This window comes from Pongo pygmaeus, chromosome X, assembly GCF_028885625.2.
Source record: "Pongo pygmaeus isolate AG05252 chromosome X, NHGRI_mPonPyg2-v2.0_pri, whole genome shotgun sequence".
NCBI lineage: Eukaryota > Metazoa > Chordata > Mammalia > Primates > Hominidae > Pongo > Pongo pygmaeus.
In genome coordinates, this window is record NC_072396.2 from 141,303,739 (window position 1) to 141,447,917 (window position 144,179).

At 42.8% G+C, this 144,179-nt stretch overlaps 1 protein-coding gene, 1 non-coding gene and 3 pseudogenes across 2 annotated transcripts; 2 read left to right on the forward strand and 3 right to left on the reverse strand.

Moving 5' to 3' along the window:
* The first annotated feature begins 5,085 nt into the window (after positions 1–5,085).
* On the forward strand, positions 5,086–5,733 carry LOC129023850 (large ribosomal subunit protein uL30-like; annotated as a pseudogene).
* Positions 5,734–21,190: 15,457 nt separating this feature from the next.
* Positions 21,191–61,804, reverse strand: LOC129024025 (GTP-binding nuclear protein Ran-like; annotated as a pseudogene).
* LOC129024222 (ras-related protein Rab-28-like) lies at positions 61,289–61,939 on the forward strand (annotated as a pseudogene).
* A 12,865-nt stretch (positions 61,940–74,804) lies between these two features.
* On the reverse strand, positions 74,805–86,360 carry RBMX (RNA binding motif protein X-linked). Its single transcript, XM_063660333.1, has 11 exons — positions 86,176–86,360; positions 84,895–85,032; positions 84,594–84,700; positions 83,541–83,712; positions 82,114–82,266; positions 81,086–81,200; positions 80,873–80,998; positions 80,701–80,783; positions 78,863–80,067; positions 77,863–77,942; positions 74,805–76,029 (listed from the first exon to the last, which is right to left on the reverse strand). The coding sequence occupies exons 2-9, from the start codon at positions 85,001–85,003 to the stop codon at positions 79,757–79,759; spliced, it is 1,176 nt and encodes a 391-aa protein (XP_063516403.1). The 5' UTR covers positions 85,004–85,032; positions 86,176–86,360; the 3' UTR covers positions 74,805–76,029; positions 77,863–77,942; positions 78,863–79,756.
* On the reverse strand, positions 84,776–84,847 carry LOC129025544 (small nucleolar RNA SNORD61). The gene has a single exon (XR_008497292.1). It is a non-coding gene; the product is annotated as a small nucleolar RNA SNORD61 (small nucleolar RNA).
* Positions 86,361–144,179: the final 57,819 nt, after the last annotated feature.

The following is a 144,179-nucleotide window of genomic DNA, read 5'->3' on the forward strand; positions in this document are numbered from 1 at the left end:
ATCTTCTTATATCTTTGTTTTTCATTTTATGGTGTAGTTTAAAGAACAGAGGGTCTTGATTTTTAAAAAATAAAATACTTTATCTCACTGTTGTGTAAAATAAATGTAGAATTTGGGTTTCCAAGCCTAGAGTGCAGCTTCGTAATCATCAGAGACCCAGGATTCTACTCTCCTGCCATACTTAGCTTGTCACCTCATAGTTCAGAATGACTATTTATGTGAACTTGGCTTAGGCAATGGTTTCTTAGATATAACACCAACACAACAAGCAACAGAAGGAAAAAAATTGATAAGTTGGTCTTCACTAAAATTAAAATTTTTGTGCTTCAAAGGTGTATTAATCCATTCTCATGCTGCTAATAAAGATATATCCAACACTGAGTAACTTATAACGGAAAGGTTTAATTGCCTCACAGTTCAGCATGGTTGGGGAGGCCTCAGGAAACTGACAGTCGTGGCAGAAGGGGAAGCGAACATGTCCTTCTTCATATGGTGGCAGCAAGGAGAAGTGCCAAACAAAAGGGTGAAAAGCCCCTTATAAAACCATCAGATCTCGTGAGAACTCACTCACTATCACGAGAACAGCAGCACGGGAATAACTGCCCCCATGATTCAGTTACTTCCCACCAGGTCCCTCCCATGATATGTGGGGATTATGAGAACTACAATTCAAGATGAGATTTGGGTGGGGACACAGCCAAACCATATCAAAAGGACACCATCAAGAAAGTGAAAAGACAACCCAAAGAATGGGAGGAAAATATTTGCAAATCATATATCTGATAAGGAAATTGTATCTAGAATATATAACAAACTCTTATAACTAAATAATAAAAAGACAAATAAGTATAATGGATAAAAATTGAGTAGACAATTCTTGTTTTTTTTTTTTTTTTTTTTTTTTTTTTTTTCTGAGAGTCAAGTCTCACTCTGTCACCCAGGCTGGAGTGCAGTGGCGCTATCTCTGCTCACTGCAAACTCCACCTCCATTCTCCTGCCTCAGCCTCCCGAGTAGCTGGGACTACAGGCACCCACTATCACGCCCGGCTAATTTTTTTTTTTTTGTATTTTTAGTAGAGATGGGGTTTCACCATGTTAGCCAGGATAGTCTTGATCTCCTGACCTTGTGATCCACCCGCCTCGGCCTGAGTAGACGTTTCTACAAAGACGATGTACAAATGGCCAACAAGCATGTGAAAAGATGCTCAACATCATTAGCAATCAGAGAAATGCAAATCAAAACCACAATGGGATTCCATTTCATACCCATTAGGATGGCAATAATAAAAAAGACAGACAATAACTAGTGTTGGCAAGAACGTGGAGAAACTGAAATCCTCATACAATGCTAGTGAGAGTGTAAAGTGATGGGGCTGCTGTGGAAAATAGTTTTGCAGTTCCTCAAAATGTTAAACATAGTTACCATATGGCCCAGTTATTCCACTGCAAGGGAAATGAAAACATATATCCACGCAAAAACTTGTAATATACAAGTACTCACAGTAGCATTATCCATAATAGCAAAAATTGAAAACAACTCGAATGTCTATCACCTGATAAATTGATAAATAAAATGTTATAATGGAATATTAGTCATAAAAAATTAATGATGTACTGATACATGCTACATCCTGAATGAACCTCAAAAACATTATGCTACATGAAGGAAGCCAGACACAAAAGACAATATATTGTATGATTCCACTTATAGGAAATATTCAGAATAGGCAAACTCCTAAAAACATAAAGTAGAACAGCAGTTGCCTAGGGCTGGGGTGAGTGTTGAGAGGAAATGATAAGTTATCACTTATGGGTATGAGGGTTTTAAGGGGGAAGGGGAGCAATAACAAGAATGTTCTAAAATTGATTTGATGATGGTTGGACAATTCTATGAATATACGTAAAGCCATTGAATTGTACACTTTAAATAATGTACAATAGTTTTTCAATAGTTAAATGGTTAAATAAACTGTGGTACATGCATATCATGGCATACTACTCAGGACTAAAAAGGAATAAACTATTGATACATGCAACAACTCAGATGGATCATAAGGGAATTATGCTGAGTAAAAAAAGCCAGTCTCAAAAAGTTATATGCTGTATGACTTCATTTATATAATATTCTTGAAATGAAAGATGCCCAGGGGTCTCACAATGCCAGAGGTACAATGTGTGTGTAAAAATATTGCCTCTGACAAACAGTACAAAGGCATAGAGGATTACATAGTCTGCTTTCCCAAGGAGAAGTGAATACTTTTCTTCTGGAGGGGCAGCTTGGGTTCTGGAGGTATTTTGCTGACAATCTTGCCTCTGGTGGTACATCAGGAGTCATTTTCAGCTTTTTCTACTCCTCAGGTTTTGCCAGAACCCATTGGGCAATGAATATTGGGAAACCTGTCAAGGGAAAAAAATTCAAAGGCATAGAAGACTGTGTGTAAAATCACTAAATTGGATGGCCAGCGTGCTCTCTTCCCTACTCCATACTGCGATGGGGTAGGTGATGATGCAGTCTGGTCACAAATAACTGACATCATATATAATGGAAACTTCATATATTGTGGGGTGAAGATTTTAAAGATGAATGTGGAAAAGCCTTTAACAAAGATGCATAGTCCAATGTTCTCAGAGGCATTGGTGGAATGCTCATTCTGTATGACAAACTGAAGAAATCATCTAAGCGCAATCTAACTAGAAATGAGAACCAAGAGAATCATAAGAATATGTACCACACTTATTATTTTCAACCACTGAGAAATTTCCATTGTCTTTTTACCCAGGCCAGATCATGTCTGTAGACATGTCTGTAGAAAGATATAGAGAAGGAGACCCGCTGTGATCACATTTGATCGTTGGAACTGATTATTCTGTATATTGATCATGGTCGGAGGCAGCAACCATCATTATAGGTCTACAGAGGACAGATCTCAAGCTAAGCAGATCTAGAAACCACTTAGTTTAAATGTTTCTTATAGTACCGTCAAGTTTTGTTTCAGTATTTTTTTAAAGCAGTCCCATTTGTACTAAACCACCACATACTATTTTTGCACAGTTGAATATTTGCAATATTGCTCTATGTTGGGCATTCTGCCATAAAATAATAAATATGCAAAATACTCTTTTTTAAAAATCAAATATCAGTGGAGCATTGATTTAAATTATAATGCACCTATCAAATCAAATACTTAAGCAGCTTCTAGAAAGAATGATATAAATCATGTACTGACATGGAAAGATATCCAAAATATACTAAGTTTAAAAAGCAGTTTGCAAAATAGCACATATGGTCTGATCCCCTTTGTAACAATAGATGCTTAATTGTACTTAAAAAAAACACGATGGTCGGGCACAGCGGCTCACGCCTGTAATCCCAGCTACTGGGGAGGCTGAGGCAGGAGAATCTCTTGAACCCAGGAGGCGGAGGTTGCAGTGAGTCAAAACCAGTCTGGGCGACAGAGTGAGACCCTGTCTCAAAAAAAAAAAATGGACTAGACACGCAGCTCTTTTTACTGAGTATTCATTAAATGTTTCCTCAACTTCAGATGCAGAAGGTTAAATTGATCATACTACTCATTTTATCACACATATAAAAACTCTCCTCCCATTTTTTCCTTCATTCACAAACACTATTCCCCTCACAGATGCCATTCTAATATGCATAATAAATGTCATTAAATATCCATGTTCTCTCACACTGTATGTAATGCGCTTTTCTGTGCAGAAAAGAGGTTCAAGTTGTCCATTGCACAAGAGCCTTACAAAGCAGTGCTATTCACAATCACAGATATCTTAATATTTTTACAATTCAAAGACTCTAAGTTTAAGAACTCAGGGATTTCAGATTGGTGATTTCAATATGACTGTACATGACCAATTTAACATCCTGTTTTCTCAGTTCTTTGAGGAAAAGCGAGTTTAGTGAGTATCAGGAGCTCAGTTTTTGGCATGTCATCACAATTGAAAAGGCTATTTGTCATCCAAGTACAGGTTCTCTTTAAAGCATTGAAAGAAGTTAGAAATTATTTGACAAAAACTGAACAGTACTATTTAGGAAAAATTTATTAATAATGCTAAACAAATTGTACGGTCTCTTAAAATCGACACCAACTTCTCCAATATAGAAACACTAGAAAAAAGCAAAATACAATTCATTTCAACTGTATATCTGAGCCCATATATGATCTATATAACCCCATAGAGCCAATCTATGATCAATTTCAAATTCAACTTTTTAAAATATTATATAAATTCCTTATAAATTCTGGATATTAGACTTCTGACAGGTGCATAGTTTGCAAATATGTTCTCTCATTCTGTAGGTTGTCTGTTGATAGTTTCTTTTGTGTTACCCTGTTGATAGTTTCTTTTGCTGTGCAGAGGTTTTTTAGTTTAATTAGATCTCACTTATGAATTTTTGTTTTTGTTGCAATTACTTTTGAAGTCTTCACCATGAAATTTTTCCCAGGGCCTATGTTGAGAATGGTATTCTGTTGGGTACTATGTTCATTACCTGGGGTAATAATCTGTATACCAAACACCTGTGACATGCAATTTACCCATGTAACAAACCTACCCATGCAATCCCTGAACCTATTATCAAAATAAAAGTTGGAAAAAGAAAAAAAATCGTTCCTATCACGTCGGGCTCAATGGGCATTTTGGCCAGTCACGGTGTCTCACGCCTGTAATCCCAGCACTTTGGGAGGCCAAGGCAGGCAGATCACCTAAGGTCAGGAGTTCGAGACCAGACTGGCCAACATGGTGAAACCCCGTCTCTACTAGAAATACAAAACTTATCTGGGCATGGTGGCCCATGCCTGTAATCCCAGCTACTCGGGAGGCTGAGGCAGGAGAATCGCTTGAACCCGGGAGGCAGAGGTTGCAGTGAGAGAAGATCACACGCCACTGCACTCCAGCCTGGGCCACAGAGCAAGGCTCTGTCTCAAAAGAAAAAAAAAATCATTGTATAAAATATCATATTTAGCTCTTTTCTGGCTGAAACCATAGAGGGTGTCAAAGAGAAGAAGTTTCCTGCTGTTCCAGAAACACTTAAGAAAAAGTGGAGGAATTTCGCAGAGCCTGAGAGAGAAGTTTGCCCAAAAGATGCTTTGAAAGGCAAGGAGGAAGCTTTGTATGAAAAAAATGAAGCACTATCACAAGGAATATAGACAAATGCACAGAGCTGAAATTAAAATAGCTAGGATGGCAAGAAAAGCTGGCAACTTTCTATGTACCCGCAAACCCGAACTGGCATTTGTCATCAGGATCAGAGGTAGCAATGCTCTGAGCCCAAAGGTCCGAAAGTTGTTGCAGCTTCTTCGCCTTCGTTAAATCTTCAGTGGAACCTTTGCGAAGCTCAACAAGGATTCAATTAACATGCTGATGATTGTAAAACCATATATTGCATGGGGGTACCCAAAGCTGAAGTCAGTAAATGACCTAATAATCTACAAGCGTGGTTATGGCAAAATCAATGAGAAGTGAGTTGCCTTGACAGAGAACACTTTGATTGCTCGATCTCTTGGTAAATACAGTATCATCTGCAGGGAGGATCTTGTTAATGAGATCTATGCTGTTGGAAAACGCTTCAAAGAAACAAATAACTTCATGTGGCCCTTCAAATTATCCTCTCCAAGAGGTGGAATGAAGAAAAAGACCACCCATTTTGTAGAAGCTGGAGATGCTGGCAACAGGGAGGACCAGAACAAGAGGCTTCTTAGAAGAATGAACTAAGGTGTCTACTGTGATTATTTTTCTAATCTGGTCAGTTAATAAACAGTACGTGCTTTCAAATTGAAATAGATGAGTAAACAAAATATATTTAAAGGAAAAATTTATAATAAAGATTATAATGGCTGTATTCATTTCCTATGGCTGCTATAACAAGTTACCACAAATTTAGTGGCTTAAAACAACAGAAATGTATTCGCTCACAGTCTTCTGGAAGCCAGAAGTCTGAAATCAAGCTGTCAGTAGAGCCATGCTTCCTTCAGAGATTTCAGGAGAGAATCCATTCCTTGCTTCTTCCAGCTTCTGGTGGCTGCTGGCATTCCTCAGCTTGTAGCCACAATCTGTGTCTGTCTTCACAGTACCTCCTCTGTGTGTCTGTAGTCTCCCCACTGCCTCTTTCTTATAAAGACACTTGTGATGGCATTATGTCCCACTTGGACAATCCAGGATAACCTCCTAAGCTCAAGATCCTCAACTTGGGCTGGGCATGGTGCTTCATGCTTGTAATCCCAGCACTTTGGGAGGTGAAGACAGGCAGACTGCTTGAGCCCATGATTTCAAAACCAGCCTGGGCAACATGGTGAAACCCCATCTCTACCAAAAATACAAAAAATTAGCCAGGCAAGGTGTCAGGCACCTATGGTCCCAGCTACTCGGGAGGTTGAGGTGGGAGAATCACCTGAGCCCAGGAGGTGGAGGTTGCAGTGAGCCAAGATTGTGCCACTGCACTCCAGCCTGGGCAACAGAGCAAGACCCTCTCTCGGAAAAAAAAAATCCTCAACTTAATTACATCTGCAAAAATCTGTTTTCCAAATAAAGTTACATTTATAGGTTCCAGGAATTAGGAACTGATATCTTTGGGGGACCATTATTCAGCCAAGTATAATTGCCTTTACAGTGTTCTAAAAAACATATATAACTTATTATAAAATAATAATATAAATATAAACTAATAATAAAATTAACAAATACATCTACAAAAATTTTACAATTGAAATGACTGATGAAAATATATATGGAGTGTGATATTGATGATTTTTAATGTGTGAGGAACTAAAATCTGGAACTAAAAAGTTGATTACTAAAATCTAGTAAGACTCTAGGCCAGACGTGGCTTATGCCTATAATTCCAGCACTTTGGGAGGCTGAGGCAGGAGGCTCACTTAAACCCAGGAGTTTGACACAAGCCTGGGCAACATAGGGAGACCCTGCCTCTACAAACAAAAAATTTAAAAATTAGCCAGACGTGATGGCACATTCCTGTGGTCTCAGCTACTTGGGGGGCTGGGGTGGGAGGATTGCTTGAGCCCAGGAGGTCAAGGCTGCGGTAAGCCCTGTTTGTGCCACTGCACTCCAGCCTGGGTGACACGGCAAGACTCTGTCTCAACAAATAAAAAATAAAAAATAAAAAAAACTATTAAGACTCTTGTTGAAGTGCTGCAATGTATTTGCAGCAATAATCTATCAGGTACATTTGCAAATAGCTCATGAGCTCTCAGGACATATTAATTTTGTCAACAATGGCCACCATTAAAGAATGTAGCTTCCCAAAATTAAAATTTATTAAGAACTACTTAATATGTACAATGTTAAAAGACTGTCATATATAGTGACAAGCAACAAGCAAGCATTGAAACTGCCATAAGAATTTTGTTTTGATAAAAGCAAAATGTGAAACTATTTTATAATAAATTATTATATCCTGGTGGCTTTGAGTTCGTAATTGTGATTAAATTTTGGGATTGTCTATACTTTTGTGTTCAATACAAATTTATTTATACAATTTATACAAAATGAGTATATGGGTTTTGTAACCAGTCTTATTGGAAAATAAATAGAATATTGCTTTCCTCTACTTGAGGAAGAAATAGGGCTTTTTGTTTGTATTGTTTTATTTTCACACAGGAATAATACGGCCTAGCAGTGGCTCCGTTTGAAACAGATTTTTCATTTGGCTTCCATGACTCCACACAGTTTTCCTTTGGCCTCCATGGTTTCTGTTTGTCTCTTTTGCCAGTTTCTCCTCTTCTTTCAGGTTATGAAATATGGGAGTGCTTTAGGACTCAGGCTCTGGGCAGCTTCACTTTTCTATCTGCATTCACTCCCTAGGTGATTTCATCCAGCTTCATGGCAGTAAATCCCCAGCCCTGACCTCTACTTTGAACTCTAGACTCATATTTCCATTGCCTACTCACTATCTCCATTTGGATGATCTAATCTCAAACTCAATATGACCCAAATTGGGCACGTAATCTTTTCTCCCAATGCACGCATCAAGCCAGTTCTTCCTAAAGGAACTGAGAGGCACGGAGGTTTGATTGATCTATGTGAATACTGAAATCATCAAGTCTAAAACTCCTGGAGTAGTGCTTCACTTCCTCTCCTTCTCTTACACTTTGTATCAGGGCAACCAACAAGTCCTGTCAGTTCTACACAAGTCCAGAACCAATGCTCCTCTCACCTCCTCCCCTGCTGCTACCCTGGCCTAAGCCACATTGTCTCTCACCGGGATCACTGCCAATAGCTCCTCACCTGGGGTATCCACTTCTATTCTTTCCTTTATGCAGTCAATTCTCTACAAAGGAGCCAGAGTAATTCTTTTAAAACACAAATGAGATAATCTCCTTCACCTGCTCTCAACTCTCCAATGGCTTTCCATCATATTTAGAATAAAATTCAAAGGACTTAGACTACTAGGCCCTACAATATCTGACCCTTGCCTACTTTCAAGCTTTATTTTCTTTTTTTTTAACCTTTATTTTAAGTTCAAGGGTACATATGCAAGTTTGTTATATAGGTAAGCTCGTGTCATGGGGGTTTGTTGTACAGATTATTTCATCACCCTGATATTAAGCTTAGTGCCTATTAGTTTTTTTTTCTGATCCTCTCCCTCCTCCTGCTCTCCATCCTCCACTAGGCCCCCCGGTATCTATTGTTCCCCTCTATGTCTCCATGTGTTCTCACCATTTAGCGCCCACTTATAAGTGTAAACATGCAGTATTGGTTTTCTGTTTCTGCATTAGTTTCATAAGATGATGGCAACCAGCTCCATCCATGTTCCTGCAAAGGACATGATCTTGTTCCTTTTTATGGCTGCATAGTATTCCATGGTGTCTATGTACCACATTTTCTTTATCCAACCTGTCATTCATGGACTTTTAGGTTGATTCCATGTCTTTGCTATTGTGAATAGTGCTACAATGAACATACATGGGCATGTGTCTGTATGACAGAATGATTTCTCTTCCTTCGGGTATATATCAGTAATGGGTTTGCTGGGTCGAACGGTAGTTCTGTTTTTAGCTCTTTGAGGAATTATCACACTGCTTTCCATAATGGCTGAACTAATTTACACTCCCACCAACAGTGTATAAAGCACTCCCTTTTCTCTGCAACCTCATCAGCATCTGTTATTTTTGGCTTTTTAATAATAGCCATTCTGACTGGTGTGAGATGATATCTCATTGTGGTGTTCATTTGCATCTCCCTAATCATCAGTGATGCTGAGGTTTTTTTCATGTGTTTCTTGGCTGCATGTATGTCTTCTTTTGAAAAGTGTCTGTTCATGTACTTTGCCCACTTTTAAATGAGGTTGTTTTTTCCTTGTAAATTTGTTTAAATTATTTATAGATGCTGGATATTAGACCTTTGTCAGATGCATAGTTTGCAAAAATTTTCTCCCATTCTGTAGGTTGTCTGTTTACTCTGTTGATAGTTTCTTTTGCTGTGCAGAAGCTCTTTAGTTTAATTAGATCCCATTTGTCAGTTTTTGCTTTTGTTGCAATTGCTTTTGGTATCTTCGTCATGAAATCTTTGCCCCTTCCTATGTCCAGAATGTCAAACCCTATTTTCTACTACACTTCTCTTTTGTTGGTCTGTTCTAGACCCACTGGCCTCCTTGCATGCCTGCAGATCCCAACCTCAGGGCCTTTGCACTTTCTTTCTTTTTTTTTTTTTAGACAGAGTCTTGCTCTGTCACCTAGGCTGGAGTGTGGAGTGCAGTGGCGCAATTTCGGCTCACTGCAACCTCTGCCTCCCGGGCTCAAGCAATTCTGCCTCAGCCTCCCAAGTAGCTGGGATTACAGGTTATAACCACCATGCCCGGCTAATTTTTTTGTATTTTTAGTAGAGACGGGATTTCACCATGTTGGCCAGACTGGTCTCGAACTGCCAACCTCAGGTAATCTGCCTGCCTCGGCCTCCCAAAGTGCTGGGATTACAGGCGTGAGCCACCACACCTGGCCTGCACTTGCTTTTCTTTCTGTTCATAAAATATTATTTTTTCCAAAAGCCTTCTTTTTGACCATACTATTAAAAATCACCATCACTCTTTCTCTCTTTTTTTTTACTTATCATTATAGCATTTATCACTAACCTGATATTACATTACATATTTAATTGTTTATTTGTTAGTAGCTCCCACTATAAAGTAAGTTTCATGATAGCTAGGGCTTTGTTTTGTTTACTGCTATACCCTTAGTGTCAAAAAAATGCCTAGCACATAAAAGGCATTCAATAAAACCTTGTTGAATGAATGATAAATGCCAGTCAAAATGTCCATGACCTCCTCTATGTTAGTGCTATTGTGGGTGTATTGGGAAATTGTGGGAGACTTTTTCTTTTTAAATTATGTATTTCAGTAGCATTTCATTTTATACAGTAAGAATGTATTGACTTTTTAACCAGAACAAAACAATTGTAAGATTATACATTCCTGTATGACATGAAAAGGAGAAAAAGTCATAACACAGACACTATTTTAGTGTCTGAGTGTGTATAGAAAAACTTCTGAAAAGACATACATCAAAATGTTAATAGTTATGAACTACTGATATGCCCAACAACATGGATTAATCTCATGGATGTAATTTTGAACAAAAGAGGACAGACATAAAAGAGTAAATACTGTATAATTCCATGCAGATAAAGTTCAAAAGCTGGTAAAACTAATCTACAATGATACAAATCAGAATAGTGGTCTTTCTGGTGAATGGTATAGACTGTGGAGGGGCATGAGGGCACTGTCTGTGTTGATGGCAGTATTCTGGGTGATGAGTACACAAGTCCATTTATATGTAAAAATTCATTAAGATTTACAGTATGCAAGTTATCCTTTAATAAAAAAATAAAAGCCAGGCGCGGTGGCTCACACCTGTAATCCCAGCACTTTGGGAGGCTGAGGTGGGTGGATCACGAGGTCAGGAGATCGAGACCATCCTGGCCAACATGGTGAAACCCGTCTCTACTAAAATTACAAAAAAATTAGCCGGGCATGATAGTGTACACCTGTAATCTCAGCTACTCAGGAGGCTGAAGCAGGAGATTCTCTTGAACCTGGGAGGCGGAGGTTGCAGTGAGCCGAGATCACGCCACTGCACTCCAGCCTGGATGGCACAGCGAGACTCCAGCCTGGGTGGCACAGCGAGACTCCATCTCAAAAAAAAAAAAAATAAAAATAAAAATAAAAACACTGCAGTGAGCTATGATTGTGCTACTGCACTCCAGCCTGGACAACAACAGTGGGAGTATGTCTCTACAATAAATAAATACAAACAAAAAGTAATACTCATCTCTGCGTGGTGGTATTATGATTGCTTATTATTCTATTTTGTTGTTGTTGTGTTTTGTTAGTTTGTTTGAAACAGGGTCTCACTCTGTCACCTAGGCTGGATTGCAGTGGCATGATCTTGGCTCACTGCAACCTCCACCTCCTGGGTTCCAGTAATTCTCCAGCCTCCACCTCCCAAGTAGCCGGGATTGCAGGTGTGTGCCAACATGCCCAGCTAACTGTATTATTCTATTCTTTATACATATATACACACACACACACATATATATAAAACTTTTTTATTATACTTTAAGTTCTAGGGTACATGTGCACAACATGCAGGTTTGTTACATGTTATTATTCTATTCTTTATATCTTTCTTTGTTGCCTATTGCTTGTCATAACAAAGTGTTACTTTTGTAAGCAGGGAAAAGAAATGCCATGGTGTTTGCACAAGAATGAAGTACTTTGAGACTCAAAGGATATATAGCTTTAATTCATGCACTCCTAGAATTGGTGATATTCTGGGAAGAGGAAGACCAATTTGACTGCCGTTGCCACAATCCAGGCAAGGGAGAAGAGGACCTGGACTGCAGCCGTGAGATGCAAATGAAGAAACAAAAACCCAGACTGATAAAGGGGGTAGGCTTGACAGGAAATGGGTATCAAAGAAAGTGAATGTTGTCAGCAAACAGATGTTGAATGGGAAGAGAGAAGGAAGAGTCTAGATGATTCTTTACTTTCTGGTTCAGCTGAATGAAATGCAGAACTGCCATTCAGTAGGCCTGGGAAAGAAGGGAAAGGGGGTCCGGGGAAAGATTCTGAGTATGTTTTCAAATCTGTCAATTGTAGGGTATCTATGGGTTATCCAAATGGAGGTATCCAGAAGAAAATGGATATATTAGAATCTGGAACTCAGGAGAAATATCTGGAAATGTGTTCCATGAGTCATTTCCATACAAGTAGTAGTTGAGGTCATGTATTTGAATGAAATTCCTTAGGGAGTATGTTCTTCCGTGGTTCCAAAACTTAATATGCATCAGAATCACCTGAAGATTTTAATAAAAATGAAAATTCTCTGGAGGTGGGAGGCAAGGGGAGGGTGAGCATTAGGACAAATACCTAATGCATGCAGGGCTTAAAACCTAGATGATGGATTGATAGGTCAAGCAAACCACCATGGCACACGTATACGTACGTAACAAACCTGCATGTTCTGCATAGGTATCCCAGAACTTAAGTAAAATAAAAAAAAGAAAATTCTCCACCACCAACTTCCAATATTCTGTTTCAATAATGCAACAACAATAACTAATAATAATAATACAGAATTTTTGGAGGAGTCCTTACTTTGTCATAGGCACCATTTTAAGCATCATATAACCATTATCTCATGCAGTTGCCCAAGTAGCCCTATGAGGTAGGTACAATCTGCATTTTTAGCAAGCAGCCCAAGAGATTATGATCCACTTTAAGTAACATTGGTATTTTCAGATGACAAAAGATAGAAGCTAAAATGATGATGAACACCAACATTCAGTGGGAAGCTTGAGTAAAATGAGCCAGAGAGCAGAATGAGAGGGAATGACAAAGCAGGTAGGAGGGGCCGGGTGCGGTGGCTCAGGCGTGTAATCCCAGCGTTTTGGGGGGCTGAGGTGGGCAGATCGCTTGAGATCAGGAGTTCAAGATCAGCCTGGGAAACATGGTAAAAACCCATCTCTATAAAAAATACAAAAATTAGTCAGGCATGGTGGCATGCGCCTGCGGTCCCAGCTACTTGGGAGACTGGTGGAAGGATTGCTTGAGCTTAGGAGGCAGAGGTTGCAGTAAGCTGAGATCACGCCACTGCACTCCAGCCTGGACGAGATACGGAGACTCTGTCTCAAAAAAAAAAAAAAAAAAAAAAAAAAAAAAAAAAAATTAGGAGGAATACTAGAGCAAGTTCATGGGACATGCATTCGTTTTCCCTTTCACACACACTCTCTCTCTCTCCATTTCAAGTTATGAGTACAGGTAAGGCATTCACTTTAGCTCCTTCTACTTTCTTCCTTTACTCAGGTAACCACTACTGTGAGGTTGAGGTGTATTCTAACAGTAGGTTTTATATTTGTATTTGAAAAAAATGAAATATAATTTACATATAGCAAAATTCACAGATCTGAAAGTACAGTTCAGCCAGTTTTTACAAATTCACTCACTCAGGTAACTCAAATCAAGATATGAACTTTTCCATCACCCCAGAGAGTTCCTTCATGCCCTGTCCCAGTTAATCCCATGTCCTCCTCACTGAAGTAACCACTGATCTGATTTCTATCACTATAGATTGGTCTTTCCTATTCCATAACATCAGATAAACGGGAATTTATAGTATGTACTTCTTTTTACCTGACTTCTTTCATTCAACATGATATTTTTGAAATTCATCCATGTTGCATACACCAGTAGTTAATTCATTTTTATCGGTGAATAGTATTTGATTGTATGAATATGCCATAGTTTATCTATTCTCCTGGTGAGGGACATCTGCTCTGTTTCCAGCTTGGGGCCCTTATGAATAAAGCTGCTATGATTGTCCTTATACAAGACTTTTTGTAAACTTAAGCTTTCATTTCTATGGAATACATACCTAGAAGTAGGATTGCTGTGCTGTAAAATATGTACATGTTTAACTTTTTAAGAAACTGTCAAACAGTTTTCCAAAGTGATTATATCATTTTATACTCCTATTGGCATATATGAAAATTTCAGTTGTTTTACATCTTTGCCAACATTTGGTGTTATCATTCTTTTTGATTTTAGCTATTCTTGTGTGTAGTGATATTTCATAGTTTTAATTTTAATCTCTCTGTTGGCTAACAACGTCGAGCACCTTTTCATGTGTTTATTGGCCACTCACATATCTTCTTTCAGAAATGCATTTAAATGCTTTGCCCTTTTTTAAAAGTTGGTTTCTGTTTATATTATTGAGTTATAGGAGTTCTTCATGCATTTTGAATACAAAACTTTTGTCAGGTGCATGTAGTGTAGATATTTCTCCCAGTGAGCTAAATATTAAGATAATTGAACTCATGGAGATAGAGTAGAAGAGTAGTTACTAAAGGCTAGGACAGGAGTTGGAGGGGGAAGGGGAGACGGTTAATGAATACAAAAAAATAGTTTGAAAGAATGAATAGGACCTAGTATTTGCTAGCACAACAGAATGACTATAGTAAAAAAAATAATTTAATAGTTCACTTTAAAATAACTAAAAGAGGCTGGGTGCAGTGGCTTATGCCTGTAATCTCAGCACGTTGGGAGGCCAAGGGGGGAGGATTGCTTGAGCCCAGGAGTTCAAGACCAGTCTGGGCATAGGAAGACCCTGTCTTTACAAAAATAAAATTTAGCTAGGCGTAGTAGCACACAACTGCAGTCTCAGCTACTCGAGAGGCTGAGGTGGGAGGATCGCTTGGGCCCAGGAGGTCAAGGCTGCCGTGAATCATGATCACACCACTGCACTCCAGCCTGGGTGACGGAGTGAGATCCTGTCTCAAAATAATAACTTAAAAAGTATAATTGGATTATTTGAAACACAAATGATAAATATTTGAGGTGATGAACACCCTGTTTACCCTGATGTGATTAATATGTGTTGCATGCCTGTATCAAAATATCTCAGGTAACCCACATACATACCAACTATGTACCCACAAAAATTAAAAACAAAAATTAAAAAATATATATTTCTCCCAATGTTTGGCTTGCTTATTTAAGGTATCTTTTGATGAGCATTCGTTTTTCCATTTTGATGAAGTCCAATTTATCAATTGTTTTTCTCTGCAATTAGTATATTGTGTGTCCTAAGTAGTCATTGACTATTTCAAGGTCATACAGAAATTCTTCTGTTTTCAGCTTTGTGCAGTGGCTCACGCCTGTAATCCCAACGTTTTGGGAGGCCGAGCTGGGTGGATCACTTGAGGTCTGGAGTTCGAGAACAGTCTGGCCAACATGCTGAAACCTCGTCTCTATCCAAAATACAAAAATTAGCCAGGTGTGGTGGCATGTACCTGTAATCCCAGCTATGTGGGAGGCTGAGGCAGGAGAATCGCTGAAACCCAGTAGGCGGAGGTTGCAGTGAGCCGAGATCTTGCCACTGCACTCCAGCCTGGGCAACAGAGTGAGACTCTGTCTTAAAAAAGAGAAAGAAGAAAAGAAAGAAAGAAGGAAAGGAAGGAAAGGAAGGAAGGAAGGGAAAGAAAGAAAAGAAAGAAAGAGAGAGAGAGAGAGAGAGAGAGAGAGGAGAGAGAGAGAGAGAGAGAGAGAGAGAGAGAGAGAGAGAGAGAGAGAGAGAGAGAGAGAGAGAGAGAGAGGAAAAGAAGGGAAATTCTCCTGTTTTCTTCCAGAGCATTATAGCTTTCGTTTTTACCTTTAAGTGTGTAATCCCTCTCAAATTTATTTTGTGTATTGTGTTGAGTAGGGAGGTTAAAGATCTAGTATTTTAATTTCCATGTAAATATTCCGTTTTTCAACTACCCTCCATTGAAATGACTTTCCTTTCCCCTGTCGAATTGCTTTGGGTTGCACACATTCTTAATTTCACTAGGCACTGCCAGATTGCTCATCAGAATGGCTGCACAGGTTTAACCTCACACTAGCAGAATCCAAGGATTTGCTCTCATCCTCTCATATTTTCACAACCACTTGATCATTGAACTTACTTTTGACAATGTGATGGGTCCAGACTTATATCTCATTGTTGTTTTCATTTGCGTTTGTCTGATTACTTGTGAGGTAGAGCATCTCTTCGTACATGTTTAATCATTTTGGTTTTCCCTTATGTGATTTGTTTATTCAAGTGCTTTGCCCATTTTTCTTTCTTTTTATTGGGACAAAGTCTCGCTCTGTGACACAGGCTGGAGTGCAGTGGGGTGATCTCAGCTCACTGTAACCAATGCCTCCCAGGTTCACGCGATTCTCCTGGCCTCAGCCTTCTGAGTAGCTGGGATTACAAGCACCCACCACCACACCCAGCTAATTTTTGTACTTTTAGTAGAGACGAGTTTTTGCCATGTCGGCCAGGCTGGTCTCAAACTCCTGACCTGAAGTGATCCACCCACCTCAGACTCCCAAAATGCTGGGAGCATGAGCCAGGCATGAGCCACTGCGCCTGGCCTTTTGCCCATTTTTCTATGGTGTTGTCAGTCTTTTCAGGTAGTTTTCGAAGAATTCCTTTAAAATTTTGAATATTAGTTTTTGCCAATTTTATACATTGAAAAGATCTTCTCTCAGCCTGTCACCTGACTGTTAGTATTATCTATGGTATCATTTTTTGGCTTTGGTTATTTAGGCAACTATAAACCTTAACAACGCATTCACTGACTTCTACTTCTTGTTTCTTGTAGTTTCCTCTTACATTTATTTCTCTTTGTATCAATCAGTTTTCTTAGCTGCAAGCAAGAGGAGATGACTCCAGATGGTTAATTACAAAGGAAGTTCATTAACTGGATACTGAGGTCACAGGATTGTTGAAAAGGTATGTGTCAATAGTTCACTCATTTTTATTGGTTAGTAGTATTGCATCATATGGATGTACCACAGTTGGTTGAACTATTCGCCCATGAAAGGATATATGGGTTGCTTTCAGCTTTTGGTTATTATGAATAAGTAGGTACAAACATTTGTGTATGGGTTTTTGTGTAAGCATAAGTTTCTGTTTCTCTGAGATAAATGCCCAAATGTGAAATTGGTAGGCTGTGTGATAGCTGCATGTTTAGGTTTGTAAGAAACCATCAAATTTATTTCCAATGTGACTGTATAATTTTACATTCCCATCAACAACATACAAGTGATCAGTTTTTCCAAATTCTGGCCAGCATTTGGTATTCTCACTATTTTTTACTTAAGCCATTTGGATACATGTGTGATATCTCATTATAATTCTGACTTCCATTTACCTGATGGCTAATGATATTGAACATCTTTTCTTGTGCTTATTTGACATCTGGATATCCTCTTGAGTGAAATGTCTGTTTATATATTTTGCTCATTTTCTAATTGGATTGTTTTCTTACTGTTGAGTTTTGAGAGTTCTTCATGGAATTTTGATACTAGTCCTTTGTTAGATATGGGGTTTGCAAATATTTTCTCCCAGTCTGCCAGTCTGTAGCTTGTCTTTTCATCCTCTCTACACAGGCTTTTGCTGAGGAAGTTTTTAACTTTTATGAGGTCCAATTTGTCAATTTTTCCTTTTATTGACCATATGTTTGGTGTCTAGTCTAAAACTGCTTTGTCCTAAATCCTAAGAATTCTCTCCTATGCTTTTTATGTTTTACATTTAGGTCAGTGATACATTTTGAATCAATTTTTGCATAAGATGTGAAGTTTAGTTTGAGGTTCCTTTTTTGTATATGGATCTTCAATTGTTCCATTGCCATTTGTTGAAAAGGCTATATTTTCTCATTGAATCGTTCTGGTACTTTTGTCAAAAATCAAATGTCAGCTGGGCACGGTGGCTGACACCTGTAATCCCAGCACTTTGGGAGGCTGAGAAGGGCGGATCACTTGAGGTCAGGAGTTCGAGACCAGCCTGACCAACATAGTGAAACCATGTCTCTATTAAAAATACAAAAAAAATAGCCAGGTGTGGTGGTGCACGTCTGAGGTCACTCTGACAACTGAAGGATGGTGAAGGTAGAGAATTTTACTGAGCAATTAAAATAGCTCTCAGCAGAGAGGAGAGCTGGAAAGGGAATGGGAAGGGCAGGTCATCTTCCCCGAAGCAGGAGGTCTCTTCCCTGAAGTCAGGCCATCCCTCTCTCTCTCTACTGACTGAGTCTGGGGTCTTTATAGGTACAGGATGTGGGCAGGGCGGGCCATAGGTAGTATTGGAAAAGGCAACATTCAATTGGTTAAAAGGCATTATTCAGAAAGAACCAATCAGGAGAGAGCAGGCAAACAGGAATAGAAGTTCTCACTCTGGGCCCCGGGTTTCAGGCTGTTTTGGGTTTGAAGGTGGGGTTTCACCAGGGACCCGCCCCTATATGCCTAGGCATTTGGCTGCCTCCAGTCACTATCATTATAATGGAATATTACTTAGTCATAAAAACGAATGAAGTACCAATACAGGCTACATCATGAATGAACCTTTAAAGCATTATGTTAAAAAGACAGACAGAAAAGATCACACACTCTATGACTCCATTTTTATTTATTATCTGGAACAGGCAAATCCATAGAGATAGAAAGTACATTAGTGGTTGCCAGGGGCTCAGGGGGAGGGGAGAATGAGGGATTTCTTTCAGGGTTTCTTCATAGGATGTTATTTGGTACAGGGTTTCTAAAGTTGATTGCAGCGATGCTGGCACATGTCTGTGAGTATACTAAAAATCTGAATTGTACACTTTAAGTGGGTTAATTGTATGACGTGTAAATTATATCTCAATAAAGCTGTTTACATAAATATTTACATATATATATTTAAATAAGAGATGGAGTCAACATCACCAATACCCTCATATAGCCAAGACAATTTTTTAAGACAAAGAGAACAAATTTTACTCATAAGATATGAAGTCATACTGTAAAGCTATAATAATTAAATAAGTGTGGTGCTGATTTGGGATTAGGTGAGCAAATCACTAGTGCCCAGAAACTAACCCATGCATTTGTGGAAATTTGGTTTATAATATTTCAAATCAATAGGGAAAGAAGACTGACTCCTCGATAAATGAGACCGAGACAATTTGCTATCTATCTGGAAAAAGGTAAATTTCTACCTCCTACCACACACATACACAAATTTTGGAAGGAATGGATTAAATATTTATATGTATAAAATCCAACTAAAATTGTATTCAAAGAACATGTAAGAGAATATGTTTTTTACCTTGAGGTAAGGAATAGCTCTCTAAAAAGAACCAAAACAAACAAACAAAAAAGCAACCAAAATCATAAACAGTAGCCTTCCTTAAATTGCATCCCAGAATTAGGCAGATTTACTAAAGTGAACACTGCCAACCCTTTAATGATGAGTGCACCCACCCTCCAGTTTCTGGGAGTGCTGCTGCTAACAGCTTATAACTGCAACCTCCTCCATAGAATTGCACTCAGCTGTTGGGAAATACCTTGTTCTATTAGTTTTCTATTGATGCAGTAACAAATTGCTACAATCTTAGTGACTTAAAAAAAAACACATGTATTATCTTACAGTTCTGTAGAAGTCCAACATGGGTCTTTCTGGGCTAAAATTAAGACAGAGGATAAAGCAACTAGGTGCCATCTTGGAAGCAGAGATCAAGCCTTCACCATGTCAGAGGCGTTTGAACCAGAGCAACTCCATCTTGAATAGGAGCAGGGTAAAATAAGGCTGAGACCTACTGGGCTGCATTCCCAAGAGGTTAAGGCATTCTTAGTCACAGGATGAGATAAGAGGTTGGCACAAGATACAGGTCATAAAGACCTTCCTGATAAAACAGTTTGCAGTAAAGAAGCTGGCTAAAACCCACCACAACCCAAGATGGCAATGAAACTGACCTCTGGTCATCCTCACTGCTACACACCCACCAACACCATGACAGTTTACAAATGCCAAAGCAACATGGGGAAGTTACCCTCTATGGTCTAAAAAAGGGAGGCATGAATAATTTACCCCTTGTTTAGCATATAATCAAGAAATAACCATAAAAATGGGCAGTGCCCTTGGGGCTGCCCTGCCTATGGAGTAGCCATTCTTTTCTTCCTTTACTTTCTTCATAAACTTGCTTTCACTTTGCTCTATGGACTCGCCTCGAATTCTTTCTTGCACGAGATCCAAGAACCCTCTCTTGGGGTCTGGATCGGGACTCATTTCCAGTAACAACCAGACACCAAACCTGTCCATTCCTTGATCTTGGATTTTCCAGATTCTGGAACATGAGAAATAAATCTCTGTTGTTTATAAATTACCTAGTCTGTGGTATTTCATTATAAAAGCACAGACTAAGACACCAGGTTACCATTACCATTGTGTTAGCTAATTGGCTTTATCCAGGGGAAAAATAAACTTCTCATATCTTTACGACAGGAGGTGATTCTGACACTTGGAGTAAGATGGCGACTAAAGTTAGGCTGCTACCCTCCCACAGGAACTGGGAAATGAGGGTGCTTTCTCCCTTGATGTTTACATTTCAAAGAGATGACTCTTGAGAAAGACATTTGTGGGTCACAAAGATGGCAAAAGACCGACTTAGTCTGCAAAAGGATTTATGTACATTTAAAAGAGAGGAGAAAGTACTTACAATTATAAGTTTTCTCAAGTAAATGTTCTGGAAAAAAAGGAGGGGAGAGAAATCTCATACCTTATTTTCAATGGGAGTAATTAAGCCTCTTATTGTTAATTTGTATCTGTCCTTACAATCTCCTGACTGTGTTACTATAAACTAGTAACATGAACATTTTTTTAGTTATCTTTATTGTGGTTTTTTTTCCCTTTCTCTGGGCAGTTGTAGCCATCTAAAATCAGCAAATCTGTAGTAAAACACAAAGCAAAGCAATTATTAGAAGCATGATAGAACATCAGAATTACTAAATTTGTAGAAAGTGAATTTTTTAGAAATTTTTATCTGCCTTGGGGAAATAACCTTTGAATATATTATACTAATGCTGAATAGTTAAATCTGATTTTTAAAAGATATTTGAAATACGCTTTCATTCTGATTCTAAACAAAAAGTAATGGCAGTGATAGTAACAAACAAAATTTCCCCACTGAACAACATAAGGATGTTTCACACTCATACCAAATCTCTATGCCAGTTAGGCACAACTGAATATTGTGATGTGACAGTAGCAGTCTTACATTTGAAACTCAAGAAGAAATCAATTGCATTCCCAAACAGCTAAATATGCAGGTCCAAACAATGAAGGTATTTTTTAAACTGTCACATTCACTCCAAAGCCCATTCATCTCCTTCAGCATCCCACAGATGGAGCACATGTTGCCCTTAGCTAGATAATAAAGTGGCACACACAGTGCACCACTTGACATCACAGAACAGCTGCCTATAAAACTAGACTTTTGACACTGGGCTCCAGCTTCATTCTCACAGGTCATCATCCTCATCTGGGAGAGTTGTCTAAGCAACCTCTAAATCATGATCATACTACACTGCCAAATTTGGGTCCATGACAACCTCTGGTGAGGCAAGAGCAGGCATGGCAACAAATTCCAAGTTAGGGTCTCCAATGAGCTGTCTAGCAAGCCAGAGGAAGGGCTTTTCAAAGTTGTAGTTGCTTTTTGGCATTTATGGCAGAAATGTCATAATACTGAAGATTCTTCTTTCAGTAGAAGACAGTAGGTTTCTCCTTCACTTTCCCATCCTTAATATCCACTTTGTTGCCATATAACATGAGGATGTTTTCACATATTCATACCAGATCTCTATGCCAGTTAGGCACATTCTTGTAAATAACTCAAGATGTTACATCAAACGTTATAATGGCACACCGTGCTTGAATATAATAGCCATTTCTCAGTATACCAAATTTCTCCTGGCCAGCTGTATCTCATACAGTGAACTTAATAGATCCTCTGTTGGTGTGGAACACAAGGTGATAAACCTCAACACCTAAGGTGGCTACATACTTCTCAAATTCACTGGTCAAATGACATTTCATGAATGCAGTTTTTCCAGTACCACCATCACCAACCAATACCAATTTGAACTGGACTTGGGGCTCTCCTTGGGCAGCCACCATTATGTTCCTTCCAGCAGTGTCTCTGTGCTTATCCAGCTGATGCTGAAAAGATGGCAGAAGCCCAGAGTCTTGATTAGCAATGAAAAAATGTTTTAGTCATACATTAATTTTATAAATTGTTGTGATGTCTTTATTGCTTGTACTTTCAAATGATTAACTATGGAGCATTATTTTGTAGTTCCTCATGAAGCCTTGCCCAATCCAGGCCTATAGAGTAGCTTAACTCAGGACCCTGCTAATTTCAAATTTTAATTAACAGTTTTTCTTTGATGCCCCAATAAATTTCTTCTGAGTTTCCATCAGTTACATGAGTAACATCACATTTACATGGTAATTTAGGCCGTTCAGTGATTGCTCCATTTCCTAAATAACTTTGTTTTAAGATGAGAAGTAGAAAGAAATCCATGGCCATCATCTAGTTAAAAGTCTTAGGAGGCACTGATTTTAGAGTACGGATTGAACTTCTAGTGTTTAATGTGCACAACTTTAAGTTGCTTTGTGTCTGGTTTTTGGTTTTTTGTTCGTGTTTTTTTTTTCTTTTTTTTTGAGACAAGTTCTCACTCTGTCGCCCAGGCTGGAGTGCAGTGGCATGATCATAGCTCACTGAAACCTCAAACTCTTGGGTTCAAGCAATTCTCCCACGTCAACCTCCCAAGTAGCTGGGACTATAGGCACACACCACCACACCCAGCTAATTTTTGTATTTTTGTAGGGATGAGGCCTCACTGTGTTGCCCAGCCTGGTCTTAAACTCCCGGGCTCAAGCGATCCACCTGCCTTGGCCTCCCAAAGGGCTGGCATTACAGGTGTGAGCCACCATGTCCAGCCAACTTTAGTGTTTTAAGCCTTAAGGAAAAATCCATCTTATGGGTCATTTTTTCCATTGGTCTAAATAGTTATATAATTAAAACAGTCAGCTAAATCTCTATAAATAACAGGCATCCACCTTTGTTTATCCACCCATACTGGAGAAAACCTGCCTCCCAATGTTAGTAGTGACACTATATCTGTCTTTTGTAGTTGCTAGTAATCTGTAGGTGCCAGATTTCTGTTCATCTGCTAATTAGATATTTTTCTTTTCTATGTCATTATTTCAATCAAGCCAGTTAATAAAACATTTTTGTGTTAAAGTTAGAACTTGAGTACCTGGATGCATACTAATCACTTTAACTTTGTTATTATCAAAAATTACTAATGAGGATGATCTCACTTGTAGTCGGCCAGTAATCCAGAGCATATCCACAATGGGAGTACAATTTAGAGCTCATTGGAAATATGTGGTTGGAGGAACCATTACTGGGAATGCAGAAATTTGGTGTAATAATAATGTTTGCTTTCCAATAAATGTGATTCTTTATTGTGGTGATTCAAATAACCTCTGTCTGAGTAGTACTATGAGAATAGCAATCAATTTTTTAGAATACATCTTTTTGAGGCAAGAGAATCATTAGAACCTGGGAGGCGGAGGTTGCAGTGACCAAGATCACGCCATTGCACTCCAACACTCCAGTCTGGGGGACAGAGTGATACCGAGTCTCAAAAAAAATTTTTTTAAATAAAGAATACCTCTTTTCAGTTGAGTTCAGTACAATATCCATTACTCTAGAGAAGTTCTTTGTGGGAACAACTGTCTAGTCCTCCTGCGGTGCTGGCTTCACATAGAAAGCATGAATCCAACTATGATTCTCCTTCACTTTGATAGCAGTATGAGTGATCAGCAGCACCTGAAAGGGTCTCTCCCAATGCAGTGACAACCTGTCTTTCCTTTGAAATACCTTTATGTGGATGAAGTCTCCTATTCTATAAGGGTGGCAGACTGACACAGGCAAGTCCTTATGACTGTAAGTCTCAGGGTTTCTAGGGAAAAGAGAAGGCCTTTTAACTATTGAACATGATTATGAGAGGATTCAGTTAAATTGGGAACAGAACATGGTCTCAGACCCAAGTTCATAGGCCTGCCAACCATAAGTTCAAAGGGAGAGATACTGTGCTTGCTTGCAGGGGTCACTCTAATTTTTGATAAGGTTAGTGGCAAAGCTCTAAGCCATTTTAACATGTTAGATTACTAAATCTTGGCCAAGTAGTTTTTTAGAGTTTGATTTACTCACTCTACTTGTCCAAAGGACTGAGGCTTATAGGAATCTGCACGCATTTGGCATAATTCCTGGGCAACAGTAGAAGTAAAATGACTTCCTCTGTCCTAGTCAATGTGCTCTGGTATCCCAGAAGTGGAAATTGTGAGTTTTAAGAGAACCTTTACCACTGCCTGAACACCAGCTTTTTATTTTTATTTTTATTTTAAGTTCTGGGATACATATGCAGAACGTGCAGGTTTGTTACATAGGTATACATGTGCCATGGTGGTTTGCTGCACCTATCAACACATCATCTAGGTTTTAAGCCCTGAATGCATTAGGTATTTGTCCTAATGCTCTCGCTCCCCTTGACCCCCACCCCCCAACAGATCCCACTGTGTGATGTTCCCCTCCCTGTGTCCATGTGTTCTCATTGTTCAACTCCCACTTATGAGTGAGAACATGCGGTGTTTGGTTTTCTGTTCCAAACATCAGCTTTTTAAATTTTATTTGATTGTGGTAAGAACATTTAACAAGAGATCTACCCTCTTAACAAATTTTTGAGAGTACAATATAGTATTACTGGCTATAGGCAGAATGTTGTACAGTAGACCTTTAGAGTTTATTCATCTTGCTTAACTGAAGTTCAGCTTTTGAAGACAGAAGGATTTCAGGCCATCCAAATGTCACACATACCACAACTAGACAATATCTCTTACCGAAATCTAACTGCCACCACGTTCCTGGTAAAGTTGGTTAGAGAGAACTTCCTGTGCTTATATTTGGAGTGGCCGTAAAGAATAGCGCATCAATAGCATACATTACATAGCATATCTCTTTAATATGTTGTGAATAATTGTATCTTTTTGGTAGGTCTAGTAGGGGTCTAATGCCTTTAAAATTCCTCTTTTGTTCAGATCATTTTGTCAATGACACAACACCACTAACCAAGCAAATTGGGACTGAAGTATAGGAATTACTGTTAGGTAATTCCCACAGTCCAATCAAATTTCTTTTAGCTCCTTTTTCAATTCATTTGCTCATTTATTTTTGTGAAGCACATTTTAAAAAATGAACAAAAGCTTCTTGTTGTATTAAAAATAGAGCTTCTAAGTTTGGAGCCAGCCATGTTTTAGAAGCAGCTTTTGGCAGGGCGCAGTGGCTCACGTCTATAATCCCAGCACTTTGGGAGGCTGAGGCAGGCGGATCACCTGAGGCCAGGCTGGTCAGGAATTTGAGACCAGCCTGGCCAACATGGCAAAATCCTGTCTCTACTAAAAATACAAAAATTAGCTGGGTGTGATGGCACATGCCTGTAGTCCCAGCTACTCGGAAGGCTGAGGCAGAAGAATCGCTTGAACCCAGGAGGCGGACGTTGCAGTGAGCCAAGATCGTGCCATTGCACTCTAGCCTGGGTGACACAGAGAGACTTCATCTAAAAAATAAAAATAAATAATAAATAAAAGCAGCTTTTACAGCTCTATGAGCAAAATGAATTACTGGTATCTGAGAAAGCAGATGTAAAGTCCCTAACAAATCAGCTATCAATTTTCCATGTGTTTTTTTTTTAGTTGTTATTGAAGTCAAAAATCCTCTATTTAAAAAAATATTCTCTGTTGCATGACAGACATCAAACATATATTTATTATGTATATATTTTTATGTTTATTTTTAGTCCAGAACTAAGAATTGCAGTTCTACTAACTGGTATTAACTCATCTGCTTATGCAGACTTAATTGCAGATAAAGCATAAGCTTCCAAAGCTGCGTGATAAGTCACTGCAGCTAGGAAGCTTTTTGAGTGGCCACTTTTAGCCATACTACATTACCAATTGATAAACATTATTATATCATCATTTTGAACAGGAATATTACATAAATCATGTCAGATTTTTCAAACTTTGGACATTTCAAAGCTAAGAGAGAGGCCATCCCCAATTTCCATTGTTCAAAAGCCTCTTCAGATTCTAGGGACCAAACCAGAAGATCTGAAGGATTAACATGTAGTTGCTCCATCAGAGGTTTTGCCCACTCTGCAAAACCTGCAATCTACTCTCTTTAATACTGCATTAGTACCAAAACTGTGTCTAAGTCCATTTGGGCTGTTATAACAAAATGCCATAAACTGGGTAGCTTACAAACAACAGGCATTTATTAATCACTTTTTGGGAGGCTAGAAAGTACAAGATCAAGATGCTGGCAAATTCAGTGTCTGGTAAGGATTCACTTCCTCATAGATGGTGCCTTCTGGTTGCATCCTCACATGGTGGAAGGAGCCAGGAAGCTCTCTGAGGCCTCTTTTATAATGGCATTCATCCCATTCATTAGGGCAACACCCTAATCACCTCCAAAGGCCCCATTTCTAATACCGTCACATTGGAGATTAGAGTTCAACATACGAATTGGGGAGAGAATGAGACATAAACATTCTAACCATAGCACTACATTTGGCTGTTAGATCTGCAAAATGAGATGACCCCTAGATTATACCACTCTAAGGCCCACAGCTGAACACAGATGCCTTAAATAGTTTACTCAGAAAAGCAATGTTGCAATTTATCTAGTGAGGCCTTATGCCCTTGTGAAGCAAAGAACTGTAACAAAGCCAAAGTGTTAGTTTTGCATTGCTCTTTAGTTTCTAAGGCTACAAGCAAAATCATCTATATTTTGAAAAATTATAGATCCTTCTGGTGAAACAAATTTATCTAAGTGTTTCTGTAAATGACTAGAGAAAACATTAGGGGAGTCTCAAAACCCTTGAGGAATTGTCTGCCATAAGTATCAGACTCCTTTATGAGCAAGTAAGAATTTAGACTTGTCCACTTATAAGAAAAGAAATAGGGGGAAGGAAAAAAATAAGCAAGGAAAAAAGGGAAGGAGGGAAGGAGGGAAGGAAGGGAGGAAGGGAGGAAGGGAGGAAGAGAGGAAGAGAGGAAGGGAGGAAGGGAATGAGGGAGGGAGGGAGGGAGGAAGGGAGAGAGGAAGGGAGGGCAGAACATAAAACATAGAACAACAAAACAATTTTTTTCAGACAATGATACTGAGATCAGAATAGTTGCAGGATCAGGAACTACAGGTGTTAATGGGATAACAAGTTAATTTACTTCTCTAAACTCATCTAAAATCAGTACAAATCTATATAGCACTTACCCATCTTTATGAAATTTACCTTTCTTCTTTACTGGAAATGTGGGATTACTACAGGGTAAGTGCTCCTTTTCAATTATCCTTTTTCTTTCTTTCTTTTTTTTTTTTTTTTTTTTTTTTTTTTAAGAGACAGGGTCTCACTCTGTTACCCAGGCTTGAGTGCAGTGGTGTGATCACGGCTCACTGTAACCTCAAACTCCAGGGTTCAGGTGATCCTCCCATCTCAGCCTCCCAAGTAGCTAGGACCACAGGCACCTGCCATCACGCCCGGCTAATTTTTTTTAAATTTTTTGTAGAGACGAGGTCTCACTATGTTGCCCAGCTATTTTTTATATCTCAAATTAATCCAGTATTGTCATTCCCTTTGATTAAATGCTCCTTCAAGTCTTTTGCTTACTTTTAAATTCAGTTGTCTGATTATTATTATCACTATTATGATTGAGTTGTAAGAGTTCTTAATGTATTCTGGATACAAGTCCTTTATCAGATATATGATTTGCAAATATTTTCTCCCAGTCTGTGGCTTGTCTTCTCATTTCCTCAATGGAATAATTTGAAATGCAAATTTTTTTCATTTTTTATGAAGTTCAGTTTATTCATTTTTTTCTATTATGGGTCATGCTTTTGGTGTTATATCTAAGAACCTTTGCCAAATCCAAGGTCATGAATATTTTCTCCTATGTTTTATTCTAAAAGATTTATAGTTTTTTACTTCACATTTAAGTGACTTGTTTCAGCTTGTGGGGACTTTTCCAGCACAGTATGAGACTGCCACTCTCTGCCATACCTCTTTTCTTTCAGAAGTATATAGTATCCAAATCAGGTGCCTTTTCCCAAAAGGCTCCACAGACACTTCATCCACAGTACAGAATATAGTAGCTATTAAGTTGCACAGCACGTCTCTCACCAGTAGGTTTATAGGAGATTCAGGAGAAATGAAGAACACATGTTCCTCAGTCAAAGGACCTATCTCTATGGGAATTACAGAGGAAAGGGGACAAGTAGAAGGCTGACCCAAAATAACCATAACCTGTATTACCCTGTCACCAGATGGGAAAAGTTACTGACACATTACAGTCCACTAGTTCTCACCTTTGTGATTCCCTCAATTTGTCAATTTTGAACCACTTGCCAAGTATTTCCTAGCTGAAAGTTTTGTTCTAGGCTCTCCTAATTCTCTTATCTTTGCAGTTTCTGCATCATCTAGAGTGTCCTTCTGCAATCCCTCTTCCAACACCCTGGCTTCTTGCAATAACAACATACAGCCTCCCATCTTTCTTTCTTCCCTTTCTGGATTGGTCATTGCAGGATTATTCCCTTCAGTAAAGAGTTCTAACTAAGCAGAGAACACAGCAAACTTTAATCTCTTTTCTTTTTTTGTTCTTAGATTATCCCAAAACTGAGTAGCTGCTGCTAAGATTTGAGTAATAGTTTGCCTTTGCCATCCTACTACCTTTCCCTTAACTTGGGTTTGGATAGTCAGTGAGAGAGCTAAAATAAAGGTGGTTAGAGCCAGAGGGCAATTTTTATATGACCTTGGATCCATGCCAATAAACTTTTAGAATGCCTGAACAAGTCACTGATGGAAATCAATGAGGTACTCACCTGTCTTATGAGTAAACAGCTGCAATGTCTTCCAATTCCTCTTTACAATAAAGGTTTCAAGGAACCTCTATCCTCAGATTATCCATATTTGTGAGGGATGGTGGATAGTCAGCTTCTCTTGACCACCATACCCCTGATGTGGTAATCTTCTGGACACCAACATCCTTGCTCCATCAAAGGATCAAAGTCTGCTCATTGCAAAATTCCATGCAGTAGCTGGTGCACATCTCCAAACATGGGGCTGTAAACTGAAAACATGCTGCATAGTAGCAAATTTCTGGGGCACAGGGAAGAGAAGCCTTTAAATGAGTGAGAAAAGGATCTGAACCACCCAAGAGTCCTGGGTAGCTACTCAATGGCATCAGTTTTGCTGGCTATCCAAATAGGAAGGTCTGGTTTTCCTCACACTGAGACAATAAAAATGTAAATTACACAACACTTCAGTTCCAGTTTTGACATTCATAAGTTTAATACCTTGGTTGCCTGTCTTTTTCCAAGTGACAAGTGCAGCTACTCTCCATTCTGTTGCCTATGGGAACACAGTCTGTCTTAGCCAATTTTTTGTTGCTATAATTGAACACCATAGACTGAGTAATCTATAAAGAACAGAGATTTATTTGTGGAGGCTGGGAAGTACAATATCAAGGTGCCAGCATCTGGTGAGGGCCTTCTTGCTGTGACATAACATGCTGGAAGGTATGACATGGCAAGAGAGTAACAGCATGTCAGCTCAGGTCTCTCTTCCTCTTCTTATAAAGCCACCAGTCCCATCATGGGGGCTCCACCCTAATGAAATTATCTAATCCTAACTACCTCCCAAAGGCCCCACCTCCAAATACTATCAAATATGAATTTGGGGATTAAGTTTCCAACACATGAAATTTGGAGGACACATTCAAACCAAAGCACAGTCTTTTATCCAAGTTCTCAATCATCCCATGATCCTGTCTCTTTATTATTTCTGCCTTTCTAGTTGTGTGTTGTGTGGTGTGTAGATGATAAGACCTCCTGGAGGTGGAATCTGGTCTAAAACATAAAGTAGACTCAGGGCTAGGCCACCAGGCACACAAACTTGTATCCTCAAATAGAGCAGGTAGTTGTAGAAAGTTGTACCTTCATCTCCCTTTATAGGGAAATCTATTCATGAAGGGAGCCACCTCTCTAAAAGATCATCACCTCCCCCTTGCCTGGGAGCCACTACAGTGAATTAGAAGCAAAGAAGGATAAGGACATGCAGGGGAAGCAGAGGGAGCACGAACAGCAGAGAAAGGAGGAGAAGGTTTCCATGAAAGAGAAAGTGCCTTTAATTTTTGCATTTCCCCTCTTTTTTCTTTTCATCTGCCTATCCGAATCTTTTTTTTTTTTTTTTTTTTTTTTGACGGAGTTTCGCGCTTGTTGCCCAGGCTGGAGTACAATGGCGCTATCTCGGCTCACCACAAGCTACAGGCCTGCACCACCATGCCTGGCTAATTTTGTATTTTTAGTAGAGACGGGGTTTCTCCATGTTGGTCAGGCTGGTCTCGACCTCCCACCCTCAGGTGAACTGCCTGCCTGGGCCTCACAAAGTGCTGGGATTACAGGCGTCAGCCACCATGCACAGTCTATCTGAATCTTTTAAGCTAGTCAAGTAAAACAGTGGGAGTGGAGAAGACACAAAGAAATAACCAGTTGTGATCAATTAGTTGTAAACACCACTGTACTTTGACCAGCCCTAAATCACTTTTAACTCTCCTCTTAGAACAATATTTATCCCATAAATACCAGGAACTCATTCATTCAGGATGAAACCCCTCCAAGGATGTGTTAATCTATCCAAATCAAAAGACCCATCCTCCCACCACTACAGAACTGGATTCTCATGTGCATAACCATCACAAATGTGACAGAGAGATATTAACTACTTAAGAGAGAGACTTGAAGGCAACATTCCTGTCTTCCCATATTTTCCAACCATATGATGACCCTGATCGAATTTTAGAGTCTACATTATCCATGTTTATTTAATAGTAACATATTGAATTTGGACAGGTTGGATTGTCTAGGTAGTAGTCCCAAAAAAGAGAGCGCTAGAGGGAAGACTTTTTATAATTCTGGGTCTCCTACCTAATTGTTTTATGGTTACAGACTGTCAGTTGTCTGCTCATGTCAGGAGCTACCATATATTTCCATGTTCTCATCACCAAAATTGTTGGGGAAATATAATTAAAAACAAAATCTTCTCCTAACCCAGAATTCCTCTCTACAATGGTAGTAGAGAAAGAACGTTTTATTATTGAGTCAGCATTAAACCAGAACATGATGCACATTCCAAGTAACTCACTAAGAGATTGCAAAAACAGAAAGGAATCTCAACCCCTAATATAGCCAGGCAGATACCATTATTTACATGTTTTCAAGTAAATAAATAATGACTAGTCCTCAAGTAAGAAGACTTGGCAGCATTGTTTGTCACACATATTTCACCCAAACTTTACCTAGTAATTGAAGTGACCATCTGTGCTAGTTAATTGGTTTTATCTAGAGGGAAAAAACTATCATATCTTTATAACAGGAAATAGTTTTGCAATTTGGAGCAAGGTGCCCACCAAAGTTAGGTTTCTACACTCCCACAAAAACTGGGAGATGGGGTGCTACCTCACTTGATGTTTACATTTTTTTAAAAATGGCTCCCAGGTCCTTGAGAAAGACATTTCTGGGTCATGAAGCTGATAAAAGGTCTATATAGTCTTCAAAAGTCTTCATTGAAATTTCAATGAAATATATATACATATATGAAGAAAATATAGTTGACCCTTGAACAATGTGGGGGCTATGACCCTTGAACAATGTTATGTGCAGTTGAAAATCTGCATATAACTTTTGACTCTTCAAAAACGTAATCACTAATAGCCTACTGTTGACCAGAAGCCTTACTGATAACTCAGTCGATTAACACATATTTTGTATGTTAAATGTATTATATACTGTATTCTTACAACAAAGTAAGCTGGAGAAAAGAAAATGTTATGAAGAAAATCATGATAAAAAATGTATTTGCTGTTGATTAAGTGGATCATCATAAAAGTCTTTGGCCAGGCACGGTGGCTCATGCCTGTAATCCTAACACTTTGGGAGGCCGAGGCAGGTGGATCACCTGAGGTCAGGAGTTCAAGACTAGCCTGGCCAACATGGCGAAACCCCGTCTCTACTAAAAATACAAAAATTAGCTGGGCGTAGTGGCGTGTGCCTGTAATCCCAGCTACTCGGGAGGCTGAGGAAAGAGAATCGCTTGAACCAGGAGGTGGAGGTTGCAGTGAGCCGAGATCGTGCCTCTGCACTCCAGCCTGTGCAACAGGAATGAGACTCCATCTCAAAAATAAATAAATAAATAAACAAATAAATGAAATAAAATAAAAGTCTTTGTCCTCGTCTTCAGGTAGAGTAGGCTGAAGAGGAGAGGTTGGTCTTGCTGTCTCGGGATGGCTGAGGTGGAAGAGGTGGAAGGGTAGTCAGGAGACACAGGCACACTTAGTGTAACTTTATGGAGATTAAATACATGATAATTTCTGTCTTTTTTGCTATTTAATTTCTCTAAAAATGTGCCTATACAGTACCAATTCTTCCACAGTTTGCTTTAATTTCAGTGCATGCATCACAGAAGGGTACATGTCATAAAAGAAGTCAAAAGCAATCTTGAATAATCAGAACCCTTCTGCTAAACTGCCTAATGTCAATGTGTTTTCTCTCACCGCTTCTTCTACATCTTCTTCTTCATTGTCTGTCACAGGTTCAGAAACGCTCATCTCTATCAGGTTGTCTTCTGTTCATTCCTCTGGTGTGGTGCTGATTAGCTCTTTAATTTCTCCAAGATCCATATCTTGAAACCCTTCTCCCCACCCACCACCACCTTTCTTTTCCACCTCCACAATCTCTTTCATGATTTCCTTGATTGGCTCTGTTGTAAATCCTGTGAAGTCATGCACACCTGGACACAGTTTTCTCCAGCAGGAATTTATTGTTTTGGGCTTGATGGTTTTCATGGCTTTTTCCATAACAACGATGGCTTCTTCAATGATGTAATCCTTCCAGACTTTCATGATGTTCTGTCTATCAGAGTTCTCTTCCATAGCACTGACAATCTTTTCCACAGTGTACCATGTGTAATGAGCCTTAAAGGTCCTTATGGCTACCTGATCTAGAGGCTGGATTAGAGACATTGTGTTTGAGAACAAGGAGACCAATTCAAGGCCTTTGGTGTTGAACTCATAGGGATCTGGATGGCCAGGGGCATCATTCAATAAAAGGCAGTCCCTTACTGGCAAGGTACTTCCTGACTTCAGGGACAGAGCATCTATGGAACCAATCCAGAAACAGGGTTCTTGTTGTCCAAGCCTTCTAGTTATACAACCGGAAGACTGGCAGCTGGTGTTTACGTTTTCTCTTCAAGGCTCAGGGGTTAGCTGTTTTATAGATAAGAACAGTTCTTATCATAAAACCAACTGCATTTGCACAAAACAGTAGAATTAGCCTGTCCCTTCCTGCTTAAAATCTTGGTGCTTGCTTCTCTTCCTTACTAACAAACGTCCTTTCTGGCATTCTTTTCCAGAATAGGGCACTTTAATCTGCATTAAAAACCTGTTCAGGCAGATATCTTTTCTCCACAATGATTGTCTTAATGACATCTAGAAACTTGTCTGCTGCCTCTTGATCAGCAGAAGCTGCTTCTCCTGTTATCTTGACTTTTTTGAGATGGAGTCTTGCTCTGTCGCCCAAGCTGGAGTGCAGTGGCGTGATGTCAGCTCACTGCAACCATCTCCCGGGTTCAAGCAATTCTGTCTCAGCCTCCTGAGTAGCTGGGATTACAGGCATACACCACCAGGCCCAGCTAATTTTTGTATCTGTAGTAGAAATGAGGTTTCACCATGCTGGCCAGGCTGGTCTCAAACTCCTGGCCTCAAGTGATCCACCTGCCTCAGCCTCCCAAAATGCTGGGATTACAGGCATGAGCTACCGTGCCTGGCCTATCTTGGCTTTTTTTTTTCTTTGAGATGGAGTCTCGCTCTGTCACCCAGGCTGGAATGCAGTGACGAGATCTCGGCTCACTGCAACCTCCACCTCCCGAGTTCAACTTCAGCCTCCTGACTAACGGGGATTACAGGCATGCACCATCATGCCTAGCTAATTTTTGTATTTTTAGTAAAGACAGGGTTTTCCCATGTTGGCCAGGCTGGTCTCAAACTCCTGACCTCAAGTGATCCACCCGCCTCAGCCTCCCAAAGTGCTGGGATTATAGGTGTGAGCCACTGCACATGGCCAAAAGCTGCATTTTCAATACAACATAAAAAGGTATTTTGCAAAATGTTCAAGGTTTTCATACCTACTGGCACAACTGCAGCAACAACTTCATTAATTTAATTTCCTTTTCTTTTTTATAATAGTCCTTACACTGGATTCATTTATCTTGAAATGGTGGGCAACCAAATGTCAGGCATGGTGGCTCACACCTGTAATCCTAGCACTTTGGGAGGCCAAGGCAGGCAGATCATGAGGTCAGGAGATCGAGACCATCCTGGCTAACATGGTGAAACCCCATCTCTACTAAAGACACAAAAAATTAGCCAGGTGCAGTGGTGAGCACCTGTTGTCCCAGCTACTTGGGAGGCTGAAGCAGGAGACTGGCATGAACCCGGGAGGCAGAGCTTTCAGTGAGCCGAGATTGCGCCACTGCACTCCAGCCTGGGCAACAGAGCGAGACTCTGTCTCAAAAAAGAAAGAGAAAAAGAAATGGTGGGCAACCACGGGTGCAAATCTCAATCTATGGTACATATCAAGCAATTCACCTTTTGTCTTCTAATGTCATGATTTTTATCTGCTTCTTAGGAGCACTTCCAGCATCACTAGTGGCACTTCATCCCATGGCGTTATTCAAGGTTTGTCCCACCATAGGTCCCACGGTGTTATTCAAGGTTGATGGTATTGCACTGAACACAATGAAAAACACATGAAAATTGCAAGAGATCACTTTTTATTGTGATATGCAATTTACTGGAGAGACAAACTACTCATGCAGAGATGATTAGTGTCCCATGCAGTTCTAAGCAGATGCCCACAACACCTGGGCTCATAACAATAGCAACAGGAGGTGGCTACAAAATTGTTACAGTAGTACAGTATATACTACAGTTAATTTTATGCAGTTATGATTTAACATTGCATCTCTACTGTTGTTTATATTTCTTTTGGACTGCAAATGTTGCTATATATGGTATACATTTGTGTGTACATGTGAGATGCCACACTTTTAAACGACCAGATCTTGAGAGCACTCACTCGCTATTGTGAGAACAGTACCAAGGGGATGGTACTAAACCATTCATGAGAAATTCAACTCCATAATCTAGTCCCCTGCCACAGGGCCCCATCTCCAACATTGGGGATAACAATTGAATGTGAGATTTGGTTGGGGACACAAATACAAACCATATCACCAGGCTCAGGAGCAAATCATAAGAGAAGCTAAAATTCAGAGAAGGTTGAATTCTTCAGTTCCAGTGAGTCTCCTACACCAAAACCAGGGTCCCAGTAAAGAGTGGGACCCTAAGACTTGGAAGAGAGATTACTGAGTAGATGCATTTGGGAACCTTGAACCCCAAGATCCTCCAGAAACTTCTGGACATGCAGAAGTGCCACAATCCTCCTTTTAGAGGACAGTGGTCCAACCCCGCACCCCGCCCCAATTGAAGATCATGAAAGGAACTCAAATGAGGCATTGTCTGGGACAATGCCTGCTCTTCTCAGGATCTGCCCCCCTCCCTTCCCAGCAATTAGAACAATAACTATGGTCAAATTTCAACATGGGATAATGGGAGAAGTGCTTGACCTGCTGAGGGAGGAGAGGAATTATACACAAAAAGAGAGTCATTATATACACAAAAGGAGCTGCAGAACTTGGCTGACGTTTACCAGCAAAAACTGGAAGATTATATATGAGGATGCTGGATCTACAGGACAGATTACAAAACTGAATAGAGAAAAGTGTGTTAATATGGAGGTACTCTCCTGTGACACAGGATTCAGCACACTGGCAAGGGCCCCAGAGGCCAGTTTTGAAAGGTTTTAGGAGGTAGAATAAAGCAGTGGTCCACACTAAATGAAGCAGCAATACTAGAACTTAGTGGTAGACTATAGAGGAATAGATCAAAAAGCTTAGAGAAGTGAACACGTTAGGATGGATTTATTACATGAGAGAAGAAGACCGACCAGTTGACTATGTTCATTGGAGGGGCCCAGAGTATAGTTCACTTACCAAAACAATAAGGAATGTGATAGTGAAGGGACACCAGCATTATTGAAAAGCTTCAGCCGGGTGCGGTGGCTCATGCCTGTAATCCCAGCACTTTGGAAGGCCAAGGAGGGCAGATTATTTGAAGTCAGGAGTTCGAGACCAGCCTGGCCAACATGGTGAAACCCTGTCTCTACAACAAACACAAAAATTAGCCAGGCATGGTGGCACATGCCTATAGTCCCAGCTACTTGTGAGGCTGAGGCAGGAGAATCACTTGAATCTGGGAGGCAGAGGTTGCAGGGAGCCGAGATTACACCACTGCACTCCAGCCTGGGCAACAGTGAGACGCCGTCATAAATAAATAAATAAATAAATAAATAAATAAAAGCTTCATAGTCGGCTGGGCATGGTGACTCATGCTTGTAATCCCAGCACTTTGAGAGGCCAAGATGGGTGGATCCTTTGAGCCCAGGAGTTCAAGACCAGCCTGGGAAACATAGGAAGATCCCATCTCTACAAAAAGAAGAAAAAAAGAAAAAAGAAAAAAAAAGAAAAGCTCCATAGTAGTAGCTGTCCTCTGTAAACCAGGGCTGATGATAGGAGATGCTCGTACAGAACTGGGCTCCCTAGTGCTAACAGAGGTGATAAGATTCTGAAATAGGGGAAACTAGGTGACAACACTTAACCGTCAAAAGTGAATTGGTTATAAGTATAGGCAGCAAGGTTGGAATGACACCAAGGGATGCCTGCTGACTCACAGTGTTTTAATGAGATGGCCCATAGAACATTGTGTTCCTAGGGGCAATTCAGAAAAACAGCCAGCAAGGGTATTACTATATATAAATATATAGATAAGCAGAAGTCTGAAGTCAGTTGCCCCAATGGAAAGTCACAGCTCCTTTTCTAACTTCCAGACCTAAGCCAGTTCTCAGACCCCAAGCCCATAAAATGAAGAAGAGGTCAGGTTCCCATGAGAAAGGGCCGTATAACAACATGGTAAGTATATTTAGTAGTGTTCTCCAGGCCTTCTCCAAAAGTGTCTATGACCATTTACTCAGATAGCTGGGGAAAGGGGAATACAGAGACTCTTTCAAGTCTACTGGACCCAGGAAACAAATAGACACTGATACCCAGGAGCCAAAGTGTTACTGTGGCCCACTTGTTAGGGAGAGGCTTATGGGGGTCAGGAAATAATTGGGATATTGGCCCAGGTTTGTCTCACAATGAGTCCAATAGTCATGACTCCCAAATGAATCATCGGAATGAATACATTAGCAGTTCACAGAATCCTTACCTCAGTTCTTTGCTCTATAGAGTGAGAGCTATTGTAATAGGAAAAGGCCTATGAAAGCCCATGAAAGTCACCACCACCCCCAAAGAAAAATCTTTCAATGGCCAAAACAGTAAATAAAAACCAATATTACATCTGGGGGAAGGGAGAAATAGCAAAGATTAGTGTCACCCTCAAAATATTAAACAATGCAGGAGGCATGGTCCTCGTCATATCTTTCTTTAATTAATCAGTCTGGGGGCTGGGCACGGTGGCTCACACCTGTAATCCCAGCATTTTGGGAGCCCAAGGTGGGCCAATCACTTGAGGCCAGGAGTTCGAAACCAGTCTGGCCAACATGATGAAATCCTGCCTCTACTAAAAATACAAAAATTAGCCAGGCGTGGTGGTGCACACCTGTAGTTCCAGCTAGTCAGGAGGCTGAGGCAGGAGAATCACTTGAACTCGGGAGGTAGAGGTTGCAGCAAGCCAAGATCACACTGCTGTACTCCAGCCTGGGCAACACAGCAAGACTCTGTCTCAAAAAAAAAAATCAGTCTGCCACCTGCCCAGTAAACATAATAGTCCCAATTGTATCTACTGAACTTGATGTAGTATCTTTACTAAAGCAAATTAACACACCTCTGGTAGATGGTATATGGCTATTGATTTGGACCAATACATTTCTTTCATACGTGTCAGGAAGGAAAATCAGAAACTGGTTCTATTCACATGGAACAGACAGAAGTATATATTCCCAGTCTTACCCCAAGGCTGTTATTTTTCCTGCTCTCTCTTATAACTTAACGGGACCTGAAGCAACTAAATACTTTATAGAACATCATATCGGTCCACTCTATTGATGGTATCATGTTAACCGGACCTGATGAGCAAGAAGCAGAAGTACCCTGGGTGTCCTAATAAGATGTACATTCTAGAAAGTAAAAGATAAACACTGCAAAGATTCAGGGATGAGCTACATGAGTGAAGTTTTTAGGGATCCAGTGGTCTAAGGTCTAGGGAATGCTGGGACATTCACTCCAAAGTGATGGACAAATCATTGCACCTTTAACCTCCCACCTTTAAGAAAGAGTCCAAAGGTGGGACTCTGGGTAGGGAAGCAATATGTTCTACACTTAGAAATACTGTAATAACCCATTTATTGAATGACATAGAAGACTAGTTGTGAGTGGAGCCCTGGACAAGAAAGGCCTCTGTAGCAAGTCCAAGCTGCAGTAAATGCAATCGCACCACTTGGGTTATATGCTCCAAAAGATTCCTTGATATGAGACGTATCTGTGGTAGAAGAAAAATGTGGACTCCCTAAGAAGCCCAAATAGGAACCGTGCAGTGCAGAACCTTAAGGTTCTGGAGCAAGGCCATGCCATCTAGAAGCAGAAAGCTATATACCATTTGAAAGGAGCTCCTGGTATGCTCCTGGGCCCTGGTAGAGATTGAGCACTTGCTCTTCAGATTTTTTTTTTTTTTTTGGAACCTGAGTCTCACTCTGTCACCCAGGCTGAAGTGCAATGGTGCAATCTCGGCTCACTGCAACCTCCACCTCCCGGGTTCCAGTGATTCTCCTGCTTCAGCCTCCCCAGTAGCTGGGATTACAGGCATGGGCCACCACACCTGGCTAATTTTTGTATTTTTAGTAGAGACGGGGTTTTGCCATGTTGGCCAGGCTGTTCTCGAACTCCTGACCTCAGGTGATACACCCACCTCAGCCTCCCAAAGTGCTGGGGTTGCAGGCGTGAGCCACCGCACCTGGCCCAGATTTTTTTTTTTTTTTTTTTTTTTTGAGTACTTGCCCTTTGGATATCAAGTAACCGTGTTCCCAGTATTGCTCATCATGAGCTTGGGTCTGTCAGACCCACCCTGTCATAAGGTTGGGCAGGCCCCAGCAGCAATTTATTGTAAGATAAAGTGGTACATCCAGCAGGATTGGGTGCTAGCAGGCCAAAAGACCCAAGTAAGCTACAGAAACAGGTGGTCCAGACACCTATGTCACCCACAACTGATGCACTGGTGCTTCTTCCTTAACTGACACCAATGGGCACATGGAAGGGGAAGTATTCCTTATGATCAGCTGGCATAAAAGGAAAAATCTCAAATTTAGCTCATGGATAGATCAGCTCAGTATTTGTGTACCAGCTGAAAATATGTAGCTACTGCCCTACAACCCCACTCGAGGGTGTCTCTGAAAGACAGCAGAGCTTTTGGTGGTACACTTGGTCATCCACTTTGTGTGGAAGAAGTGGCCCAAACTTATAATATATATATTGATTCATGGGAAACAGTGAATGGCTTGGCTGCTTGGTCAGGGGATTGGAAGGGAAAGATGGAAAGATTGGGATCAAGGAGGTCTGGGGAATATGCATATGGGTGGAACTATGGGAATGGGTACAAAGTGTGAAGAGTTTTGTCTCTTCATTTTAACATTAATCAGAATGCATTCGCTGCAGAAGAAGCACTAAATGACCAAGAGGACAGGATGATCTGGCCAGTAGATGTCAGTCAGTCTGTCCTCTGCCATCCCAGTGCTTGCACAATAGAGTAGCCACAGTGGCAAAGACGGAGGTTACGCATGCCCAACAACATTGGCTTCCTCTCACCAAGACTAATGTAGAGATGGCTGTGGCTGAATGTCTAATTTTCTAGCAACAAAAACCACACCAAGTCCCCAATATGGCACCATCCCTTGAGGATATCAACCAGTCATGTGGGGTCAAAATGATTACATTCAACCCCTTCCCTCTAAAAAGGTCAGTGGTTCATTATGACAGAGATTACCACATATGCTACATACAAATTTTGCCTTCACTGCCTGCAGGGACTCAGTCAGCACCACTACCTGAGATCATGATGTATCTGATCTACCAACATAGGATCTCTCCCAATGTCACCTCAGACCAAGAGATCCACTTTATGAAAACTGTGATGCAGCAGTGAACACATGACAATGAAATTCATTGGCCCTACAACATTGTGCACCATTCAGAGGCTGCTGGTGTAATAGAGTGATAGAAAGGCACTTTAGGGCCGGTTGCGGTGGCTCACACCTGTAATCAATCCCAGCACTTTGGGAGGCCGAGGCCGGCGGATCACGTGAGGGCAGGAGTTCGAGACCAGCCTGGCCAACATGGTGAAACCCTGTCTCCACTACAAATATAAAAATTAGCCGGGCATGGTGGCGGGCGTCTGTAATCCCAGCTACTCAGGAGGTTGAGGCAGGAGAATCTCTTGAACCCGGGAGGCAGAGGTTGCAGTGAGCCAAGATCATGCCATTACACTCCAGCCTGGGCTACAAGAGCAAAACTCTGTCTCAAAAAAAAAAAAAAAAAAAAAAAAAAAGGCACTTTAAAGGCACAGATGAAGCACCAGCTTCGAAACAATCCCTGTGAGGATGGGGCACTATCCTTCAAGATGCAGGATATGCAGACAGTCCCTGACTTATGATGGCTCCACTTAGAATTTTTTGACTTTATAATGGTGCAAAAGTGATACACATTCAGTAGAAACTACACTTTGAATATTGAATTTTGATCTTTTCCTGGGGAAGTGATATGTAATATGATACTCTCTTGTGATGTTGGGCAGGGGCAGCAAGCTGCAGCTCCCACTCAGCCAGGCAATCACGAGGGTAAACAACCAATCCTCTACAGTGTACAATGTAGCCAGATGAGTTTGCACAACTGTAAGCTAATATAAGTGTTCTGAGCATGTTTAAGATAGGCTAGGCTAAGCGATAATGTTCACTAGGCTAGGTGTATTTAATGCATTTTTGACTAACAAAGTTGAGGAGCATCTGTACTCTAAACCAGGGATCAGCAAATTATGGACAACGTGCCAAATCCAGCCCACTGCCTGTTTTGATAAATATGATTTTATTGGAACATAGCCATGCTCATTTGTTTACATACTGTCTTTGGCTGCTTTCATGTTACAACATCAGAGTTGAGTAGTAGCAACGGAGACCATATGGACTGCAAAGTCTAAAATATTTACTGTCTGGCCCTTTATAGAAAAAGCTTACTGACTCTAGCTCTAACTCAGAGATCATTATATAGTGCTCTGGCCCTAACAGGTAAAAATACACGGGTATAAGAACCAAGACATGGAAGTAAGAGTGACCCTCTCACCATCACTCCTAATGAACTACTTGAGGGATTTATGCTTCCTGTCTCTACAACCTTAGGATCTATGCATCTAGAAGACCCAGTTCCCAGATGGGGATCACTTCCACAAAGAGGCATAGTAAGAGTCCGACTACACCTAAAGCTACACCTATTGGCTGGTCACTTGGGCTCCTTCTGCCAATAGATCAGCAGGTATGAAAAAGAGTTACCATATTGACAGTGGGAATTGGCCCTAGATTATCATGAGGACGTAAAGTTGCTCCTATATAATATGAGCAGGGAAGAGTATGTTTGGCATTCATGTGACCAACTGGGGCATCTCTTGCTACTGTAATGCCCAGTTTTAGCCATGAATGGGAAAGTGAAGCAACCACAGACTTGATAAAGGCATGAAAATGGGCTCAGACCCACGGCGATGAGGGTATAGGTCATCCCATCAGGAAAGCCACCTAGACCAGCAGAAGAACCAAACAAGTTAGGGAAATCTAGAATGGGTGATGAAAGAAGGAAAAAAGAATATCAGTTGAAGTCTCAGGACCAATCAGAGCAGTCAAGGCTGTGATTTGTTTAAATCTCCTCTTGCAAGTTTCCCAAAGGAATTCCCACCAACTAGAATCCTGGAAAAACCATGTCCAAATAGAGTGAATTTAATAGGAAGTAGCAAGTGGATCTGATTGGTCCAAGGAATGAACTATAGTAGACACTGTTGGTGCCTTACATTGATCACCTTCATTAACTGGTGCATCCATCCCCCAGCTACATTGAGTGCTGTGGCTAACAGTTTACACCTTTAAACATCTCCAAATAATTACCCTTTGCTAAGGGGAGCCACCTCTTCTGAAGACAACTGGGAAATCCAAACACCTCCCACCCCCACCCCACACCACCGCCAATAATGACCAATGACTGACTGATAGGCCTAACTCCCTTGCCTCCTAATGGAAGAACTCCTCAAGTTCCTCATTGCTACATGAAACAACTCCTGACACATGTTACAGGCCATGACCACACACATTCCTCCCCCGTATCTTCCTACTCTCATTGTTTTACAGGTTTTTCCTGAAGAGCCCTCCCTCAATACATCACATACACCTAAATGCCTGCCTCAGGCTCTGCTTCTGGGCCTTTCATGCAAAGGCAGAGCCATTTTCCTTAAGCCTACTGACCACAGCACATGCTCCCTGCAGGCAGGAATGCCCCAAAGAAAGGGGATAAGTCACAGATGCCAAATTCTTAGTCCCAAATCACAATTTAGCATGTCACTCCTCCTCCCATGAGGAGCAGCGAAGGGCATAGAAAAGCCTGGAGTGTTACCTGAATATGTGTCCCTTCACCTGAAAACTGGGTAAATTAGGAATAAGTAATCCCCCTTGTCTTGGGTTGGCTCCCCAGAAGCAGGCTCTGAGATGAGGATTCAAGTACATGCAGTTAATTTAAGGAAGTGCTCCCAGGAGACCTCAATAAGGAAATGGAGGAAGCAGGACAGGAAAGCGGAAGTAGCTAAGCAAATGTGTAATTTCAGGCAACATCCTATGGAGGGTTGCTTCCACATGATCCCACAGGAGAATGCTGAGTGTAAATTATATCACAGGGTTTGTCCCTACACAAGACAGAGGAATTAAACTTTCATACTTTCCCTCAATAACCTTCATTTGGTAAAGACTATCCAGAACTTGCAAGCGGAAAGGGGTGGGGTTGCAAAAATATGAATGTAAATTCTCAGGCATTGTCAGTTCTCTATATACAAGAAAAGCAGCTCCTTAAAACAGGCTTCCAAGAGAGCCAGAGAGGCAAAGGTGCAGGCCTTTAGAAATAAATATACACAGCCGGGCGTGGGGGCTCATGCCTGTAATCCCAGCGCTTTGAGAGGCTGAGGCGGCCAGATCACCTGAGGTCAGGAGTTTGAGACCAGCCTGGCCAACACAGAGTGAAACCCTGTCTCTACTAAAAATACAATAATTAGCCAGGCGTGGTGGCGTGTGCCTGTAATCTCAGCTACTTGAGAGGCTGAGGCAGGAGAATCGCTTGAACCCGGAAGGCAGAGGTTGCAGTGAGCCGAGATTGCGTCACGGCACTCCAGCCTGGGTGACAAAGCAAGACTGTCTAAAAAAAAAAAAAAGGAAGTAAATAAACACAAAAGCCAGGGAAGGAGTTCAAGAAATTGTTAAAGGAATCTGAGAGGATCTGGGCAGAACAACAGTAATCAGTACAACCTCCTAACATTTAACAGTAGTTTTTTTTTTTTTTCAACTGTCTTTATACATATTTTACATACCATATAATTCACCCATTTCAAGTGTACAATTCACTGATTTTTAGTAAATTTACCAGGTTGTGTAACTATCATCATAAATCCACTTTAGAATATTTTTATAACCCCAATAAGATCCCATTTATTGTTACTCCTTTTCTCCATCATGAGGACCAAGCAACTGCTTTCTTGTCTCTATGGAATCATACCGTTTGTAGAATTTTGTGACTGGCTTCTTTCACTTAATATTATGTTTTCAAGGTCCATCTAGGTTGGAGCATGTATCAGTACTTCCTTGCTTGTTATGGCTGAATAATATTCCATTGTTTGAATATACCACATTTTGTTTATCCAGCCCTTAGTTGATGGACATTTGGGTTGTTTCCACTTTTTGGCTATCATGAATAATTCTGCTCTGAAAATTCTTGCACTAGTCTTTGTGTGTACAAGTGCTTTCATTCCCTTTGGGTATACACCTTGAAGAGGAATTGCTGGGTCATATGGTAAATTTATATTTAACTTTTTAAGAAATTGCCAAACTGTTTTCCAAAGTGAGTATACCATGTACGTGCCCATCAGGAATTTATGAGGATTACCATTTCTCTGTATCTTTGTCAACAATTCTTTACTGTGTGCTTTTTTTTTTTATTTCTGCAATTCTAGTGGGTATGCAATGATATCTCATTGTAGTTTTAATTTGCAGTTCCATGATAACTAATGATATTGATCATATTTTCATGTTCAATGTTTTAAAAACAGCTTTCTTGAGGCATAATTTACATACCTTAAAATTCACTGGTGTAATTGCTCAAATCAACAACTTTTAGTAAATTTCCAGGGTTGTACAACCATCACCACAATCCACCACAAAGTTTCCATCAACCAGAGGAGATCCCTAATGCTCATTTGCAGTTAATCTCCACTCCCTTAAGCCTAAGGAACAACTAATCTATTTTCTATCTATACACATTTGTCTGTTCTGGATATTTAATATAATACTGGCCAGGCCTGGTGGCTCATGCCTGTAATCCCAGCACTTTGGGAGGCCGAGGAGGGTGGATCACTTGCAGTCAGGAGTTCAAGAGCAGCCTGGCCAACATAGTTAAACCCCATCTCTACTAAAAATACAAAAATTAGCCAGGCACGGTGGCGCGCACCTGTAGTCTCAGCTACTCAGGTGGCTAAAACACGAGAATCGCTTGAGCTCAGGAAGTGGAGGTTGCAGTGAGCTGAGATTGTGTCACTATACTCCAGACTGGGTGACAAAGTGAGACTCTGAAAAAAAAACAAACAAAACAAAAACAAAATGTCAGTTTATAGCATTGCTCAAGTCTTCAGAATGTTTGTTCTATCCATTACTGAGAACAATAATGAAGTCTTGAACTGTTTCATTTCTGTCTTCAATTCTGTTTTTCTTCTTGTATTTTGGGGCCCTGTGGTGAGTATGTGTACATGTTTATAATTATCGTTACAATTCATGTCTCTAATGAATTGACCTTTAGTCATTATATAATGTTCTAATTTCTTTCTAGTTACATTTCCTTGTGTATTAGAGTGTACTTTATCTGATATTAATATAACCATACCAGTAGTCTTATGTTCACTGTTTGCATGGTACATCTTTTTTCTTGTTTTTTGTTGTTTGTTTGTTTTTTTGAGACAGAGTCTCACTCTGTCGCCCAAGCTGGAGTGCAACAGCGTGATCTTGGCTCACTGCAAGTTCTGCCTCCTGGGTTCAAGTGATTCTCCTGCCTCAGCCTCCTGAGTAGCTGGTATTACAGGCACCTGCCACCACACCTGGCTAATTTTTGTATTTTTAGACGGGGTTTCACCATGCTGGTCAGGCTGGGCTCGAACTCCTGACCTCAAGTGATCTGCCTTCCTCAGCCTCCCAAAGTGCTGGGATTACAAGTATGAGCCAACATGCCCGGCCATCGTTTTTCATCCTCTTAATTTTAACCTACTTGTGTCTTCGAAATTAAAGTACATCTCATGTAGACAGCATATAGTTGGATCTTGGGATATTTTTCCCACTCTGACAATATCTTCCTTTGATTCAGTTGTTTAATCCATTCACATTTATTATTGGTATGATTGGATTTATGTTGGCCATTTTGATAATTGTTTCTATATGTCTCATCTTTTATGTTCACTTGTTCCTCTTTTACTTTCTTCTTTTGTATTAAACATATATTTTCTACTGTACCTTTTTAATTCCTTTGTTGAATGATTTCTCTATTTTGAGGGTTTTGTTTTTTTTTTTAGTGGTTGCTCAATTCTTTTGTACTAACGTACATATTTACCATTTGTGGTACTCTTCAATTTTTTCTGTAGTTTCAAATTCTTTTTGGTGTCATTTACTTACTGTAATGTAGTTTCATCCCTATCTCCTTCTTTATGCTATTATCATCATATATATCACATCTTGGCTGGGCGCGGTAGCTCACGCATGTAATCCCAGTATTTTGGGAGGCCGAGGCAGGTGGATCACTTGAGGTCAGGAGTTTGAGACCAGCCTGACTAACATGGTGAAACCCACCTCTACTAAAAATACAAAAATCAGCCAGGCGTGATGGTGCACACCTGTAATCCCAGCTACTCAGCTACTCAGGAGGCTGAGGCAGGAGGATTGCTTGAACTCAGGAGGCAGAGGTTGCAGTCAGCTGAGATCGTGCCACTGCACTCCAGCCTGGGCAACAGAGTGAGACTCTGTCTCAAAAAGTAAAAAATTAAAAATTTTTAAAAATCGTATATATCACATCTTTATATGTTAAAAGTCTAAGAATACGATTTTATAATTGCAGTTTTATGGAATTATTTTAAACATATTAAGAGAAGAAAAGATTACTTGTACACATACACATATAAGGGACTTCAAAAAGTTTGTGGGAAAACTGGAATTAAAAACAAAACTGTAAGGTCAGGCGTGGAGGCTCATGCCTGTAATCCCAGCACTGTGGGAGGCCAAGGCAGATGCATCACCTGAGGTCAGGAGTTCGAAACCAACCTGGCCAACATGGTGAAACTCCGTCTCTACTAAAAATATAAAAATTAGCTGGGTGTGGTGGCGGGTACCTGTAATCCCAGCTACTTGGGAGGCTGAGGCAGGAGAATCACTTGAACCCAGGAGGCGGAGGTTGCAGTGAGCCAAGATCGTGCCATTGCACTCCAGCCTGGGCAGTAAGAGCGAAACTCCATCTCAAAAAAAAAAAAAAAGTAAATATAAACTTTATTTCTCAACATAAGCTCCATCAAGTTCAAGACACTTTGGTAAGGGATGATACCAGTCATTTAGTCCATCCCTAAAGAACTGAGGGTTCTGGGAATTTAACCATGTCTATGTTGTCTTTTTTATATTACTAGCCGAAGAAAAATGGGTGCCCTTTACAGATTCTTAAGATTAGGAAACAAAAAGAAGTCAGAAGGAACCAAATCAGGACTATAAGGCAGATGCCTAATTATTTTTCGTCAAAATTCTCACAAAATTGCCCTTATTTGATGACAATGATGAGCAGAAACATTGTTATCGTAAAGAAGGACTCTCTGGTGAAGCTTTCCAAGGTGTTTTTCTGCTAAAACTTCGGCTAACATTCTCAAGACATTCTCATAATAAGCAAATTTTATTGTTCTTTGGCCTTTCAGAAAGTCAACAAGCAAAATGCCTTGAGCATCTGTAAACACTGTTGCCATGACCTTTGTTCTTGACTACTGTGCTTTTGCTTTGACTGAACCACTCCAACTGTTGGTAGCCATTGCTTTGTGCTTTGCCTTCAGGATTGTACTGGTAAGGCAACATTTCATATCCTGTTACAAGTCTTCAAAGAAGTGCTTCAAAATCTTGATCCCACTTATTTAAGATTTCCTTTGAAAGCTCTGTTCTTGTCTGAAGCTGATCTGGCTACAATGGTTTTGGCACCCATCAAGTAGAAAATTTGCTCAACTTTAGTTTTTCAGTCAGAATTGGGTGAGCTGAACCAACTGAAGGGTCTATGATGTTGGCTATTGGTTCTGTCATTGATCATTGGTGATTATTAGGTACTCCTTCAATTAGGGCATGAGCAAGATGAACTCATGCCTTAATTGAAAGAGCACCAACTGAAGGAGCAACTTTTCTCCTCACAAATTGATGTGGATGGTCTGCCACTGTGGGCTTCATCTTCAACATTGTCTCATCCCTTCTTAAAATGAGTTATCCATGCTGGGCACAGTGGCTGACGCCTGCAATCCCAACACTTTGGGAGGCCGAGGCGGGCAGATCACTTGCAGAAGTTCAAGACCAGCCTGGGCATTATGGTGAAACCCTATCTCTACAAAAAATAGAAAAATTAGCTGGGCATGGTGGTGCACACCTGTAGTCCCAGCTAATAGGGAGGCTGAGGTAGGAGGATCACTTGAGCCTGGGAGGTTGAGGCTTCAGTGAGCCATGAACATGCCACTGTACTCCAGTCTAGGTGACAGAGCAAGACCCTGTCTCAAAAAATAAAAAGGAAATGAGTTATCCATTTGTAAACTGCTGATTTCTTTGGAGCTTTGTCCCCACAAACTTTTCATAATGGATCAATGATTTCACCATTCTTCCACCCAAGCTTCACCATAAATTTAATGTTTGTTCTAACTTCAAATTTAGCAGAAGTCATGTTGCTCTGATAGAGGCTATTTCCAAACTGATGTCTTATCCTTTTCATATCTCAAACTAGAGGTTGTTAAGGTATGTTATAACAAGTTAGTACAAGTTTACTTGGATGCTAAAATTTTTGGAATCCATGTATAGTTTTTTCATAATATTGCATTTCCATGAACTTTTAGAAAACTGTGTGTGTGTGTGTGTGTGTGTGTGTGTGTGTGTGTAGATACATACACCTTACACTGTTTATAATTGCCTACATAATTACGTTTACTTGTGCTTTTCATTTGTTTCTGTGGATTAGATTTAATTTCTAGTGTTCATTATTTTCTCTCTAAAGAACTTTTGGCATTTCTTTTGGGTTTATTCTTCTAATTTCTTGTAAGGCAGTTACGCTAGCAATATATTTTATCATTCGTTTGGGAATTTATTTTGCCTTCAGTTTTGAAGAATACTTTTGCTGCATATAGATTCTTGCTTGAAAGATTTTTCTTTAAGCACTTGGAATATATCATCTTACTGCCTGCTGGCATCCATTGTTTCTGATGAGAGGCCAGGTGTTAATCTACATGTTTCTTACATGTGTAGATTCATGGAATCATCACCACAATCAAAATGTAGAATTGTTCCATCATGATAATGCTCCTTCATTCAGTCTCTATAGCCACAATCAGCCCCTCCATGCCCCACTCCCAGGCAACTATTGATCTGTTCCCCATCTCTATAATCTTGTTATTTTAAGAATGTTATTTAAATGAAATCATGCATTAAGCAACCTTTTGAGGTTGACTTTTTCACTCAGCATAATTCTCCGGAGATTTATCTAGGTATTTGCATGTATTGACAGTACATTCTTTTTTGCTGTGTAGTATTTCATGATACGGATATAGCACATTTTGTTTAACCATTCACCCACTGAAGTATGTTGGGGTTATTTGCAGTTTGGGCTAGTATAAAGAAAGCTGCTTTCACAGCCAGGCACAGAGGTTCATGTCTGTACTCCCAGCACTTTTGAAAGCCAAGGTGGGCAGATCGATTTGAGGTCAGGAGTGAGACCAGCCTGGCTAATATGGCAAAACCCTGTCTCTGCAAAAAATACAAAAATTAGCCAGGGGTGGTGGCGGCAGAGGTTGCAGTGAGTCAAGATCACGCCACTGCACTCCAGCCTCCTGGGTGACAGAGCTACGCTCTGTCAAGGGAGGGAGGGAGGAAGGAAGGAAGGAAGGAAGGAAGGAAGGAAGCTGCTTGAGGGAGGGAGGGAGGAAGGAAGGAAGGAAGGAAGCTGCTTTCAACATTCACATACAGGTTTATGAACCTAAGTTTTCATTTCTCTAGGATAAGTGCCCAAGAGTGCACTTGCTGCATCATACAGTAAGTGAGGTATAATTTTTTAAGAAACTACAAAAATATTCTCCAAAGTGGCTATACCATTTTTACGTTGTTATCAGCAATGTATGAGTGATCCAGCTTGGTAAGTCCTTACCAGCATATGGTGTTGATATGGTTTGGCTCTGTGTCTCACCCAAATCTCATCTCGAATTGTAATCCACATAATCCCCACGTGTTGAGGGAGGGACCTGGTGGGAGGTGATTGGATCATGGGGGCATTTCCCCCATGCTGTTCTCACAATAGTGAGTTCTCATGAGATCTGATGTTTTTATAAGTGTTTGACAGTTCCTTCTCACATACTGTCTCACCTGCCACCACGTAAAAAGTGCCTGCTTCCCCTTACACCATGATTGTAAGTTTCCTGAGGCCTCCGGAGACATGCAGAACTGTGAGTCAACTAAACCCCTTTCCTTTATAAATTACCCAGTCTCAGATAGTATCTTTATAGCAGTGTGAGAATGGAGTAATACAGGTTGTCACTATTTTTTTTAATGTTAGCCAACCTGATAGTTATATAGTGATATCTCACTACAGTTTTAATTTTCATTTCTGTAATGGCTAATGATGTTGGACATCTTATGTGCTTACTTACCATCCATTGTTCTTTTCAGTGAATGTCTGTTCATATCTTTAGCTCAATGTCTTTTCTTTTTTTTTTTTTTTGAGACCAAGTCTCGCTCTGTCGCCCAGGCTGGAATGCAGTGGCAAGATCTCAGCTCACTGCAACCTCCACCTCCCAGGTTCAAGCGATTCTCCTGCCTCAGCCTCCTGAGTAGCTGAGATTACAGGCACCTGCCACCAGGTCCGGCTGATTTTTGTATTTTTAATAGAGACAGGGTTTCACCATGTTGGCCAGACTGGTCTCGAACTCCTGACCTCAGGTGATCCACCCACCTCGGCCTCCCAAAGTACTGGGATTACAGGTGTGAGCCACCACACCCGGCCCTCTTTAGCTCAATTTCTAATTGAAATGCTTGTTTTTTTAACTGTTGAATTTTGAGAGCTCTTTATATATTATAGACTCAGGGCTTTTGTCAGATATGTGGTTTGCAAATATTTTCTCAGTCTTTGCCTGGTCTTTTGATTCTCTTAACGGGGTCTTTTGCAGATCAAAAGCTTTTTATTTTGATGAAGTTCAATTTATCCATTTTGTTTCCTTTGTGGATTGCACTTTGATGTCAAATCCAAAAACTCTTCACCTGTCTTTAGGTCCAACAGATTTTGTCATACTTTTTTTCCTAAAAGTTTTATAATTTTACACTTAATATTTAAATATGAGATCCATTTGGAATTAATTTTGTATAAGTCATGAGGTTTAGGTTAAGATTAGCTTTTTTAATTTTTAACCTAGATGTCCAATTGTTCTAGCACAGTTTGTTAAAAAATGCTATTCTTCCTCCCTGGAGTTACTTTTATGCCATTGTCAAAAATCTTTTAGGCAGCTAGGCGTGGTGGCTCATGCCTGTAATCCCAACACTTTGGGAGGCTGAGGCAGGCGGATCCCTTGAGGTCAGGAGTCCAAGACCAGCCTGGCCCACATGGCAAAACCCCATCTCTACTAAAATACAAAAATTGGCCAGGTGTGGTGGTGCATGCCTGTAGTCCCAGCTACTTGGGAGACTGAGGCAGAAGAATCACTTGAACCCACGAGGCGGAGGCTGCAGTGAGCCAAGATCATGCCATTGCACTCCAGCCTAGGCAACAAGAGCAAAACTCTGCCTCAAAAACAAAAAACAACAAAAATGTCTTAGGCATATTTGTGTGGGTCTATTTCTGGGTTCTCTATTCTGTCCTGTTAATCTTTACGGCTGGCTACCCCTCAACAAATACCACATTGTCCAGATTATAGGATTTACGTATTAGGCTTTAACATCAAGTAGAGTAATTTCTCCTACTTTATTCTTTCTCAAATTTGTTTTAAGTATTTTAGAGACTGTTCCTTTTCATGAAAAATTTTGAATAATCTTGTATATGCTTTCTACATCAATCGATATAATATTATTTTCTTTTTTTGGGGGGGTGGGGGAGGGCTTGGGGAACAGGGTCTCACTCTGTCACCCAGGTTGGAGAGCAGTGGCGCAATCTTGGCTCACTGCAACCTCCGCCTTCTAGGCTCAAGTGATCCTCCCACATCAGCTTTCCAAGTAGCTGGGACTATAAGTGTGTGCCACCATGCCTGGCTAATTTTTGTGTTTTTTGTAGAGACCGGGTTTCACCATGTTGGCCAGGCTGGTCTCAAACTCCTGACCTCAAATGATCTGCCCACCTCGGCCTCCCAAAGTGCTGGGATTACAGGTGTAAGCCATCGCATCCAGCCTATTTTCTTCCTTAGTCTATTGATATGGTGGACTACATTAACTGATCTTTGAATATTGAACCAGTCTTGCATTACTGGTTTAAATCTCTTAACCTGTTTTAGTCAAGGTTCCCCAGAAAGAACCAATGGAATATACGTAGAAAGTGATATATGAAAAGGGATTTATTAGGGGAATTGGCTCACTCAATTATGGAAGCTGAGGCCATCTGTAAGTCTGAGAACCAGGAAAGCCAGTGACATGGCTCAGTTCCAGTTCAAAGACCTCCAACCCAAGGAAGCTGATGGTGTAATGCTCAGCCTAAGGCTCAAGGCCCCAGAGCCCAGGGGGCTGCTGGTGTGATTCCCAAAGGCCAGAGAAACAACTGGATTTCTTACATCCAAGGGCAGGGTGTCCTGGCTCCAGAAGAAAGAGCAAAAATTTTTCCTTCCCCCAACCTTGTGTTACACCCAGGCTCCCAGCTGATTGAACGGTGCTCACCAACATGAGCGCAAATCTTGTCCATTCAGTTCACCAACTCAAATGCCAATCTCCTCTGGAAACACCGTCACAGACACACCTAGAGCAGCCAAATCATTCTAATCAAATGCCAAACTACCTGAGTTTCCCTTTAAGCAGAAGAGGGATGGGCTCGGTGCTTAATGAAACATTAAGAATAAGGAATTATTTACCAGTTTTCCAGAATTCCTTAACCAGTCGACACCCAAAATCAATCATCACAGTTGTGTATAATTTGTGTGTTGCTGCATTTGAGATACACACACACACACACACACACACATATATATATATTTGAGACAGTCTGGCTTTGTCACCCAGGCTGGAGTACAGTGGCACGATCACGGCTCACTGTAACCTCCATCTCCCAGGTTTAAGCGATTCTCCTGCCTCAGCCTACTAAGTAGCTGGGATTACACGCGTGCACCACCACTCCCAGCTAACTTTTGTATTTTTAGTAGAGACAGAGTTTCCCCATGTTGGCCAGGCTGGTCTCGAACTCCCAGCCTCAAGCAATTTGGCTGCCTTGGCCTCCCAAAGTGCTGGGGTTACAGACATGAGCCACTGCGCCCAGCCTGATTTGCTAATATTTTATTAAGGATTTTTGTTTCCACATTTATTATAAGAGACATTAGTTTATAGTTTTTGCTTTTGTGCTCTCTTCAGTTTTGGGATCACAGTAATAGTGGCCTCATAAAATGAGCTAGGAAGTGTTCCATCCTCTTCTATTTCTTGGGGGAGATTGTGTAATACTGATGTTAATTCTTTAAATGTTTCTGATGATTCTTCAGTGAACAAAGTGATATAAGCATGGAGATTTCTTTTTTAGAAGACTTTTAGTTATGAATTCATTTTCTTTAATGGTTAAAGGACTATTCTGATGATTTGGGTTTTGTTGTTGTTGTTGTTGCTTTTTTTTTTTTTTTTTTTTGAGATGGAGTTTCACTCTTGTTGCCCAGGCTGGAGTGCAATGGCGCCATCTCAGCTCACTGCAACCTCTGCCTCCCGGGTTCAAGCGATTCTCCTGCCTCAGCCTCCCGAGTAGCCGGGATTACAGGCATGCACCACCACGCCCGGCTAATTTTGTATTTTAGGTAGGTAGAGATGGGGTTTCTCCATGTTGGTCATGGATGGTCTCGAACTCCCAACCTCAGGTGATCTGCCCGCCTCAGCCTCCCAAAGTGCTGGGATTACAGGCACGAGCCACCGCGCCCGGCCGTTGTTGTTTTCAAACTACTGTGCTCAAGTGATCCTCCCCTCAGCCTCCCAAAGTGTTGGAATTACAGGCATGAGCCACTGCGCCTGGCCCAATTTGTTTTATCTTGATTTAGTTTGGGTATCTGCATGGTTTTGGAAAAACTGACCAGTTTCTTCTAAGTTGTCAAATTTATGAGTGTCAAGTTGGTCCTAATATTTTCTTTTTCATTTTTTTAACAACTATAGACTCTGTAGTGATATTCACTGTTTGAATCCTGATAGTGGTACTTACGTTGTCTCTCGTTTTATCTTTGTCAGTCTTGCTACAGGTTTACAATTTTATTTTCATTTTTTAAGAATAACTAGTTTTAGGGAGGCGGAGGTTGTAGTGAGCCGAGATTGCACCACTGCACTCCAGCCTGATGACAGAGCAAGACTCTATCTCAAAAAAAAAAAAGAAAAAAAAAAGAATAACCAGGTTTTTTGCAACATAGATTTTAACATTTTTTATTTTAATTGTTATTGATACATAATAGTTGTACTTATTTATTGGATACATGTGATATTTTGATATGTGTACAATGCGTGATAATCATATCAGGGTAATTGAGGTATCCATCAGCTCAAGCCTTTAAACATTCCAATTCTACTCTTTCAGTTATTTCAAAATATACAATAAATTAGAGATAACTATAGTTGCCCTATAATGCTACTGAACATTAGATCTTATTCCTTGTATCTAACTGTATTTCTACCATTAACCATCACTTTTTATCCTCTCTTCCCACTACCCTTCCCAGCCTGGTAACCATCATTCTACTCTCTATCTTCATGAGTTCAATTTTTTTTTTTTTAGCTCTCAAATACGAGTAATAACATGCAATATTTGTCTTTCTGTACCTGGCTTATTTTGCTTAACATAATATCTTCCAGCTCCATCCATGCTGTTACAAATGACAAGATTTTCTTATTTATGGATGAATTTCATTTTGTGTATGTACCACATTTTAGAAGAACAAATTTTTGTTTTATTGATTTCTCTATTGTTTTCCTGTTTTCAAGTGATTTTTTTTTTTTTTTTTTTTGAGATGGAGTCTCACTCTGTGGCCCAGGCTGGAATGCAGTGGCTCAATCTCGGCTCACTGCAATCTCCGGCTCCCGGGTTCGAGCTATTCTCCTGCCTCAGCCTCCCAAATAGCTGGGATTACAGGCGTGTGCCACCACCCCCAGCTAGTTTTTGTATTTTTAGTAGAGACGGTGTTTCACCATGTAGGCCAGGCTAGTCTCAAACTCCTAACCCCAAGTGATCCTCCCACCTCGGCCTCCCAAAGTGCTGGGATTACAGGCATGAGCCACCATGCTCGGCCTCGGTGATTTCTGTTCTTGCATTGTTTCTTCTGCTTTCTTTGGTTTATTTTTTAACTTTTTTTTAGTAGAGATAGGGTCCCACTATGGTGTCTGGGCTGGTCTTGAACTCCTGGGATCAAGCAATCCTCCCGCCTCAGCCTCCCCAAGTGCTGGGATTACAGGCATAAGCCATTGTGTCCAGTCCTTTGGTTTCATTTGCTTTTCTTTTTCTAGTTGCTTGAATCAGGAACTTAGATTATTAATTTAAGATTATTAATTTGACATCTTTCCTTTTTTCTAATATAAGCATCATTTAGTATTATAAATTTCTCTTTCATGAAATTGTAAAATGGTATAGCCACTTTGGAGAATAGTTTTGTATTTCCTCAAAATGGTAAACAATGAGTTAGTTACCTTAGGATCCAGCAATTCTACTCTGAGGTATATACCCCGAAGAACTGAAAACACAGGGGTTCTTACCAAAACCTGCTCAGGAATGTTCACATCAGCATTATTCATCATAGGCAAAAAGTATAACTCCCAAATATCTATCAACTGATGAATGGACAAAGCAAATGTGATACATTCATACAATGTAATATTATTTGACCAAGAGAAGAAGTGCTGATGTATACCTCAATGTGCATGAACTTCTAAGAAGCCAGTCATGAAAGACTAAATATTGTATGATTCAATTTATATGCAAGTACAGAATAGGAAAATTCATAGAAACAGAAAGTAGTTATTTCTGGGCCAGGGACAGAAAGGAACAGAAAGTAACTAAGAGTAAGTATGGGGTTTCTTTTTAGGGTGATGGAAATTTTTTTTTTTTTTTTGAAACAAGGTCTCACTCTGTCACGCAGACTGACGTACAGTGGGTGTGATCATAGCTCACTGCAACCTTAACCTCCCGGGCTCAAGCAATCCTCTTGCCTCAGCCTCCCAGGTAGCATGGACTACAGGCACGTGCTACCTACCATGCCTGGCTAAAATATTCTTAAGTTAGATAGTGGTGATGGTTGCACAACTCTGTAAATATGCTTTAAAAAGAAAAAAAAAACCCAAAACATTGACTTGTACACTACAAAAGGTAAATTAGGCTGGGTGCAGTGGTTCATGCCTATAATCCCACCACTTTGGGATGCCAAGGCAAGAGGATCACATGAGCCCAGGAGCTCCAGACTGGCCTGAGCAGCGAGACCCCATCTCTACAAAAATAAAATTAGCCAGGTGTGGTGGCATGTATTTCTATTACTGATTTCCAGTTTGGTTCCATTAGAGTCAAAGGACATATTGTGTGTGGTAGGCAGAATAATGGCCACCCAAAGATGTCTACATCTTAATCTTTGGAACCTGTATATATCTTATGATACATGGCAAAGAGGAATTAAGATTGCAGATGAAATTAAAGATGCTAATCAGTTTACTAAAAATAGGAGATTACCCTGGTTTATCCACATGGGCCCAATCTAATCATAAAAGTGGAAGAGGCGCCAGGCAAGGTGGCTCACGCCTGTAATCCCAGCACTTTGGGAGGCCAAGGTGGGTGGATCACCTGAGGTCAGGAGTTTGAGACCAGCCTGACCAACATGGCAAAACCCCATCTCTACTAAAAATACAAAATTAGCAGGGCGTGGTGGCGCATGCCTGTAATCAGAGCTACTTGGGAGGCTGAGACAGGAGAATCGCTTGAACCCGGGAGGTGGAAGTTGCAATGAGCCAAGATCACACCACTGCACCCCAGCCTGGGCAACAAGAGTGAAACTGGGTCTAAAAAAAAAAAAAGTGGAAGAGGGAAGCAAAAAAAAGAGATGCAGCATGACAAGGATTTAATCTGCCATTGCTGACTTTGAAGATGAAGGAAGCAAGACACAAGCCAAGGAATCTGTTAGCCTCTAAAAGCTGGGAACATCTTCAGTTTATAGTCTACAAGTAAACTTGGACTTCATTCCTACAACCACAAGGAACTGAAGTATGTCAACAACTGAGTAAGGAAATGGATTCTCCCTTAGAGCCTATAGAAAGGAATGCAGCCAGCCAGGCACGGTAGCTCATGCCTGTAATCCCAGCACTTTGGGAGGCTGAGGCAGGTGGATCACCTGAGGTCAGGAGTTCGAGACCAGCCTGACCAACATGGAGAAACCCTGTCTCTACTAAAAATACAAAATTAGCTGGGCATGGTGGGGCATGCCTGTAATCCCAGCTACTCCAGAGGCTGAGGCAGGAGAATCGCTTGAACCCGGGAGGCAGAGGTTGTGGTGAGCCGAGATCGCACCATTGCACTCCAGTCTGGGCAAGAAGAGCGAAACTCCATCTCAAAAAAAAAAAAAAAAAAAAGAAAGGAATGCAGCTCTTCTGGTGCCTTGATTTTAACCTGAGACCCATGTCAGACACCTGACTTACAGAAATGTAAGATATTTATAATTATCTAAACCACTAAATATGTGGTAATTTGTTATAGCAGCAACAGAAAATGAATATGCTCTGAGTTGAATTTTTCGTTAATTGAGTTTTATGACCCAGGATATGGTTCTATCTTGGTGAATAGTTTATGGGCACTTGAAAGTAATGTGTATTCTGTTGTTGGGTAGAGTGTTCTATAAATGTCAATTGGATCCTCTTAGTTGATGACATTCTTCAGTTCTTCTATATCTTTGCTGATTATATTTACAGTAGTCTGTCAATACTGGGTGTGGATACTGAAATCCCCATCTACAATTATGGATTTTTAAATTTCTCCTTAATTCTATCAGTTTTTATTTATGTAGCTTAAGCTTTGTTGTTTGGTGCATACAAAAGTAAGGATCATTATGTCTTCTTTAGATTGATCCTTTCATCAATAAATAATGCCCCTCTTTATCCCTAGTAATTTTCTTTGCTTTGAAGTCTACTGCATCTGATATTAATACACTCCTGATTATTTCATTAGAATATTAATACTTCTATGACACATCTTTTTCTATCCTTTTACTTTCAACTTACCTATGTCAACCATGTTTTGAAGTCAGCTTACTGTACATAGCACATAGTTGTATTACATTCTGTATCTACTCTTCCAATTTGTATTATAATTAGTGTATTCAGATCATTAACATTCATAATAATTATTGATGTGTTAGGGCTTATGTTTGCCATTTATTTTTTTTCTATCCCTTCTGTTTCTCAGTTTCTCATTCCTGTTTTTCTTTACTTTCTTTCATGTTTTTTTTTGAGACAGAGTCTTGCTGTGTTGCCCAGACTGGAGTGCAATGGCGCCATCTCGGCTCACTGCAACCTCCACCTCCCAGGTTCAACTGAATCTCCTGCCTCAGCCTCCCGAGTAGCTGGGATTACAGGCATGAGCTACCATGCCCAGCTAATTTTTGTAGTTTTAGGACAGATGGGGTTTCACCATACTGGCCAGGCTGGTCTCGAACTCCTGACCTCAGGTGATTCGCCTGCCTCACCCTCCCAAAGTGCTGGGATTACAGGCGTGAGCCACCGCACCCGGCCTCATGTGAGTTTCTTAAACATTCTGTAGAATTATATCTTGAATTAGCTATAGTATTTTCGAACATATCACTTTGTATAGGCTTAGTGGTCACTCTAATTATCCCAATATAAATATATAACTAGTCACAGTCTAGTGATATCAACAATTTATACAATTTATATTTTGAATGAAGTGCAGAAACTTTGCTTCCATTTAGGTCTCTTTACCCTCCCCACTCTTAAAACATATTTATGTATTACATCTATTTAAAAACATAATTATATGCAAAGTGTACGTAGTGACAATGTACATTTCCTCTACAAACACTGAGCACTATATCAGATGATATGACTTTGGTTCAACCACCACATATTTCTAAAACTGTTGAAGATAGTCTATTATTCTTATTCCTACTTTTACCTATTCCATTGTTCTTTTTTCTTTTTGAAGTTCCACATCTTCTGTTATAATTTCCTTTCTGTTTGGAGAACTTCCATCAGCCATTCTTTGAGGGTAGGTCTGCTAGCATCAAATTCTCTGTTTTCTTTGTGTAAAAATGTCTTTATTTCTCCTTCATTCCTCAAGGATATCGTCACCAGAGACAGAATTTGTAATTGATAGTTATCTTCTTGAGATAACTTGAAAAATATTGTGCCACTGCCTTCTGACCTCCATTGTTTCAGGTGAAAAATTTGCTGCCATTCAAATTGGTGTTCTCCTATATACAACACATCATTTCTTTGTAGCCACTTTCAAGACTTTTCCTTTTAGTTTTCAAAAGTTTCATTAAGATGTGTCTTAGCGGGTCAGGCATGGTGGCTCACGCCTGTAATCCCAGCACTTTGGGAGGCTGAGGCGGGGGGATCACCTGAGGTCAGGAGTTCAAGACCAGCCTGGCCAACACGGTGCATCTCCATCTCTACTAAAAATACAAAAATTAGCTGAGTGTGATGGTAGGTGCCTGTAATCCCAGCTACTCGGGAGGCTGAGGCAGGAGAATCACTTGAAACCGGGAGGCGGAGGTTGCAGTGAGCCGAGATTACGCCACTGCACTCCAGCCTGGGCGACAGAGTGAGACTCCTCAAAAAAAAAAAAAAAAAAAAGTATCTTAGCATGTATTTCTTTGAGTTTATCCTCTTTGGCATTCATTCGTAACTTCTTGAATCTGTAAGTTTATACCTTTCACAAAATTTAGGAAAATTTCAGCCTTACCTCATCCAATGTATTTTCAACCCCACATTTTCTCTCACTTCTTATTCTGTAACTCTTACAATATGTGTTATTTACTTCTTTTGTTATTGTCCCACAGGTCTCTGGGGCTCTATTCAGTGGCATGATCTCAGCTCACTGCATGCTTCGCCTCCCGGGTTCACGCCATTCTCCTGCCTCAGCCACCCTAGTAGCTGAGACTACAGGCGCCCGCCACCACGCCTGGATAATTTTTTTGTATTTTTAGTAGAGACAGGGTTTCCCCATGTTAGCCAGGATGGTCTCGATCTCCTGACCGCATGATCCGCCCACCTCGGCCTCCCAAAGTGCTGGGATTACAGGTGGGAGCCACCACGCCCAGCCCCATCTTCTTTTTTTTTCTGTGCACCTCTTCCTTTTCTTTCCTTTCTCTACCTATTTCCTTTCATTGGCCTCCCCTTCTCCAATTTTCCATCTGTTCTCTTCTCATCTTTTTTTTTTTGAGATGGAGTCTCGCTCTGTCACCCAGGCTGGAGTGCAGTGGCGTGATCTCGGCTCACTGCAACCTCTGCCTCCCAGGTTCAAGCGATTCTCCTGCCTCAGCCTCCTGAGTAGGTGGGACTACAGGCACCTGCCACCACACCCAGCTAATTTTTATATTTTTGGTAGAGACAGGGTTTCACCATATTGGCCAGGCTGGTCTCAAACTCCTGACCTCGTGATCTGCCCACCTTGGCCTCCCAAAGTTCTGGGATTACAGGTGTGAGCCACCACACCCCGCCTAGAGTAGTCTTTACTCTAGGAGGTGGTTCTTTCCCCTAAGGTGTGGTTTTTCAATTGAATGCCTATGATGTTAAAAAGTTCTCTCCACTCTGGCTAGGTCAGAACCTCGTATTTCTCAGCACTGTGCAACCTCTAGTATCTCCATTCTTTTTTTTTTTTTTTTTGAGACAGAGTCTTGCTCTGTCACCCAGGCTGGAGTGCAATGGTGCAATGTTGGCTCACTGCAACCTCTACCTACCAGGTTCAAACCATTCTCCTGCCTCAGCCTCTCAAGTAGCTTGTACTACAGGCATGTGCCACCATACCCAGCTAATTTCTGTATTTTCAGTAGAGATGGGGTTTCACCATGTTGGCCAGGCTGGTCTCAAACTCCTGACTTCAACTGATCCGCCCACCTCGGCCTCCCAAAATGCTGGGATTACAGGCATGAACCACTGCACCCGGCCTTCTCCACTCTTCTTTCAACCCCAGAGCAGCTGCTCTTTTCTAGGCCTCACAGAATCTCATACTATTCATGTACAGCCCAGCCCTCAACAAAAGACCCACAGAGGGCAGAGGGAGAAGAGACTGGCAAAATGGCACCTGGCGAGAGATTCTCCAGCCACTGCTGACATCGAGCAGACAAGTGAGGTACTGTCCCCACTACCCTCCCTTCTTCCTCCCTCACCCCTGGAGACCTTCTCCTTCCCCTCCTCCCTCCACCTGGGGGAGGGGGGTGGGCATGGTTCCTGGGACATCATGTAGGACTCTAAGGAAGAGAGCCAGGACCAGCACTGAAAATCATCGTGCTAGGGAACAGCACCTCCCGGAAGACCTCCTCAGCTACAGATTTTGCCCAAAAAACTTTCAGGAACCAGTACAAACTATAGGACTGGATTTCTTCTGAGAAGGATAACATTGCCAGGAAACTTGAATGTTACTCTCTAGTTTGGGATATAGGAGGCCAGACAATAGGAAGGAAAATGTTGGACAGATGCATCTATGGAGCACAGGAAATCATCTTGGTATATGATATTACGAGTTATCAAAGCTTTGAGAATTTTTAGAAGATTAGTGAAGAAAGTGAGTGAAGAGTCAGAAACTCAGCCACTGGTTGCCTTAATGGGCAATAAAATTGATTTGGAGCATAATCAAACAGTAAAACCTGAAAAACACTTACGGTTTTGCCAGGAAAATGGTTTTAATAGCCACTTTGTTTCAGCCAAGGCCAGAGACTCTGTCTTCCTGTGTTTTCAAAAAGTTGTTGCTGAAATCCTTGGAATCAAATTAAACAAAGCAGAAATAGAACAGTCACAGAGGGTGGTAAAGGCAGATATTGTAAACTACAACCAGGAACCTATGGCAAGAGCTGTTAACCCTTCTAGAAGCTCTGTGTGTGCAGTTGGGTGAGCTCATTTTTCCATTGTGTTGATAGTTTTGGCTGCCCTTCACCTCTGGGTGTGTCTGAGAACTTCTAAGAACTTGTTTTATCAGTGACCATCTCTGTAGTTCAGTTAACACTTTCCTCCAAACTTGCTTCATCCTTAAGTGTTCCTCCCAACCGCAGGCATGTACTTGGATTCAAAAGAATTCAACTTTGGGACCACACACTTTGCATTCAAACTGGAAGGCTCATTCTCTGGAATTAGACTGTTTCATTCAAAAAGAATGGTGTCCGGCCGGGCGCGGTGGCTCATGCCTGTAATCTCAGCACTTTGGGAGGCTGAGACGGGTGGATCACCTGAGGTCAGGAGTTTGAGACCAGCCTGACCAATATGGTGAAACCCCGTCTCTACTAAAAATACAAAAAATTAGCCGGGCATGGTAGCGCACACCTGTAATCCCAGCTACTCCGGAGGCTGAGGCAGGAGAGTCGCTTGAACCCGGGAGGTGAAGGCTGCAGCCAGCCGAGATCACACCATTGCACTCCAGCCTGGGCAACAAGAGTGAAACTCCATCTGGAAAAAAAGAAAAAAGAAATAAAAAATGGTGTTGCTTCTCTGTATGTTCTTGCTTTTTTCCCTGATGTAAATTTTTTTTTTTTTTTTTTTGAGACACAGTCTCACTCTGTCACCCAGGCTGGAGGTACAGTGGCGCAATCTCGGCTCACTGCAAGCTCCGCCTCCCGGGTTCACACCATTCTCCTGCCTCAGCCTCCCGAGTAGCTGGGCTACAGGCACCCGCCACCACACCCAGCTAATTTTTGTATTTTTAGTAGAGATGGGGTTTCACCATGTTAGCCAAGATGGTCTTCATCTCCTGACCTTGTGATCCGCCTGCCTTGGCCTCCCAAAGTGCTGGGATTACAGGCGTGAGCCACCACGCCTGGCTCCCTACTGTAAATGTTTTAAATATGAAAAGTATCCAAGTCTTGATCATCAGCCAGGATCTCGTCACAGTGGTTTCATCATCTCATGTGAACTCACATACGTCGAAGTATACTTCAGGATGCAAACATCACACAAGTAACATATTTTGCCTATAGATACTTGAGAAGGTAGTCTGTTGCTATCAATTGTGAGTAAAAATAAAGCTATCATCTAACTGAAAATGCTCAAAATAAGCCTGTAATAGAAATTTTTTTTCATTTTTAAAAAGAAGCCTGGCCGGGCATGGTGGCTCACGTCTGTAATCCCAGCATATTGGGAGGCTGAGGCAGGTGGATCACCTGAGGTCATAAGTTCGAGACCAGTCTGGCCAACATGGTGAAACCCTGTCTCTACTAAAAATACAAAAAAATTAGCCAGGCATGGTGGCAGACGCCCGTAATCCCAGCTATTCAGGAGGCTGAAACAGGAGAATGGCTTGAACCTGGGAGGCCGAGGTTACAGTGAGCTAAGATTGTGCCGTTGCATTCTAGTCTGGGTGACAAGAGCAAAATTCTGTCTCAAAATAAATAAATAAATGAATAAATAAAAAGGGGCCTAAATTGCCTATTTTGTAGTTTGTAGTCATGATGTATTGTGTAATACTCAGGTTAGATGACTTTATGAATTTAGATAAATGTTCAGCTGATGCTCCACCTGGAATTTCTCCTGCAAACTGCATAAGAGTAGTCCAGGAATGAGTTATGACAGGTTTTTTTGTTTTGGGGGTCTGTCTGTTGTGGTGGTGGGTTTTGTTTTTTTATTTTTTCGGGTTTTTTGTTTTTGAGACAGGGTCTCCCTCTGTCACCCACGCTGGAGTGCAGAGCCACAACCACACTCACTGCAGCCTCGAACTCCCAGGCTAAATCAATCCTCCCACCTCAGCCTCCAAAGTAGCTGGAACTACAGGCATGTACGTCCACACCGGCTAATTTTTAAATTTTTTGTAGAGACGGGATCTCACTATGTTTCAAGGGCTGGTCTCAAACTCTTGGCCTCAAGTGATCCTTCTGCCTTGGCCTCCCAAAGTGCTGGTAGTATAGATGTGAGCTACCACACCTGGGCAGTGACATACTGTTGAATCTTTGTGGATCAGACTGTACCTGATGTTCAGATGTTTTTCTCTCACAAATTCTTCTTAAAAGACCCACAGGGGCCGGGCATGGTGGCTCATGCCTGTAATCTCAATACTTTGGGAGGCCGAGGTGGGTGGATCACCTGAGGTCAGGAATTCAAGATCAGCCTGGCCAACATGGCGAAACTCCATCTCTACTAAAAATACAAAAATTAGCTGGGCATGGTGGCGGACGCCTGTAGTCCCAGCTACTCGAAAGGCTGAGGCAGGAGAATCACTTGAACTTGGGAGGTGGAGATTGCAATGAGCCGAGATCACACCACTGCACTCCAGCCTGGACAACAGAGTGAGACTCCATGTCAAAAATAAAATAACTTTTAAAAAGACCCACAGGGAACACCCACACCAACATCCAGGGGACACTGTCTATGTCCTTCCTCTTCAAAACCCAAACTGTGATCTTTGCTTCCTTTGTCCAGTGAGAACAGTGTGCTGTGTTTGAACTTCACCTTCCTGTGCTACAATCCGAAAATTGCCCCTAGTCAGAGAACTGAGTGAACATGGGGCTCTCCTCGTGTGGCTTTCTTTTCTCAGGGATTGTTCTCCTAGAGTACTTACTGTGCAATGTCTCAAAATAGTTGCCTCATTATATGTTGGTTAGTTTTACAGTTGTTTATGGGGAGAGAGTAGGTGCAGTATCAATTACTCCATCATTTCCAGAAGTGGAAGTTGCTTTGTTTACTTTTCTGTGTGTTACACTTCAATTTTTAAAATCTTTTTCATGCTCATTTTTGTGGTGGAATAAAAATGGTTTTATTTATTTGTTTTATGAGACAGGGTCTCGCTCTGTCACCCAGGCTGGAGTACAGTGGTGTGATCATAGCTTACTGCAGGCTTAATAGGCTCAAGCAATCCTCCGGCCTCAGTCTCCTGAGTAGCTAGGACTATAGGCAAGTGCCATCACGACCAGCTAATTTTATTTTTCACAGAAACAGGGTTTCACTATGTTGCCTAGGCCTCAAGCTATCCTCCCAAAGTGCTGAGATTACAGGTGTGAGCCATCACACCCAGCCAAAATGTTTTTTAAAAGCTAAAGGAAGATTATTACAACATCACACAGGCTTAGACCCCTCAGGATTGAAGATTTAGTAAACCAAGTAAAATACCACCATTAACTGAGGTTAAAAAAAAAACATATATATATATATATATGCAAAATGGATATTTTAGGAAGAATATTATAATTACCAATTATTGCCTTGTGACCAGTTACCTAAGCAAGAGTCATAGTCTCTACCTGAATTTCTCCTTTTACTGTATCATACTCTTGTTTTCTCTTCTCCCAATATTTTATATAGAATGTTTAGGGATACATTTTAACATTTTCAGTTTAAGAATGCAGACATTCTGCACTTGGAGGTGAATGCAACTATTCACAAAACTTTAGGTTGTCTTTCTTTGGGGTAGCCATAAAGCAGTACACTTGAAGATGTATGCCAAATAGTTAAAATATGTTAGACAGTGGCATTTTTAGAAGAACAAATGAGAACTGAAGAATATTCATTCAATTAACACATACTTGCTGAACTACTACTATGTTCTAGGCATCATCTCAGGCTTTGGGGATACAGGAATAAACAAAACAGGCAAAGATCCCTGATCTTATGGAGATTGTAATTCTATCAAGAGAAGACAAAAAGAATGAGTTTTTAAAAATTGGTACATCAGCCCGGCACAGTGGCTCATGCCCATAATCACAACAGTTTGGGAGGCCGAGTCGGGCAGATCATTTGAGGCCAGGAGTTCGAAACCAGCCTGGACAACATGATGAAACCCCGTCTCTACTAAAAATACAAAAATTGGCCAGCCATGGTGGTGGGCACCTGTAATCCCAGCTACTCAGGAGGCTGAGGGAAGAGAATCCCTCAAGCCCGGGAGGCAGAGGTTGCAGTGAGCAGAGATCATACCACTGCACTCCAGCCTGGGTGACACAGTGAGACCCTGTCTCAAAAATAAAAAAAATAAAAAAAATAAGGCCAGGCATGGTGGCTCATGCCTGTAATCCCAGCACTTTGGGAGGCCAAGGCAGGCAGATCACGAGATCAGGAGTTCAAGACCAGCCTGACCAACATGGTGAAACCCTGTCTCTACTAAAAATACAAAAATTAGCTGGGCGTGGTGGTGTGCACCTGTAATCTCAGCTACTTGGGAGGCTGAGGTGGGAGCACTGCTTGAACCCGGAAGGCGGAGGTTTGGTGAGCTGAGATCGTGCCATTGCACTCCAGCCTGGGCAATAAGAGTGAAATTCCGTCTCAAAAAAAAAAAAAAAAAAAAAAAAAAAAAGGTTAGGGAGGAGGATCAGCAAACGACTGGAAGTAGTGATCAATGGGGTAAAAGAAAAAGTGAAGTATCCTAAAATTAGGATACTATCAGGGAAGGAGTGACTAATGGAGTCAAATATGGAAGAGGAAAATTTGGATTGAATCTAACAATGTGCAGGTCACTGGTGACCTTGACAAGAGCAGTTTCAGTGGAATGATGAGAGTGAAAACTTGACTGAAATGAATTAGAATGTGGGACGAGGAATTGCAGACAGCAGGCATAAGTGACTCTTTTAAGACATTTGGCCACAAAGGAGAATAAGGAACTGGGGTAGTATGTGGACAGCACAGTGTAGTGCATAGTTATTGCTGATTTTACTGTCCCATAGCCATTCTACCTTCTCATGGTACATCAATTTACCTTCGAGCATTTACTTCTCCCTCATTGTATACTTGCTTTGTGGGATCAACACCTGCACTCAAGCTGTTAAGTATTGCTAGAGAAAAATACATAAGCATGCTTAACTGGTTTCTCTCTAAATTCATGATACAAATCTCAAATGGGACTCAAACCTACCAAATACTTCTCTAGTTTGTTCACTTTCCAACTTTTCAAATGACTGTCTCATTTATTCTCTCTCCTCAAACCTCTACTTTTCACTCCTCCTCACTTTCAGCTGGCAACTTTGCCTCTAAATAGGAAAAAGAAACAGTATTAAAAGTTTCCTGGCAGGATGCAGTGGCTCACGCCTGTAATCTCAGCACTTTGGGAGGCTGAGGCGGGCGGATCGCTTGTGGTAAGGAGTACAAGACCAGCCTGGCCAACATGGTGAAACCCCGTCTGTGCTAAAAATACAAAAATTAGCCAGGCGTGGTGGCGGGCGCCTGTAATCCTATCTACTTGCGAGGCTGAGGCAGGAGAATTGCTTGAACCTTGGAGACAGAGGTTGTAGTGAACCGAGATCGTGCCACTGCACTACAGCCTGGGCAACAAGAGCAAGACTCAGTCTCAAAAAAAAAAAAAAGGACATACGTTAAATGCATTAAAGTGATTGCCAGTGGTAGGTGAATGTATGGAAGTGGGAATGGGGAAGTAAAGTAAAAACAAAATGAGGAGGGCTCTGGGTGTACTAATCAGAATACACCAAAATACTTGAGGAGTATGACGAACTCAGGAGACAAAGGAAGAAACTCAGCTTATCTCGTCCTTGACAAGATGCTGATCTAACGAAGTGCTGGTACCTTCCCCTCATTCCAGCCCTAAAGATGACACACAAGAAGAAAATTGATGAAAATAATAAAATCTAACACTTATGCAGCATTTACCATATGCCAGGAGCTATTAACTCATTTATCTTAGCAGCCAATGCTATGAGATAATTATTATTCTCATTTTATAGATGAGAAAACTAGTGAGGTTAAGCAACTTGCCCAAGGTCACACAGCTGGTAATGCTGAAACTGGGATTTGAACTCAGTCTAGATAGAACAGAGAAACACCTAGAGAAGGGAGAGAGTGAGTTTGGGGTAGGAATGGAAGTCAGGGAAGGGTAGTCTAAAAAGGAGGAAGAGGGGCCTCCATGGACAGAGGAGAAGCTAGGGGTGAAATGTGTCATTGTGCCCTTTCTCCTCCAACATTGCACCAGAAAGATCATCTCCCACCTCATCACCACAGCAAGACAAAGAACATCTGTGCCAAGCCAGCTGGAGGTGGGTTCCATTTAGGAAGCACTGGAGCCCAGTTGGACGGACGAGCATATTACATGTGCAGGCACACAGGCCACCCTGAAAACTACACCTTCAGCTAGTCAATACAACTTATACTTTCAAGACAAGGATTTCGCCATATGTTCCTTGAGGAATTCTTTCCAAAAAAAAAAAAACCCTGAAGAAATTGACATCATGGTATCTTATTGTTTTCTGTTGTTATAACTGAGTACCTGTGACTGTGTAATTTATAAAGAATTGATTTCTTTTAGTTCTGCTTGCTGAAAAGTCCAAGGTCAAGGGGCCACATCTGGTAAGAGCCTCCTTGCTGGTGGGGACTTCTGCAGAGTCCCAAAGCAGTGCAGGGTATCACATGGTGAAGAAGCTGAGTGTGCTAGCTCAGGTCTCTTCCTCTTCTCATGAAGCCACCAGTCCCAGTCCCATGATAATCCATTAACCCATTAATCCACGAATCACTGAGAATTGAGTTTCAACATTGGCGGGGCACAGTGGCTCATGCCTATAATCCCAGCACTTCGGGTGGCCGAGGCAGGCAGATCACTTGAGGTCAGGAGTTCGAGATCAGCCTGGCCAACATGGTGAAACCCCGTCTCTACTAAAAATATAAAAATTAGCTGGGCGTGGTGGCACCCATCTATAATCCCAGCTACTTGGGAGGCTGCAGCAGGAGAATTGCTTGAAGCTGGGAGGCGGAGGTTGCAGTGAGCCGAGATAGCGCCATTGCACTCCAGCCTGGGTCACAAGAGTGAAACTCCATCTCAAAAAAAAAAAAAAGTTTCAACATGGGTTTCGGAGGGAACATTCAAACCATAGCACAGGGGTTCACCAACAAACAGCACCCACAGTGAAGCACAGTAAAAAAAGCCCTCAGAGCTTACAAACATGTGAATCCCCTCTCTTCTTATAATCATGAACACAGAGCCAAAACTTTCCAATTTGAGGAAAGCCCCTAATAAGAAGTTTGAAGTAGAAAAAAACAGCAATAGTAACTTTAAAGGAAAAAAAAAATCCACTCTGCAGGAAGAAAACTTTAGGACTTTAAAAAATTAATATCCTTAGAGAGCTTACTATAAAACTACAGTAATCAGGCCAGGCACAGTGGCTCACGCTTATAATCCCAGTACTTTAGGAAGCCAAGGCTGGTTGGATCACCTGAGGTCAGGAGTTTGAGACCAGCCTGGCCAACATGGTGAAACCCCATCTCTACTAAAAATACAAAAATTAGCCAGGCGTGGTGGTGGGTGCCTGTAATCCCAGCTACTCGGGAGGCTGAGGCAGGAGAATCACTTGAATCAGGGAGATGGAGGTTGCAGTGAGCCGAGATCATGCCATTGCACTCCACCCTGGGGTGACAAGAGCAAAACTGTGTCTAAAAAAAAAACACCCTACAGTAATCAAGGTAAGGATAGACATAGACATTACCGATCAATTTTTTTAAGTACAGTAATGGACCCACGTATGTATGTTTCCTATTAAGATACTGAAGTATTGGAGGCTAGTCTTTTCAAAAAAAGATGCTCAAAGGCCTATCTGTATTTCAAAAACTCAATTTCAACACCTACCTCATACCCAAAAAAATTCAAAATGGATTACAGACACAATATAAAAGTTAAAATCACAAAACTTGTCCAGGCATGGTGTCTCATGTATGTAATCTTACCACTTTGGGAGGCCTAGGCACGTGGATCCCCTGAGCTCAAGAGTTGAAGGCCAGCCTGAGCAACATGGGGAAAACTTGTCATGAGGTTTTGAGACCCAGTCACAAAAAAACCTTACCTTACAAAACTTCTAGAAGACACAGGAAAAAATATTTATGACCAGGCAGTAGGCAATTTTGTTAAGTCACAGAAACCAAGAACCATTTTTGTTAAATTAGATTTCATTTGCTCATTAAAAAAATAAAAAATAGGCAAGACAAACTGGGAGAAGATATTCATAACACATCTGACAATTTGTATCCAGAACACATAAAGAAATTCTGTAACATTTAAAAAGCAGGCAACCGAATTTTTAAGATGGACAAAAGTCTTAGACACTTCGTGAAAGGAGTTATACACACGGCTAATTAAGCACATGAGAAACTGCCCATCAGCCTGGCCAACATGGCGAAACCCCATCTCTACTAAAAATACAAAAATTGCCGGGCAAGGTGGCTCACACCTGTAATCCCAGCACTTTGGGAGGCCGAGGTGGGTGGATCACGAGGTCAGGAGTTCAAGGCCATCCTGATCAACATGGTGAAACCCCATCTCTAATAAAAATACAAAAATTAGCTGAGCATGGTGGCGCATACCTGTAATCCCAGCTACTCAGTAGGCTGAGACAGGAGAATCGCTTGAACCTGGGAGGCAGAGGTTGCAGTGAGCTGAGAGCACGCCATTGCACTCCAGCCTGAACAGAGCAAGACTCCATCTCAAAAAAAAAAAAAAAGCAAAAATACAAAAATTAGCCTGGCATATGGGCTGGGCACAGTGGCTCATGCCTGTAATCCCAGCACTTTGGGAGGCCAAGGCAGGTGGATCACAAGGTCAGGAGATCAAGCCCATCCTGGCTAACATGGTGAAACCCCGTCTCTACTAAAAATACAAAAAATTAGCCGAGCGTGGTGGCAGGCGCCTGTAGTCCCAACTACTCAGGAGGCTGAGGCAGGAGAATGGCGTGAACCCAGGAGGTGGAGCTTGCAGTGAGCGGAGATCATGCCACTGCACTCCAGCCTAGGCGACAGAGCAAGACTCAGTCTCTAAATTAATGAATTAAATTAAATTAATCCGGCATAGTGGTGGACGCCTGTAATCCCAGCTACTCGGGAGGCTGCAGCAGAACTGCTTGAACCCAGGAGGTGAAGGTTGCAGTGAGCCGAGATTGCACCACTGCACTCCAGCCTGAGTGACAGAGCGAGACCCCGTTGCAAAAAAAAAAAAAAAAAACAAAACTCGCAGTATGAAGTGCGATGTGAGATACTGGAGTAGATCCTGGAATGGAGAGAAGACAGTAGAAAATATGTGAAATCTAAAGTCTGTTTTTTGAGACATGGTCTCACGGTCACCCAGGCTGGAATGCAGTGGTGCCATCACAGCTCACTGCAGCCTCAACTTCCTATGCTCAGGCCATCCTCCCATCTCAGCCTCCTGACACCACATCCAGCTAATTTTTGTATTCTTTTGTAGAGGTGGGTCTTGCTATGTTCTCCAGGCTGGTCACCTGGGCTCAAGTGATCTCCTACCTTGGCGTGCCAAAATGCTGGGATGACAAACATGAGACATCACACCCAGCCTAGTCTGGAGTTTAGTTAATGGTAATATACCAATGTTAATCTTTTAGTTGACAAATACCAAAATAATGTAAGATATTAAAATTAGGAGAAATTGGGTAATGCGTATGAGAACTCTCTACTTTGCAACTTCTGAACATTTAAAATTATCCCCAAATAAAGCCTTTTTTAAAAGTGCTCAGCATCATTAGTCATGAGGGAAATGTGAATTAAAATCACAATACTACCCCACCCACCAGAATGGTTAAAATGAAACTGATCAATAGCAGCACATATTGTTAAGGATGTTGTGGAGGAACCAGAATTCTCATAAATTGCTAATGAGGCCAGGCACGGTGGCTCATGCCTGTAATCCTAGCACTTTGGGAGGCCAAGGAGGGTGTATCACCTGTCAGTTTGTGACCAACCTGGCCAACATGGCAAAACCTCGAAAAATACAAAAATTAGCTGGGTGTGGTGGTGGGTGCCTGTAATCCCAGCTACTTGGGAGACTGAGGCAGGAGAATCGTTTGAACCCAGGAGGCAGAGGGGTTGCAGTGAGCCAAGATCGTGCCACTGCACTCCAGCCTGGGCGACAGAGAGGCCGTCTCAAATAAAAAAAAAAAAAAAAAAGCTACCGAGGGCATAAAATGGTACAACCACTCTGGGAAAACTCTGGTAGTTTCTTAAAAATTAAACATACAGCAGGTCCTTAAAAAATGTCATTTTGGTGAACATCATTTTGTTGAGGAAAAAACAAAATCAACTCCCGGCTGGGACCACTGTGCGGAGTTAACACATCTTTCCTGTGTCTGCACGGGCTTTCTCTCTGGGTACTCCTGTTTCCTCCCATAACCCAAAGGTAAACTTGCAAGTCTGAATGGTTCCAATCTGAGTGAACGTGGTGTGAGCATGCCCTGCAATAGGATGGTCTCCTGGCCATGATCGGTTCCCACCTTGGCCTTGAGCTGGCTAGACAGGTTCTAGTTTCCTGAGACTCTGAACGGAAATAACTGGGTAAATAACTAGATAGCTTTTCAACTCTTCTTAAGTAATTGGGTAAAGAACTACATAGCTTTTCAACTTTTCTTAAATGTATGCACAGCTCACGTTTATTTCAATGTTTAGTATTAGATGTGTTTTGGCTTTTATTTGGCGCCAGGTGCAGTGGCTCACACCTGTAACCTCAGAACTTTGGGAGGCGGAGGAAGGATTGCAAAGTTCAAGACCAGCCTGGGCAACAAAGGGAGACCCCCATCACTTTTAAAAAAAAAAAAAGCCAGGCATGCTGGCACACGCCTGTAGTCCTAGCTACTTGGGAGGCGGAGGTGGGAGGATTGCTTGAGTCCAGGAGGTCAAGGCTGCAGTGAGTCATAACAGCACCACACTCCAGCCTGGGCAACAGAGTACAATGTCTCAAAAAAAGTTCGACATTTTTAACTACAAAAATATGTTGTAGGAACTTAATTCTTTTGTCAATTAGCCTATGGTAAAATTGGTTTCATTATAAAAGTTTCCAAGAACCCTTCAAGAAATCTTCAACAATGTTGAAGATTTACTGTATTATCTACCCTGTCACTTCATGAATTCCACTCGACATTTATCAAAAATAAACTGTTACGTCCAAGACTTGTACCAGAACATTCATAACAGTATTTGTAATAGCCAAAAATTGGAACTAGCCCAGATGTCCATCAAGTTACTTCATGCACTGTAATTCTACTCCGCAATAAAAGGAATATACATGCAACTATGTCGATGAATCTCAAAATTCTGTAAGCAGCTAGACATAAATTACATCAACAGAATTTACATAATCAAAATATGCAAAAAATATCTTATGATGGAAATCAGGTCAGTGTTTGTTGCTGGTGTTGGGAGGTGGTCTATTGACTGAGAAGGGGCACACACAACTTTCCGGAGCTAAGTTCTATGTCTTGATGTGCTAAGCATTTCTCAAGACTGATCAAACTGTACATGAGATCAGTGCATTTCACCATATACCTTTTTTCAAGTACTACTTATTCCTGAGAGGATAAGCCACAAATTCACCCTAAGGGCTAAAATGTAACACCAGATACTGACGAGGCATGGAATAACTCACACATCATTGGCTAAGTGTTTCCACAATATTACTTTGGAAAAAATGCCTAGCCATCTCTCAAAAAATGTGCATCTATCCTGATTCAGCAATTCCGCACCCATTTTCATCTCAGTAATTACAAAAACAAAAACTAGTATGAGAACATTTATAGCAACTTTATGCATGAAAGCCAAAAACCAGAAAAGGCCCAGGTTTCCACGAATGGGAAAGCATACTATACATGGAACTACTGATGTATACATGGCTAAAACTCAAGTACTTTGAGATGATGGTAATTATCCATCATTGATAGAGTACACATTTCTCACAGTTCATAAAACGGGTATACTTAATACTTGAGTATTTCAGATTTAAATGTTATCTTAAATTGATTAAAGTTTGATTAAAACTGATACAAAAGTTCAAGTTACTTTTCAGGAAGTATACTGACGTGCAACATAAAGTATTGACGGGATGAGTAGAGTGATGTTTTCCTGGAACAATAGGTATAGAGCTGGCTGGGTGTTGTGGCTCACACCTGTAATCCCAGCACTTTGGGAGGCCAAGGTGGGCAGATCACTTGAGGTCTGGAGGTTCAAGACCAGGCTGGCCAACATGATGAAAACCCCATCTCTACTAAAATATAAAAATTAGCTGGGTATGGTGGCGTACGCCTGTAATCCCAGCTACTTGGGAGGCTGAGGTAGGACAATCGCTTGAACCCGGGAGGCGGAGGTTGCAGCGATCCGAGATGGCACCACTGCACTCCAGCCTGGGGTACAGAGTGAGACTCCATCTCATTAATAAACCCCCAAAAAACAACAGGTGTAGAGCTGAGACTATTTACAGAATGACAATACTTAGGGCTTTCTCTGCCATCTTAATGCTTAGCTGCATTCTTTCTCCATGTGCTGAGTTCTGTTCAACTGACTACATAACCCAAATGCAATGCCCAGTTTTAGACACAAACAAACATCAACTAGTCAGATATATACAGGACACTAGGTAAAGCAGAGAAACTGAAAACTGCAAATTCAGAAGCATTTTATCATATGCATTGCTTGACCCAAAGTACCTGGAATCCACAGCCACAACTGAGTTGTTGCTGACCTGTTTTTCCCCAAGAGGTAAGCAGGAATTAAATAAAAGCACTACAGTTGATTCCTGGCTTACTTAGCCTCTGCTTCTTAGGTGTGTGATTGTGCTTCCATTTAACTTTTAGAGTGAAGACTGAATGAAGTCATCTACATTGCCCCTGAAGCTCACTCTCAATAAAGGAGGCCTAGTCACATGAACCACCTCAATGACTCTGGACATTCCCATGCAAAACTGATTAAGTGCCATCAATGCAACAGAGATAGTGTTTGGGGGAGGGGGACATGGGAAAAACACTTAAAAACATAAACCCCTAATTTCTAAAAAGTAAAAAAGAGCCCCTTGCCACAAAAAAAGATGCCATGTTAAAGTTTTATTAAGTTTCAGTACAAAACATTCCAAAAAGTGAAAAGTGATCTATAATACCCAAGTTCTATGTTCAACTACCAGTTAAACAAGGAAAACATTTTCTGTATCATTCTGTTTTACAACCAGTATAAACCCAGAAGAATCAAGATCTGATTTCTTTTCCACACATCTGCTAGGTCAGTAAACTATCAAACAGGTATCTGGTCATTTTAACATACTCCTTATATTCCTATTTGGTACAATCTCTATATCCTATACTATCTTCAAGATATCTAAATATCTTAAATATTTAGGGTATCTCAAAAGCCAGAAGGTCCTCACAGAAGCGTTAACCCAAGTAATCATAAGAGTATAGAAGGATTAGGCTAAGACAACTATGGAGTGCAAAAACCACATAAATTTGGTCATTACCCTTGTGGTCTGTCATTAGTAGTAGGTTGTCAAATTAGAGTTAAAAATGTTGTACTATCCCTAGTTGCAGATGTTCCAAACAAGACAGTGCCATAACTATATGACAAAAAAAAAAAAAAAAAAAAATCATAGAAGTTGGGTTAGTTCCTCTAATCCAACAACTCAAGTCTGTTTCCTTTGAGAACATTATACTATTGGCTCTAGTCTCCAAACCAATAAAAAACTAAAACTTGTTTCCAAGACTGGGAGGTAAAGTAGGCTTATAAAACAATACAAAAAAAGAAAGCCAAGTGGCCTAATTGTTTCCAGTGTGCTTGCCATCTTAGCATGGTTACTTTCCAGATGTCACTCAAGTTTTATTCTACAACTAAACTGTGGATAAGCCACCACCAAAAAACGTTTCACTTACTGACAGACACTTCACTAGATAGAGCTACCACTTATATCCATCATTTTTATAATTCAACTTAAGTTCTAAATTGAAGAGTTGTCCCCATGACTTTAGCTAAACAAAATGAAAGCCAAAGGTGTAAAATCTATGTAAAGAACCACAAGAACTTCCTGACTACCTCCACTTACCAATTTCCTTAATTACTTCCCCTTTTCCATTTGGTCAATTACTTGCTTTAAGTAACTACCAGTCACTCCCTAGTTATGAGTGTTAATCAACACTGATGCCTTCCTCAGATCCACAGGAATCCCTGAAGGCAAAATCTATTGCCTGCACCAAACCAATTCTGACAGCACTGCTTATGCAACTGTAGTGACTTATTGACAATCAGCCGCCTTCTGCTTCAACAACTCTGTAAAATGAAAAACATGGGATCCTGTTACATAGTATTTGTTTTACTGTAAAGTACTTCCCCCCAAACTATCATTTAAATATATACTTTTTTGTTGCTTTAGCTGAAAGTAAAAGTAATTGCTTTAAAAAGCAAGCAGGCGCAGTGGCTCACGCTTGTAATCCCAACACTGGGAGGCCGAGACAGGCAGATCACTCAAGGTCAGGAGTTCCAGACCAGCCTGGCCAACATAGTGAAACCCTGTCTCTACAAAAAGTACAAAGATTAGCCAGGCACGGTGGTGCACACCCGTAGTCCCAGCTACTTGGGAGTCTGAGGCAGAAGAATTGCTTGAACCTGGAAGGCAGTGAGTTGAGAAGCCATCTCCTAAAAAAAAAAAAAAAAAAAAAAAAGCAAGCAAGCCGGATGCAGTGGCTTACGCCTATAATCTCAGCACATTGGGAGGCCGAGGCGGGCGGATCACCTGAGGTTAGGGGTTCAAGACCAGCCTGGCCAACAGTGAAACCCTGTCTCTACTAAAAATACAAATACAAATAATAATAATAATAATAATAACTGGCATAGTGGCAGGCATCTGTAATCCCAGCTACTTGGAAAGCTGAGGCAGGAAAATCGCTTGAACCTGGGAAGCAGAGGTTGCAGTGAGCTGAGATCACACCATTGCACTCTAGCCTGGGCAACAAGTGCAAAACTGTCTCAGAACAGAGAAGAAAAAAAAAGATACGCAAACTTAAAAAAATCAACCATAGACGGCCAGGCGCGGTGGCTCATGCCTATAATCCCAGCACTTTGGGAGGCAAGGCAGGCAGATCACAAGGTCAGGAGATCGAGACCATCCTAACACAGTAAAACCCCATCTCTACTAAAAATACAAAAAATCAGCCGGGCGTGGCAGCGTGCACCTGTAGTCCCAGCTGCTGGGGGAGGCTAAGGCACAGGACAATGGCATGAACCCGGGAGGCGGAGCTTGCAGTGAGCCGAGATCGCACCACTGCACTCCAGCCTGGGCAACAGAGCAAGACTCCGTCTCAAAAAAAAAAAAAAAATATTAAAATTACATACTATGTCATCATTATGTCAATAAAATTATGTTAAACAGGGAACTTGCAGCCACAGTTGCATCAACTCCACATTTAGTCAATTTGTACTGTGGCTATGCAAATGAGCAGGCACTGACTAGTAACAACTTAAGTATATCGTTTTACAAAATGCACTGAGCAAATTTTTTTTCCTCTTCTTGAGACGGGGTCTTGTTGCCCAGGCTGGAGTGCAATGGCGTAATCTCGGCTCACTGCAACCTCCGCCTCCTGGGTTCAAGCAATTCTCCTGCCTCAGCCTCCTGAGTAGCTAGGATTACAGGAACACGCCACCACACCCAGCTTTGTTTTTTGTTTTTTGTTTTTTAAGTACAGATGAGGTTTCACCATGTTTGCCAGACTGGTCTCGAACTCCTGACCTCATGGTCTGCCCACCTTGGCCTCCCAAAGTCCTGGGATTAAAGGCATGAGCCATGGTGCCCAGCTGAGCAAACTTCTTACGTATGTACTTCCTTGTTGAGAATGTTTGCATATGAAGAGCTATAAGCAAGCTTTATGGGTTCAAAAATAGCTAAGAATAATCTCATGAATGAGCCAGACTCTCAGAAATGTAACCTCACTCTATTCACAATGAATGTGTCAGGCACTACACATTAAAGCACTTAACTTCATCAATTCCAAGCAGCGTTTTCTTTTACAGATGAAGTGAGGACAATAACTTGCCAATGTCACAACTAAACTAAGTGGTAGTTACACAACATTTAAACCTTCAAAGGCCACTGCTTTAAACACTTACCTTAGCATTTCTCTTACTGCCAGCTTTATCTACTGTGAATCAATCAGCACTCCACGACCACAATGAGCAAAATCATCAACCTGCAAAAGTTAAATAAATGAAAACTAGTTATCTCTCTTAAGGAAATTCTTTTAAAACTTGCCTATTACTGCCCTCTTTTCCAGAAAGAAAAGGCAAGTTCAGACTTGCAGCTTAATATATTTCATGTTCTACTATTTCTCTTAAGTGGTGGAAGATTCACTGGCTCGGGATGGACTGGAATGGCTTAAATGGTTAAGTTGCATGGCTTATGGATTGTCATTCTGTTCCAATGGTGCACTGCCACGTTAAATCCATAAGTTGAACGAACAAAACTTATTTGAAGGAATAAGTGCAGTATAAGGATTTTTAGTTGGAGGTCTTCAAGTTTACTATATTCAAGAGCATCTTTTTCAACTTCATGGCTGGACCTGGGTCATGCTGCCTCAGGTTTTGCTTTTTAAAGACCACTTGCAATAGATTTTCTCCATACAGTGTAGTTTCATAGAACTAAAAACAAGTCAGGCATCCAACTAAATGTCAAGTTTGCAATGGCTTACAGGGGTAAAAAGGGGGACCCCAAATTTAAGCCATTTCCTATATTGACTAAAAGACTAATTTGAAAAAAATGTTAAAACATATGAAGCATGTTTAAAGGTCTTCATCAAAAATGGACTTTGAAAAAAATACCCCCTCCCAAGCCCCAGATCGCCATTGGTAAACAACAGCTCTATTAATAAAGCCTTTAAGTGTCACACATGCTTTTAAAAAAAAAAAAAAAAAAAAAAAAAAAAAAAAAAAAATCCAAGTGTTGAATTTGGAGAACTTCTAATATGCTATTGAATATTTCTTTTTTCCAAAAGTTTTTTTTTAATCTAGAAGGCATTTCCATTGCCTTGAGGTACAGTATGTTTCACTGTACTATGAGGAAGGTAAGTGTTCAATTTCGACTTAGACGGAAAAACTAGTTTGCTTTGCTTACCATCTTTGCTGTTTCACAGGCATTTGATGCTTTAAATCTGATGTGGAATGCTGATAGATTCACTTTTTAGAAGTCATAAGCCTTTAGGAAGTTGGAGATAACTTCATTGCTTATCTATTTTCTCCTTTGCAATCAAGCTGTTCCTTTAAAAGTGAGACACTACAGAGTTGCAAAAATTTGAAACAGTAAGAGCAAGCACCTTTGCAGCTTCATGGTTGGTTTTGGCCAAACTTTTTATTTAGTATTCTGTAGTTGTTTAACACACACTTAAATGGTCTTATTGGGGGAGGGGAAAGGGGAGGTTCTTGCAGATTCCCAAGGAAATGTCAGAAAGGCAAAATGGCCAGCATTATCCATTTGCTTTTTTGGGTTTACTGGGTGAATAGCACTTTCCTTACATAGGCATGTGATTTCAGGTTTTTCATACTGAGAACATTGAGATTTCAGTTGGAAGACACCCTGAAATCTTATGAGTAGCATACCCCAACCACCCTCTAATAGCTAGCTTGTTTGTATAGGTAGAATGATTCATCTCTCCATTTTAGATGGCTAGATGTCTTGTGGAAGATCTTAGAATTGCCTGCCTCATTTACTGGGAAAAATCAGATAGAAGTGGCCTTTAGGGACACTTTTACTTGGAAAGTTACAACACTAGTACAAGTCTTAACACATTTAACATTTGCTTGTTGAAAAGCAATGCAAAACTCAAATAAAATTAAACATGTTTTACTTTTTTCCTCACAAGAACATAAAAATTATGGAGGGGAACTTAACAGGGAATTTAAAAAAAGTAACACAATTTTTCCTTTTAGTAGTCCTTGGGTAGTTATGATAGAATAGTTTCCACTTTTTGTTTCTTTGAACTGGGATTTTGGTCCAAAGTTTTGTTTGTTTCTAGTATCTGCTTCTGCCTCCCCCTCTATCAGATCGGCTTCCTCCACGGCCACCACCTCTTGGTGCTCCGCGGCTTGAACTGCTGTAGGAATCACGTGGAGGAGGGTACCCCCTTTCCATAGAAGGGGGAAGCCCTCTTTCTTGTCTGCCAACCCGATCACGACCACTTGAGTAGAGATCACTTCGGCTGCTTGAGTAACTGTCTCGACTTCCACCATATCCGTCACGTGAGCTGCTGTAATCATCATAGCGACTGCTTCCACCATAAGATGGCGGGGGCCCTCGTGTAGGTGGAGCACTACGTGAGTTACCTGCAGGGTCAATGGTCAGGTAATATGGCAACACTATAAATTGTATATATACAACATTTTAAATCTGAATTTACAGAATTCTTGTATTAAAAGTTTACTTTCTCAACTGGGTGGAAGGTTTTAAACTCTGCCATTGCTGGCCATAACAGGGATTTGCTCATCTGCTGAGATATGGAATTGGATTCATTTTAATGTTTGTTTGAAAAGACTGAAGACGGTGTGTATTTCAAGAGGATATTCCAGAGAGCTTGTTATTTTATAGTAGACACTCAGCCACTTTCCAGTGATAAGTTGCAATTTTGAACTGTAGAACTTGCCTTCATATTGCAATGGTAAATATTTGATCTTGTTAATAAAATTTTTAAATTGTATTTTCACTGTTGGGGGAAAACACATAAGGCTGCCAATTTAAGCAAGCAAAATCCCCTCCAAAGCAAGCAAACAGCCTCAAAAGAAACTTAGAAAAACAAAAAAAGCCCCTCACAAAAGTAGGAAAAGCCCAGCTGATAAAGTTACCCCTTTAAAAGCAAGCAAACATCCCTTTAAAAGCAAGCACCACACAGCCTAATAAACTGGCTCACGAACCTAAAAACTCAAGCTGGTGATACTAAAGACCCTTAACCAGTATCTTACCATAACTCTCATATGAATCTCTGTAGGAACCTCCACTTGGATGATCTGAATAGTCACGATCACGACCATATCCATCTCTATCGCTAAATTAAAGAGAAACATTAAGTCCCAGAGAATCAACTTTTATAGCAACTTTTCTTACACGCAAGCCACAGAAAGCAAAGTCACTTACCTATAGCCTCTTGATGGATAGTCATCACGTGAACTGGAATGACCATAATCACGGTAAGTATAATCTCGTGGTGGTGGTGCATAATCTCTAGTATCACGAGAACTTGGGTAATCTCTGCTTGAATAGCTACAAAGCAGAAGTTTTGGTTTATGCTTTTGATAAGCTTTCCTTCAACCTTAATTATTAATTTAAAAAGCTGCACTTTTCTATTACCTGTCTTTAGTAGAATACCCATCATCTCTTGGGGACAAATAAACATCTCTACGAGAGGGCAGCGGTTCCCTTCGAGGTGGACCTCCATAACTATCTCTTCCACGTGATACAGGAGCTTAAGGAAAAATATCATGTTTTTAAACATAGCCAGAGAAAAAACTTAAAACGTGAACTTAACATTCAGGATATGAAAAGTAATGAGGCTGACTTCAAAGATGACATTACGGAGGCTAGATCACCTAATTCTATTTTCTAGAATTTCCCATTCACATTTTAAATTTTTTTCAGTGCTAATTCCATTTATCTAATTCACCTAGAACACATGACTAAAAGTTTATTTATTTATTTTTTTTTGAGATGGGAGTCTCGCTCTGTCACCCAGGCTGGAGTGCAGTCGCGCGATCTTGGCTCACTGCAACCTCCGCCTTCTGGGTTCAAGTGATTCTCCTGCCTCAGCCTCCCGAGTAACTGGGATTACAGGTGCCCGCCACCACGCCCGGCTAACTTTTGTATCTTTAGTAGAGACAGGGTTTCACCACGTTGGCCAGACTGGCCTCGAACTCCGGGCCTCATGATCCGCCCACCTCAGCCTCCCAAAGTGTCAAGATTACAGGCGTGAGCCACCGCGCCCAGACTCCATGAATAAAGTTTTGTTTTTTTTTTTTTGGAGACAGAATCTCACTCTGTTGCCAGGCTGGAGTGCAGTGGCGTGATCTCGGTTCCCTGCAACCTCCACCTCCCAGGTTCAAGCAATTCTCCTGCCTCAGCCTCCCAAGTAGCGGGGATTACAGGAACCCGCCCTACACCCAGCTAATTTTTGTATTTTTTAGTAGAGACGGGGTTTGACCATGTTGGCCAGGATGGTCTCAATCTCTTGACCCCGTGGATCCGTCTGCCTCGGCCTCCCAAAGTGCTAGGATTACGGGCGTGAGCCACCACGCCTGGCCAATTAAAATTTTAAGCATCATTCACCTCTCAATTTTTTGTGTTATGGTAGTAGCATAGATTATCATACATGGAACATTTACCTCTTCCTCCCATTCCACTGCTACTGCGAACTGGTCCTGAAGGTGCAGATCTCTTAGGAGGAGGACCCCCACTTCTTGGTGGTGGTCCTCTTTTTACTGGGAGTGGTCCCCTGGAAGAACTCATGTTAAAATTCATGGAATATCCACCGTCATCTACATCAAAAATAAAAAGAAAAATATTACTACTCACAAGAATCAAGGAAGATATAAAAGTTTTTTTTTTTTTTTTGAGTCTCACTCTGTCACCCAGGCTGGAGTGCAGTGGCTTGATGTCGGCTCACTGCAACCTCTGCCTCCTGGGTTCAAGCAATTCTCCTGCCTCAGCCTCCTGAGTAGCTGGGATTACAGGTGTGCGCCACCATGCCCAGCTAATTTTTTGTGTTTTTTTTTAGTAGAGACAGCATTTCATCATGCTGGCCAGGCTGGTCTCGAACTCCTGACCTTGTGATCTGCCTACCTCAGCCTCCCAAAGTGCTGGGATTGCAGCTGTGAGCCACCAGGCTCAACCACTATAAAAGTTTTCTTTACTTCATCAAGAATATAACCATTATTGGGCCGGGCACAATGGCTCACGCCTGTAATCCCAGCACTTTGGGAGGCCAAGGTGGGCGGATCACCTGAGATCAGGAGTTCAAGACCAGTGTAACACGGTGAAATCCTGTCTCTACTAAAAATACAAAAATCCAGGTGTGGTGGTACATGCCCGTAATCCCAGCTACTCGAGAGGCTGAGGCAGCACAATCGCTTGAACCTGGGAGGCAGAGGTTGCGGTGAGCCAAGATCGTGCCACTGCACTTCAGCCTGGGCAACAAGTGCTAAACTCTCCCCAAAAAAAAAAAAAAACAAAAAAAAAAAAACAAAAAAACCATTATTGATTTGGGTAGTTAGTTTCACTTGTACTTGATGGAGCATGCAGTGCAGTCATATATAGACTGGGGAAATAAGAACTGAAGGTAGTCTTAAACTTTTTTTTTTTTTTTTTTTGAGGGAGTCTCGCTCTGTTCCCCCAGGCTGGAGTACAGTGGCACGATCTCAGCTCAATGCAACCTCTGCCTCCCAAATTCAAGTGATTCTTCTGCCTCAGCCTCCCGTGTAGCTGGGATTACAGGCACCCGCCACCACGCCCAGCTAACTTTAAAAAATAAAAATGATTTCGTTTTCATGTCCAACACCTCGGCCTATCAATTTTTAAATGCCTTTCCTACAGAGTGAACTACTTGGACAAGAAGTAACACTGTCCACGGTTTAACACCATAGTCTAACATGCTTCCCATGCTTTCAATTGGCAATCACTTTGGTAGATGAACAAGTGTTGTCAATTTCAAAAGTTGGCGCCTTTCCTCAAGGACTTAACCAAAGCATCCACTTGGTATGAGCTTGCAGTCCCTAACTTATACACCAAACCCGAGGTCCACGCAAGTTATTACCCATGTGTCCTCCCCGTGAGGGAGGTCCCCTGGTTCCTCCACTTCCTCCTCTTCCACCTCTAAGACCTCTTGGAGGGCCTCTACTTCTTGGAGGTGGAGGCGGTCCACGTCTACCACTTTCAAATGATGGTTTGGTGGCTTGTTCCACCTTGATGGCTTTTCCATCTAATGACTAAAAAAAAAAATACGGTTAAATTAAATCAAGATTTAAAAATAATTTGCACATCTACTGTGCACTAAGACACTAACAGGTCCTTCAAAATGCAGTTATGGGTAAGTGTTGCTCATTAGTCAGTTTATATAAATGGGGCTTTTCCCCTTAAAATTCTTAATACTTAAAAACGATACTGATGATCTGGATTGAAACATAAGGTGAATCCACTGCATTATTGTATGGTAAAATTTAAAACAAGGCCAAGTAGATATCAGCTTGTTATCAAAACTAATAGCCAAAACTAAAAGCCAAGTTATCAAAATATGGCTCATGGATCTCAAGATAAAATGTATCATGTTGGGTGGGCGCAGTGGCTCACGCCTGTAATCCCAGTATTTTGGGAGGCTGAGGCAGCTGGATCACCTGAAGTCAGGAGTTTGAGACCAGCCTGGCCAACATGGTGAAACCGTCTCTATTAAAAATACAAAGTTAGCTGGGCGTGGTCGCGCATGCCTGTAATCCCAGCTACTCGGGGGGCTGAGGCAGGAAAACCGCTTAGAACTCGGGAGACAGAGGTTGCAGTGAGCACTGCACCACTGCACTCCAGCCTAGGCAACAGAGGGAGACTATCAAAAAAAAAAAAAAAGTATCATGTAACGCCATAATTATTCTGAACTGAGAGAATGTTACAAGCCTAAGATATAAGTCACTACTAGATTTGGTTCTGCAATTACAGAATACTCTTTGGAACAGAATCACAAACAGGATGAGTGGGTCCCAGACAGGTATATACTGAAAAACAACGAAAACTCAAAAGCTGTCCTAGACCAGACTTGGGCAACTACATGTTATTTTATGCACTAGTAACAGGTCATCATCCATTGTGTAGACAATCTCACCTTTCCATTCATGTCTCTGGCTGCATCCTTAGCGTCTGCTGGGCTTTCAAAGGTGACAAAAGCAAATCCTCTTGATTTGTTGGTTTCACGGTCTTTCATCAAGAGTACTAAAAAGTAGTTTTCAGAAAAATAAAGTGTTACCCTAGTTCAAATGAAATAACCAAAGTAAATGTGTAAACAGAAAGCTCAGAACTTCTTAGAGGACAAAATACATTATCATGTCAGACGATCAATGCAATCAAATTCATCACAGCTTATATTTTAATTATAATAGCCCAGCCTGTACTGCCAGACAACTCACCTTCCACTATTCGTCCATATTTGCCAAATACTGCTTCAAGAGCTTTCTCATTTGTTTCCGTATTAAGCCCACCAATGAAGAGCTTTCCTGGGCGATCTGCTTCAACCATTTTTTTTTTTTCTTTTTTTGCCGATGAGTCTGTTGAAAAGGAATAGTATTACCTCACTGCAAAAAGTTCCTCAAGTTTATTGGACACTTTTACTTTCGCACATTTCTCATATTTTCCACTAAAACCATTGCTCCTTAATAACTAAAGAAAACGATAACGAGCTAAGCCTCAGCCACAGTAGGAAGCAATTTGAATTAAGTAGTTTAGTAACAGTGCAATTTACATAAAACTGGTTAAAAGGGCCAACTTAACTTTTACCACTACCCTTGATCACCCTTAGCTGTTCTTAAGCAACAGCTGCTTACCATTTGAAAAAGCAACTTTTAGTTCCAGTCCTGTTGCCTTTGAAAGATTCAATTACTCATCACACCCTTCCTAACGATGGGGTTTTAAAAGACTCCCAAGGTCACAGGCTAGACACAGGACCTTAACACCAAGCCCTCTTCCAACGACTCCTCTTTTCCTCATTAGGATTCCCTACTAAATCCAAGGAGAAATGTGAAGTTTGAGCCAAGTTATGCCGCCTCTTCTTCACCGGCCCCCGCCCTACCGAAAATTCTACTATCCGGCCAAAAAGATAAAAACAAATTGTCAACATCGTTTCCTATTAAGCAACGGAACGCGGACGCACACACTAACACTCGACACTCCGTGACTGCAGCGGAACCAAATTAAAACTCGTCATTAAAAACCGCGTGTAAAAGACAAAATGGCGACACTTGGATTCAACCCAGAACCACCGACACTGGTCAGGGGACCAACTTTTACCACCAACATTGGCTGGCAACATTCAGAGGGCTTCTTCTCTGGGGCCACCAATTAATACGAAGCCCGCAGCCCGCATAGAAGTCCACATGCCCATCATTAGCGCCAGCGCCATACCAATGCAGGTATCGCGGTGGTGCGGTCGCTCCTCGCCCCGCTCCAGCCTACAAAGCCCCGACCTCCGCTACCAACTCCCGCAGACGGCAGCCAAACTTTCTCGAGAGGCATACAACCAAACGGGCCCCCTCATTTGTTTTCCCTCGACCCCCTCAGCTTTATTTAAATAGGTCGGAACCTTTGGGTTCTTAAAATGGCGCCCGCCACCCCCATCTCCAGGGAGATATAATCCCCAGTCCTAACACGGGGAGAGTGTCACGAAAAACGGACTGAGGAAAGGAGACACGTACCGGAGGGGTGACAATGGGTTCAAGCTCCAACGAGCTCGCCGATAGGGGTTTCCTAGCAGCTCAGCACCAGTGGCGGCTGCCGGCTCCGAGGACCGAACCACGAAGCCGCTAGCACTACTGCGCAACGAGGGCGAACAAAGGAGACAGCAAACTTTATACTGCCCGGGAACGAGGCTGAAGGACCCGGATGGAAACGGAGCTTAGAATTTGAAACGCAAAGGGAGGGGGGAAGTAGTTCCCAGTCTCCCCATTGGCTGCCTCCTCTGTCATTCACCTTTCTCTCCTCCCTTTTTCCCGGGCCCTTGGTGTTGGGTCGGCGGACCTTTCTAACCGTTTTCCCTACCCCCACCCGTTCTTTACAAACGCGGTTTTTTTGCTTTGCGCTAAAATGGTGCACAGGCTTCATTTAATAAAGAACTGAAGTTTATTGAGCGTCCTAGTGGGCCGGGCACGGTGCAAAACTTTACTTTTACTTTTCCATTAACTCTTCTAATTGTCAAAATGTGATGAGGGTAGATACTCCTACTATACCAATTTTGCAGAAACGGAAAACGAAGTTTTGGCAATATAATATATTTTCAAAAATTGTCTTTAACAAGTGTTTTTAGTGGGTGTGGGAATTTCTGATAAATACATGTAAATTTCAGATGAGTAAAAAACATATAAAACAGCATGCAGATAGTTCATTCATATAGAACAATTACTGAGCACCTTGTAAATGGTGGGCTCTGGGCTAGGCCAGGAAGATACAACCCCAGGGAAAAGACAAGAGTCAGGCCTGTGGGTAAGGGTGCCGGATTTAAGAAATGAAAATACGAGGCCGGGTGCAGTGGCTCACGCCTGTAATCCCAGCACTTTGGGAGGCCAAGGTCGGTGGATCACGAGGTCAGGAGATCGAGACCGTCCTGGCTAACACGGTGAAACCCCGTCTCTTTTTAAAAATACAAAAAATTACCCAGGCGTGGTGGCACGCGCCGGTAGTCCCAGCTACTCGGGAGGCTGAGGCAGGAGAATCCGGGAGGCGGAGGTTGCAGTGAGCCAAGACTGCGCCACCGTACTCCAGCCTGGGCAGGCGACAGAGCGAGACTCCGTCTCAAAATAAAAAAGAAAATGCGGGACGCTAGTTTATTCTGCGAAGCTGTTAAAAAATTTTAAATAAAAATATGGGACGCGGCCGGGGCGCGGTGGCTCATGCCTGTAATCCTAGCACTTTGGGAGGCCGAGGCGGGCAGATTGCCTGAGCTCAGGGGTTTGAGACCAGCCTGGGCAACATGGTGAAACCCCATCTCTACTAAAATAAAAACAAAAAATAAAAAAATTAGCCGGGCGTGGCGGCGTGTGCGTGTAGTCCCAGCTACTCGGGAGGCTGAGGCAGGAGAATTGCTTGAACCCAGGAGGCGGCGGTTGCAGTGAGCCAAGATCATACCACTGCACTCCAGCCTGGCAACAGAGCGAGACTCCGTCTAAAAAAAAAAAAAAAAAAAGGGACTCCCAGTTAAGTTTAAATTTCAGATAACGAATACTTTTTTTAGTATAGTATGTCCCAAATCTCATATTTTAAAAATTCGCTGTTTATCGGAAATTCAGATTTAACTGAGCATTCTGTATTTCATCTGCCCCATCCTACTTGTTGAGGGGGGAAACTAAAAAGTTTTTTAATTTTTTTCTTAAAGAAATTGAATACAATTAACAAAAGAATGGCATGTTGTGATTAATGCCAGCGAGGAAATAAACTAGTTGCTTTGATGAACAATATTAGGGAGAACAAATTTGACTAAAACATCAGGGAAGGTCTATGTGAAGTGGTGACTTTGGAGATCAGAGCTGAAGGAAGAAAAGAAACTAGCTATGGGAACAGCTGAGGGAAAAGCCTTCAGGAAAAGAAGAGAATACTAAGCACAAAGTAGAGAGGAAGAGCTTGGCAAATATCAAAGGACAGAAAGAGGGCCAGGTGACAAGAATTTGAGGGGCATGAAATGAGGGAGCCAAGATTGGCAGGACCTTTGAGCCCATTAAATGACTGTAGGGGGTAAGTGTGGGAAAAAGGACACTAATAGGGCTGTGGGAGCAGACCAGAAAGAGAGGATGGTGGCTTGAATTAGGGTGGTGGCAGTGGACCCGGGGAGGAAAGAATAATTGTTAGATGAATATGATAGGTATCGTGTTTAATGGTGCTATGGTCTAAATGTTTGTGTCCTCCCCCAAATTCATATGTTGAAATCCTAATACCCAAGGTGATGGCATTAGGAGGTGGGGATTTGGGGAGAAGATTAGGTCACAAGGGCGGAGTCCTCATGAATGGGATTAACACTTTTATAAAAGAGGCCTCTGTCCACCATGTGAGAATACAGTGAGAAGGTGCCACTTATATGAACCAGAAAACTGGTGGTGGTGGGCCCTCACCAGACACTGAATATACTGGCGTCTTTATCTTGGACTTCCCAGCCTACAAAGTGAGAAATAAATTTCTGTTGTTTATAAGCCAGCCAGTTTATGGTATTTTGTTATAGTAGCAGGAATGGACTAAGACAGATGGGAAAGGGGTGGGGAAGAATTGCGGAAAAAGAAAATCATTATGGATGACTCCAAGTATCTGGTATTAGTGGGACAGATGGTAACAGTCATTTACCAAAATGGTTTCAGAGGAGCAAGTTTGGGATATAGGGGCAGAAAAATGTGAAGCTCGGAGCATAGATCTGTGCTAAATTATCATCTCAGAGATGTAATAAAGGCCATCAGAATGGATGAAACCACCAAACAAGAGAGCACAGTGGGAAAAGAAGGCCCAAGTTCACATAATATGAGCTATTAAAAAAATACATATGGAGACAAAATAACTGGGAGGAGATATGCCAAAATGTTACCAGTTTATCTTGGAGTGGTAGAATTTACGGACAATTTTCACTTTTCTTCTTCTCTTCTTCTTTTTTTTTTTTTTTTTTTTTTGAGAAAGAGGTTTGCTCTCATTGCCCAGGCTAGAGTGCACTGGCGCGATCTTGGGTCACCTGCAACCTCCGCCTCCCGGGTTCAAGAGATTCTCCTGTCTCCGCCTCCTGAGTAGCTGGGATTACAGGCATGCACCACCATGCCTGGCTAATTTTGTATTTTTAGTAGAGACAGAGTTTCACCATGTTGGCCAGGCTGGTCTCAAACTCCTGACCTCAGGTGATACGCCCGCCTCGCCCTCCCAAAGTGCTGAGATTACAGGCGTGAGCCACCTTGCCGGGCCTTTTCTTCTTCATAGTTACAATTGCCTACCTATGGTGAATTTTGGTATATACCAGGCAGGTTGTAGTAAATAATACTCAGGTCATGGGTAAAAGCCACCAAGGAGCTTCGAAACCAGCTCTGAATTATTAACATTAATAGGGGGAGTAATGCCCAGTAGGGCAAGAATATTTGTTCTTGTTTTTTTTCCCCCAGCCAAATAATAAAAAGTAAGGCAAAAGTCATGTCCATTTGCCTTTTGAATGAGTTCTGTAAATTATAGACTCTGGAGCCGTTTGGGAATTGGCAAAAACGACTTAAATACCAGGCTCAGCAAGCAGAACTTGTACTCCCAGAGGTAGCCAGGAGAAATCCCTCACCCTGTGGAAGCAGGCACTCTTTCTCTGTCTCAAATCCAAAGAGAGACTACAGGACTCTCCTCTAGGCTCTGAATGTAAATCAGGTCTCCTCTAGTCTAGGGCAGAATGGGGCAGGCTCAACAATAGATAACCCTGCCCTCCTGGGTCTCAAAAAGGAAATGTGCATCCCCGTAGACCAGCTCACTTTGGCCTCTGCAGTTCACACCCAGGAATGTGGGGGAGGAGAAGTAGCATGCTGGCGGCGTTGGATGCAAACACCATTCCCAAGGACCAAAAGTGAGTGGGTGGAGCGGGGATGGCTAAGTTAAAGGAATTGTAGGAGGGGATCAGTTGGCCATATCTTCCAGGACAGAGAGGAAAAAGAAGCAGCTTGGGGTGGGGGGAAGCAGAGTGCTACTGACTAGATCCGGAGGGCAATGGAGAGGGGACCCCTTTTTTTTTTTTTTTTTTTTTTTGAGACGGTGTTTCGCTCTTTTGACCAGGCTGGAGTGAAGTAGCGCAGTCTCGGCTCACTGCAACCTCCGCCCCCCGGGTTCAAGCGATTTTCTTGTCTCAGCCTCCCAAGTAGCTGGGATTACAGGTGTCCACCACCACGCCAGGCTAGTTTTTGTACTTTTAGTAGAGACGGGGTTTCTCCATGTTGGCCAGGCTGGTCTCGAACTCCTGACCTCAGGTGATCCACCCACCTCGGCCTCCCAAAGTGCTGGGATTACAGGCGTAAGCCACTGAGCCCGGCCAAGAGGGGAGCCTTTTTAAGAGGTGGAGTAAGGTAATCAGATTTCATCTTAATGAGATTACTGTGGTTGCAGTCTGGAGACTGTATTGGAGGGGAGAGACAGGAAGCAGGGAGACAAATCAGAAGGGTATTGCTGATGTAATGCAGGAGATGGGGGACGTGGGCGTGCTGAGTGTGAGGGACTCTGGCCAACAGGCAGTTGGATAAGCAGGTCTTACACTGCCCAAAAGTAATTTCCGAATCCCATCCCTCCTCCTCATGGATCTAGATTTTTCTGTTTGCCTCTTTCTATTTACTCTTTTATATTGTCATTAAATGTAGTTGCATTTTTCTCTTTGCTATAATTTTTCCTTTGCCTTATTGTTTTGTCTTCGGATGCCATCTCAGTGATGGATGGATACACAGAGTCAAACGATATTACTTCACTACTAGGTAATCTTGGAATATAATCAGTGCTAAATAAATGGCTGAATTGACTTGCAAGCTCTTCTTATTCTTCATGGCACTTAGCATGAGATGGGTGCATAGGAAGTTTTTATTTTATTTTATTTTATTGTGTTTTATTTTAATTTAATTTACTTTTATTTTATTTTATTTTTGAGATGGAGTCTCACCCTGTTACCCAGGCTGAAGTGCAGTGGTGCAATCTCAGCTCACTGCAACCCCCACTTCCTAGGTTCAAGCGATTCTCCTGCCTCAGCCTCCTGAGTAGTTGGGATTACAGGTGTGCACCACCACGTCTGGCTAATTTTTTTGTATTTTTGGTAGAGATGCGGTTTCACCCTGTTGGCCAAGCTGGTCTCGAACTTCTGACCTCAGGTGATTCACCTGCCTTGGCCTCCCAAAGTGCTGGGATTACAGCCGTGAGCCACCACAGTTGGCTGGAATTATTTAATAAATACTGGTAGCCTTGTCTTAAATCCTGATTTAATCACAAGGGGCTCATATTTTATATTAAAAAAGGGAAAACAATAAACAAACCCATACTTTTAAAAGTTGCAACCAATTAAATTTAAGAAATAACATTTCAGGCCGGGCACAGTGGCTCACGCCTGTAATTCCAGCACTTTGGGAGGCTGAGGCGGGCGGATCACGAGGTCAGGAGATAGAGACCATCCTGGCTAACACGGTGAAACCCTGTCTCTACTAAAAATACAAAAAATTAGCTGGGCGTGGTGGCAGGTGCCTGTAGTCCCAGCTACTCAGGAGGCTGAGGCAGGAGAATGGCGTGAACCCGGGAGGTGGAGCTTGCAGTGAGCCGAGATCACACCACTGCACTACAGCCTGGGCCACAGAGCGAGACTCCATCTCAAAAAAAAAAAAAAAAAGAAAAAAGAAATAACCTTTCAGTCATCAAACTAGGAATCACTCTGGGATGAGCAAACTGAAGTTCTCCTGTCAGGCTTGCATTTTTACAGGAAGGGCATTTGTAATGTCACTCTGTTTCCAGTTATGCTTGTTCTCCAAACTACAGAAAGATAACCCTGCCACATGTTAAAAAAAAAAAAAAAAAGTCTGTTATCTTGTGCAAAGCAGGAAGGAAGAAGGGAAGGAAGAAGTAGATGTGATTAAAAATTGGGAAACTTTCCAAACCACTTTAAGTAGCCACCATCCAGAAGATAGCCTACTTAGCTTAGCTACAAAGAGCAAGAAATAAAAACTTTTTAACCAACATATGGCTCTGGTATCTATCTTGGAACTGACTAAATAAAGATAAAATTCTACTGTATCTTTCTCCACAATGAAGGAGATGATGCATTTTAACCAAACTTCATATCCAATTAAAAGGAACCAAAGTATGCCTTAAGAAACATTTGGGCCAGGCATGGTGGCTCATGCCCGTAATCCCAGCACTTTGGGAGGGCAAGGCAGGTGGATTGCTTGAGGTCAGTAGTTTGAGACCAGCCTGGCCAATATGGTGAAATCCCCTCTCTACTAAAAATACAAAAATTAGCGGGGGGTGGTGGCACGCGTCTGTAGTCTCAGCTACTTGGGAGGCTGAGGCATGAGAATTGCTTGAACCCAGGAGGCAGAGGTTGCAGTCAGCCGAGGTTGTGCCACTGCACTCCAGCCTGGGTGACAGGGCAAGACCCTGTCTGAAAAAAAGACCAGGTGTGGTGGCTCACGCCTGTAATCCCAGCACTTTGGGAGGCCGAGGCGGGCAGATCACCTGAGGTCAGGAGTTCAAGACCAGCCTGACCAACATGAAGAAACCCCATCTCTACTAAAAATACAAAATTAGCTGGGCATGGTGGTACATGCCTGAAATCCCAGCTACTCAGGAGGCTGAGGCAGGAGAATCGCTTGAACCCAGGAGGCAGAGGTTGTGGTGAGCCAAGATCGTGCCACTGCACTCCAGCCTGGGCAACAAGAGCAAAACACCATCTCAAAAATAAAAAAATAATAATAATAATAAAAAAGAAAAAAAAAGAAACATTTGATGGGGAGGGGGTGCGATGAATTGTTTAATAAATTATGTCCAGACAATTAGAGAGCCATTTGAAGGGAAAATATCTGGATCCATGCCACACTTTTTACTCCAAAATAAACTTCAGCTCAAAGATTTAAATGTAAACAATAAAACCATTGAAGATTAGAAAAAAAATGAGTAGATGCTTTTATAATCTTGTCATGAAGACGATTTATACATTTATTCATTCTTTTAGCACATATTTTTTCAATGCCTACTATGTGCCAGCACTCTTTTAGGTGCTGGGAATACATCAGTGAACAAAAAGACAACAGTCCCTGCTTGCCTGGTGCAAACATTTTATTGAAGTGGTGCTACGGTTTAAATGTTTGTATGCTCCCCAAATTAATATATTGTTTTTGTTTTTCGTTTTTTTGAGACGGAGTCTCGGTGTGTCATTCAGGCTGAAGTGCAATGGTGTGATCTTGGCTCACTGCAACTTCTGCCTCCCGGCTTCAAGCGACTCTCCTGCCTCAGCCTCCCGAGTAGCTGGGATTACAGGCATGAACCACCACACCCAGCGATTTTTTGTATTTTTAGTAGAGATGGGGTTTCACCATTATTGGCCAGGCTGGTCTCTTGAACTCCTGTCCTCAGGTGATCCACCCACCTCAGCCTCCCAAAGTGCTGGGATTACAGGCATGAGATACCGCGCCCGGCCTCTTCTTCCTTTTTTTTTTTCTTCTAAGAGACTGGGTCTCACTCTGTCACCCAGGCTGGAGTGTGGTGGTGTGATCCTAGCTCACTGCGGCCTCCAACTTCTGGGCTCAAGAGATCTTCCTGCCTCAGCCTCTGGAATAGCTGGGACTACAGGCACTGATCACTACACCCAGCTAAAATTCATATATTGAACTCCTAACCTCCAAGGTGATGGTATTAAGAGGTGGGGCCTTTGGGAAGTGATTAGATCGGGAGGGCAGGTGGAGCCATCATGAATGGGATTAGTGCCTTTATGTAAAAGACCCCAGAGTGACCCTCACCCCTTTCTCCTTATGAGTACACACGGAGAAGTCCGCAGTCAGCAACTGTTCCTTGGCGAACAGGTATATACAAACCTACCCCCAAAACCTGAGTGGGGTGAGAGGCCAAAGAAGTGACAAATCCAGGCCAGGCGCAGTGGCTCACGCCTGTAATACCAGCACTTTGGGAGGCCAAGGCGGGCGGATCACGAGGTCAGGAGTTCGAGACCATCCTGGCTAACACGGTGAAACCCTGTCTCTACTAAAAATACAAAAAAACTAGCCGGGTGTGGTGGCGGGCGCGTGTAGTCCCAGCTACTCAGGAGGCTGAGGCAGGAGAATGGCATGAACCCAGGAGGCAGAGCTTGCAGTGAGCTGAGATCATGCCACTGCACTCCAGCTTGGGCGACAGAGCAAGACTCCATCTCAAAAAAAAAAAAAAGAGAGAGAAAGAAAGAAATGGCAAATCCAGTTTGTCAAAAAGAAAATATTTAGGACAGGCGTGGTGGCTCACACCTGTAATCCTAGCACTTTGGGAAGCCGAGGCAGGCAGATCACCTGAGGTTGGGAGTTCGAGACCAGCCTGGCTAACATGATGAAACCCTGTCTCTACTAAAAATACAAAATTAGCTGGGCATGGTGGTGTGCGCCTGTAATCCCAGCTACTCAGGAGGCTGAGGTGGGAGAATCGCTTGAACCTGGGAGGTGGAGGTTGCAGTGAGCCAGGATCATGCCACTGCACTCCAGCCTGGGCGACAAAGTGAGAATCCATCCCCAAAAAAAAGAAACAAAGAAAGAAAATATTTAATAGGGACTTACAAACAAAAGCAATGCTTATGGCAGCCACGAGATGGTGGATCGGTGCACCCGCCCTCCAGAAAATATCCTTATTAAGCAAGCTTTTAGGGTAAAGCAGGTGCAACGGGTTACATCTCAGACTGTCTTGCCAAAACTCATGACCGCTGGGGAAATTAGATAAGCGTCTTTATGAGGAGTTATTTATGCTTCAGGCATTGTTCTAAGACCTTGCTGCAGAACAACACTTTGGTATGCAGGAGTCAAACATCAAGTCATTAAAAAAACAACAACAACATGTCAGTCACATGGCAGTTTCACTTCCAAGATGGCATCACTCTTGCCATGCAACAGGCTCTTTTCCTAAAGCAACCCAGAAGAGAGTCCTCACCAGAACCCAGCCATGCTGGCATTCCAATCTTGGGCTTCTAGCCTCCAGAAATGTGAGAAGTAACTTTTTTTTTTTTTTTTGAGATGGAGTTTCGCTCTTGTTGCCCAGGCTGGAGTGCAATGGCGCCATCTCGGCTCACTGCAACCTCCGCCTCCCGGGTTCAAGCGATTCTCCTGCCTCAGCCTCCCGAGTAGCTGGGATTACAGGCATGTGCCAGCATGCCCAGCTGATTTTGTATTTTTAGTAGAGATGGGGGCTTCTCCATGTTGGTCAGGCTGGTCTCCAACTCCAGACTTCAGCTGATCTGCCTGCCTTGGCCTTCCAAAGTGCTGGGATTATAGGCGTGAGCCACCGTGCCCAGCCAAGAAGTAACTTTTTATTGACCCAGTCTATGGTAATTCATTATAGCAGCCTGAACGGACTGAGAGAGGATATAGAATATAAACAGCAAGCCAAATAAATAAATAAATTAGAAGTATGTTTGAATGTGGAAAGTGCTATGAAAGAAATAGAGCATAGCGGTGTCAGGGGGCGGGGTGGGGTGCAGGGCAGTAAGAAGTACGAGTGGAAGAGTGCAAATCTGAAACGGTTGGCCTCACTAAGAAGGTGACATTGGGCTAGATGCAGTGACTCACGCTTGTAATCTCAGCACTTTGGGAGGCTGAGGTGGGCGGATCACTTGAGGCCAGGAGTTTGAGACCAGCCTGGCTAACATGGCAAAACCCCGTCTCTACTAAAAATACAAAAATTAGCCGGGCGTGGTGGTGACCGCCTGTAATCCCAGCTACTCGGGAGACTGAGGTAGGAGAATCGCTGGAACCTGGGAGGCAGAAACTTCAGTGAGCTGAGATTGCACTACTGCACTCCAGCCTGGGCGACAGAGAGAGACTCCGTCTCAAAAAACCCACACACAAGGCCGGGCTCGGTGGCTCACACCTCTGATCCCAGCACTTTGGGAGGCCAAGGTGGGCTGATCATGAGGTCAGGAGATCAGGACCATCCTGGCTAACACGGTGAAACCCCGTCTCTACTAAAATACAAAAAAGAAAAAAAAATTGCCAGGTGTGGTGGCACGTGCCTGTAGTCCCAGCTACTCAGGAGGCTGAGGCAGGAGAATCTCTTGAACCCAGGAGGCAGAGGTTGCAGTGAGCCGAGATCGCGCCACTGCACCCCAGCTTAGGCAACAGAGCGAGACTTCATCTCAAAAAAAACCCAAAAAAGTCACACACACTTAAAAGAGGTGACATTGAAGCAAACATAAAGGAGGAAGTAAACACGTAGATATCCAGGAGAAGAGCATGGTGGGAAGACTGAAATATACCTACCATGTTCTAAGAACAGTAAGGAGGTCAGTATGGCTAAAACGGAGTGGGAGAATATAAGAGTAGTAGGAGATGAGGTTGATAAGTAGCAGAGGAGCCAAATCATGTAGGTTCATGTAGGCCATGGTAGACTTTGGCTTTTACTGTGTGTGAAATGGGAAGTCACTGGAGGGCTTAGAGCAGAGGAGTGATGTATCTTACTTACATTGCAATAGGATCACGTTGGCTGCTGTGTTGAGAACACACTGTAGGGAGCAAGGGTGAAAGCAGGGAGACCAGTTAGGAGACTTTTATAAATAGTGCCTTGGATCAAAGTGGTAGCAGTGGAGGTGGTAAGAAGTAATTGGCTTCTGAATATATTTTGAAGGTAGAACCAAAAGGATTTCCTTACATAAAATCCAGATGGCATGAAAGAAAAGACTGACTCATTTGACAATAAAAGCATTCATTCATTCTCAAACTGCTTTGATGGTTCATTCTTCTGTAGTGGATCTTTAAATGTTAAAGTTTCTCCAGCTTTGTCGCTAGACCCTCTTGTCTTTTCATTCTGTCCTTACTCCTTAGGCAATTTCATCCATTCCCAGGGTGTTAATCACAATAAATATTCCTAAGACCCTCAGATTTATATTTCTATGCCAAATCTTAGTCTTGAGCTCCCCAACTTGCATATCCAACTTCCCACTTGACATTATCACTTGGCTGCCTTAAATTCATTCACTCATTCCCTTGATGAATATTTATTGCGTACCAAATATATGTTAGACACTATCGTATGGGCTGGTATACAATGGTGAATGAATAAAACAGACTTGGCCTCCTGCTCTCATGAAGCTTCCAGTCTAGTGAGGATGGGGGTGGGGGGCGGTGAGAAAATAAACAAGAAAACAAACAAAAAGTGAAAGCTGCTATAAAAAAACAAGTTACAGTAATACAGAATAAAAAGTATGTATGTGCAAGGGGAGGAAATCTACTTCGAATAGTCAGAGAAAAGCTCTCTAAAGAAGTTTCATGGAAGCTGAGAGTTCAAGGATGAGAAACAACCACCCATGAGAAGAACGGTAGAAAGAACAGTGTAGACAATAGCAATAGCATATGCAAAGGCTCTGTTGAGGAAAATAATTTCATGTATTTGAAGAACTGAAATGAAGCCACTATGGCTGAAAAACAGTAATCAAGGAATAACAGTGATAAATGATTAAGCTGGAGGGTTAGGAAAGTGTCAGATCATCCAGAACCTTGTAAATCATGGCTGGGAGTTTGGACTAAGAATGAGAAGCCGTTGAAGGGCTTTAATCGAGAAAAATAATTTGAGCTGATTTGTGGGTTTTTTGTTTTTGTTTTGAGACAAAGTCTAGCTCTGTCGCCCAGGCTGGAGTGCAATGGCACTATCTCAGTTCACTGCAACCTCCACCTCCTGGGCTCAATTGATTCTCCTGCTTCAGCCTCCCCAGTAGCTGAGATTACAGGCGTATGCCACCATGCCCAGCTAATTTTTGTGTTTTTAGTAGAGACGGGGTTTCACCATGTTGGCCAGGCTGGTCTAGAGCTACTGACCTCAGGTGATCCGTCCACTTCGACCTCCCAAAGTGCTGGGATTACAGGCGCCAGCCACCGCACCCAGCCTGATTTATGTTTTTGAAAGATCACTCTGGCAGCTGTGTGGAGAATGAGTTACAAGGGGCCAAGTGTGGAAGCTGGAAAACCACTGAGGAGTTAAAGGCAGTATTTTGAGTGAGAGATGATGTGACTCAGACTAGGTTAGTGGTCATGGAGATGGAGAGAAGTAGATAGATCAGAAATATATTTAGGAAGTTGAAACACTAGCCTAGCTAAGAACATGGACTCTGGTGATAACTGCCTGGCTTGAAGCGCAGCTCTGCCACTTCCTAGCTGTGTGAATTTGGGCAAATCCATAATCTCTCTCTGCCTCAGTCTCTTCATTTACAAAATGGGGGTAGTCATATTTATAGGAAGTGTGAGGATTAATATTCACAAAGCATTTAGAACCATTCCTAGAGCACAGAAGCACTATATTAATTGTTAGCTATCAATAATGATAGTGGATGGCTGGGTGCGGTGGCTTGTGCCTGTACCCATCACTTTGGGAGGCCAAGGCAGGAGGATTGTTTGAGACCAGGAGTTCAACACTAGCCTGGGCAACATAGCAAGACCCCATCTTATTTAAATATTAATAAAAAATGATAGTGGATTGACTGTGGGGAATGAGGGAGGAACCAAAGGTGATTCCAGGTTTTGGCATGAGCTATTGGATGTTTTTTTGAGATACTGGGGTGACAAAACCTCAGTCTTGGTGGAAGCCACTAATTCATTGTCTACATCAACTAGAAAAAGTCACAGATTTTCAATGGAGTAGATTGAGTCTATTATAAAATTCATGATCACAGATGTCAAATAACAGATCCATATATCACCTAACAATTCTACTTTACATCTTTGGTCAATTCACTCTCCTACCTTCTGCAATCATTTTTGTTAAACCTATTCCATTCTTCTGTAACCTTCTACTCCAGCACCAAGTCCCCCCTGCACTCACACTTTTAATATTTGACCCAAACTCCTATTTTACAGAGAAAAAGAAGCCATCTGATAGGAACTCCCTTATCTTCTGGTTACCAAACATATATATCTACCCATTTCTGTACCTATCCTATCTTCTTTTCCTCCTGCTACACAGAATAGTGATTCCCAAAGTGTTGTTAGTTCCCCCAGAATAGCAGCATCAGCACCGCCTGGGAAGTAGTTAGAAATGCAGATTTGCAGCCTCATCCCAAACCTACAGAATCACAAACTCTGGGGTAGGGTGAAGGAAGGGGAAGCATTCTATGCTTTAACAATCCCTCCAGGAAAATTCTGATGCACTCAGGTTAGAGAACCATTGCAATAGAAAAAAATAATACCTCCTTTCATTTAAGGCCTAGCCTTCTACTTGTGCTTCAGATAATGTTCTCCCTGTCTTTTTTTTTTTTTTTTTTTTTTTTAAGAGGGAGTCTCACTCTGTCGCCCTGGCTGGAGTGCAATGGTTTGATCTGGATCTCAGCTCACTGCAACCTTTGCCTCCCCGGTTCAAGCAATTCTCTCGCCTCAGTTTCCTGAGTAGCTGTGATTACAACCACCCACCATCATGCCCGGCTAATTTTTGTATTTTTGTAAAGATGAGATTTCATCATGTTGGCCAGGCTGGTCTTGAACTCCTGACCTCAAGTGATCCGCCCGCCTCGGCCTCCCAAAGTGCTGGGATTACAGGCGTGAGCCACCACGCCTGGCCGTGTCTTCTTAAGAATTTTATATCATTAATTGTTCTTTTTTTCCCTCCTGTGTATTCAACCACTCCTTCTCAACTGGAACTTTCTTGTGTACATAAACATGCTCAAACCTTTTTCATATACAAAAACTCCTCTCTTAATGGTTCATCTCCTTCTAGTTACCTCATGATAGTTTTTCTCTCCTCCACAGCCAAACATCTTAAAAGAGTTGTCAGCATAAAAAATTAAGGAAATCCTGCAGTATATGACAACATGGGTGAATTGACATTATGCTAAATGACATAAGCCAGTCACAGAAGGACAAATACTGCATGATTCCACTTGTATGAAGTAGCTAAAATAGTCAAACTCATGAAAGCAAAGAATAGAATGCTGGTTGCCAGGGACTAGGGAGGGGAGGAAATGTGTAGTTGCTAATCAATGTGCATTAAATTTCAATTATGCAAGATGAGTAAGTTCTAGAGATCTGCTATAAAACATTTTGCTTATAAATAACAATACTGGGCCGGGCATGGTGGTTCATGCCTGTGATCCCAGCACTTTGGGAGGCTGAGGTGGGTGGATCACTTGAGGTCACGAGTTCAAGACCAGCCTGGTCAACATGGTGAAACCCCATCTCTACTAAAAAAAATACAAAAATTGGCCAGGTGTGGTGGCGTGCACCTGTAGTCCCAGCTACTCCGGAGGCTGACCCACAAGAATGGCTTGAACCCGGGAGGCAGAGGTAGAGGTTGCAGTGAGCTGAGATCGCACCACTGCACTCCAGCCTGGGTGACAGAGTGAAACTCCATTTCAATCAATCAATCAATCAATAAAACATAAAAAGTGAAAATAGTATCTATTAAATTTTTATTTTATTTTATTTATTTTTTAGATACAGGGTCCCACTAAGTTGCCTGGGCTGACTGAAACTCCTGGGCTCAAGCAATCCATCTGCCTCAACCTCCTGAGCAGCTGGGACTAAAGACGTGCTCCACTGCACCTAGCTGTCTATTAGAATTTTTTTTTTTTTTTTGAGATGGAGTTTCCCTCTTGTTGCCCAGGCTGGAGTGCAATGGCGCGATCTCGGCTCACTGCAGCCTCCATCTCCCGAGTTCAAATGATTCTCCTGCCTCAGCCTTCGGAGTAACTGGGATTACAGGCGCATGCCACCACGCCCGGCTAATTTTTCATTTTTAGTAGAGACAGGGTTTCACCATGTTGGTCAGGCTGGTCTAGAACTCCTGACCTCAGGTGATCCGCCTGCCTCAGCCTCCCAAAGTGCTGGGATTACAGGTATGAGCCACCATGCCCGGTCTGTCCATTAGAATTTTAAATAAGCATACCCTTTTTGTTGTCTACCCTAGAGAAGAAACATCATACAGGCCCAGGGCAGCATGTAGGAGGCCTTTTTTTTTTTGCAGAATTGTTAGTGACCGGGGAAAAAATGAAAACAACTTAAATGACCATCAGTAGAGGAAGGGCCAAATAAATTATGATATACTCATAATATATAATATCAAGTATCTGTTAAAATAATGCAGTAGTTTATTCTATACATCATGTTATACTATACATAATGTGTATATGTAAAACATATATATAAGTATATGTAAAATTATATTATATATGATGATAATATATTACTACTTAGAAAAAAACAGGAAGGACACACACCAAACAAATAACAAGGATTACCTCTGAAAGGTGGGGGAGAAGACTAGATTGGTGGCAGTGGTTAAAGGGGATTTTAGTCTTCTCTGTAAAATATCAATTTTTAATTTTATTTTATTAATTAATTTATTTTTGAGGCAGGGTCTTGCTCTGTCATGCCACCATGCCCAGCTATTTGTTTTTGTTTTTGTTTGTAGAGACAGGGTCTTGCTATGGTGCTCAGGTTGATCTCGAACTCCTGTCCTCAAGTGATCTTCCCATCTTAGCCTCCTCAAATGTTGGGATTACAGGCATGAGCCATCGCACCCCCTCGCCTGTTTCAATTTTTTAAAAGAAGAATATATATACATATATATGTATATGTAGTACTTATTAAAAACAAATCTAATGAAAAAAAGGGTTGCCTATACAACTAACTCCATTTTATCACCTCTCAGTTCTCAACCTGCTCCAATTTGGCTTTTATTCTGATCACTTCTCGCAAATAGCTCTCTTTCATGTCACCAATGACATTCACATCACCAAATTAAAAAATAAATTATCATAAGAAAATTAGCCAGGCGTGGTGGCACGTGCCTGTGGTCCCAGCTACTTGAGAGGCTGAGGTGGGAGGATTGCTTGAGCCGGGGAGGTTGAGGCTGCAGAGAGCCCTGATCCTGCCACTGCATTCCAGCCTGGGTAACAGAGACCCTGTCTCAAAAAAAAAAAAAAAAAAGGAAAAAGAACTGGTCCTACCGGATTACGGCCACCCACTCTCATGACCTCATTTTAACCTAATTACCTCTTCAAAGATTCTGTCTCCAAATAGAGTCACATTCTGAGGTTCTGGGGGTTTGGACTTCAATATATAAATTTTGGGGCAGGGTGACACATTTCAGTGCATACCATGAAGTAACTACAAATAGCCTTTCTGCTGGTTCTTCCACATCTGGTTTGGCCCCTCTGTTATCACATCTTCATGAAGTAGTGGGAGGAGCTGATAATGTCACTGGCCCTCCTCCACAACATGCACGTACACTCACATAGTTATAATTCTCCAGTGACTTTCCAATGTGTTTAGGAAAAAGCCTTCCTTTTTTTTTTTTTTAATAGGGCCAACAAGACAATAGTAGTCTGACTTCTGCTGATGCACTTGTTTCCTTGCCTAAAACACTTCCCCCTTAACCCAACTGGTCCCCTAACCTAATAATTTCACTTATTCTTTGAAATCTGGATTACTGCCCCTACCATTGAGTCAATTCTTTGTTTTTAAAATTGCCTTTATTAAAGTATATTTTACATATAAAACTCACCCATCTTAGGTGTACAATTCAATGATTTTCAGCAACTTTACTAAGTGGCACAGTCGTCATGAAAAATCAGTTCTAAGACCTTTGTAGCCCCCGATTATTAAGGGTGCAAAAGTAATTGCGGGCCAGGCACGGTGCCTCATGTCTGTAATCCCAGCACTTTGGAAGGCCAGGGTGGGTGGATCACCTGAGGTCAGGAATTTGAGACCAGCCCGGCCAACATAGTGAAACCTCATCTCTACTAAAAATACAAAAATCAGCCGGGCATGGTGGCACATGCCCGTAATCCCAGCTACTCTGGAGGCTGAGGTAGGAGAATTGCTTGAACCTTGGAGGCAGAGGTTGCAGTGAGCTGAGATTGGGCCAATGCACCCCAGCCTGGATGACAGAGCAAGACTCCGTCTCAAAAAAAAAAAAAAAAGAAAGAAAGAAAGAAAAAAATTAATTGCGGTTTAGCCATTGAAAGTAATGGCAGCCGGGCTTGGTGGCTCATGCCTCTAATCCCGGTACTTTGAGAGGCCAAGGCGGGTGGATGACTTCAGTTCAGGAGTTCAAGACCAGCCTGACCAACATGGTAAAACCCCATCTCTACTAAAAATACAAAAATTAGCGGCTGTGGTGACACATGCCTATAATACCAGCTACTTGGGAGGCTGAGGCACGAGAATTGCTTCCACCCTGGAGGGAGAGATTGCAGTGAGCCGAGATCGTGCCACTGCACTCCAGCCTCTGCAACAGAGCAAGACTCCATCTCAAAAAAGAAAGTAATGGCAACAACTGCAATTATTTTTGCACTAACCTAATAAGTGATCCCTCATGCCCATTTTCAGTTAACCCTGTCCCCAATTCCAGTACCAGGCAACTGCCAATCTACTTTCTGTCTATAAATTTACCTTTACTGGACATTTTATTTTATTTTATTGAGACAGGGTCTTGCAATTTTGCCCAGGCTGGCCTCTAACTCCTGGGCTCAAGTGATCTTCCTACCTCAGCCTGCTGAGTAGCTGGAACTGCAGGTATGCACCACCACACATGCTTTTGGACATTTTTATTTTTATTTTTATTATTTTTTTGAGGCAGAGTTTCGCTCTTGTTGCCCAGGTTGGAGTGCGATGGCACGATCTCGGCTCACTGCAACCTCTGCCTCCCGGGTTCAAGCAATTCTCCTGCCTTATCCTCCCAAGTAGCTGGGATTACAGGCGCCTACCACCATGCCCGGCTAATTTTGTTGTATTTTTAGTAGACACGGGGTTTCACCAGGTTGGCCAGGCTGGTCTAGAACTCCTGACCTCAGGTGATCCACCCTCCTTGGCCTCCCAAATTGCTGGGATTACAGGCATGAGCCACCACACCCGGCTGGACATTTTTTATTTTAAATTATACAATATGTGGTCTCTTGTGTACCTGGCTTTTAAAAAAAATTTTTAATTTTTTTTTTAGTTTTTGAGACAGAATCTTGCTGTCTCCCAGGCTGGAGTGCAGTGCTGCGATCAAGGCTCACTACAACCTTCGCCTCCCGGGTTCAAGTGATTCTTCTGCCTCAGCCTCCCAAGTAGCTGGGATTGCAGGTACATGCCAGCATGCCCGTCTAATTTTTGTATTTTTGGTAGAGACAGGGCTTTGCCATGTTTGCAAGGCTGGTTTCGAACTCCTGATCTCAGGTGATCCACCTGCCTTGGCCTCCCAAAATGCTGGGATTACAGGTGTGAGCCATCGCACCCAGCTGTGTGTCTGGCTTTTTTCGCTTAGTGTATTGTTGAGAATTCTCCATACTGTAGCATGTGTCAGTAGCTCATTCCTTTTTACTGCCAAATAATATTCCATTTTATGGATATGCTATTGGAAGAAAAGCTGAGTGTTGGGAGAGAAACTGAGGCAGGGCTTGCATGTCTGCTAGACTTGCTGGCTCCTTGCTTCTAGTACTCCCATTATCTCAAGCAGCCATATGTTTCTCATTCACTTGATACACTGTTTCCTTTCAACCCCCACATCCTCACTACCTGTTCCTTTGTTTGAACAATAATAAATAGTGTGGGCTCCCAGAGCTCAGGGCCTTCGCAGCCTCCACGCTTGCAATGGCCCCACAGTCCCACTTTATCTCTCAAACTGTCTTTTTCTCATTCCTTTGACTCCGTCAGACTTTGTCTCCCCCACAACCTGGTGTTGGGTCTGATCACCCCAATAATACGCTATATATTGACTATCCATTAATCATTCGATTGACATTTAAGTTTTTGTTTACAGCTTTTGGCTATTATGAATAATGCTTTATTATAAATAATGCAAATGCTATGAATATTTGCATAAAAATATTGTTGTGGACACCTGTCATCATTTCTCTTAGGTTTGTACCCAGAAGTGAAATTGCTTGCTTGTATGGTAGGTTTCTGTTTGTCATTTTGAGGAGCTGCCAAAATGTTTTACAAAGCAGCTGCACCATTATACATGCCCACAAGCAATATAAGAATGTTGCAATTTCTCTACATCCTAGCCAACATTTACTATTGCTTGTCTTAATTTTTATAGCCATTCTTGTGGTTATGGAATAGTATCTCAATGTGCTTTCAATTTGCATTTCTGTACTGATAAATGATGTCGACCACCTGCTCATGTGCTTTTCATTTATATGTCCTCTTTGATGAAATGTCTGTTCATATATTTTGGCCAGTTTTCATTGAACTGTTTCATTATTGAGTTGTAAGAGTTCTTCATACATTCAGGTTACAAGTCCTTTATCTGATATGTCTTTTGCAAATATTTCCTCCAAGTCTGTGAGGTTTTTTTTTTCTTATTTTCCTTATTATTATTATTATTATTTTTTGAAATGGAGTCTCGCTGTGTTCCGCAGGCTGGAGTGCAGTGGTGCGATCTCGACTCACTGCACGCTCTGCCTCCTGGGTTCACTGTATTCTCCCGCCTCAGCCTCCCGAGTAGCTGGGACTACAGGCGCCCACTCCAACGCCTGGCTAATTTTTTGTATTTTTAGTAGAGACGGGGGTTTCACCGTGTTAGCCAGGATGGTCTCGGTCTCCTGACCTCATGATCCGCCCGCCTCGGCCTCCCAAAGTGCTAGGATTACAGGCGTGAGCCACCACGCCTGGCCTAGATTTCCTTTTTTTTTTTTTTTGAGACGGAGTTTCGCTCTTGTCACCCAGGCTGGAGTGCAGTGGCTCGATCTTGGCTCACTGCAACCTCCGCCTCCTGGGTTAAAGAGATTCTCCTGCCTCAGCCTCCCGAGTAGCTGGGATTACAAGCGCCTGCCACCATGCCTGGTTAATTTTTTGTATTTTTAGTAGAGACGGAGTTTCATCATGTTGGCCAGGATGGTCTCAAACTCCTGACCTCAGGTGATCCACCCGTCTCAGCCTGCCGAAGCGTAGGGATTACAGGCCTGAGCCACCGTGCCCGGACCTAATTTTCTTAATGATGTCTTTTGGAGTGCAAACATTTTGAATTTTTGTAAGGTCAAATTTACCATATTTTTTCTTTATGGAACATGCCTATAGAGTTGTATCCATGAGATGTTTGCCTAAGCCAAGGTCTCAAAGATTTTCCCGTATGTTTTCTTTTAAAAGTTTCGTTGTTTTAACTCTAAAAATGAAGTCTAGTTTTTTATTTGTTTGTTTGGTTTTTTGAGACGGAGTCTCACTCTGTTGCCCAGGCTGTAGTGCAGTGGCATGATCTCGGCTCACTGCAACCTCCGCCTCCTGGGTTCAAGCGATTCTCCTGCCTCAGCCTCCAGAGTAGCTGGGATTACAGGTGCCTACCACCACACTTGGCTGATTGTGGTATTTTTAGTAGAGACAGGGTTTCACCATTTTCACCAGGCTGGTCTCGAACTCCTGACCTCACACGATCTGCCTGTCTTGGCCTCCCAAAGTGCTGGGATTACAGGCATGAGCCACTGTGCCTGGCCAAGTCCATGATATATTTTGAGTAAACTTGTTTATAATGTGAAGAGGGTCCAGCTCATCTTTTTGCATGTTGCATCTTTCTGCAGCACCATTTGTAAACTATCCTTTTCCCAGTGAATTGCCTTAGCACTCTTGTCAAAAAACAACTGGCTTTAAATACAAGGATTTATTTCTGAACTCTTAATTCTGTTTCATTGATCTATATGTCTATTCTTATGCCAGTATCGCACTGTTTTTTTTTTTTTTTTTTTTTTTTTTGATACGAGGTCTTACTCTGTCGCCCAGGCTGGAGTGCAGTGGTGTGATCTTGGCTCACTGCAACCTCTGCCTCCCAGGTTCAAGCAATTCTCCTGCCTCCGCCTCCTGAGTAGCTGGGATTACAGGTGCCTGCCACCACGCCTGGCTAATATTTGTGTTTTTAGTAGAGATGGGATTTCACCACGTTGGCCAGGCTGGTCTTGAACTCCTTACCTCAAGTGATCCACCTGCCTCGGCTTCCCAAAGTGTTGGGATTACAGGCATGAGCCACGGCACCCAGCCTTTTTTTTTTTTTTTTTTTTTTTCATTTTTGAGATGCAGTCTTGCTCTGTCACCCAGGCTGAAGTGCAGTGGCAAAATCTTGGCTCACTGCAACCTCCGCCTCCCGGGTTCAAGTGATTCTCCTGCCTCAGCCTCCTGAGTAGCTGGGATTACAAGAGCACGCCACCATGCCTGGCTAATGTTTGTATTTTTAGTAGAGGTAGGGTTTTGCCATGTTGGCCAGGCTGGTCCTGAACTTCTGGCCTTAAGCAATTCACCTGCCTCGGCGTCCCAAAGCCGTGATTGTAGACGTGAGCCACCTTGCCTGGACTGATTAACTTATATTTTATTAAGGATTTTTATGTCTACGTGTATGAGAGACATTAGTTTATGCTTTTTTCTTTTGTGTGCTCTGTTTTATATATTGATCTTATATTCTGCACTTGCTTTGCTCATTTATTAGTTCTTTGTTTTTTATTTTATTTTATTTTTTTGAGACAGAGTCTCGCTCTGTCACCCAGGCTGGAGTGCAGTGGCATGATCTCGGCTCACTGCAACCTCTGCCTCCTGGATTCAACCGATTCTCCTGCCTCAGCCTCCTGAGTAGCTGGGACTATTGGCGCATATCACCACGCCCAGCTAATTTTTTGTATTTTTAGTAGAGACAGGGTTTCACCGTGTTAGCCAGGATGGTCTCGATCTCCTGACCTCGTGATCCACCTGCCTCAGCCTCTCAAAGTGCTGGGATTACAGGTGTGAGCCACCACACCCAGCCTGCTCATTTATTAGTTCTAATAGTGTTTTTTTGTGAATTTCTTAGGATAGTCGGTATACAGAATTATGTAATCTACCAGTATTTATTTATTTATTTATCAAGACAGCGTCCCATTCTATTGCCCAGGCTGGAGTGCAGTGGTGGGATCTTGGTTCACTGCAATCTCTGCCTCCTGGGTTCAAGCGATTCTCCTATCTCAGCCTCTGAAGTAGCTGGGACTACAGGTGCACACTTCCACATCGGCTAATTTTTGTACTTTTGGTAGAGACAGGGTTTTAACATGTTGGCCAGGCTGGTCTGGAATTCCTGACCTCAAGTGATCCACCTGCCTCGGCATCCAAAAGTGCTAGGATTATAGGAATGAGCTACTGCGCCTGGCCCTGTCATCTACAAATAAAGGCAGTTTTACTTCTTCCCTCTCAAAATAGATGGCTTTTATTTCTGTTCTTGCTTTGTTGTACTGGCTACAACTTCTAGTATTATGCTAAATAGAATAAGTGAAAGTGGGCATTCGCCTTGTTCTCAATCTCAGAAGGAAAGCACTTAAGTCTTTTATCATTCAGCCTGATGTCTACTGTAAGTTTTTCGTTTTGGTTTGTCTTGTTTTTGAGACAGAGTCTCGCTCTGTCACCCAGGCTGGAGTGCAGTGATGATCTCAGTTCACTGCAATGTCTGCCTCCCAGGTTCAAGCAATTCTCCTGCCTCAGCCTCCTGAGTAGCTGGGACTACAGGCGCGTGCCACCACACCCGGCTAATTTTTTTTTTTTATTTTTATTTTTAGTGAAGACGGGGTTTCACCATGTTGGCCAGGCTGGTCTCAATCTCCTGATCTCACGATCTGCCTGCCTCGGCCTCCCAAAGTGCTGGGATTACAGGCGTGAGCCACCGCACCCAGCCTACTGTAAGTTTTTCATAGGTGTCTGTGATGGTTGATTTTATGTGTCAATTTAGGGTAAGGGATGCCCAGATAGCTGGTAAAACATTGTTTTGGGGTGTGTCTGTGAGGGTATTTCTAGAAGAGATTAGCATTTGAATTGGTAGACTGTGTGACATGGTTTAGATCTGTGTCCCCACCCAAATCTCACCTTGAGTTGTAGTAATCCCCACATGTTGTGGGAGGGACCCAGTTGGAGGTAATTGAATCATGGAGGTGGGTCTTTCTTGTGCTGTTCTCTTTTTTATTTTTATTTTTTATTTTTTGAGACGGAGTCTTGCTCTGTCGCCCAGGCTGGAGTGCAGTGGCACAGTCTTGGCTCACTGCCACCTCTGCCTCCCAGGTTCAAGCAATTCTCCTGCCTCAGCCTCCCAAGTAGCTGGGACTACAGGTGTGCGCGACCATGCCCAGCTAATTTTTGTATTTTTAGTAGAGATGGGGTTTCATTATGTTGGCCAGGCTGCTCTCGAACTCCTGACCTCAGGTAATCCACCTGCCTTGGCCTTTTAGAGTGCTAGGATTACAGGCGTGAGCCACCATGCCTGGCCTCCGTGCTGTTCTCTTGATAATGAATAAGTCTCATGAGATCTGATAGTTTTATAAGGGGGAGTTCCCCTGCACATGCTCCCTTGCCTGCCTCCATGTAAGATGTGCCTTTGCTTCTCCATTGCCTTCCATCATGATTGTGTTCCACAGAAATGTGGAACTGTGAGTCCATTAAACCTGTTTCCTTTATAAATTACCCAGTATCGGGTATTTATTTATTTATTTGTTTGTTTATTTTTGAGACGGAGTCTCGCCCTGTGGCCCAGGCTGGAGTGCAATGGTGCGATCTCAGCTCACTGCAACCTCTGCCTCCCAGGTTCAAGTGATTCTCCTGCCTCAGCCTCCTGAGTAGCTGGGATTACAGGGGTGTGCCACCACTCCTGGCTGATTTTTTTGTATCTTTAGTAGAGACAGGGTTTCACCATGTTGGCCAGGCTGGTTGAACCCCTGACATTGTGATCTGCTTGCCTCAGCCTCCCAAAGTGCTGGGATTGCAGTTGTAAGCCACCATGCCCGGCTCAGGTATGTCCTCATTAGCAGTGTGAGAACAGACTAATACACTGGGCAAAGACCAATGTGGATGGGCATTATCCAATCTGTTGAGGGCCTGAATAGAGCAAAAAAGGTAGAGGAGGGATGAATTCATTCTCTGCTTGAGCTGTGACATCCATGTACTCTTGCTCTGAGACAACGGCAGTTCTGGTTCTTGGGCTCTGGGACTCAGACCAGGACTTACATCATTGACTCCCTGATTCTCAGGCTCACATCGAGTTACACCACTGGCTTTCCTGGTTCAATAGCTTGCAGATGGCAGACTGTGGAATTTCTTGGCCTCCAAAACTGGATAAGCCAATTTCTGTAATAAATCTCTCTCTCTCTCTTTTTTTTTTTTTCTTTGAGATGGGATATTACTCTGTCTCCCAGGCTGGAGTGCGATGGCGCAATCTCAGCTCACTGCAACCTCTGCCTCCCAGGTTCAAGCGATTCTCCTGCCTCAGCTTCCCGGGTAGCTGGGATAACAGGCGCCTACCACTGCACCCAGCTAATTTTTGTATTTTTTAGTAGAGATGGGGTTTCGCCATGTTGGCCAGGCTGGTCTCCTGACCTCAGGTGATCCACCTGCCTCGGCCTCCCAAAATGCTAGAATTACAGGTGTAAGCCACCGTGCCCAACCAGAAATCTTCTCATATTTTGTTACTTCTGTTTCTCTGGAGAACCCTATTACAATGTCCTTCATCAGGTTGAGGAAGTTTCCTTCTATTCCAAGTTTGTTAATCGTCTTTATCAGAAATGAGTGGAGGCATCTTAGACAAATTCTTTCATCAAATCCTTTCAATAATCTTATGCTAGCATGGGCAAAATAGGGAGAATTCATCTCTACAAAAATATTTTAAAATTAGGCCAGGAGCGGTGGCTCACGCCTGTAATCCCAGCACTTGGGAGGCCAAGGCAGGTGGATCACCTGAGGTCAGGAGTTCGAGACCAGCCTGACCAATATGGTGAAAACTCGTTCTTACTAAAAATACAAAAATTAGCCAGGCATGGTGGCGTGAGCCTGTAGTCCCAGCTACTTGGGAGGCTGAGACAGGAGAATCACTTGAACCTGGGAGGTGGAGGTTGCAGTGAGCCGAGATCACGCCGCTGTACTCTAGCCTGGGTAACAGAGCAATACTCCGTCTCAAAAAAAAAAAAAAAAAATTAATGTGCATTCATTATTTGCATGACAGTCATGATTTATCTTTCTTTGAAAACTATCTTTTAACAGTGGAAAGGATAGGACAGCAGGAAGCCAGAGATGAAAGTAAAATGACACAGTTAAAAGTTTAGACATGAGTGGCCCTTATGCCAAGATGTCCCACGCTTGGGTCCCCAGCCTTGCGCCCACCTTACTGCTCAGCCTGCTGGCTGACCCCCAAAAGGCTGCAGCCAAATGTGGTCTCTCCTTCACTTGCTCCAAAGGATGCAAATGCTGTGGCGACAGCTGCTGCCAGGAGAACGAGTTCTTCTCCAGCCCCTTGAGGTTATTCAGAAGTCCACCCTGGGCCTAACCCCCATAGAGCCACCCTCTCCCTGTAGCTTCAGCCCTGAAGAACATACTGGGGAACAGAAGGGCATTGACAATCCACCCTTCTGAGTCACCTCCTGCCTGGAATCTTGTCACCAGGAACCTCCTCCTCAGTGCCTCCTAGATCAAGCTAGAGACTGCTGGCACCCCGGGAGTGTCCCTCCCTATCCTGCCATGTCTCTGTTCATTCTTGGATTTAACTTATTGCTTTTTCTGCCCCTGTTCCACCCCAGCTGCCTCTCTTGTCCTGTGGGTTGGGCTGGAGTGACAGTATCTGTGCCCCCCCAACAAGCCCAAGTGAGAGGCTGCCCGAAGGAAAATGTGAACCATTGGAGGTGCCCAACAGCAGAATGGGCTACTCTGAGGGGTAGTAATAGCCCCATTTCAGGAGGTATGCAAATCTTGACTGAATAGCCAACTCTGAGATTTTATCAGGGCACTTCTGTACTTGTGGGAGATTGGAGTGGATGAGCTCTGAGCCACCTTCCGATCCTACCTGAATAGAGAACTCACTGTATCCCCTGCAACACACGATAAACACACATCCTCACTGAAAAAAAAAATAAATAAATGTTTAGACACTGGGATAAATGTAGGTAGGTTTAAGGAGAAGAGAAAATCTTATTGGTAAGGTTAGGCTTGAAAAGAAAGAAAGGACAAAAGACTGTTGAGTTACCTAGAGAAATCGCTGTTTCATAATTAGTATTGAATGAGTATCCTTGCTAAATTTTTTAGTATATAGAAAACTGTAATAAAGGCATATACCCTTTTGTGGCTGGACGCAGTGGCTCAGACCTGTAATCCCAATACTTTGGGAGGCTGAGGAGGGTTGATTTCTTGAACCTAGAAGTTCAAGACCAGCCTGGGCAACATAGTGAAACCCTGTCTCTACCAAAAATACAAAAAATTAGCTGGGTATGGTGGTGCATGCCTGTGGTGCATGCCTATGTTTCCAGCTACTCTGGAGGCTGAAGTAGGAGGATTGCTTGAGCCTGGGAGGCGGAGGTTGCAGTGAGCTGAGATCGTACCACTAGTCTTGAAAAAAAAAAAAAAGGCATATACCCTTTTAATAAAAAGTTGATACTGGTACAGGAATCAGATTCTTAGTCCAAAATCCAAGAGTTCAAAGGAAAAACCTAAAACTTTCCACTCTCACCATATCATAGAGTATGTAAATAACAAGAATAATTACTCAACTGGGTGCGGTGGTTCATGCCTGGAATCCCAGCACTTTGGGAGGCCCAAGTGGGCAGATCACTTGAGCCCAGGAGTTTGAGACCAGCCTGATCAACATGGATAAACTCTGTATCTACTAAAAATACAAAATTAGCTGGGCGTGGTGGTGCATGCCTGTAATCCCAGCTACTTGGGAGGCTGAGGCAAGAGAATCGCTTGAACCCGGGAGGTGGAGGTTGCGGTGAGTCAAGATTGTGCCATTGCACTCCAGCCTGGGCAACAAGAACGAAACTCTGTCTCAAAAAAAAAAAAAAAATTAAAAATTAGCCGGGCATAGTGGTGCATGTCCATAAAGTAGTCCCAGCTACTCCAGAGGCTGAGTTGGGAGGATCGCCCGAGTCCAGGAGGTGGAGGTTGCAGTGAGTCATGATCTCGCCACTGCATTCCAGCCTGGGTGACAGATCAAGACCCTGTCTCAAAAATAAATACATAAATGAGTAAATAAATAAATACAAAAAAAGTATAATTACTCCAAAGGAAAACTTAATCCTCAAAGTGTTAAGCCTGTCACATCAAGCTATTTTGATGGCTGCCTCTCTATATGAAAGTGGTAAGTGTAGGCCCAGCACAGTGGCTCTTGCCTATAATCCCAGCCCTTTGGGAGGCCAAAGTGGACAGATCTTGAGTCCAGGAGTTCGAGACCAGCCTGGCCAACATGGTGAAACCCCATCTCTACTGAAAGTACAAAATATTAAGCTGGGCATTGTGGTGGGTGCCTGTAATCCCGGCTACTCGGGAGGCTGAGGCGGGAAAATCATGTGAACCTGGGAGGCAGAGGTTGCAGTGAGCCGAGATTGCACCACTGCACTCCAGCCTAGGCAATACAATGAGACGGAGTCTCAAAAAATAAATAAATAAATAAAATAAAATAAAATAAAAGAAGTGGGTGGATCACGAGGTCAGGAGATCGAGACCATCCTAGCTAACATGGTGAAACCCCGTCTCTACTAAAAATACAAAAAAAATTAGCCAGGCCTGGTGGCGGGCACCTATAGTCCCAGCTACTCGGGAGGCTGAAGCAGGAGAATGGCGTGAACCTGGGAGGCGGAGCTTGCAGTGAGCCGAGATGGTGCCACTGCTCTCTAGCCTGGGCAACAGAGCGAGACTCCATCTCAAAAAAAAAAAAAAAAAAAAAAAGGTGGGGTAGGTGTGGATGGAAGAAGATTTAGAATTAACAATTGACTAATAAGGGAGGCCAACAGAACTATAATTCACTGTGATAAATTATAAATCAGAGGTACACGTAGGGTACTTGGGAGTGCATACCAGGGACACTTAATTCAACTCTGTGTGAGTGCGTGTGTGTGTGTGTGTGTGTGTGTGTGTGTGTGTGTGGTGTATGTGTGGAGGTAGGGGTGCTGCCAGGGAAGATTTACAGGGAAAAGTAACTTTCAACTAAAGAGCTGAACTATTTACAATAGCAAAGACATGGAACCAACCCAAATGTCCATCAATGATAGACTAGATAAAGAAATGTGGGCTAGGCATGGTGGCTCATGCCTGTAATTCCAGCACTTTGGGAGGCCGAGGTGGGTGGATCACGAGGTCAAGAGATCGAGACCATCCTGGCCAACATGGTGAAACCCTGTCTCTACTAAAGATACAAAAATTAGCTGGGCATGGTGGCACAAGCCTGTAGTCCCAGCTACTTGGGAGGCTGTGGCAGGAGAATTGCTTGAACTCGGGAGGTGGAGGTTGCAGTGAGCTGAGATCACGCCACTGTACTGCAGCCTGGCGACAGAGCAAGACTCCATCTCGAAGAAAAAAAAAAAAAAGAAATGTGGTACATATACACCATGGAATACTATGCAGCCATAAAAAGGAATGAGATCATGTCCTTTGCAGGAACATGGATGAAGCTGGAAGCCATCATCCTCAACAAACTAACGCAGGAACAGAAAACCAAACACCTGAGGTTCTCACTCATAAGTGGGAGTTGAACAATGAGAACACTTGGACACAGGGAGGGGAATACCACACATCAGGGCCTGTTGGGGGATCGGGGGTAAGGGGAGGGAGAGGATTAGGACAAATGCCTAATGCATGCAGGGCTTAAAACCTAGATGATGGGGCCGGGCACAGTGGCTCATGCCTGTAATCCCAGCACTTTGGGAGGTTGAGGCGGGTGGATCACAAGGTCAGGAGTTCGAGACCAGCCTGGCCAATATGGTGAAACCCCGTCTCTAGTAAAAATACAAAAATTAGCCAGGCGTGGTGGCGGAGCCTGTAGTCCCAGCTACTCTGGAGGCTAAGGCAGGAGAATCACTTGAACCCGGGAGGCGGGGCTTGCAGTGAGCCAAGATCATGCCACTACACTCCAGCCTACAGTGCGAGACTCCATCTCAAAAACAAAACAAAACAAAACAAAATAAAACAAAACAAAACTCTCTGTACTAGTTTTTTCTTCCTGTGATTCACATTCTCTTATGACCTCTCTGTACTGTTTTTGCATTGTTTCTGCTAATCTGAAATTATCTCAAAATAAAAAGTTAAAAAAAAATCATCTATTGGCTCTCCATTGGCCTAAGGATCAATTCCAAACTCTACTTTTGCTTAGGAAGCACTGCATGATCTGACCCCCCGCCCCATGCACACATACACTTTTCCAGTATCAAACTTCTGTATGGCTGAAATCTTGCTTGTATATTTCAGCTCTTAATTTTTTGTTGTTGTTGTTGTTTGTTTCTTTCTTCCTTTACTGTTTTTTTTTTCTTTAAATTCCAGGATACATGTGCAGTGTGTGCAGGTTTGTTACATAGGTATACATGTGCCATGGTGGTTTGCTGCAACTATCAACCCATCATCTAGGCTTGTTTTTTTATTTTTGTGCTTTTGTTTTTTTGTTTTTGAGACAGATTCTCGCTCTGTAGCCCAGGCTGGAGTGCAGTGGCATGATCTTGGCTTACTGTAACCTCTGCCTCCTGCGATCAAGCAATTCTCCCACCTCAGCCTCTCGAGTAGCTGGGATTACAGGCACCTGCCATCATGCCTGGCTGATATTTGTATTTTTGTAGAGATGGGGTTTCACCATGTTGGCCAGGCTGGTCTCAAACTCCTCACCTCGGGTGATCCACTCGCCTCGGCCTCCCAGAGTGCTGGGGTTACAGGCCTGAGCCACCACACCCTGCCAGAGATCTTTATACCCTTCACTGAGCCTCATCTAATAACCATGGTGCAATGATCAAACTAAGAAATCAATATTGGAACAGGGTGACTATAGTCAATAATAACTTAATTGTACTTTTTTTTTGTTTTTGGGACAGTGTTTCGCTCTTGTCATCCAGACTGGAGTGCAATGGCATGATCTCGGCTCACTGCAACCTCTGCCTCCCGAGTTCAAGTGATTCTCCTGCCTCAGCCTCCTGAGTAGCTGGGATTATAGGCGCCCACCACCACGCCCGGCTACTTTTTGTATTTTTAGTAGAGACAGGGTTTGGCTGTGTTGGCCAGGCTGGTCTCGAACGCCTGACCTGAGGTGATCCACCCGCCTTGGCCTCCCAAAGTGCTGGGATTACAGGCATGAGCCACCGCGCCCAGCCAATTGTACATTTTAAAATAACTAAAGGAGTGTAATTGGGCCAGGCGCGGTGACTCATGCCTATAATCCCAGCACTTTGGGAGGCCGAGGCAGGCAGATCACCTGAGGTCAGGAGCTCGAGACCAGCCTGCGCAACATGGTGAAACCCTGTCTCTACTAAAAATACAAAAATTAGCCAGGCGTAGTGGTGCACATCTGTAATCCCAGCTACTCAGGAGGCTGAGGCAGGAGAATTGCTTGAACCCAGAAGGCAGAGGTTTCAGTGAGCCGAGACCACGCCACTGCATTCCAGCCCGGGCAACAAGAGCAAAACTCTATCTCAAGAAAAAAAAAAAAAAGTGTAATTGGATTGTTCACAATCCAAAACATAAATGATTGATGGGATGGATGCCTCCTTATTCTCCATGATGTCATTATGTCACATTGCATGCCTGTATCAAAACATCTCATGTACCCCCACAAATATATACACCTACTATGCAACCACAACAATTTTTTTTTTTTTTTTTTTTTTTTTGACAGAGTCTCACTCTGTCGCCAGGCTGGAGTGCAGTGGCACGATCTCGGCTCACTGCAACCTCTGCCTCCCGGGTTCAAGCAATTCTCCTGCCTCAGCCTACCGAGTAGCTGGGACACTGTGCCCATCCAACCATTTTTTAAAAAGGTAATTATCACATAAAAAATAAATAAATAGGCCGGGCACGGTGGCTTACGCCAGTAATCCCAGCACTTTGGGAGGCAGAGGTGGGCGTATCACCTGAGGTCAGGATTTTGAGACCAGCCTGGCCAACACATAGTGGAACCCTGTGTCTACTAAAAGTACAAAAATTAGCCGAGTGTGGTGGCGCACACCTGTAGTCCCAGCTACTTTGGAAGCTGAGGCAGGAGAATCACTTGAAACTGGGAGGTGGAGGTTGAAGTGAGCCGAGATCACAGCACTGTACTCCAGCCTGGGCGACAAAGAAATAAATATTGGCACAATACTATTAAACTAAACTACAGACTTTATTCAGGTGTCACCAGTTTCCCACTAATGTCCTTTTTCTGTTTAGGATCCAATTCAGGATCCCACATTGCACTGAGTTGTCTGTCCAGTGAAGGATTTTAAAGAGCAGTGAGACATGATCAGATTTGCACTATCAATTTGGGAGAAGCATATTTAGATTGGGGGAAATTGGGAGGAAAAAAGTGAGTCAAGGCAGGAAACCCAAGGGGTAGGCTAGTTTGGTCCTGTCAGCACACAGCATGAAAGGTAAAATGTGGCCTCTGGAGCTGGCATACTTGGCCTGCCATGGACATTAGTTCCCTTTCGGAGGTTCCAATAAACTGATCTAGAAACACGGCTTAAATAGAGCATGATTCCACTGGATCACAGTATTCCTTCGTTCACTACTTAATTTGGGTATGTACATATTGAAGTGAACTGGAAAGAGGATGGAAACTGCAGCTGGGATACCTTTAACTGCAAATGATTAGAAACTTGAAAAAATTATTAAAGACCTAGTAGTTGTAATAATCTGGTTTTTTGTTTGTTTGTTTGTTTGTTTTTGAGACAGAGTCTCTATCACCCAGGCTGGAGTGCAGTGGCGTGATCTTGGCTCACTGCAATCTCCACCTCCCAGGTTCAAGTGATTCTCCTGCCTCAGCCTCCCAAGTAACTAGGACTACAGGCCCCTGCCACTGCGCCTGGCTAATTTTCATAGAGACGGGGTTTCACCATGTTGGTCAGGCTGGTCTTAAACTCCTAACCTCAAATGATTCGCCTGCCTCAGCCTCCCACAGTGCTGCGATTATAGGCGTGAACCACTGCACCCAGCCCTGTAATAGTGTGTTTTTTTTTTTTTTTTTTTTTTTGAGACAGAGTTTAGCTCTGTCGCCCAGGCTGGAGTGCAGTGGCGGTATCTCGGCTCACTGCAACCTCTGCCTCCTGGGTTCAAGCAATTCTCCTGCTTCAGCTTCCCGAGTAGCTGGGATTACAGGCGCATGCCACCACGCCCAGCTAATTTTTGTATTTTTTAGTAGAGACAGGGTTTTGCCATGTTGACTAGGCTGCTCTCGAACTCTTGACCTTAGGTGATCCGCCTGCCTCGGCCTCCCAAAGCGCTGGGATAACAGGTGTGAGCCACTGCACCTGGCCAATAGTCTGATTTAGAAATTTTCTTTAATGTGGCCTGAAGCACCTGGTTTGTAAAGTGCCATAATTTGCTTTTCTCTCTTTTGCGAAATTGTTTGAGTGACACTACCTATCACAGATTTTCCAGTTAACTCTCTCTAGGCAGTATTCTCAAAGCTTAATGCCTAACTTGACATTCATATGGTTCACTCAATTTTTTTTTTTTTAGTGAGACTGAGTCTCGCTCTGTTGCCCAGGCTGGAGTGCAGCAGCATGATCTTGGCTCACTGCAACCTCCACCTCCTGAGTTCAAGTGATTCTCCTGCCTCAGCCTCCCTAGTAGCTGGGATTACAAGTGTGCACCCCCATGCCTGGCTAATTTTTGCGTTTTTAGTAGAAATGAGGTTTCACCATGTTGGTCAGGCTGGTCTCAAACTCCTGATCTCAAGTGATCTGCCTGCCTCAGCCTCCCAAAGTGCTGGGATTACAGGCATGAGCCACTGCACCTAGCCTTCACTCAATCTTTTGTTTCTGAAACATTTTTAATGAACATAGCTGGAAGATTAACAGCTATATTACCTCATAAAAGGAGTTTTAAAAATTACCAAATACTTTATACTTCCTTTTAATATCATTACTGAAAGGTGAAGCCAGCTGGACTTCCTGGGTCGAGTAGGGACTTGGAGAACTTTTCTGTCTTACAAGGGGATTGTAAAATGCACCAATCAGCGCTCTGTAGCTAGCTAGAGGTTTGTAAAATTCACCAATCAGTGCTCCGTAAAAACGCACCAATCAGCGCTCCATAGCTACCTAGAGGTTTGTAAAATGGACCAATCAGCGCTCTGTAAAACGGACCAATCAGTGCTCTGTAAAATGGACCAATCAGCACTCTGTAAAATGGACCAATCAGCAGGACATGGGCAGGGACAAATAAAGGAATAAAAGCTGGCCGTCCTAGCCAGTAGTGGCAACCTGCTCAGGTTTTGCTCTTCACAGTAAATCTTGCTGCTGCTCACTCTTTGGGTCCGTGCCACTTTTAAGAGCTGTAACACAGCTGGGCGTGGTGGCTCACGCCTGTAATCCCAGCACTTTGGGAGGCCGAGGCGGGCAGATCACCAGGTCAGGAGATCGACACTATCCTGGCTAACACGGTGAAAACCCCATCTCTACTAAATATACAAAAAAATTAGCTGGGCATGGTGGCAGGCACCTGTAGTTGCAGCTATTTGCGAAGCTGATGGTGTGAACCTGGGAGGCAGAGCTTGCAGTGAGCCGAGATCCTGCCACTGCACTCCAGCCTGGGCGACAGAGCAAGGCTCCGTCTCTTAAAAAAAACAAAAAGCTGTAACACTTACCGGGAAGGTCCGCGGCTTCAATCTTGAAGTCAGCAAGACCGCAAACCTATGAGAAAGAACCAACTCTAGACACAATTATATTCAAGAACTGTATTAGATATAAGAAGACCTGCTTTCTTTCTTTTTGTTCTCAGAGACGGAGTCTTGCTCTGTTGCCCAGAGTTGAAGTGCAATCCTGTGATCTTGGCTCACTGCAACCTCCGCCTCCCAGGTTCAAGCAATTCTCTTGCCTCAGCCTCCTGAGTAGCTGGGATTACAGGCGTGCACCACCACGCCCAACTAATTTTTGTATTTTTAGTAGAGACGGAGTTTCACCATCTTGCCCAGGCTGGTCTCGAACTCCTGACCTCGTGATCTGTCCACCTTGGCCTCCCAAAGTTCTGGGATTACAGGCGTGAGCCACCGCACCCAGCCAGAAGACTTGCTTTCTAGCCTCAGCTTGGTCATCTATTAGCTACGTGACGTTAGACAAGCAAATTAACTTCTTTTCAGTTATCTCACATAAAACAAAGAGATCAATAACTAACCTGCCTACCTGACACGAACACTGGGAGGATCACATAAAATGACTAGGAAAGAACTTTATAATTTCTACCGCTACATAACAAGAGGGAGAGGGCATTATTATCTTTGTCATCTACACTTACTCTCATTTTAAAAAATTTTATTTGGTCGGGCATGGTGGCTCACACCTGTAATCCCAGCACTTTGGGAGGCTGAGGCGGGTGGATCACCTGAGGTCAGGAGTTCGAGACCAGCCTGGTCAACATGGCGAAACCCTGTCTCTACTAAAAATTACCCGGGTGTGGTGGCCCATGCCTGTAATCCCAGCTACTCAGGAGGCTGAGGCAGGAGAATCACTGGAACCCAAGAGGCGGAGGTTGCAGTGAGCCGAGATCACACCATTGCACTCCAGCCTGGGTGACAGAGTAAGACTCTGGTTCAAAAAAAAAAAAAAAAAATCTGAAGAGCATGTGGTCAATCTCTTCCAGGGTCCAGGAGCAAACCAGGAGCTCCTTTCAAATGGTATATAGCTTTCTGCTTCTAGATGGCATGGCCTTGCTCCAGAACCCTAAGTGTCTGCACCACCACACCCAGCTAATTTTGTATTTTTAGTAGAGACGGGGTTTCTCCATGTTGGTCAGGCTGGTCTTGAACTCCCGACCTCAGGTAATCCACCCGTGTCGGCCTCCCAAAGTGCTGGGATTACAGGCATGAGCCACCACGCCCAGCCACTTTTTTCACTTTTATTTTTAACACAACAACCAACCAAATAGGGTTTATTCTAGAGACACAAGGCTGATTCGGTACTTGAAAATCAAGGTAGGCTGAGTGCAGTGGCTCACCCCTGTAATTCCAGCACTTTGGGAGGCCGAGGCGGGTGGATCACTTGAGGTCAGGGGTTCAAGACTGCCTGACCAATATGGTGAAACCCCATCTCTACTAAACATATAAAAAATTAGCCGGGCGTCGTGGTGCATACCTGTAATCCCAGCTACTAAGGGGGCTGAGGAAGGAGAATCGCTTGAACCCAGGAGGCAGAGGTTGCAGTGAGCCAAGATCGCGCCACTGCACTCCAGCCTGGGCCACAGAGCAAAACACTGTCTCAAACAAACAAACAAATAAACAAAAAAATCAGCGTAATCCATCACATTAATAGTCTTCAGAAAAAAAGATCATAGCAATTGGTGCAAAAAATTTGATAAAATTCAATATGATGAACGCTTCCAGCGAACTCAGAAGGCAACTTCTTTCACCCAATAAAGGGCATCTATAAAAATCTGTTAATCTCACTTAATGGTGAAAGACTGAAATGGTTTTCCCTCAAAAACTCCACACTCACCACTTCTACTTAACATCATATTGGAAATCCTACCAACAAGGCAAGAAAAAGAAACAAAAGGCATACATGTTGGAAAGAAAGAAATACAGCTGTTCCTGTTTGCATACAACATGAGAAAGTATACAGGGCTGGCCAGAGGTGGCAGGCGGGGAGGCTGGTACCTGTCCTTGCCGTCTCACAGGCTTTGTTGCTGGGGAAAACCAGGCCTGCCTGGTGGATGCTTTTGCTGCTCTGGGTCCTCATACATCTTGCAGGGTTGTAAGGAGGCAAAAGATGAACAGGGTTTGGATGGGCCGGCTGACCAACTCCTAGAGCCTCCAAAATATACAGAATATGCTGGAATGGGTTAATAGGCTTCTGGAAGGTAGTCGTGTTGCCCACATCAGCTGAGTAGCCCGTGGTGGGTGTGCTGTTTACGTGGATGGTGCACAGTCTCAGTTTATCTCCAGGACTGGCTTGGTGCCCAGCAGGTGGCTGGAGCTGGCGACAACAACACACTGGTGGCATCAGGAGAGCTGCGTCTTGTAGACTTTGGTGATGCTCCACTTCTTGAGGTTGACATAGGCATACGCTGTCCCTGCAGGGAGCCTTAATGGAAGACCTCAATGTCACTGTTAGAGTCTGACCAGGGTCCGCTTACAGGCGGGGCCTACGTCCTGGAGGTGACCCGGGAGGCAGGGATGTAAAGGTCACACCTTCTCGTGGAGCAGCGGGCCCTCCTAAGGTTTGCTTCCTTGGCGCCTGGAGGAGCTGGTATCCACGCTCCAGGACTAGGCCTGGGAGGCTGTCCTGTTTTTTTATTATACACGTGTTTTCAACCAAAGGCAGACCAGAGAGCCATACTAATGCAGCGGTAAAGCACAGAATTTTTATCCAACCTCTGGTTACTTCCAACCGTGACCACTCTCACACTTGCTAGCTCCCATTTCCCATTCCTCTTCACAAAGGCTGTGCCCTGGCAATCATGCTATTCTGCACTGCAAATCTTGACATGGACTTCTCCACTTCTTTTGATCAAGTTCAACCTTTTCACTCTCACAATTCCCTTATTTCTCATCATTCGCATATTTCCTTTCATTTCTCCTACAACTTTTTCAACAACTCTAGTCCAAGAGTTAAGTTGCTACATTTCTACACGCCTCGGCTCACCGCCAGCACGATGCCTTTGTTGTCTTGAATCGCCGCCTGCCAATCACCAGGAGACGCAGACCTCTCGGAGCGAGGGAACTTGGACAGAAAGGCACTTGGCAAGGCGCACACGACTCAGCGTAAACAAATGACCTCTTGTTCTCCAAAGCTCTTGAGACACAAGAGGGAAAAATAACAAGCTCTTCTACTATTTGTGTCCTATCATACCTACAATACTCTCTTGGTCCACATGCAAGCACTTTGCATTATAGTACACCACAAGGAGCAAAAGGTAAGACAGGATTCTTAACAGAGGTCATAAAATAAGGTCCCCGCCGCTAAGAGAAAGAAGACTTTCTTCCAATAGCATAGAGCAGGACTCCGCCTCCGCTTCCCTTTTCTTTAGTCTTTTGCCCTTCCATCCTCCTTCCAAGACTAGCGTTATCCAATAGAAATATAATGCAGGTCACATACTATGTAATTTTACATTTCCAAGTAGCCACCTTAAAAAAATTAAAGGAAGCAAGTTAAATTGGTTTTAGTAATGTTTTATTCAACGCAGTGGACCCCAAATATTATGATTTCAATCACCCATGCAGTAATTAGAAATGTTTTCTTTTTCTTTTTTTTTTTGAGATGGAGTCTCACTTGTTGCCCAGGCTGGAGTGCAGTGGCACGATCTCGGCTCACTGCAACCTCTGCCTCCCGGGTTCAAGCGATTCTTCTGCCTCAGCCTCATGAGTACCTGGGATTACAGGCGCCCGCCACCACGTCCGGCTAATTTTTGTATTTTTAAGTAGAGATGGGGTTTCACCATGTTGGTCAGGCTGGTCTCGATCTCCTGACCTCGTGACCCGACCGCCTGGGCCTCCCAAAGTGCTGGGATTACAGGAGTGAGCCACCGCGCCGGCCCCCCTCACCCTTTTTTTTTTTTTTTGACGGAGTCTCGCTCTGGCGCCCAGACTGGAGTGCAGTGGTGTGATCTCGGCTCACTGCAACCTCCACCTCCCAGGTTCAAGCAATTCTCCTGTCTCAGCCTCCCGAGTAGCTGGGACTACAGGCGCACGCCACTATGCCCGCTAATTTTTGTATTTTTAGTAGAGACGGGGTTTCACCATATTGGTCAGGCTGGGCTCGAACCCCTGACCTCTAGTGATCCACCCACCTCGGCCTCCCAAAGTACTGGGGTTACAGGCCTGAGCCACCGCGCCCGGTCGAAATGTTTTACTTTCTGTCTTTGGTAGCTGGAGTGCATTTTACACTTACAGAACATCAAACTCGGAAAATCTGCATTTTAAGTGCCTCATGGGCACCGCACTGGACCGTGCGGCCCTAGAATGCCACACCCCCTAATTCCTGCAGCCAGAAATGAAGATGGCAGGGGCCGTAACACTGCTAGTTTGGGACTAAGAAAGGCAACCTCGGAAGGAGGTGAGCCCCTGCGATGATGAAACTTCTAGGACAGCCTCCCCTCGCCCCCCAACCTGTGCAGGGCCTAGCGTGGCTGCAAGCGAGGCAGAGCGCAAGGCACCGCCAGAGCCACAGGAAAGGGCGAGGCGGGGAAGTCTGGGGATGGCGGGGCGGGGAGGCTCGGCGGGGATCCCAACGCATGCGCACCGCGACAGCTCACGATGCCCGCCTACTGGCGCCCTAGCAACGGGGTTGCGAACCATCGTCTATCCCGACTAAGTGGCCGTCCTGGGAGTTCTAGTGCCACGAGCCGGCCTCGGCTCTTCCCTGTCCGAGGCTCTTGTCATTTCCGCTTATTTCCTCCACGGGTGCCGATTTCATGTGTGTGTCCCCGAGTGCCAGAGCCGGCTCCTGAAATGAGTACTCGTGGTTTCCGCGTGGGAACCAACCTCGAGCGCCAGTGGCCCGCCCTCTCCGGGCTGAGGTGGCTGCTGAGGCTGGGGCTGCTCCTGAGGCGTCAGGGCCGCCCGCTGCACGGCTTTCTACCTTCCCAGGTTATCCGCGGTCAACTTCTGCCAGGCGGAGCGAGAAATCGCATTTTGTCAGGTGAGGATTGGAGGGAAGGAGTGAGATGTGAGGGGAAGACTTCGGGTAGGGGTATGGGGCCGATAGGGGACGACCAGGGCCGAGAGCTCATCGACTTGGACCGGGAATGCCATTGCCCTCCCTGTGGGTGTGTCTCATGGTCTTTCAATCTCGGAGCCTCCCACTTCGCGGATCTTTCCCGCCCTCTCAGTATCTCCTCCTTCCTCACAGTTCCTCCCCTTCCTCTTCTTTTTCTGCTCCCTCCCTTCCCTCTCATCTCGTCTTCTTCCTTCTCCCTTTCGGCTCCAACGCCTACTGTTTCGGCCCCACCTTCTTATCTTGGCCCCTCCCCTTTCCCCCCTTATCGGCTCCTTACCCAGTCCCTTTTTGTTCTGCTAGTGCTCTCTCGGCTCCTCCCCCTCCTCCTTTCTCCTGGATGCTACGCCCTCTCCCATCTCCTTCTCTTTCCCCTCCCTCTCGGCTCCTCTCCCTACCCTTCCCTCTCTTCTCCTTTACCTTCCTCCTCACTGCTGCTTTTTCTAGTCTCTTCCCCTCTGCTCTTCTGTTTTCCTTTCTTCTGTTTTCCTTTCTGCTGCTCCTCCTCCTTCCTCTAAGTCCTTCCCACTTCCCTCCCTATTGGCTGCTCCTCCACCTCCCTTTTGGCTTCTCTCCTGCCTCAACTAACTCCTCCCCTCCTCCCCAACGCCTTCGGTTCCCTCTCAGCATCTGTAACCCTTCCCTTCCCTCCACTCTTTTCCTCGTGTTCTTACACAATCTTCCATTCTGGACACATACACTCATTGTGGTCTTTCTTAAATACATCCCCACCATGCTGTGTTATCCCTCACTCATATGGTCTCACACTCTTACCCCCCTAATTCTTGTTAATCCACTTGGGTCTCTTGGGTCCTCTCTCTGCAAACATAGTGTTATTTACTTCTAGAGATTTGTGAGAATAAAATGAGATAGTACATGAAAAGCACTTACGACGGCACCTTGCACATAGTAAGCTTTCAATAAATGGTAACTGTCATCATTATTACTTTTCTTTAGCCAGGGATTTCTGGCACAATTCCTCTTCAGTGTGTCCCTCAACCACCAGTAATTTCTTGTCTCCCTTCCTTAGTAGCCTCGTTGTTTTCATTGTAAGCTGACTCAAAAGGAATTTTTTTTGCAAGTAATCAATTCAAAAAGTATTAATAAATAAGACTTATGTTCTGATCTCTAGTTGCCTTATCTAGGGTGTAGGGGGGTATTCTGGTAGAAGGCATCACAAATGCACACAAAGTTGAGAATGGTGCTGGTGCCATCTGACTATAGACTTAGCCAACTTGAAGGTTCTAGGAGTTTTTAAAGGCTAGCCCTAGGTGCAGCATGTTTACTTTTCAAACCTGGAGCTTGCCTTTCCCTGTGAGAAATATTGATAGCAGTGTTTTGAGCAAACCTCTTGCCAAACACATGTAAGAAATAGCATCCTTTTTATATTTTTTATTTGCCTTTTCTCTGACTGTTGATATCTACTCCTTGCTCTTTATTCTTTATTTCAGCAGCCTCCCTAACAAAGAAACATGATTAATAACATCTGGAACCTTTCCTTTCCTTTCCCTTTCCCCTTCCGCTTCCCCTCTTCCTTCCTTCCTTCCTTCCTTCCTCCCTCCCTCCCTTTCTCTCTCTCTCTCTTTCTCTCTTTTTCTCTCTCTCTTTCTCTCTTTCTTTCTCTCTCTTTCCCTCCCTCCCTCCCTCCCTCTCTCTCTTTCTTTCTTTCTTTCTCTTTCTTTCTTTCATTCCTTTATTTTTCCCTCCCTGCCTTCCTCCCTTCCTCCCTACCTCCCTTCCTTCCTTTCCTTCCTTCTTTCTTTTTTTTGAGATGGAGTCTCACTCTGTCTCCCAGGCTGGAGTGCAGTGGCATGATTTCGGCTCACTGCAACCTCCACCTCCTGGGTTCAAGTGATTATCCTGCCTCAGGCTCCCGAGTAGCTGGGATTATAGGCACCCGTCACCACACCCAGCTAATTTTTTGTTGTTGTTGTTGTATTTTTAGTAGAGATGGGGTTTCACCATGCTGGCTAGGCTGGTCGAACTCCTGACCTCAGGTAATCCACCCACCTCGGCCTCCCAAAGTGCTAGGATTGCAGGTGTGAACCACTGCACCTGGCAACATAAACTTTCTATATTGAGTGAGACCTGTCTCCGGTATTTGGGGTTCACACATTTAAGTCTGTGATACATTTTGGGTTTTTTGTTGTTATAAGATGTGAAAGTTAGGTTGAGATTAATTTTTTTTTTTTTGCCTATAGATATCTAATTTCTTTAGCATGGTTTCTTGAAAAGACTATCCTTCCTCCGTGAAATTGCTTTTGCACCTTTTCAAATTTTTTTTGGCAGAGTCTTGCTCTGTCCTCCAGGCTAGAGTGCAGTGGCACCATCTTGGCTCACTGCAGCCTCCACTTCCTGAGCTCAAGCGATTCTTCTGCCTCAGCCTTCTTCTTCTTCTTCTTTTTTTTTGAGATGGAGTCTTGCTCTGTTGTCCACGCTGGAGTGCAGTGGTGTGATCTCGAGTTCAAGCAATTCTTCTGCCTCAGTCTCCCAAGTAGCTGGGATTACAGACACCTGCCACCATGCCCGGCTAATTTTTTTTTGTATTTTTAGTACAGATGGGGTTCCAACATGTTGGCCAGGCTGGTTTCAAACTCCTGACCTCATGTGATCCGCCCACCTTGGCCTCCCAAAATGCTAGGATTACAGGTGTGAGCCACCTCGCCTGGCCCTGCCTCAGCCTTCTGTGTAGCTGGGACCACGCCCAGCTAATTTTTGTAGTTTTAGTAGAGACGGGGCCAGTCTGGTGTCGAATTCCTGACCTGAAGTAATCCACCTGCCTCGGCCTCCCAAAGTGCTGGGATTACAGGTGTGAGTCACCATGCCCGGCCACTTTTTCACCTTTGTAAAAAATCACTTGGGCATAGTTGTATGGCTATATTTCTGAGTTTTCTGTTGTACTGTTACATTGGTTTGTGTGTCAGGCATTAGCTTTTTGATGATTAAATTTGCATGCAATACCTTTGTGGAGTGCCATTGTTCTAACAGGAAAGTGTACCTTATCAAGAAATGCTATCCCTTGGACTGAAGAAACTTGGCAGTGTAGTACAACTCTGCTGCTAGTAAGATTCTTTTTCGGTTCATATTTGTATTATTTTAGGACAGTAGGTGCTAAAATATGACTCTTTTTCTTTTTTTAAAATTTATTTTATTTTATTTTATTTTATTATACTTTAAGTTTTAGGGTACATGTGCACAATGTGCAGGTTAGTTACATATGTATACATGTGCCATGCTGGTGTGCTGCACCCATTAACTCGTCATTTAGCATTAGGTATATCTCCTAAAGCTATCCCTCCCTCCTCTCCCCACCCCACAACAGTCCCCAGAGTGTGATGTTCCCCTTCCTGTGTCCATGTGTTCTCATTGTTCAATTCCCAACTATGAGTGAGAATATGCAGTGTTTGGTTTTTTGTTGTTGCGATAGTTTACTGAGAATGATGATTTCCAATTTCATCCATGTCCCTACAAAGGATGTGAACTCATCATTTTTTATGGCTGCATAGTATTCCATGGTGTATATGTGCCACATTTTCTTAATCCAGTCTATGATTGTTGGACATTTGGGTTGGTTCCAAGTCTTTGCTATTGTGAATAGTGCCGCAATAAACATACGTGTGCATATGTCTTTATAGCAGCATGATTTATAGTCCTTTCGGTATATACCCAGTAATGGGATGGCTGGGTCAAATGGTATTTCTAGTTCTAGATCCCTGAGGAATCGCCACATTGTCTTCCACAATGGTTAAACTAGTTTGCAGTCCCACCAACAGTGTAAAAGTGTTCCTATTTCTCCACATCCTCTCTAGCACCTATTGTTTCCTGACTTTTTAATGATCGCCATTCTAACTGGTGTGAGATGGTATCTCATTGTGGTTTTGATTTGCATTTCTCTGATGGCCGGTGATGGTGAGCATTTTTTCATGTGTTTTTTGGCTGCATAAATGTCTTCTTTTGAGAAGTGTCTGTTCATGTCCTTTGCCCACTTTTTGATGGGGTTGTTTGTTTTTTTCTTGTAAATTTGTTTGAGTTCATTGTAGATTCTGGATATTAGCCCTTTGTCAGATGAGTAGGCTGCAAAAATTTTCTCCCATTTTGTAGGTTGCCTGTTCACTCTGATGGTAGTTTCTTTTGCTGTGCAGAAGCTCTTTAGTTTAATTAGATCCCATTTGTCAATTTTGGCTTTTGTTGCCATTGCTTTTGGTGTTTTAGACATGAAGTCCTTGCCCATGCCTATGTCCTGAATGGTAATGCCTAGGTTTTCTTCTAGGGTTTTTATGGTTTTAGGTCTAACATTTAAGTCTTTAATCCATCTTGAATTAATTTTTGTATAAGGTGTAAGGAAGGGATCCAGTTTCAGTTTTCCACATATGGCTAGCCAGTTTTCCCAGCACCATTTATTAAATAGGGAATCCTTTCCCCATTTCTTGTTTTTCTCAGGTTTGTCAAAGATCAGATAGTTGTAGATATGCGGCGTTATTTCTGAGGGCTCTGTTCTGTTCCATTGATCTATATCTCTGTTTTGGTACCAGTACCATGCTGTTTTGGTTACTGTAGGCTTGTAGTATAGTTTGAAGTCAGGTAGTGTGATGCCTCCAGCTTTGTTCTTTTGGCTTAGGATTGACTTGGCGATGCAGGCTCTTTTTTGGTTCCATATGAACTTTAAAGTAGTTTTTTCCAATTCTGTGAAGAAAGTCATTGGTAGCTTGATGGGGATGGCATAGAATCTATAAATTACCTTGGGCAGTATGGCCATTTTCACGATATTGATTCTTCCTACCCATGAGCATGGAATGTTCTTCCATTTGTTTGTATCCTCTTTTATTTCATTGAGCAGTGGTTTGTAGTTCTTCTTGAAGAGGTCCTTCACATCCCTTGTAAGTTGGATTCCTAGGTATTTTATTCTCTTTGAAGCAATTGTGAATGGGAGTTCACTCATGATTTGGCTCTCTGTTTTTCTGTTATTGGTGTATAAGAATGCTTGTGATTTTTGTACATTGATTTTGTATCCTGAGACTTTGCTGAAGTTGCTTATCAGCTTAAGGAGATTTTGGGCTGAGACGTTGGGCTTTTCTAAGTATACAATCATGTCATCTGCAAACAGGGACAATTTGACTTCCTCTTTTCCTAATTGAATACCCTTTATTTCCTTCTCCTGCCTAATTGCCCTGGCCAGAACTTCCAACACTATGTTGAATAGGAGTGGTGAGAGAGGGCATCCCTGTCTTGTGCCAGTTTTCAAAGGGAATGCTTCCAGTTTTTGCCCATTCAGTATGATATTGGCTGTGGGTTTGTCATAGATAGCTCTTACTATTTTGAGATACGTCCCATCAATACCTAATTTATGGAGAGTTTTTAGCATGAAGGGTTGTTGAATTTTGTCAAAGGCCTTTTCTGCATCTATTGAGATAATCATGTGGTTTTTGTCTTTGGTTCTGTTTATATGCTGGATTACATTTATTGATTTGCGTATATTGAACCAGCCTTGCATCCCAGGGATGAAGCCCACTTGATCATGGTGGATGAGCTTTTTGATGCGCTGCTAGATTCGGTTTGCCAGTATTTTATTGAGGATTTTTGCATGTTCACCACCATGCCCGGCTAATTTTGTATTTTTAGTAGAGACAGGGTTTCTCCATGTTGGTCAGGCTGTTCTTGAACTCCCAGCCTCAGGTGATCCGCCTGCCTCGGCCTCCCAAAATGCTGGGATTACAGGCATGAGCCACCACACCCGGCCCAGTCTTATTATTATTATTATTATTTTCTTCCAGAGCCTTCAGATGAAGTGTGCCAATGTTATGAATCAGGAAATAATGAGCATGAGTAAACAATGAAAAACAGAGTCATGTTGATCTGCACATCATGTTGATCTGCACATCATGTTGATCTGTACATCATGTTGATCTGTACATGACTCTGTTTTTCATTGTTTACTCATGCTCATTATTTCCTGATTCATAACATTGGCACATTTCATCTGAAGGCTCTGGAAGAAAAAAATAATAATAATAATAACACTGGGCCGGGTGTGGTGGCTCATGCCTGTAATCCCAGCATTTTGGGAGGCCGAGGCAGGCGGATCACCTGAGGCTGGAGTTCAAGAACAGCCTGACCAACATGGAGAAACCCTGTCTCTACTAAAAATACAAAATTAGCCGGGCATGGTGGTGCATGCCTGTAATCCCAGCTACTCGGGAGGCTGATGCAGGAGAATCGCTTGAACCCAGGAGGCGGTGGTTGTAGTGAGCCCAGGTGGTGCCATTGCACTCCAGTCTGGACAACAAGAGTGAAACTCCATCTCAAAAACAAAAAACAAAAAATAAAAAAACCCACTGGCACTTTACCTTGATAATCCTCCATAGCTAGACCTTGTAAATAAGAAATTTTGTATTAAAAGTATCAAATATTTTATTATCACATTCTGTTGGTAACAGTGTTATTCAGAGATAAATCACGTACCATATAATTCACCCACTTAAAGTGTCTAATTTAGTGGTTTTTAGTATATTCACAGATTTGTACAACCACCACTACCATCAATTTTATTGTCACTTTTAAGTGAAGGATTGTATATCAGGGTAGTTTTTAGGAAGCTAGGGTGGATTTCATATCCCACCTTGTAAGTTATTGAAGAAGACAAATTCTTCTCTTCAGTGATGACAGCATTGTGTGTGTGTCTAGTTGTAATCATTTCAGTTACGAATGAAAATGCAGAAGAGGGAGTGTAGAGAATAATGGCATACTGAAGTCTTTGAAGAAGTTTTACCTGTAAGATAAATTGCTTATTTCATGACATTTGAATTATAAACTTTAGCCGAATCTCTTAATATTTTCAATTTTTTCTTAACAGTTTTCTTTTAACAAAACAGAAATGTGTAAAAGTTTGTGTAAAATCTTACGATCGAGACCAAATGGACAAGCTGGCTTTTTTGAAGAAAGGAATACGACTGAATTACTAGCATCACTGGTAGGTTTGGCATCTGAAATAACATGACTTGGCTGGGTGAGGTGGCTCACGCCTGTAATCTCAGCACTTTGGGAGGCCAAGGTGGGCAGATCGCTTGAGCTCAGGAGTTTGATACCAGCCTGGCCAGCAAGGTGAAAACCCATCTCTACTAAAAATACAAAAATTAGCCGAGCATGGTGGCAGGCACCTGTAATCCCAGCTACTTGGGAAGCTGAGGCGCGTGAGAATTGCTTGAACCTGGGAGGCGGAGGTTGCAGTGAGCCGAGGTTGCGCCACTGCACTCCAGCCTGGGTGAAAGAGTGAGACGCTGTCTCAGAAAAAAAAAAAAAAAAAAAGAAAAAGAAAAATTAACATGACTCAATTAATTTTTCAATTCCTTTCAGAAGTTTTTTGTTTGTTTGTTTTGAGACAGGGTATTGCTCTGTGGCCCAGGATGGAGCAAAGTGATGTAATCATAGCTCACTGCATCTTCAAACTCCTGGGCTCAATTGATCCTCTTTACTTAGCCTCCTGAGTAGCTAGGACTACAGGCATGTGCCACCATGCCTGGTTAAGTTTTGATTTTCTTTTTTGTCTTTTTTTTTTTTTTCTTGAGACAGAGTCTAGCTCTGTTGCGCAGGCTGGAGTGCAGTGGCGTGATCTAGCACACTTGAAATCTCCACCTCCCAGGTTCAAATGATTCTCCTGCCTCAGCCTCCCGAGTAGCTGGGATTACAGGCACCCGCCACCATGCCCAGCTAATTTTTGTATTTTTAGTAGAGATGGGGTTTCACTGTGTTGGCCAGGCTGGTCTTGAACTCCTGACCTTGTAATCCGCCTGCCTCGGCCTTCCAAAGTGCTGGGATTACAAGCGTGAGCCACCGTGGCTGGCCTTTGTTTTTTTTTGCTGTCACCTTATTATTTTTTATTATTTTTATTTTCTTTTTGTAGAGACAGTGTCTAGCTATGCTGCCCAGGCTGGTCTTGAACTCCTGGCCTCAAGCAGTGCTTCCACCTTGGACTCCCAAAGTGAGTCACCACACCCTGCCAAAAAAGTATTCTTTTTTTTTTATTTTTTATATTTTATTTTATTTTATTTTATTTTTGGATATAGGTTTTCTCTCTGTCACCCAGGCTAGAGTGCAGTGGCACCATCTTGGCTCACTGCAACCCCCACCTCCCGGGTTCAAGTGATTCTCGTGCCTCAGCCTTCTGAGTAGCTGGGATTATAGGTGTCTGCCACTACACCCGGCTAATTTTTGTATTTTTTTAGTACAGATGGAGTTTTACCATGTTGGCCAGGCTGGTCTTGAACTCCTGGTGTCAAGTGATCCACCCGCCTCAGCCTCCCAAAGTGCTGGGATTACAGGCGTGAGCCACTGCACCTGGCAGTGTTTCTTATATTTCAGTCATTTCACATACCACCTTGGTAATTTTTGCTATATGTCAAGCACCTGTATTATTATTTATCTACTTTAAAAAAATCCGTTATTTAAGGCCAGGTGCAGTGGCTCATACCTGTAATCCCAGCACTTTGGGAGGCTGAGGCGGGTGGATCACTTGAGGCCAAGAATTTGAGACCAGCCTGGCCAGCATGGCAAAACCCTGTCTCTACTAAAAATACAAAAAAATGAGCCAGGCATGGTGGCACTCACCTGTAGTCCCAGCTACTTGGGAGGCTGAGGCAGGAGAATTGCTTGAACCTGGGAGGCAGAGGTTGCAGTGAGCCTAGATTGCACCACTGCACCTCAGCCTGGTCAACAGAGGGAGACCCTGACTCAAAAAAAAAAAAAAAAAAAAAATCCATGCTGTATTTAGAAAGGAAACTATAATACCCTAATTATAGATTTACTGTACTACTTATCTTTTTAATTCATCTAATTTCAAGTAAATATGTAAAAGGTAAAATTGTTTTTCCATCTACTACCTAAAATTATCTTGTATATCTTCAGTGCTATGTATTCTTCACAATGGGAAGCAGTGAGATAAAGAAGTAAAGAAAATGGGAAGAGAAGCAATAAACAACTGCTTAATTGATAGTTCTTTGAAAGCAAGGGTAAACTGGCAGAAGAAAGGAGTTAATGAACAGGAGAAATGTTCATTAATATGGTCTGTGTTTGAGACCATATATGAAAGTGGGTTCTTAGGGAACATTTAACGATGACATCTTTCGAGATCAAGTCTGGGAAGAAGAAAGGGACCAATAGGATGAAAAACCCCCAGTTGGCAGGAGTAGCAATAACTTTACCAACATTTTAGGTTGTCAACATAAAATTACCAAGGTTAAGTAAAAGCTTAAATAAGGCCGGGTGCGGTGGCTCACGCCTGTAATCGCAACACCTTGGGAGGCCAAGGTGGGTGGATCACAAGGTCAGGAGTTCGAGATCATCCTGGCTAACATGGTGAAACCCGTTTCTACTAAAATACAAAAAAAAAAAAAAAAAAAAAAAATTAGCCGGGCATGGTGGTGCATGCCTGTAGTACCAGCTACTTGGGAGGCTGAGGCACAGGAATCACTTGAACCTGGGAGGTGGAGGTTGCAGTAAGCTCAGACTGTGCCACTGCAGTCCAGGCGTGGCAACAGAGTGAGACTCTGTCTAAAAAAAAAAACAAAAAAAACAAAGCTTAAATAAAACCAGCAGCTACTTTTTGCTATTTCTTTTATAAATAGTGATACTCTTTCTTGTGAATTTCCTCTTCCTCTTCCTCCTCTCCTTCTCCTCCTCTCCCCCTCCTTCTTCTTATTCTTCCTCTTCCTCTTCTTCCTCTTCCTCCTCTTCTTCCTCTTCCCTTTCCTCTTCTCCTTCTCCTCCTCCTCCTTCTTATTCTTCCTCTTCCTCTTCTTCCTCTTCCTTCTCTTCCTCCTCTTCCTCTTCTTCCTCTTTCCCCTCCTCTTCTCCTTCTCCTCCTCCGCCTCCTCCTCCTCCTTCTTCTTTCTCACTTTGTCACCCAGGCTGAGTGCAGTGGCATGATCACGGCTCACTGCAACCTCGACCTCCAGGGCTCAAGCCATCCTCCTTCCTCAGCCTCCTGAGTAGCTGGGACTACAGGCGTGTGCCACCACGTCAGGCTAATCTTTGTAGTTTTTGTAGAGATGGGGTTTCACCATGTTGCCCAGGTTGGTCTCGAACTCCTGGACTCAAGTGATCTGCCCGCCTCAGCCTCCCAAAATTCTGGGATTACAGGTGTGCACCACCGGTCCCAGCCTATTTTTATTTTAAAGATATTTATTTTAGATAGATACTGATGTCCTCTTCCCTTCACCCTGACACATAGGCTCCTTTTCGTTGAAAAATGAAAGTTTCAGGCAAGTTTCAGAAAAGTTTATAGGCTGGGCATGGTGGCTCATGCCAGCACTTTGTGAGGCCAAGGTGGGTGGATCACCTGAGGTCAGGGGTTCAAGACCAGCCTGGCCAACATGGCGAAACCGATCTCTACTAAAAATACAAAAAAATTAGCCAGGCGTAGTGTTGGGCACCTGTAATCCCAGCTATTCAGGAGGTTGAGGCAGGAGAATCACTTGAATCTGGGAGGTGGAGGTTGCAGTGAGCTGCGATTGCTCCGCTGCACTCCAGCCTGGGCGACAGAGCAAGAATCCATCTCAAAAAAAAAAAAAAAAAAAAAAAAAGTTGTTTATAGTGCCATTGATCATATCAGTGGGAATAATTATACCAATTATTTTCAAAGTGTGGTCTGGGGGCCTCTGAGAACTTTTCAGGGAGTCTGCAAGGTCCAAACTATTTTCATAGTAGTACTAAGCTGTTACTTGCCTTCTTCACTCTCATTCTTTCATGAGTGTATGGTAGAATTTTCCAGCGGCTACATGAAGTGAGATGATGATCCCAACTTCTTGGGAGGCTAAGGCAGGAGAATCACTTCAACCCTGGAGACAGAGGTTGCAGTGAGCCAAGATCATGCCACTGCACTCCAGCCTGGGTGATTGAGTGAGACTCTGTTTAAAAAAAAAAAAAAAAAAGGTAAAAAAACTCCTTTTTTGGTCTAACACACTAAAAGTCAAGTTTTGATAATTTATTTGAAGAACTATTAGATAAATATAGTAGCAGAGAACAATGGGCTAGAATAGAGTCCAGAAAGAGACATAAATATTTGTGGAAATTATTTATGGGAATTTCAGTTTATCATAAAGGTGGTGTTTCTTTCTTTTCTTCTTCTTTTTTTTTTTTTTTGAGACAGAGTCTCGCTCTGTCGCCCAGGCTAGAGTGCAGTGGCATGATCTCAGCTCACTGCAACCTCCGCCCTCCACCTCCCGGGTTCACGCCATTCTCCCGCCTCAGCCTCTGGAGTAGCTAGGACTACAGGCACCTGCCACCACGCCCGGCTAATTTTTTTTTGTATTTTTAGTAGAGACAGGGTTTCACTGTGTTAGCCAGGATGGCCTCGATCTCCTGACCTCGTGATCTCCCTGCCTCAGCCTCCCAACGTGCTGGGATTACAGGTGTGAACCACCGTGCCCTGTCTTTTTTTTTGAGATGGAGTTATGGAGTTTCACTCTTCACCCAGGCTGGAGTGAAGTGGTATGATCTTGGCTTACTGCAACCTCCGTCCCCCAGGTTCAAGCAATTCTCCTGCCTTAGCCTCCCAAATAGCTGGGATTATAGGCGCCCACCAGCACGCCCAGCTAATTTTTGTATTTTTAGCAGAGACGGGGTTTCACCATGTTGGCCAGGCTGGTCTTGAACTCCTGACCTCAGGTGATCCATCTGTCTTGGCCTCCCAAAGTGCTAAGATTACAGGCGTGAGCCACCGTGCCCCACCAAAGGTGGTGTTTCAGATTAGCAAAGACAGTTCAATAAATGATGTGGGGACTGACAACTGTTTCAGGACAGGAATAAAATGATCTTGGTCTATACTTCAGTCCTTATACCCAAATGAACTACAAGGGAATTAAAACTTTAAACATTAGGAAGATAGAAGAAACATGGATTGAGGAGGCAAGGTACTGTACAAGCTCCAGAAACTATAAAGGAAATGACAGATGAATCTGACTATGTAAAAATAAAAACAAAAAATCCTTCTACATGGCAAATAAAATAAATAGCAAAGTCAAAATGCAACTGATATACCAAGAAAAACTATTTGTGATTTGGGGATGATGAAAGATTGATTTCTTTCATCCAGAGCCCATATGCAAATCAATCAGGAAAAGGCAAACAGACCAAAAGAAAAATGGGCAGAGGCTACAGTCTGCTTTACAGAAAAATAAATGCAAATGGACAAAGAACATGAACCTGTACTCAACTGCAGCCATAATTAAAGAGATACAAATTAAGACAACACTGAAAAGCATTTTTTTTTTTTTGAGACTGAGTCTTACTCTGTCGCTGAGGCTGGAGTGCAGTGGCTCGATCTTGGCGCGCTGCAACCTCTGCTGCCCGGGTTCAAGTGATTCTCCTGCCTCAGCCTCCCAAGTAGCTGAGATTACAGGCGCCTGCCACCTTGCATGGCTAATTTTTGTATTTTTAGTAGAGACGGGGTTTCACCATCTTGGTCAGGCTGGTCTCGAACTCCTGACCTCGTGATCCACTCGCCTCAGCCTCCTAAAGTGCTGGGATTACAGGCGTGAGCCACCGTGCCCAGCTGAAAAGCAATATTGTTCATCTGTTGGATCTACAAGCATATTAAAGGGTGATGCCTAGTGCTGGCTAAGATGTAGGTAAACACACTGTTATAGTAAATTGATAAAGTCTTCCTGGAGGACATTTGCCTGTAGCTAGTAAAATAGAAGAAATGTGTGATAGTGCGTAGTAATAGCAAAACTTATGAAATAACACAATAATATATATATATATAACAAAATAAATAAAGATACATATTATTTGACCTGGTAATTCCGCTGCTAGGAATTCATTCTCCAGATAACCTGCAAAGGTTTGCCAATATGCACATCCTGTGAGTGTGTTTAGATGAGACAGCTCTTGGCAAGGCTCAGTTGGTGGAGAGTCCCACTGTGACCCTCAGCTGACTATGTTGTGTTAGTAAGATAGTGTGTATAGAACAATAACTATGGTTAAGTGAAACCTCTGCTTGTTTTTCTTTGTTTTTGTTTTTTCTTTGAGAGGGAACCTCACTCTGTCGCCCAGGCTAGAGTGCAGTGGTGCGATCTTGGCTCACTGCAGCCTCTGCCTCCAGGGTTCCGAGCAGCTGGGATTACAGGCACGCACCACCTAGCCCCGGTAATTTTTGTATTTTTTTTAGTAGAGACATGGTTGCACCATGTTGGCTAGGCTGGTCTGGAACTCCTGACCTCGAGTGATCCGCCTGCTTTGGCCTCCCAAAGTGCTGGGAATACAGGCGTGAGGCACCGCGCCCGACCTTCTGCTTATTTTTCTATATTGATCATGTACCACTTTAGCTTATGGAATTGTGGCAATACAATTTCAGTTTGTACATCTACTTTGATTTGCTATTTCTGCATTCTTGTTTTAGCACTGTATTAGAGGTAGTTTTTTCAAAATTCATGCCAACATAAATAGCTTCATCCCCAAGAGATGATCAGTGCAAACGTTTGCAATTACTCCTGTCACTTTTTTTTTTTTTTGATGGAGTCTCGCACTGTTGCCCAGGCTGCCTGCAGTGGCATGATCTCAGCTCACTGCAAGCTCTGCCTCCTGGGTTCATGCCATTCTCCTACCTCAGCCTCCCTAGTAGCTGGGAGTACAGGCGCCTGCCACCACGCTAATTTTTTGTATTTGTAGTAGAGACGGGGTTTCACTATGTTAGCCAGGATGATCTTGATCTCCTGACCTTGTGATCCGCCCGCCTCGGCCTCCCAAAGTGCTGGGATTACAGGCGTGAGCCACGGCACCCGGCCTCTCCTGTCACTTTTAAAAAAAGTTACTCCTCATATCTATTGGCTGAGGAGATGGAAGTGTTTCTCGGGATTTGAGATGCTAAGATGAGGATGTTTTAGGCCCACGGCCATGGCACCTACTTTTGTTCTATTCAGCCTACTGACAGGTGACAGCGTGCTGGCAGCCCTCACAGCCCTCCCTCGCTCTCAGCGCCTCCTCTGCCTGGGCTCCCACTTTGGCGGCACTTGAGGAGCCCTTCAGCCCGCTGCTGCACTGTGGAAGCCCTTTCCTGGGCTGGCCGAGGCAGAAGCCGGCTCCCTCAGCTTGCAGGGAGGTGTGGAGGGAGAGGCGCGGGCAGGAACCGGGGCAGCGCAAGTTCCCGGTGGGCGTGGGCTCAGTGGGCCACGCACCTGGAGCGGCCAGCTGGCTCCGCCGGCCCCGGGGCAGTGAGGGGCTTAGCACCTGGGCCAGCAGCTGCTGTGCTTGACTTCTTGCCAGGCGTTAGCTGCCTCCCCGTGGGGCAGGGCTCGGGTCCTGCAGCCCGCCATGCCTGAGCCTCCCCACCGCCCTGGGCTCCTGCACCGCCTGAGCCTCCCCGACGAGCGCTGCCCCCTGCTCCACGGCACCCAGTCCCATTGACCACCCAAGGACTGAGAAGTATGGGCCCACGGCAGGGGACTGGCAGGCAGCTCCACCTGCGGACCTGGTAGGGGATCCACGGGGTGAAGCCAGCTGGGCTCCTGAGTCTGGTGGAGACTTGGAGAACCTTTATGTCTAGCTAAGGGATTGTAAATACACCAATCGGCACTCTGTATCTAGCTCAAGGTTTGTTAAACCAATCAGCACCCTGTGTCTAGCTCAGGGTTTATGAATGCACCAATGGACACTCTGTATCTAGCTACTCTGGTGGGGACTTGGAGAACCTTTACGTCTAGCTAAGGGATTGTAAATACACCAATTGGCACTCTGTATCTAGCTCAAGGTTTGTAAACACACCAATCAGCACCCTGTGTCTAGCTCAGGGTTTGTGAATGCACCAATCAAACTCTGTATCTAGCTAATCTAGTGGGGACGTGGAGAACTTTTGAGTCTAGCTCAGGGATTGTAAACACACCAATCAACACCCTGTCAAAACGGACCAATCAGCTTTCTGTAAAACAGACCAATCAGCTCTCAGTAAAATGGACCAATCAGCAGGATGAAGGTGCGGCCAGATAAAGGAATAAAAGCAGGCTGTCGGAGCCAGCAGGGCAACGCGCTTGGGTTGCTTGTTCATTTGGTGTTTGCAATAAATGTTGCTGTTGTTCTTTGGGTCCGCACTGCCTTTATGAGCTGTAACACAGTGAAGGTCTGCAGCTTTACTCTTGAAGCCAGTGAGACCACGAACCCACTGGGAAGATCGAACAACTCCAGACGTGCCGCCTTAAGAGCTGTAACGCTCACTGCGAAGGTCTGCAGCTTCATTCCTGATCCAGCGAGACCATGAACCCACCAGAAGGAAGAAACTCTGGACACATCTGATCGTCTAGAAGGAAGAAACTCCGGACACGCCGCCTTTAAGAACTGTCACACTCACCGCAAGTGTCCGCGGTTTCATTCTTGAAGTCAGTGAGACCAAGAACCCACCATTTCCAGACACACTACCATGCCAGAGATCCAGGTAGGTCTCTAGATCTTTGAGACCCCCACCTCACACCTCCTTACTATGAAACATATTATGGTTTTTACAATTACAAAAGTAGTATAGGCTTGTGAAAACCTCCTACAAAACTCTTATTTGGTATAGAGTACCAAATAAGAGTCTCCTCGTAATCCTCTCCAGTTTTAATAGATTCTTTTTATGTGTACTGTGTATAACTTAATGTGAGATTATATATATACATGTTTCTGTGATCTTTTATGTCTTCACTGAGAAGTTTATGATGGACTTCTTTCCATGTTCATATATGTATAATAATACACATTTTATATCTATATCTATACTTGTTATTTTTGTATTTTTTTGGAGACAGAGTCTTGCTCTGTTGCCCAGGCTGGAGTGCAAGTGGAGTGATCTTGGCTCACTTGCAACCTCTGCCTCCGGGGTTCAAGTGATTCTCGTGCCTCAGCCTACCGAGTAGCTGGGATTACAGGCATGTGCCACCACACCTGGCTAATTTTTGTATCTTTAGTAGAGACAGGATTTTGCCATGTTGGCCAGGCTGGTCTCAAACTTCCGACTTCAAGTGATCCGCCTGCCTCGGCCTGCCTAAGTGCTGTGAGATTATAGGCGTGAGCCACTGTGCGTGACCCATACTTTTTACTAATAATGCTGTGGTCAACATTCTTTCACCTCTTTAGTCTCATCTGTAAAATGGAAATAATAATAGCGTATACTATAAAAATTAGCTGGGCGTGGTGGTGCGTGCCTGTAGTCCCAGCTACTCGGGAGGCTGAGGCCTCCGAAGTTGCAGTGAGCCAAGTTGCAGTGAGCCAAGATTGCGCCGCTGCATTCTAGCCTGGCAACAGAGCGAGACTCCGTCTCTAATAAAGAATCGTGTGTACTATAATACACAGGGTTGTTATAAGGATAAATAGGATAATACTTGTAAAGTGCTAGAGCAGTGTTTAATACATAGTAGGCACTCAATAAATGACAGCTATTGTTGTACAGCCATCTATGTAGTCTTAATTATTTAGGATAATTAGTAATTATTTGCTGGGTCAAAGGATATGGACTTTATAGAGATGGGATCTTGCAACGTGGTAGGCTGGTCTCCAACTCCTGGGCTTAAACGATTCTCTACTGATAATTACTTTAGGATAATTAGTAATTAATAATTATCCTAAAGTGGTTGCTGGGTCAAAGGAGACGGACTTTTAAAAAAACAACCCTTTTGTTGTAAAATACAGACAGCCACACAGAACAGAAATAGCATTTAATGAATAATTATAAGGGGGACACTTTTGTAAACCACAACCGGGCCAAGAATAGAATTTGGCCAGGTACCTCAGAAGGATTCCATGTGTCCCTGCCCATTTACAACATGCTGCTTTCTCCCAAAGTAACTACTATCCTAACTTTTATGCTAATCACTTCCTTGAGTTTCTTTTGTAGTTTCACCACCTAAGTGTACTTCCCTAGACACTATATTTTATTTTTATATTTGAGATGGAGTCTTGCTCTGTTGCCCAGGCTAGAGTGCAGTGGCGCAATCTCGGCTCACTGCAACTTCCACCTCCTGGGTTCAAGTGATTCTCCTGCCTCAGACTCCCAAATAGCTGGGATTACAGGCGCACACCACCGTGCCTGGCTGATTTTCGTATTTTTAGTAGAGATGGAGTTTTACCAGGTTGGCCAGGCTGCTCTTGAACTCCTGACCTCAAGTGATCTACCCATCTTGGCCTCTCAAAGTGCTGGGAATACAGGTGTGAACCACCACGCCTAGCCACAGTATAGTTTAGGCTTGACTCTTTTTATATGTCTTCTGTCAACATTTTATTATGAGCATTTTCAAACACACAGAAAACTTGGGTGGGCCAGGCGCAGTGGCTCACGCGTATAATCCCAGCACTTTGGGAGGCTGAGGTGGGAGGATCGTTTGTGCCCAGGAGTTGGAGACCAGCCTGGGCAATATTGCAAGACCCCATCTCTCCAAAAAGTTTTTAAGAATTAGTGGGGCATGGTGGCATGCATCCGTAGTCCCAGCTACTCAGGAGGCTGAGGTGGGAGGATGGCTTGAGCCCAGGAGGCTGAGGCTACAGTGAGCCGTGATAGCGCAACTGCACCCCAGCCTGGGCGATAGAGTGATACCCTGTCTCAAAAAAAAAAAAAAAAAAAAAAAAAAAAAAGGGAAGAATTATATAGTGGACACTCATCTATTCAACATCTATATTCTGCAGTTACCATTTTGCTCTATTTGATTTATCACATATCTGTCCATCCCTGTATCATTCAATCCAATCCATTGTGCATGTTCCTCTGTCCTCTGTTTCTTGCAAATTGGCAGCTGGATCCAGTGGCTTGATCAGATTCAGGTTTGACTTCTTTGAGAAGGTGAGATGGCAGTTGTGTTCTTTCATCAGGAGGCACATGATGCTTTTTTGTCTCTCTCTTTTGTTGTGATACCTGGGTTCATTCATTCATTAGGGGTTGCAGCGTGCTGAAAGAAAGCAGAAGTAGCCTGTGGAGTGAGCCGAGATCAACCAGGAAATAAAACCCTTTCCCTTGCGATGTCTCTCCAGCGCCCTCTACTGACCAAACTGCTTTAGTGCCAGTTTGTAGAGGTAAACTATTTAAAGGGCCTGAATTATTTTCATGGGGGGCAAAACTCATGAATTTGGAGATGAGAGGCAATATATCAATAACAGACACACCTTACACGCATGTACGGACCACATAAGGAAAACTCTACATATTTCCAGAAACTTATCTGTGTGCAGCTCTGTTCTCTCTGGTCCTCTGCTCCACGAATTCTAGCGCCTTTGGCCTCCCTGGACTTTGAACTTTGTTTTCTCAACCCTAGGAGACTGCAGGGCTCTGTATGGATACCTTTTCCCTGTGTCACAGCCTGGAAATTTTATCTAGGAAGTAAGCTGGAGGCAATAGTAGGGCTTATCTTATTTGTTCCCCTTCCCTAGATGATCACTCTTATATTTTTTGTTGTCCAATGTCTGGAAACTGTTGCTTTACATATTTTACTCATTTTTAAAGTTGTGTAAGTAGGAGGGTAAATCTGGTCTTTGTTAGTCTACCATGTCTTGGGCCAAGAAGGAAGTCCAACCTCCTGATTTTCTTTCTTAAAAAACATATTTTTATTTATTTATTTATTTATTGAGATGGAATTTCGCTCTTGTCGCCCAGGCTGAAGTGCATTGGCACAATCTCAGCTCACTGCAACCTCTGCCTCCAAGGTTCAAGTGATTCTCCTGACTCAGCCTGCAGAGTAGCTGGGACTACAGGCACCTGCCACCATGCATGGCTAATTTTTGTATTTTCAGTAGGGATGGGGTTTCGCCATGTTGGCCAGGCTGATCTCGAGCTGCTGACCTCAGGTCATCCACCTGCCTTGGCCTCCCAAAGTGCTGGGATTGCAGGCGTGGACTACCGTTCCTGGCCTGTTTTATTTTTAATTTTAATTTTTACTTTTAAAGTTGACAAAAATTGTTTATATTTACGGTGTACAACATGCTGTTTTGATATATGCTTGCATTGTGGAATGACTGAATCAGGCCACCTTTTTTTTTTTTTTTTTTTTGATACAGAGTTTCACTCTTGTTGCCCAGGCTGGAGTGCAATGGCGCAATCTCGGATCACCGCAACCTCCACCTCCTGGGTTCAAACGATTCTCCGGCATCAGCCTCCTGAGTAGCTGGGATTACAGACATGCGCCACCATGCCTGGCTTATTTTGTATTTTTAGTAGAGACGGGTTTGTCCACGTTGGTCAGGTTGATCTCGAACTCTCGACCTCAAGTGATCTGCCTGCGTGTGCCTCCCAAAGTGTTGGGATTATAGGCATGAGCCACCGCACCCGGCCTTGCTTTCTTTTTGTATGCATTTGCTTGGTATAACTTTGCTTATCCTTCTAGTTTTAAGTTTTCAGAATCTCTTTGTTTTAGATATGTCTCTTGCATACAACATATTGTTTGTTTGTTTTTGAGACCGAGTCTTGCTCTGTCACCCAGGTTGGAGTGCAATGCCGTGATCTTGTCTCACTGCAAC

Excerpts from the sequence above, each read along its gene's own strand:
- RBMX (XM_063660333.1), bottom strand. The coding sequence starts at position 85,003 with ATGGTTGAAGCAGATCGCCCAGGAAAGCTCTTCATTGGTGGGCTTAAT. Across the intron at positions 83,713-84,593 it reads CCAGAGACATGAATGGAAAG|TCATTAGATGGAAAAGCCAT; the intron begins GTGAGATTGTCT and ends TTTTTTTTTTAG. Across the intron at positions 80,068-80,700 it reads AGATTCATATGAGAGTTATG|GTAACTCACGTAGTGCTCCA; the intron begins GTAAGATACTGG and ends TTGACCCTGCAG.